The sequence below is a fragment of the Lynx rufus genome, unplaced genomic scaffold (genome assembly GCF_022079265.1).
Source record: "Lynx rufus isolate CCGP_SWC_20201006 ecotype Redwood Valley unplaced genomic scaffold, mLynRuf1.p SCAF_46, whole genome shotgun sequence".
In the NCBI taxonomy this organism is placed as follows: domain Eukaryota; kingdom Metazoa; phylum Chordata; class Mammalia; order Carnivora; family Felidae; genus Lynx; species Lynx rufus.
Window position 1 is genome coordinate 1,212,872 of NW_025814863.1, and position 121,896 is coordinate 1,334,767.

General features: G+C 40.6%; 1 protein-coding gene and 1 non-coding gene across 2 annotated transcripts; both read right to left on the reverse strand.

Annotated features, from left to right (window-relative positions):
* Positions 1 to 24,424: 24,424 nt before the first annotated feature.
* Positions 24,425 to 119,739, reverse strand: FMR1NB (FMR1 neighbor). The gene is made up of 6 exons (XM_047098308.1): positions 119,418 to 119,739; positions 105,097 to 105,216; positions 100,205 to 100,345; positions 98,731 to 98,827; positions 25,594 to 25,764; positions 24,425 to 24,497 (listed from the first exon to the last, which is right to left on the reverse strand). Exons 1-6 carry the CDS (start codon positions 119,737 to 119,739, stop codon positions 24,425 to 24,427), a joined length of 924 nt encoding a protein of 307 aa, XP_046954264.1.
* Positions 69,529 to 69,656, reverse strand: LOC124525745 (small nucleolar RNA SNORA70). The gene has a single exon (XR_006965551.1). It is a non-coding gene; the product is annotated as a small nucleolar RNA SNORA70 (small nucleolar RNA).
* Positions 119,740 to 121,896: the final 2,157 nt, after the last annotated feature.

Genomic DNA, 121,896 nt, shown 5'->3' on the forward strand with positions numbered 1-121,896 from the left:
GACAAGAACCACATGATCCTCTCAATAGATGCAGAGAAAGCATTTGACAAAATACAGCATCATTTCTTGATAAAAACCCTCAAGAAAGTAGGGATAGAAGGAGCATACTTCGAGATCATAAAAGCCATATATTAACGACCCAGTGCTAATATCATCCTCAGTGGGGAAAAACTGAGAGCTTTCCCCCTAAGGTCAGGAACAAGACAGGGATGTCCACTCTCACCACTGTTATTCAACACAGTATTGGAAGTCTTAGCCTCTGCAATCAGACAACACAAAGAAATAAATGGCATCCAAATTAGCCAGGAGGAGGTCAAACTTTCACCCTTCACAGATGACATGATACTCTATATGGAAAACCCAAAAGATTCCACCAAAAAACTCCTAGAACTGATTCATGAATTCAGCAAAGTTGCAGGATATAAAATCAAGGCACAGAAATCGGTTGCATTCCTATACACCAACAATGAAGCCACAGAAAGAGAGATCAAGGAATCAATCCCATTTACAACTGCACCAAAAACCATAAAATACCTAGGAATAAATCTAACCAAAGAGGTGAAAAATTTATACACTGAAAACTATAGAAAGCTTGTGAAAGAAATTGAAGAAGACACAAAAAAATGGAAAAACATTCCATGCTCCTGGATAGGACGAACAAATATTGTTAAAATGTCAATACTACCCAAAACAATCTACATATTCAATGCAATCCCTATCAAAATAACACCAGCATTCTTCACAGAGCTAGAACAGATAATCCTAAAATTTGTATGGAACCAGAAAAGACCCTGAATAGCCAAAGCAATCTTGAAAAAACACCAAAGCAGGAGGCATCACAACCCGGGACGTCAAGCTATACTACAAAGCTGTGATCATCAAGACAGCATGGTACTGGCACAAGAACAGACACTCAGATCAATGGAACAGAATGGAGAACCCAGAAATGACCCACAAACATATGGCCAACTAATCTTTGACAAAGCAGGTAAGAATACCCAATGGAATAAAGACAGTCTCTTCAGCAAGTGGTGCTGGGAAAACTGGACAGCGACATGCAGAAGAATGAACCTGGACCACTTTCTTACACCATACAGAAAAATAAATTCAAAATGGATGAAAGACCTCAATGTAAGACAGGATGCCATCAAAATCCTCGAGGAGAAACCAGGCAAAAACCTCTTTGATCTTGGCCGCAGCAACTTTTTACTCAACACGTGTCCGGAGACAAGGGAAGAAAAAGCAAAAATGATCTATTGGGACCTCATCAAAATAAAAGCCTTCTACACAGCAAAGGAAACAATCAGCAAAACTAAAAGGCAACCGACAGAATGGGAGAAGATATTTGCAAATGACATATCAGATAAAGGGTTAGTATCCAAAATCTATAAACAACTTATCCAACTCAACACCCAAAAAACAAATAATCCAGTGAAGAAATGGGCAAAAGACATGAATAGACACTTCTCCAAGGAAGACATCCAGATGGCCAACCGACACATGAAAACATGCTCAACATCACTCATCATCAGGGAAATACAAATCAAAACCACAATGAGATACCACCTCACACCTGTCAGAATGGCTAACATGAACAACTCAGGCAACAACAGATGTTGGCAAGGATGCAGGGAAAGAGGATCTCTTTTGCATTGTTGGTGGGAATGCAAGCTGGTGCAGCCACTCTGGAAAATGGTATGGAGGTTCCTCAAAAAACTAAAAATAGAACTACCCTACGACCCAGCAATTGCACTACTAGGCATTTGTCCACGGGATACAGGTGTGCTGTTTCGAAGGGACACGTGCACCCCCCATGTTTATAGCAGCACTACCAACAATAGCCAAAGTATGGAAAGAGCCCAAATGTCCATGGATGGATGAATGGATAAAGAAGATGTGGTATATATATACAATGGAGTCTTACTCGGCAATCAAAAAGAATGAAATCTTGCCATTTGCAACTACGTGGATGGAACTGGAGGGTATTATGCTAAGCGAAATTAGTCAGAGAAAGACAAATATCATATAATTTCAGTCATATGAGGACTTTAAGAGACAAAACAGATGAACATAAGGGAAGGGAAGCAAAAATGTAAAAACGGGGAGGGGGACAAAACACAAGAGAGACTCTTGAATATGGAGAACAAACAGAGGGTTACTGGAGGGATTGTGCGAGGGGGGATGGGCTAAATGGGTCAGGGGCATTAAGGAATCTACTCCTGAAATCATTGTTGCACCTTATGCTAACTAACTTCTATGTAAATTAAAAAATAAATACAATAAATGGCTCTTTCTTTTAATGTTTTTTTTAACGTTTATTTATTTTTGAGACAGGGAGAGACACAGCATGAACAGGGGAGGGTCAGAGAGAGGGAGACACAGAATCTGAAGCAGGCTCCAGGCTCTGAGCTGTCAGCACAGAGCCCGATGAGGGGCTAGAACTCACGGACCGCGAGATCATGACCTGAGCCAAAGTCGGCCACTCAACCGAGCCACCCAGGCGCCCCAATAAATGGCTCTTTCATGAGGCTGTGCAGCTACATGTCACAACAGCTTTTGTAATTCTACTTCAGGGTAGCAGACACCACAGATCAGATATTCTTAGAAGCCAAGACAAGAAGAGTAGCAAAAAAAGGAATGGCACTGGGCCACTGCCAGCCATCCAGAAGAGGCTGAGAACCCAGGCTTCTGGAAGCATAAAGCCAGGCAGAAGGCTTATACACCAAGAGATTAAGAAACATCCGCCAGAAAGATTGGAGCTGGACAAGAAGTCAAAGAAAGGCCTTATGAGGGAGAGATACTTTACATACCTCCTGCCCAGGATAGGAATCTCAAAGCAGAGTATGCCCTACCATCTGAGGCAGAGGAAGAGTCCAGATCAGTGCAATCCTAAGGCAACAAGGAAAGTTTTCATACCCATTTACAGAGACTCCAAAAGAGGTATCAGTTGAGCTGGTAAATAGGAGTGTTGTACATCTCTCCATATTCCACCTGCAATTTCTTGTCTATCCTTCTCACTAAACTGTGTAAAAACTTGTGTTCTGTTTTTACAGAGTAAAGACCCCATCAAGAGAATGAAAAGCAAAGCTACAAACAGGGAGAAAGTATCTGCAAACCCCATTTCTGAAAACATTACCACTGAACCCCTAACCCTCCGTCTACCAACGGTGACATTTTATAGAACTGTGCTACAATATCCAATTCCAGAAACTGACATCAGCACAACCCCATTAACTAGGCAACAGAACTTATACAGAATATATAAATAACTCTCAAAATTCAACAGTAAAAAGCAAACAATCAAATTAGAAGTTTTGCAAAAGACAAACAGACATCTCACCAAAGAGAAGCTACAGATAACAGAAAAGTACATGGAAAGATGTTCAAGGTTAGCCAGAAGGAAAATAGACATTAGAACTATCATGAGATATTACTACTTACCTATCAGAATGACTAAAATGAAAATAGTGACAATACCAAATTCTGGAAAGGATGTGGAGCCTGGGTCACTCATATCCTGCTGGTGGGAATATAAAATGGTACTCTAGGAAAGAGTATGCTAATGTCTTACAAAACCATATCATACATTTACCATATTCATTTCCACCCATTACCATATCCATACATATCCATTTACCATAAAACCCAGCAATTGCACTTGGTATTTATATCCAGGAAACAAAAACTTATGTCCACTCAAAAATGTACACGTGAACGTTCATGTAGCTTTATTCATAGCAGCTGAAAACTGGAAGCAACAAAAATGTCTCTGATACAAACTGTGATAATGTACCCATCATGGAATACTACTCAGTAATAAAAAGGAGTGAAATCGTGACACATGAAATAACTTGAATGAATCTCAAGTGTATCATTCTGAGGGGAAAAAAAGCCAATTTCAAAAGGTTACATACTGTATGATTGCATTTATATAACATTTTTGAAATGACAAAACCATGAAGATGGAGAAGAGATTAATGATTGCCTGGAGACGGGGACTGAGGCAGATGAGCGTCACTATAAAGGGAGTTCCTTTGTGGTGACAAACAGTTCTGTATCCTGACCATGGTGGTGATTACCCACACATCTGTATATGGATTGAATGGCCTAGAGCTACACACACACACACACACACACACACACACACACACGAATACATATAAAAACTGGTGAAGACTGAATAAAATCTGTAGCCTAGTTACCAGGATTGTACCACTGTATGTCAATTTCTTGGCTTTGTATTACATTACAGTTACATACGATGGGAGACTGGGTGAAGGGCTCAAGGGACTCTACTACTTACTACTTTCCAACTTCCTATGAGTCTATAATCATTTCAAAATAAAGAATTGGAGAAATGCTGGCTGGAAGAGATAGCACGTTTATACACTGTTGTGAAGGGTGAATTGTTGCAACAATCGGGCCGTAGATGTCAAGATGCCTACAATTATTCCTACTCTTTAGTCCTGTAGGACTCTATCTTTGGGAGTTAATCAGATATTTATTCAAAATGCAAGTACATGAATGTTCACAGCACAACACCAGTGATCTAGAAACAACCTGGCTATTTAATGATGGAGTTATGGCTAAGCAAATGAACCTTATCCATAGGGTAGATTCTCATGCAGCCATTAAAAATCACGATTTTGAAGAATACTTAGTACATGTAGAAATGCAAGCTAATAATCTGGATGCACAATGATATGGATACTGTAATGCTAATATTAAAAAAGTTAGTGAATAAAATTCTAGAAAAGTATATCCACAGAGGCTACTTCTAGTGGCTGGATTTCATGTAATTTTTATTTCTTTATTTTTACTAAAATTTCCAAACATATACAATGAATATGCATTACTTTGCAAGAAAAAAAGTATGTGTGTGTAGTTGTGTGTTTATATGTATGCATTAAAGTATGATCTAGCTTAGTATTTCTCATACTGTCATGTACTCTTGCTAAATACAGATTCTGATTTGGCAGGTCTGGAGAAGGGCTTGAGATTTTGCATTTCTAGCAAGCTCCCACAGTGTGCCATATTCCCGGAGGGGCAGGGGCCTCACGGACATAAGCCCCAAATGATTACCAAGTAGTTCTGAATAGAAAATAAGTGTTGCTCCATTTCTAATCATTTTTATTAAGATACATGGCAGAAAATTTACCATGAAGGCCTTGTCACAAACCTCTACCCACATCAGATTCTGATGCATCAGCTCCCACAAATATCAAAGCAAAGTTTAGACAAATTCCCCTTCTCAGAACTGACCCAAAAAAAAAAAAAAAAAAAAAGCTAGGGAATGTTTCAACCAACCAAAGCCACCCATTCAATAAATTGTGCCAGGAAAGTATCTAGCAATTCAGGTAGGAGAACTATAGCATCATTCCAAAACAAATTCCACAGGGATTAGAGAGACAAAGATAGGAAAAAAATCACTTTAAAAAGTGTTTATTTCTTGGGACGCCTGGGTGGCTCGGTCAGTTGAGCATCCTCCTTTGGCCCAGGTCATGATCTCAAGACTTGTGGGTTCAAGCCCCGCATCAAGGCTCTCTATTGTCAGCATAGAGCCCAGTTAGGATCCTCTGTCCTCTCCCTCTCTGTGCTCCCTCCCCCACTCATGCTCTGTCTCTCTCTGTCTCTCTGTCTCTGTCTCTCAAATATAAATTAATATTTTTTAAAGTGTTTCTTAAAATAACTTTAAAAAAGTTATTTTTAAAAATAACTAAAAAAATACCCATCCATATTTATGTGTTTATCATATATAAATGTTAAAGTTATTCTTATATATTTTATCGTACATAAATTTTAAATTTAAAAATGTGTATGATAAAATATATAAAACATGGATGGGTATTCTCTGGCTGAATGAAAAAACATTCCCATGGATAAATGCCATCGAGGAACAACAACTAATGCTGAACACTTATCATGTGCCAGAGACTATGCTAATTTTCCCTACAAATAGTGAAGATTTTTTCAATTTTTAAAATTTATTTTTTAATATTTATTTATTTTTGAGAGGAGAGAAAGGCAAAAAGAGAGTGAGACACGGAATCCAAAGCAGACTCCAGGCTCCGTTCTGACAGCAGAGAGCCCAACGCGGGGCTCGAACTCACAAACCGCATGATCGTGACCTGAGCCTAAGTCGGACACTTAACCGACTGAGCCACCCAGGTGCCCCAGAAATTTATTTTATTTGAGTAGAGTTTACACACAATGTTACATTAGTTTCAAGTGTCAACTTAGTGACTTGACAAGCTTATACATTATGCTATGTTCACAAGTATAACTACCATCTGTCCCATTACATTGCTATTACAATATCATCGAGGAGGGCAGGGAGAAAGAAAAAACCATTCATTCTCTTTTTGTTCCCATAACTTACTCATTCCATAACTGGAGGCCTGTATCTCTCTCCCCTTCACCCATTTTGCCCAATTCCCCTTCCCCTCTCCCTTCTGGCAACCATCAGTTTCTTCTATTTATTGTTCCGGTTCTGATTTTTGTTGTTTTATTCATTTTTTTTAGATTCCATTTATGAGTAGAATCATATGATATTTCTCTTTCTCAGTCTCACTTATTTTTTTTAGCATAATGTACTCTGGATCCATCCATGTTGTCTCAAATGGCACAACCTCACCATTTTGTATAGCTATGCATTTCCCTTATCCATTTGTCTATTGATGGACACTTAGGCTAATTCCATGTCTGGGCTACTGTAAATAATGCTGCAGTAAACATAGGTGTGCATATATCTTTTCAAGTTAGTGTATTCATTTTCCTTGGGTAAATACCCAAGAGTGCAATTATTGGATCATATAGTATTTCTCTTTTGAATTTTGGGGGGAAACTCCATACTGTTTTCCACAGTGGCTGTACCAATTTACATTCCACCAACAGTGCACAAGGGTTCCCTTTTCTCCACATCCTCTCCAGCATCTATAGTCTCCTGATTCCTTCATTTTAGCCACTCTGACAGGTGTGAGGGGATAATCTCATTGTGGTTTTGATTTGCGTTTCAGTGATGATGGTAATGTTGAGCATTTTTTTTATATATCTGCTGCTGACCATCTGGATTCTTCTTTGCAAAAATGTCTATTCAGGTTGTCTGCCCAGTTTTTAATCCGATTGTTTGGGTTTTTTTTTTTTTTTTTTTTTTTTGGTGTTGAGTTGTATAAGCTCTTTATATATTTTGGATATTTACCTCTTATCAGAAATATCATTTGCAGGGTGCCTGGCAGGCTCAGTCAGTAGAATATGAGACTCTTGATCTCAGGGCCATATGTTCAAGCCCCACATTGGGCCTAGAGCTTACATTAAAAAAAAGAAGAAGAAATATCATTTGCAGTATCTTCTCCCATTCAGTAGGTTATCTATTAGTTTTGTTGGTTGTTTCCTTTGCTGTGCAAAACTTTTTATTTTTATGTAGTCCCAATAGTTTATTTTTGTTTTTGTTTCCCTTGCCTTAGGAGATATATCTAGAAAAAAAGTTGCTATGATTGATGTCAGAGAAATTACTGCCTCTGTTCATTTCTAGGATTTTTATGGCTTCAGGTCTCTTGTTGAGGTCTTGAATCCATTTGAGTGTGTAGTGTTAGAAAATAGTCCAGATTCATTCTTTCACATGTAGCTGTCCAGTTTTCCCATCACCATTATGGAAAAGACTATCTTTGTCCCATTATATATCCTTGCCTCCTTGGTTATAGATTAATTAACCACACAAATGTGAGTTTATTTCTGGGGTCTCTATTCTTTTCCATTGATCTATATGCCTATTTTTGTGCCAGTACCATACTGTTTTGATTACTACAGATTTGTAGTATATGTTAAAATCCAGAATTGTGATACCTCCAACTTTGTTCTTTGTCAGGATTGCTTTGGCTATTCAGTTTTCTGTGATTCCATACAAATTTTAGTATTGTTTGTTCCAGTTTTGTGAAAAATGCTGTCAGTAGTTTGATAGGAATTGCATTAAATGTGCAGACTGCATTGGATAATATAGACATCTTAAGAATATGTTTTTCTTCCAGGGCACCTGGGTGGCTCAGTTGGTTAAGCATCTGACTCTTGATTTTGGCTCAGGTCATGATCTCACAGTTAATGGGATCGAGCCCCAGATCAGGCTCTATGCTGACAGCGGGGAGCCTGGTTTGGATTCTCTCCTCCCTTCAGCCCGTCCCCTGCTCATTCTCTCTCTCCCCCTCTCTTTCCCTCTCTCAAAACAAATACACTTTAAAAAAAAGAATATTTGTTCTCCCAATTCATGAGCATGGAATTACTTTCCATTTCTTTGTGTCTTCTTCAATTTCTTTCCTCGGTGTTTTATAGTTCTCAGAGTACAGGCCTTTCACCTCTTTGGTTAAGTTTATTCCTAGGTATTTCATTCTTTTTGGTGCAATTGTAAATAGGATTGTTTTTTTTTTTTTTAATTTCTCTTTGTGTGACTTTGTTTTTAGTGTATAGAAACGCTACCATTTCCTGGTTGTTAATTTTGTATCCTGCCATATTATTGAATTCCTTTATTACTTATAGTAGTGTTTTGGTGGAGTCTTTAGGATTTTCTGTGTAGAGTACCATGTCATCTGCAAATAGTGATGGTTTAACTTCTTCTTTACCAATATGGGTGCCTCTTATTTATTTTTCTTGTCTGATTTTGGTGGCTAAGACTTCCAGTACTATGTTGAATGACAGTGGTGAGACTGGACATCGCTGTCTTGTTCCTGACCTAAGAGGAAAAGCTCTCAATTTTTCACCATTGAGGATGATGTTAGCTGACGGTTTTTCATATATGGCCTTTATTATGTTGAGATATGTTTCCTCTAACCCCATTTGTTTAGTTTTTATCATGAATGGATGTCGAATCTTGCCAAATGCTTTTTTCTGTATCTATTGAGATGATCATTTGATTTTTACCCTTTGTTTCACTGATGTAGTGCATGACGTTGATTGATTTGCAAATATTGAACCTGGGAATAAATCCACCTGGTAGTGGTGAATAACCTTTTTAATATATTCTTGCATGCTGTTTGCTAATATTTTGTTGAGGATTTTTGCACCTATGTTCATCAGGGATATGAACCCATAGTTTTCTTTTTTTGTGGTATCTTTGTGTTGTTTTGCTATCAGGGTAATGCTGGCCTCATGAAATGTATTTAGGAGCTTTCCTTCCTCTTCTTTTTTTGGAACAGTGTGAGTAGAATAGATATGTCTTCTGTAAACATCTGGTAGAATTCACTTGTGAATCCATCTAGTGCTGAACTTTCACTTTGGGGGAGTTTTTTTTTTTTAATTAGCAATTCACTCTCTTTACTTATAATCAGTCTGTTTAAATTATCTATTTCTTCCTGGTTCTGTTTTGGAAGACTGTATGTCTCTAGAAATTTATCCATTTCTTCTATGTTGTCCATTTTTTGGCATATAATTTTTCATAGTATTCTCTTAAGATCCTTTGTATTTCTGTGATGTCAATTCATACTTTACCTCTCTCATTTCTTGTTTTATTTATTTGGGTTCTTTCTCTTTTTTTTTTCTTGAGGAGTCTGGCTAAGTGTTTATCAATTTTGTTTATCTCTTCAAAGAGCCAGCTCTTGGTTTCATTGATTTTTTTCTATTGCTTTTTTAGTCTCCACATCATTTATTTCTGCTCTGATCTTTATTATTTTCTTTCTTCTACTCACCTTGGGCTTTGTTTGTTCTTCTTTTCTAGTTCCTTTTGGCGTAAGGTTAGATTTTTTATTTGAGTTTCAGGTAGAGGCAGGGAGAGCATTCCCATAGCTTCTCAGCCCTTTTAAACCCCAGCTTCATTTTCTGTGCCCAGTACAATGGGGGCTGTTATGGGCTTGTGGACCACAAGCTCACTATGACAACTGGACCTAACCACTATGGAATCCAGACCCTGCTCTGGTCTAGGCTAATAAGGTCAGGTGGGAACTAAACCAAGTCATTCTCCAGTCCCTCTGAGCTAGAGAGGTTTCCCTCAGCTCCCACACTGCTTGGCAGAGTCTTACTGTTGTCTTTTATTTTTTTTAATGTTTATTTTTGAGAGAGAGAGAGACAGAGCATGAGTGGGGGAGGGGCAGAGAGAGACAGGGAGACACAGAATCTGAAGCAGGCTCCAGGCTCTGAGCTGTCAGCAGAGAGCCTGACACAGGGCTCAAACTCGCGAGCTGTGAGATCATGACCTGAGCCGAAGTGGGACGCTTAATCAATTGAGCCACCCAGGCACCTCAGTGTTGTCTCTTTTATATGCTAGTTGCTCTTTTATTTTATTTATTTTATGTATTTTTTTAGAGAGAGAGGCAGGAGGAGAGGCCGAGAGAGAGGGAGAGAAAGAATCTTAGGCAGGCTCCACACTCAGCACAGAGCCAGATGTGAGGTTCCATCTCATGACCCTGAGATCATGACCTGAGCTGAAATCAAGAGTCAGATGCTTGACTGACTGAACCACTGAGCCCTCCCCCCGCCAGTTGCTCTTTTAAACTGTGTCTTGTTTTCTGCGCTGAAGGATACAAGGATCTGTTCCCGGTCCCTCTGTACTCTCCTTCCCAACTGCCATTGGCAGTGTTGGGCGTGGGGTTCCACCGCGTATCCACCTCTCTCCATGTTGTCTTGCTGTTCTCTCTGTCTTTGGTGGTTCAGTAGCTGTTCAGCCAGCCCTCAGTTCTTCTTCAGGGGGAATTGTTCTATTAGGTGTAATTTGGTGTGTTCCGTGGAGGAGGTGACTCCAGGGTCTTCCTACATTGCCATCTTGAGCCGCTCTGCTAATTTCCACATGCGTTTTTCTAATTTCGTCTTTATATCCAAACTACAAAGTCGAGACTATATTTTCCCCCGTGTTATTAAGACATGATTTCTAATCTTAACAAACTCTAAAATTTAGGTATCATCATCCACATTTTACAGCTAATGAAACTGAGTGACACCACTAGTAGCAATTGGCAGAGTCCGGTTTCTGACTCAAAGCCACACCCTTCACTGCAGTGCACTTTTGAAAGAGCCACACACTGACTAGAGGCAAAAAGCTACACTTCTGCATGTCCAATAGCATCAACAAAATTAAAATGCAAATAATGAACTTGCAACAAATATATAGCAACAAGTGTGGCAAAAGGTAATTATCCTTACTATATAGAGAGCAATACAAATCAGAAAGAAAAATACTATGACCCTAATGGAAAGAGGATGAGGGGCAAGTATAGCAATTCACAAAAGTGTGTGTGTGTGTGTGTGTGTGTGTGTGCACATATGTAATACGTGACTGGAGGAAAATTGGCCAAAGTGTTAACAAGTATCTTGGTTGAGATTATTAAATTACTCATGCAAGGCTTTATACCTTTTTGTGTTTTTCACATTATCTACAATGAGTATATATTATATTTATGATCTGAGAAAAATGAAAGCAACTCATGTTGACTTCAGATAATCTTGGTCTCATTGTAATTGCTAATCCCGTGTTTCATTGTCCTCTGGAAGTTCCCATCTACATTTGGCAAGTTTCTCTGGGACAACACTTACTCATTCATTTGTTCATTTGTTCATTCATTCACCCATCTAGTAGAATATTTATTGAGCACCTACTATGTGTAGCCAGGCAATAAATAAGTAAAATATGCAGACATAGGCTTTGTATACAAAACGCTACATCAGGAGATAAACTTTCTGTAAATTGCATAATTGGTTCATCATTAACGGTGCCTAAGATATCCTAATATTATAAATGGTTCCCTGTACTCTGCTTATTCCTTTCATGTCTATACAGGCTATGTCAAATGATCCCAATTCACTGAATAATCTATCAATGTTTAGGAAGAAAGTAAGGTCTTATGGAACAAAAGAACAAGGCATTTAATATTGTTACTGTCTCTAATTACATTTTTAATTGAAATTTTTATTGGGATAATTGCAGATTCACATGCAGTTATAGAATATGGAATTTCCATGTACCTTTTGCCTAGTTCCTCCTGATGACAATGTTTTACAAAAGTATAGTACGATATTGCAACCAGGATATTGGTATTGATATAATCCACCCAACTTATTCAAATTTCCAGTTTTACTTGCATTCGTGTGTGTGTGTGTGTGTGCATGTTCTGTGCACATGTATATTTAATTCTACATACTTTTGCCACTTTGTGATATGCCAGTCAAGATACAGAACAGTTCCATCACCACAAGGATCCTTTTGTTGTCCATTTATAACCATACCCACCTTCCTCCTCCACCTCCTTGTACCCCATCCCTAGCCCCTGCCAACCACTAATCTGTTCTCCAGGATATACAAATGGGCAAAGGATACGAAGAGACATTTCAAGGAAGAGGACATACAAATGATAAACACATAAAAATGTTCAACATCATTAGCCATCAGACATGCAAATTAAAGCCACAATGAGATGTTACTTCAAACCTATCAGAAGAGCTAAAATGAAAACAGTGACATCACCAAATGCTGGCAAGGATACAGAGAAATTGGATCACTCATCAATTGATGGGATGAATATCTTATGACACAGCCACTCTGGAAAAAAAAGATTGGCAGGTTCTTGTAAAACTAAATATGCAGTTACCATATAGCCCAGCAAGTGCACCCTTGGGAATTTATCCCACTTAAGGGAAAATGTAAGTTCACCCTAAAATCTGTACCAAATGTTCATAGCAGCTTTATTTCTAATAGGCCCAATCTGAAAACAGTCCAAATGTTCTTCAGCAAATGAATGGATAAACAAACTGTGGTACATCCATACCGTGGGATACTTATTCAGCAGTATATACAATATCTTGGATGAATCTCCAAGGAATTTTGCTTAGTTGAGAAAGGACAGTCCCAAAAGCTTATATGTGGTATTATTCCATTGATACAACAGTTCTCAGATGCAATACATTCTAATTACTTGGGTGGTTTTTTCGGCTTGATTCTCCTCAGGCTCTTTGACAAAACCAGGCTTGTAAATAAAAAGTTTAGATGATTTTGGCACTCTCTAGCATAAGGAGTGTATCATAGTCAGTTACCGAATCCAGCCTGCTGTGATCTACACCCAATATAATCATATCATAGAGTTTCAAGGGGCAGAGAAAATGTTTAATCACTAGGTGTAACCGTCTCCACTCTACAGATGAGGAAACTGACGTTCACAGAGGTTAAATGTTTTGCCCAGGACCACACAGCAAGTTCCTAGTGCAGAATCAGTATCAGGACCATGGAGACAGCCTCACTCCGAGCAAGAATTCTCCACTGCTTCCCTCTCATGCTTCAACTTGGGTGTAGCCGCTACCGTTTTCACTGTTTTCCTCCTACAGCCAAAGAGATTTCCGTACTTCTTGAAGAAACCTCTGTGCTATCAATCAAGAGACCTGCTGGAGAGGCCAAATGAAAAAATATATACGTCAGCACAGCCTTGAGCGCTGGGCTTAGCTGGCAGTGGTGATGACGAAGGTGACAATGAAGACAACAGTGGTGGCTAACACGCACTGGGGGCTGACTATGTGCCAGGTACTATTCTAACGGCTTTACATGTATGAACTCATTTAATTGTCATGACAACTAAGACGTGAGTACATAGGGCTTTTTTATTCACAGTACTTTTTTACCCTTTTTTTCTTCTGTGTGCCTTGTGGCATCCGTGTTCTCTGCTGTGTAGGGAAAGTCTCTCTTGGAAATGGGTCCAGAAATCATGGGGTTTTCAGGTGATATTTGCTCCCAATACTCTGAACTACCATTTTCACTATTATCTTTTCAGAAGACCGGTGTGTTTTTGAAAGTGAGTACAAGTTCAACAGTGACAGTTATAGCCATACTCTTGGATTGCAGATGCCCAGAAACCATGACAATGGACATCCGTGAGGTGATTGCGGTTATTTCCGTTCCTTCTTGGTGGGAGAACTGTCTGAAAGGAATAAGCAGAGTACCGGGAACCACTTGTAATATTAGGATATCTTAGGCACCGTTAATGATGAACTAATTATGCAATTTACAGAAAGTTTATTTCCTGATAAAAAAAAAACTGAGCCTCTGTTTTTCCATCTGTATAACAGGGATAATATTCACCTTGAAGGATTGCGGAAGGGATTCGAATTGTTGTATATAAAGTGCCTGACACAGTGAAGGTAGCCAATTAATTATGGCTAGTATTAGTATGCCCCTCTTTGGTTCCCTGGAAGCCACACGTGTACAGCCATGCATTTGTCAACACAATCTGTTCCCTCTTTTCCTCAGTATAAGACTTCTTCCTGGAGAGCACTCCTCCTTAAGCACAACAACCCTGAAAGTCCAGGAGATGATTTTTAAAGAGCCGTGTTACTGTTCGGTGATGGTACTTGAAATACACAACGTTTACTAGGAGGGAAAATTGATGTTGAGGACTTCTTTTTGCTTTGGCAACACCATTTCCTTTTCATGTTCTTTCTAATCTGATTTGGGCTGCTAGTGTCGTTCTTGGTTTTAAACCATTCTAGAAGATTGTTCCAAAGCAACATAGCCCCATGTTGGCACATGATTCCCATACAGAATTTCTAGCAATAATACCTGGATTTGAGGGGCACCTGGGTGGCTCAGTCAGTTGAGCATGCGACTTCGGCTCAGGTCATGATCTCACGCTCTGTGAGTTTGAGCCCCGCGTCGGGCTCTGTGCTGACAGCTCAGAGCCTGGAGCCTGCTTCGGATTCTGTGTCTCCCTCTCTCTCTGTCCCTCCCCCACTTACACTCTCTCTCTCTCTCAGAAATAAATAAACATTAAAAAAAATAATAATAATAATACCTGGATTCGAACTGTTGAAAAACTCAGATAATTAGGACTTGGAGGTTAAGATCTATAACACTTTCCTTATCTACTCACTCCCTCCTTATTATCAAGAGCGCTTTTATCCATTCATCTGTTGACAGACATTTAGGTTCTTTCCACAGCTTGGCTATTGTGAACAGTACTGCAATGAACATGGCAGTGCTAATATCTCTCCAAGATTTTCCCTTCTTTTGGATAAATACCCGTAAGTGCGATTGCTGGATCCTATGGTAATTCTATTTCTAACTTTTTTAGGAACTTCCATACTGTTTTCCATAGTGGCTGCACCATTTTGCATTCCTACCGACAGTGTGCAAGGCTTCCAGCTTTTCCAAATCCTAGCCAACACTTACTATCTTTGGCTTTTTTGACGATAGAATACTATTTAGCCTTTAAAAACAAGGAGCTTCCAGGGGCTCCTGGGTGGCTCAGTCAGTTGAGCGTCCGACTTCAGCTCAGGTCACGATCTCACGGTCCGTGAGTTCGAGCCCCGCGTCGGGCTCTGGGCTGATGGCTTGGAGCCTGCTTCCCATTCTGTGTCTCCCTCTCTCTCTGCCCCTCCCCCGTTCATGCTCTGTCTCTTTCTGTCTCAAAAATAAACATAAAAAAATTAAAAATAAATTAAAAAAATAAAATAAAAACAAGGAGATTCTTTGAAAAAATTTTTAAAAAAGGAAACACAGGGTCACCTGGGTGGCTCAGTCAGTTGAGCATCCAACTTCGGCTCAGGTCATGATCTCGCAGTTCGTGAGTTGGAGCCCCGCATCAGGCTCTGTGCTGACAGCTCAGAGCCTGGAGCCTACTTCAGATTCTGTGTCTCCCTCTCTCTCTCTGCCCCTTCCCTGCTCATGCTTTGTCTCTCTCTGTCTCTCAGAAATGAATAAAGGTTAAAAAAAATTTAAAAAAAAATAAAAAATAAAAAAATAAAATAAAGAAATGAAACACAAACAACAACAAACAAAAACAGGGCAACTGAGTGGCTCAGTCAGTTAAGTGTCCAACTTCAGCTCAGGTCATGATTTCACGGTCTGTGAGTTCAAGCCCCGCATTAGGCTCTGTGCTGACAGTTCGGAGCCTGGATCCCGCTTCAGATTCTGTGTTTCCCTCTTTCTGCCCCTCCCCCACTTGCACTCTGTCTCTCTCTCTCAAAAATAAATTTCAAAACCTAAAATAAATAAATAAATAATAAAAACAAGGAAATTCTACAATATGCGACAACATGGATGAACCTTGAGAACATTATGCCAAGTGAAATAAACCAGTCATAGAAAGAGAAATACTACATGATTCCACTTACATAAGGTACCTAAAGTAGTCAAATTCATAGAATCATAGAAGGGTCATTTTCATCTATTTACATTTTCTTTTTTTTTAATTTTTTAATGTTTATTTTTGAGAGAGAGAGAGAGAGAGAGCACATGCACAAAGAGGGGAGGGGCAGAGAGAGAGGGAGACACAGAGTCCACAGCAAGCTCCAGGCTCCGAGGTGTCAGTACAGAGCCCGATCCAGGACTCGAACACATGAGCTGTGAGATCATGACCTGAGCTGAAGTTGAAGTCAGACGCCTAACCAACTCAGCCACCCAGGCACCCCTATTTACATTTTATGAGCAGAGAATGTGGCTGACCAGTACAGGGGTGTGAGGGATGCATGCTGAGCCCAGGACCTGTCCTATTTCCAGTTAGACAATTTGCATTCCCTCCAGTGCATTGTGAAAAGTTAGAAGATATTCCAATGAGATGTGCCCGGCTTGGTCCCCTGACTTACATTTGCCCGTGGCCGTGCTCCTATCTAATGTGTACCTATTTGAAGATCAAGGAGAAAAACTATGGATGTGCAGAAGATTTTTAAGGGTTCAAGACTCGAGAGCATGAGATCTGAACCAATTTAACCCTAGCCAAGAGATAATTCTCTCTCTGGACATACACAGAAGCAGTGGCGATGAATTGTGCTCTAAAGACACCTAGAATGAACCAGTTTGGTTACTGGGTAGATGCAGCCTGGTGAGAGGTTTGCACGGTGAGAGAAAGATATTTAGTGTTTCAGTCTCCAGGACTGATTTAGTAACCGAAGATCAGAAACTACAAGTGGACAGGCAAAAATTATCTGCAGTTGAACTTTTTACAACTATGAATGCTAGAAAGGGCGAATCAGATAGTGCAAGCCAGGATCTTAAGGATAATTCCTTTACATCAAGACATCTTTCCCCTGAGAACCCCTTGGGACCCCTGCCAAAAAAATGTTTCTGTTCTTGTTTCTAGCAATCTTCCTGGCTGCCCTCAGGAGCATTTTATAAACTGTTTCATATGTACAGGAAATCAGAAGAGTTACAAGTAGGATTCGGAGTACAGTGGTTAGATACATCTAAAGCAGTAATTCCTTCATTAAAAGGCCTCACTCAGAAGTATGACCTGTCTACACTGCCATCTAGGGAATCCAGGAATAGCCTGTGTCCCTTAGTTCCTAAGTAGAAAGGTTCTAGCAATAAATAAAGCCTTACCTCTCGTAGCAGCAGCTCTGGCAACCGGTAGAAATTTTGAGTGTCTTAACCTCTAGGTCACTGTCAGAGTACGTCACTGAACCAGAAGCAGAGAGTAGGTAAATGCTTTGATAACGCGAATGGATTTTTGAGGTTTGCAAAACTATCAGAACATTCTAGTATTGTTTAGAGAGCTGTGAAAAAAAATAATTTTTCAAAGGAAATATCTATAAATTTTTACAGTTTTCATCTAGATTTTCTACTGGTACTCACTAGCCTCCTCCCCCTTCATATATATATATATATATATATATGTATCAGTGCAAGTTCAACTAATACAAATAACAATACTTGGAGCACCTTTTTTATCCTTATATAGCATATCTATTATAGTATATGTATTTCACCAGAAATATAATGGATATATATATATATATATTTAACATATTTATATTATAATATGAATGGTATGCCTTGAATATTCCCATTACACAATGTATCTTGAAATATATACATAGCATATGCTTACTAATAGACATATAACTATGCCTTACATAATGAATAGAAATATGTAAGCCACAGAGAAGAGACATGGAGACTCATGCTTTCTATATGACTGTTTAAGCAGCAAAATTACCTCATTAGCTCTACTTTGCTAAGGTTAATGTTACAATAAACAGTAATTTCTTGTTTTTTAGCTCAATTTTAACAGCTCTTTCTTACATCTTTCTGAAATACAGCATACATATAGAAAATGAGGGCGCCTGGATGGCTCAGTTGGTTAAGCGTCCAACTCTTGATTTCAGCTCAGGTCATGATCTCAAGGTTTGTGAGGTCAAGCCCCATGTCGGGCTCTGCACTGTCAGTGCAGAGCCTACTTGGGATTCTCTCTCCCTCCCTCTCTGCCCCTCCCCAGCTCGCATTCTTTCTCTCTCTCTCTCTCTCTCTCTCTCTCAAAATAAATAAATAAACATTAAAAAAAGAAAGAAAATGAATTAACAAACATCTAAGTAAACTCAACTAAAAATATCCAGATCCCAATTTCAATTCATGGGGGTAGCAGTTCCCCCACCACCAAGCAATTCTGTAGACCCCATCCGGGTGTCCTACAATACAACTCAATTCCCACACTATCTACCCAGGGACAGCATCCGATTCCACAGGTTATGGACTCGGGCCTCCAGGACTGCCCCCTACCCTTCAGAAGTCACTTGCAAGCCCAGGTCGTTCCCTGAGCTTCGGACCAACCGGCTACAGGTTGGAGGTTCCAAAAAAACCCTTTCCACTCAGGATGCCAATCACAAGTCTAAGTGGTCACCTGTACTTCTGACCAACTGGCTCTAAATCAGAGGTTCCCAGAGCCCCCTCCACAGGTTCAACTAACTGGCCAGAGCAACTTACAGAACTCAAACATGTTACCAGGTCACTGGTTGATTACAGAATACAACTCAGGGGCGCCTGGGTGGTTCAGTTGATTAAGCTCTGACTTCCGCTCAGGTCATGATCTGCAGGTTTGTGAGTTTCAACCCTGCATCGGGCTCTCTGCTGTCAGCACAGAGCCTGGAGCCTGCTTCAGATCCCATGTACCCCTCTCTCTCTGTCCCTCCCCTGCTCATGCTCTCTCTCTCTCTCAGAAATAAACATTAAAAAAAATAATGTGACCCAGGAACAGCCAGATGGAAAACGTGCATTGGGCAAGGTATAAAAAAGGCAGGCAGTTCCCATGGCCTCTCCAGGGGCCACTCTCCAGCACCTCCACGGGTTCACCAACGCAGAAGCCCTCCAAACTGTCCTTTTGGGTTTTGGTGGAGGCTTCACTAGGTAGGCACAATTGATGAAATCATCGTTGACACTGGTGATTAAATTCAATCTCTAGCCCCTCTCCCCTCCCCACCCCCCAAGGTCTGGGGATGGGGCTGAATAGTCCAAGTCCTAATCACGTGCTTGGTTCTCCAGGCAACCAGCGCCCAGCTTTAGGTCACCTAAGGGCTTTCCAAAAGGCATCTCATTAACATAACAAAAGATACCTTCCGGGCTCTTACCACAGGAAATTACAAAGGATTTAGGAGCTGTGAGCCAGGAACCTCAGACAAAAACAAAGTATGAGAAATATATATTTGGTCATTTGAATGACCAAATGAAATATGTATTCCTTACAAATCACAGTTTCGCTGTCCACCCCCTGGCTTTCAAACACGGATCCCTTACAGCAAAACAATCAAAAAGGTCAAAAGATGCTGGCACATTACTAGAATCTCATTCAGTCATTAATAATTACCCAGTCCATAATCAGACCTCAGGAATATGTCTCCCATGACAAGGCCACTCAGGTTTGCGGGCTTTTGCTCTATCTGGTCAGGTCCCCAAGGCAGGAGTGGTGTCAGCAACACAGGGCTTCACCCTTTCGTGCATCTGGTAAACTTGAGCCCGGAGACAATATCCCCTCTTGCTCTGAGCCTCTTTTGAGGTGTTAACTCAACATTGGATTTCCCTCATTACATAACCCGTTTACTCATTCCCTTACCCTCAGCTACTATTTCTCTCTAACTCCATTTACACCCAAACCCTGCCACCTGTAGCAGGACATTAGTTTTGGCCACTGTGTTGCTCTAGTTGGCAGGCAGCGGTGTGAGTCCCTTAGAGCACTTCTGTTCAGATAAGGTAAGGTTATGCAGGTGCAGAACTAGAGGACTATATTTACCACCAGCCACCGTAGCTTCCTTCGCTGTTAGCCCCAATTTTGCCAGAGGGGTAAAGGCACACCCTGCCCCATGAGGCCCCTAGGAATCGTGACATGAAGGTTAAAAGCAGATAGGGTTTCTCAGTGATCGTCCCTGCTTCCAGCCCTTCCTGGCCCACCGCATCCAGTGGGAGGCTGGCGGCATGGGGGGGAGTTGAGGTGATGCGGGAAAGAAAGGATACCAGCTCCTTCCCCACCAACCTCTTCCCCAGCTCCAGCAGGACCACAGGGAAATCTATGCAGTGGGGACACTCCTTTTAGCGGCACTCACGCCCACGTCACACACTTGTGAAGGCGTTTAAGCCAGCCCCTGGCGCTATCATCTCCGCTGCTGTAGACAGCCCCTGTTTCAACCGCCCATTCCAATTCGCTACCAAACTAGTAGTCTCAGGATAGCTCTCTGCCCATTGTTGGACATCGCAGACAGTAAAGTGTGTTCCCTGGTCTGAAGAAATGAGGTTCAGCGGTCCAAATTGGCGCAATATCCTCCAGGCTGCTGCTTTTGTGGCCCTCGGAGCATTTATTTGCATGTAGCACCAGGTAAGCAAAGCCCAGTCTGGGGTCAGTGTCTATTCCTGTCAAGACCCATTTGTAGCCACCCAGGGCTACCGGCGTCAGTCCCACTTGCCAGCTGTGCTCGGGGTCTTCCCACCGGGAAATCTGCCACATGGCCATCTGTGCTCTGTCTCTTTCGCTGGCAGACAGAACAGTTCTTACTGACATCTGGTGCCTCGCAGGGTGCAAAAGGAGTACGTGTAGATGCAGTCCGTCTCTGCGTTGCTGCAGACCCCACTGTCTACTCATTTCATGAACCCAGGTAGCCACTTAAGCGAGCGCATGGGGATAGCTGCTTGTCAATTCCAGTCACCTTCTAAACCTGCAAGGGGTTCTTCCGATGGGCATCGACATGTTGTACTCTAACATACCCTTCAAACTTCCAGGGGGCTGTGCCCCGCATGCGTATCCCTTCGGCAGGCCGGCTTTCCATTGCCCTCCTCCTTGACCATATGGTCAGACCGCTGGTCACCGCCCATCAGTCAGGAGATAGCTGAACACAGGGGCCGTTCCCACTATTCAATTCTTACATCGCTGCTGGGAAAACAGCATGCTCCTCAGCCCGCCAGGCGGACCCGTTTTTACCTTCTATCAGAGTGGTGGCCTCCCAAACGGTGTTGCCGGTTCACCCTCGAACCGCCATCCACAAACCAAGCAGCTCTTTGCCTGTCGAGAGCTGTTTATAGGGCACTGTCCAAGTGATGCTAGAATCTGGCACTTCCTCCTGCAGTTCCAGAGTCAGTCCTAAGGGGAAAGAGGGGCCCTGTTAGTGACCATCTTCACTGCATTCCCCAGGCAGCATAGTCCTGTATACAACAACGTCCATTTTTAGGAACTCTTCTGGGCACTGCCGTTCCCCATTACAGTGTCCCCCTAACATCACCCAAGGCACTGTGGGTATTTCAGGTTTTCAGACCATTTTATGTTCTTCAGTCATCGGGGCAGCCTCAATTAATAATGCCCAATGGCAAGGCAGTAAATGCCACTCAAGTGGAAATTCTCTAGTCCAAAGCCCCATGGCTGTCACTCAGAGGGGCTCACAGGTTTTTGCCCTGAGCCCAAGTCTATATGCCCCATAAGGCCACCACACAGAGAATCTGTTCCTACCAACACTCCAGCTTCTATTCCACACTGCGTGGGCTCAGGCAATTTGATTTCCATTTACCATGTCCAATTAACAGTGCCTAAAAGGTGGGTTCACATGCCTTCTGTTTTACAATATTAGGTAAGGGAGGTGCTCCCCAGTCAGACACAATGTCCATCCCCATAATACAATCAGGTAAGGGAGACACAAACGCTTCACATAAAGCCTGTTCAAACATTCCAATTCTCCTATAGACATTTACCTTAATTCCATCAATCCTTGCATTCCTAACTGTAACACCCGTCAGGACTTCATCAACAGGTTTGGGTTTTATAATACTAGGTAGGGGAAATGCTCCACAGCCAAACATAATATCCACTCCCACAGAATATTCAGGTAAAATTGACACAACTTCTGTACATAATACCTCCTTAAACATTCCAGCTTTCATAATCCTGTCAACACTTATGGGAAAGAGCCCTTCCCTAAGGAATGTGGTGAAAACCTCAAGACAAGGGAAGACAACCTGGCTATGTGCGGGTACGTGACATTCCTCACGACTCTGGAACATAGACCCCCCCATTCAGACTGTATTTTACCATATATGGGAGACAAAGGAACAAAAACTGTACAAAAGGCAACCCCCTGCTGTGCTCGGGGCTCGGCCTTTTTGGGTCTTAGCCCGCTGAGCCCGGGCCGACACGAATAAACCTGCTTCCTGGAAAGAAAAGCCTCCGTGCCCTGACTCTCTAGGTGTGACTCACCACTACATTTCAGGGGGCTCACGCAGGAGGCAGAGAGGGTGTTTCACCTCCCTTGTCACCTGGGTACGAACCTCAGGGCACCGGGAGAGGTGACCTCGCCTGGTGCCAGCATACCACCTGATCCATAGGAGACTAGCCCCTCCCGGCTCGTCCGGACAAGGACCCCCGGAAGTACAATGAGGAACCTGGTGAGGCCCAGGAACCAGCTCAGGGAATGCCACCCGTCAGACTGGTAAGAACCCGGGTTCGTTTCTGTAGACCTGCCCCTAAGAGGCAGAAGGGGAGCTTGACCACCTCCCAGAGTTGCCCAGCAGTTCCATAAGGAACAAAACCACAACTCCAAGGTGCTGGGCGCTGGGCAGCAGGTTGCAGTCACTGCGTGACTGTGTGTGAATGAGACGATTGGCGGAAAGTTTCCAAACTGAACGAGGGGCCGAAGCCAGTGTTGGGTCCCGATCCATGATTCCATGGTGACCTCATATGGAGTCTGATCCAGGTCAGGGCTTGATACTGAACCTGCCGATGCTAAGAGGCACCTGAAATATCTCTGGGAGGAGAGTGGCTGGAAATGGACGAAGTGAGTGTGCGGCCTCTCCAAATTAGTCCCTCCCTTTCCCCTTTTTCCTCTCTTGTGCATGAAGTTTGTCTGTTAGGGGGAGTAAATGGATGGAAAGTAGAGTAAACCGACTACTGTAGAGTATATGTTGAGGAATTTCAAAAAGGGATATTCCGGAGATTATGGTATGAAATTAACTCCTGGAAAGCTGCAGACATTCTGTGAAATTGATTGGCCATCGTTTGGGGTGGGCTGGCCCTCAAGGGGCTCACTAGATAAGGAACTAGTTGGCTGAGTGTTCATGGTCGTTGTGGGGGATCCAGGCCACCCCAACCAATGTCCTTACCTTGACTGTTGGCAAGACCCGGTCTTATCCTGGCAGCCTTGGCTAAAAGTCTGTATTGAAGAGAACTGTAGAGTTATGATGGCTCGTGTCACGGCTTCCTCCAAATGCTGGCCAAAAACTGAAAAACCCGTACTGTCGGGAGAGCCTGAGGGGACCCCACTGCCATATGCCCCCCTGTATCCCTCACTGCCACCACTGCCTCTAGCTGTCCTGGCTGTCGAGACTCCATCAGAGCGTGTTCCTAGTCCTGAGGCCTCACCATCTCTAGCACCACCGGCCTCTCTGGATGTGACCGGCTCACCCGGACCACCAGTCCTAACCTCATACGCCCCTCCCAGAAGGCTACTAGAAGATCAGGCCAGTGGAGACGGTCCCTCCCTGCAGCAACACCAGGGAGCCCTACAGATGCCATCGAGGGAAACCAGGGGACCCGTCTATTATGATCAGGAAGGCCAGAACCAAGGAGGCCAGCGTGTTTTTGTGTACCAACCCTTTACCACCACAGACCTCCTAAATTGGAAGCACCATACTCCCTCCTATACGGAGAAGCCCCAGGCTGTGATTGAACCAATGCAGTCCATGATCCAAACCCATAAACCTGCCTTGACAGACTGCCGCCAACTCCTCCTGACCCTCTTTGACATGGAAGAGTGTTGCCGAATTACCCAGGTGGCCCTAAAATGGTTAGAGGAGAATGCCCCGGCTGGGACAATAGACACCCAGGCTTATACTCGGGCTCACTTCCCTGGGGAGGACCCCAAATGGGACTCAAATGACTCAAGTGTAGATGGAGGGCTCACCAGGACTGAATGGTATCAAGAAGCCCTTCTAAATGGCAGGAAGAAAGAGGGGGAGGCCATAAATATGAGTAAAACATCAGAAGTGCACCAGGGACCCGAGGAGAGCCCAGGCCAGTTGCATGAGAGACTGTGAGGCATTTCATCTCTACACCCCTTTTGATCCAGAGGTGCCCATTAACCTCATGACTCTGGGATACGTGTTAACATATACACAGACTCTAAGTATGCTTTCACCAACTTCCATGTATGTGGGGCTTTATGTAAAGAGAAGGGCCTAATAAACCCAGGAGGAAAAGACATAACGCAGGGTAAGAAAATCCTTGAACTCTTAGATGCTGCGTGGGCCCCTAAGAGAGTGGCCATCATACACTGTCAGGGACATCAAAGGGGAGACACCACAGCTATACAGGGAAACCGTAAGGCAGACCAAGGAGCAAAGCTTGTGGCCTCCAAAGGAACAGCAGAATCAATGACTTTAACCGCTGTACTGTTCCCTAGTCCACTGGCAGAATGAGACTCACAATTACTTACAACATGAGAGTACCCGGTTTAAGACTGAAAATGGGATACCTGGGTGGCTCAGTCGGTTGAGTGTCTGACTTCGGCTTAGGTCGTGATCTCACAGCCTGTGACTTTGAGCCCCACATCGGGCTCTGTGCTGACAGCTTGGAGCCTGGAGTCTGCTTCTGCTTCTGTGTCTCCCTCTCTCTCTACCCCTAACCCACTCACATTCTGTCTCTGTCTCTCTCAAAAATAAACATTAAAAAAAAATTTAATAAAAGACTGAAAATGGAAGCTACCTCCCAGGTGGATGGTGGAAATTTGAAAACAACCAAGTAGCCATTCCCGAGACCCTGGCTCTAGCTTTTGTCAAGCAGTTCCATCAGGAAATCCACACTGGCTGGACAGCTCTCAAGACTACATTAAGCTGACACATCTACATCCCTCGACTTTCCAGCGTAGCACAAGCAGTATGCAAGCAATTTGAAACGTGTGCCAGGAATAATCAGGTATGCACGTCAGGTATCCAAGGCCGCCCCTGGGGTGCCAAGTATCAGGGGAGCCCCATTTGAAAAATATGATGGTGGGGGAGGAGCCAAGATGGTGGAACAGCATGGAAATTTTTTTTGCATCACGTGTCCATGGAATACAGCCAGCTCAACACTAAACCATCCTGCACACCTACAAAACTGATTTGGGGATTAACACAACAATCTGCACAACCTGAACCATAGAACTCAGTAGGTATGTGGCGCAGAGAGGTGAACTGCGGGAGAGAGAAGCCGCGGAGGGCAGGGAGCTTACAGAGAGAGGACGGAGATCGGAGGAAGCATACAGGAAAAGCACCCCCAACAAGAGCAGCTGGAGAGAAAGTGGAAAAGTGGAAACAGCCACAGGGACTGAACTAAAAAGTAAGAAAGGAGAAAAGAGACAGTTTAAATTCCATTAAGACTATAAACAGCAGGAGTGCAGAGTCTGAAACTCTGCAGTCGATACCTGGCGGTGCTCTGGTGGGCAGGGTGAATCCCCGGGAGCAGAGTGAAATCTGGGGGATCATCAGGCCACACGGGAAGAGGCGGTTTCCCTGCTGGGAGGACATTTGGTAGAGGCAGTGAGGCCTCCTCACAGGCAAAAGTCCCAGCGAACCCCAGAGAACGGCCACATCCACTGGTGTTGGAGTGAGGACATTAAGGGTAAAGCCTGGTGCCAGATGTGTGTTGTGATTTGCCATAATCCCTGAAACGCTGCTGCTACATGATCGTGTGAACTTTTTCTGGGGCACGCTGGCACCCAGCCAGTCTCTGGGCATCGGAAGCAGCATGGTCCTGTGAACTTGCCTGGGTGCAGCCAGCACCTAGCCACTGCTGAGCGAGACCTTCCTGCAGAGGGTCAGCACAGGTCAAAGCCACAGTCCCTCAGAAGTGAGGGGTTGGGAAACACAGCTGCATCTGAGATAAAACTCAGGAGGGAGATGCTGCCTGGCAACCTGATGGCTTCGTCGTGGACAGTGTAAAAGTGGGGAGTACATGGAAGCCGGAGACAAAGGATGGGTGCGCGATTGCTGATCAGGGAAAACAGAGTTCCAATACCAGAGACTGGGTAGTAGGGTAATGCCATTTTCACCCCGCCCACGCATGTGCATACACACCTACAAATACCACAACAATCCACCCCAGAAAGCTAAGCAACGCCATCTAGTGGAGAACAGAGCGATTACACTAAACCCGCCCAACTGGGCCAATCTCGCTCTTCAGGAACACCACAAGTCTCTCTGCCTGATTAGTTTACAGACTATAAAGTGCTTCATAGTTTGACTTCTAGGGGTAAACAATGTAATTTCAATTGTATTTCAGTCTGTTCACTGGTCCAGCTATTCAATTTTTTTTTCTTTTTCTTTTTTCTTTCTTTTCTTTTTCTTGAATACAGAAAGAGAAAAAAATGTATTTTTATTTTCAATTTTTATTAAAAATATTTTTAATTTTTTGAGAGTATATTTTTAATTTTGTAAATTTTTCAAATTCTATTTTACTTCCATCATTTCATTTTATTTTTTTCGTTGTATTCAGTTTTTCAAATTTTCAAACATTTTCCTTTTCTTTTTCTTTTTTCTGTTTTTTTTTTTTTTTTACTTTTTCCCCATTTTTCTCTAATCTATCGAGCTCCTTTCAACATCCAGACCAAAACACACCCTGGATCTAGCATCATTTATTTGATTCTGTGTGTGCGTGTAAGTGTGTGTTTTGCATTTAACTTTTTAATTTTATTTTTTTTACCTTATTAATTCCTTTTCTTCCTTCAAAATGACAAAATGAAGGAATTTACCCCAAAAGAAAGAGCAGGAAGGAACGACAGCCAGTGACTTAATCAAAACAGATACAAGCAAGATGTCTCAACCAGAATTTACAATCAAGATAATAAGACTACTAGCTGGGGTAAAAAATAGATTAGAATCCCTTTCCATGGAGATAAAAGAAGAAAAGCTAGTTAGGATAAAATTTTAAAATGCTATAAAGGACCTGCAATGTTGAAGGGATGCCACAGTGGCAAGGATGGATGAGGCAGAGCAGAGAATCAGCGATATACAGGACAAACTTATAGAGAATAATGAAGCAGAAAAAAAGAGGGAGACTAAGGCAAAAGAGCACAATTTAAGAATTAGAGAAATCAGTGACTCACTAAAAAGGAACAACACCAGAATCATAGGGGTCACAGAAGAGGAAGAGAGAGAAAAAGGGGTAAAAGGGTTATGTGAGCAAATCATAGCAAAAAACTTTCCTAACCAGGGGAAAGACACAGACATCAAAATCCACAAAGCACAGAGGACTCCCATTGGATTCAACAAAAACTGACCATCGACAAGGCATATCATAGTCAAATTCACAAAATATTCAGGCAAGGAAAGAATCATGAAATCAGCAAGGGGAAAAAATGTCTCTAACCTACAAGGGAAGACAGATCAGGTTTTCAGCAGAACTATCCAGATACTTGGCAGGCCAGAAAGGAGTGGCAGGATATATTCAGTGTGCTGAATCAGAAAAATATGCAGCCAAGAATTCTTTATCCAGCAAGGCTGTCATTCAAAATAGAAGGAGAGATAAAAAGTTTCCCAGACAAATGAAAATTAAAGGAATTTGCGACCACTAAACCAGTCCTGCAAGAAATTTTAAGGGGGACTCTCTGGGGGAAGAAAAGACAGAAAAAAAAAAAGACCAAAAGCAACAAAGCCTAGAAAGGACCAAAGAACACCACCAGAAACTCCAACTCTACAAGAAACATAATGGTAATAAATTGAGATCTTTCAGTACTCACTCTAAACGTCAATGGACAAAATGCTCCAATCAAAAGACATAGGTAACAGAATGGATAAGAAAACAAGATCCATCTATATGATGTTTACAACAGACCCACTTTAGACTTAAAGACAGCTTCAGATTGAAAGTAAAGGGATGGATGGGAATGCAAGCTGGTGCAGCCACTCTGGAAAACAGTATGGAGGTTCCTGAAAAAACTAAAAATAAAACTACCCTATGACCCAGCAATTGCACTACTAGGTATTTATCCAAGGGATACAAGTATGCCATTTTGAAGGGACACATGCACCCCAACGTTTATAGCAGCATTATCAACAATAGCCAAAGTATGGAAAGGGCCCAAATGTCCATCGATGGATGAATGGATAAAGAAGATGTGATATGTATATATATATATATACATATATATATATATATATATATATACACAATGGAGTATTACTTGGCAATGAAAAAGAATGAAATCTTGCCATTTGCAACTACATGGAGGGAACTAGAGGGTATTATGCTAAGCAAAATTAGAGAAAGACAAATATATGACTTCACTCATATGAGGACTTTAAGAGACAAAAACAGATGAACATAAGGGAAAGGAAACAAAAATAATATAAAAACAGGGAGAGTTACAAAGCATAAGAGACTCATAAATATGGAGAACAAACAGAGGGTTACTGGAGGGGTTGTGGGAGAGGGGATGGGCTAAATGGGTAAGGGCATTAAGGAATCTAGTCCTGAGATCATTGTTGCACTATACGCTAACTAATTTGGATGTAAATTAAAAAAATAAAATTAAAAAAAAGAAAGAAAGTAAAGGGATGGAGAACCATCTATCAGGCTAATGGTTGACAAAAGAGAGCTGGAGTAGCCATACTTATATCAGACAATCTAGGCTTTAAATAAAGACTGTGACAAGAGACGAACCAGGGCATTATATCATAATTAAGGGGTTTATCCACCAAGAAGACCTAACAATTATAAACATTTATCCTCCAAATATGAAAGCACCCAAATATATAAATCAATTAATCACAAACATAAAGAAACTCATTGACAATAATAACATAATAGTAGGGGACTTCAACACCCCACTTACAACAATGGACAGATCATCTAATCAGAAAATCAACAAGGAAACAATGGCTTTGAATGACACACTGGACCAGGTAGACTTAACAGATATATTTGGAACATTTCATCCTAAAGCAGCAGAATATACATTCTTCTCCAGTGCACGTGGAACATTCTCCAGAATAGATCACATACTGGGACACAAATCAGCTCTCAACAAGTACAAAAAGATCGAGATCATACCGTAGATATTTTCAGATCACAATGCTATGAAACTCAAAATCACATGAAAAAAATTGGAAAGGTAACAAATACTTGGAGACTAAAGAACATCCTACTAAAGAATGAATGGGCTAACCAACAAGTTAAAGAGGAAATTTAAAAAGTACATGGAAGCCAATGAAAATGATAACACCACAGTCCAAAACCTCTGGGATGCAGCAAAGGTGGTCATAAGAGGAAAGTATATAGCAATCCAGGCCTTCCTAAAAAAGGAAGAAAGGTCTCAGATACACAACCTAACCTTACACCTTAAAGAGATGGAAAAAGAAGAGCAAAAAAAACCCCAAACCAGTAGAAGAAAAGAAATAATAAAGATTAGAGCAGAAACCAATGCTATTGAAACAAACAAACAAACAAACAAAAAAACAGTAGAACAGATCAATGAAACCACAAGCTGGTTCTTTGAAAGAATTAACAAAATTGATAAACCACTAGCCAGTTTCATCAAAAAGTAAAAGGAAAGGACCCAAATAAATAAAATCAAGAATGAAAGAGGAGAGATCACAACCAACACAGCAGAAATAAAAACAATAATAAGAGAATATTTTGAGCAATTATATGCCAATAAAATGGGCAATCTGGAAAAAATGGAAAAATTCCTAGAAACATATACACTACCAAAACTAAAACAGGAAGAAATAGAAATTTTGAACAGACCCATAAGCAGTAAAGAAATTGAATTATAATCAAAAATCTCCCCCAAAAAACAAGAGTCTAGGGCTAGATGGCTTTCCAGGGGAATTCTACCAAACATTTAAGGAAGAGTTAACACCTATTCTCTTGAAGGTGTTCCAAAAAATAGAAATGGAAGGAAAACTTCCAAACTCTTTCTATGAAGCCAGCATTACCTTGATTCCAAAACCAGACAGAGACCCCACTAAAAAGGAGAACTATAGACCAAATTCCCTGATGAACAATGGATGCAAAAATCCTCAACAAGATATTAGCCAACAGGATCCAACAATACATTAAAAAAATTATTCACCACGACCAAGTGGGATTTATACCTGGGATGCAGGGCTGGTTCAATATGTGCAAAACAATTAACGTGATTCATCACATCAATAAAAGAAAGGACAAGAATCACATGATCCTCTCAATAGATGCAAAAAAAAGCATTTGACAAAATACAGCATCATTTCTTGATAAAAACCCTCAAGAAAGTAGGGATAGAAGGAGCATACCTCGAGATCATAAAAGCCATATATGAACGACCCAACGCTAATATCATCCTCAATGGGGAAAAACTGAGAGCTTTGCCCCTAAGGTCAGGAACAAGACAGGGATGTCCACTGTCGCCACTGTTATTTCACATAGTATTGGAAGTCTTAGCCTCTGCAATCAGACAACATAAAGAAATAAAAGGCATCCAAATTGGCCAGGAGGAGGTCAAACTTTCACTCTTTGCAGATGACATGATACTTTATATGGAAAACACAAAAGATTTCATCAAAAAACTGCTAGAACTGATCCATGAATTCAGCAAAGTAGTAGGATATAAAATCAATGCACAGAAATTGGTTGTATTCCTATACACCAACAATGAAGCAACAGGAAGAGAAATCAAGGAATTGGTCCCATTTACATACAATAGCACCAAAACCCATAAAATACCTAGCAATAAATCTAACCAAGTAAATCTAACCAAAATCTATACCCTGAAAACTATAGAAAGCTTATGAAAGAAATTAAATAAAACACAAAACAAATGGAAAAACATTCCATGCTCCTGGATAGGAAGAATAAATACTGTTAAAATGTCAATACTACCCAAAGCAATCTACATATTCAATACAATACCTATCAAAATAACACCAGCATTCTTCACAGAGCTAGAATAAACAATCCTAAAATTTGCATAGAACCAGAAAAGACCTCTAATGGCCAAAGCAATCTTGAAAAAGAAAACCAAAGCATCACAATCCTGGACTTCAAGCTGTATTACAAAGCTATAATCATCAAGACAGTATGGTACTGGCAGAAAAACAGACAGATCAATGAAACAGGATAGAGAACCCAGAAATGGACCCACAAACGTATCTTTGACAAAGCAGGAAAGAATATCCAATTGAATAAAGACAGTCTCTTCAGCAAGTGGTGCTGGGAAAACTGGACAGTGACATACAGAAAAATGAACCTGGACCACTTTCTTACACCATACACAAAAATAAACTCAAAATCGATGAAAGACCTCAATGTAAGACAGGAAGCCACCTAAATCCTTGAGGAGAAAGCAGGCAAAAACCTCTTTGATCTTGGCTGCAGCAACTTTTTACTCAACACGTGTCCGGAGACAAGGGAAGCGAAAGCAAAAATGATCTATTGGGACCTCATCAAAATAAAAGGCTTCTGCACAGCTAAGGAAACAATCAGCAAAACTAAAAGGCAACCAATGGAATGGGAGAAGATATTTGCAAGTGACATATCAGATAAGGGGTTAGTATCCAAAATCTACAAAGAACTTATCAAACTCAACACCCAAAACCCAAATAATCAGTGAAGAAATGGGCAAAAGACATGAATAGACACTTCTCCAAAGAAGACATCCAGATGCCCAACCAATTCATGAAAAAATGCTCCACATCACTCATCATCAGGGAAATACAAATCAAAACCACAATGAGATTCCACCTTACACCTGACAGAATGACTAACATTAACAAGTCAGGCAACAACAGATGTTGGCGAGGATGTGGAGAAAGAGGATCTCTTTTGTATTGTTGGTGGGAATGCAAGCTGGTGAAGCCACTCTGGAAAACAGTATGAAAGTTCCCCAGAAAATTAAAAATAGAATTACCCTAGGACCCAGCAATTGCAGTACTAGGTATTTATCCAAGGGATAGAGGTATGCTGTTTCAAAGGGACATATGCACCCCAATGTTTATAGCAGCACTATCAACAATAGCCAAAGTATGGAAAGAGCCCAAATATCCATAGATGGATGAATGGATAAAGAAGATGTGGTATATATATATACAATGGAGTATTACTCGGCAATCAAAAATCTTGCCATTTGCAACTACATGGATGGAACTAGAGGGTATTATGCTAACCAAAATTAGAGAAAGACAAATATATGACTTCACTCATATGAGGACTTTAAGAGACAAAACAGATGAACATAAGTGAAGAGAAGCAAACATAATATAAAAACAGGGAGGGGGACAAACCATAAGAGACTCTTAAATATGGAGAACAAACAAAGGGTTACTGGAGGGGTTGTGGGGGGGGCTGGGCTAAATGGGTAAGGTGCATTAAGAAATATACTCCTAAAATCATTGTTGCACTATATAGTAACTAACTTGGATGTAAATTTAAAAAATAAATTAACATTAAAGTCAAAATGCTGAAGATAGTCCAAAAAAAAAAAAAAAAAAGATGGTGGACTTCACTGAGCTCCCCCAGGCTCAGGGCTGTAAATATCTGTTGGTCTTTGTGTGCACTTTCTCAGGCTGGGTGGAAGCCTTCCCTACTTGCACAGAAAAGGTGTGTGAAGTGGCCTGACTTCTTCTAAAAGAAATCATTTCTTGACTTGGGATCCCTATCATTATGGGTTCAGATAACAAGCCAGCATTCATGGCTGAGGAAGTGTGGTTAATGGCAAAAGGGGTAAAGATTACCTGGAAGTTATACAGGGCACACCAACCCCAGAGCTCCAGGAAGGTGGAATGAATGAACCTCACCCTGAATCTGCAATTAAGTAAACTATGTCAGGAAACCCACCTTCACTGGGATCAGGTGTTGCCAATCATCTTGTTAAGAATCAGGTGTCGCCCCACTAAGCAGATGGGGTTCTCCCCTTATGAAATTCTTTATGGGCACCCTCCCCCCATTATAAAGGGCATAAGGGGGGATCTAAATGAGATAGGCAATCTAACCCTAGGGCAACAGATGCAGGCCCTAGGGTCTACCCTAACCACTTTACACCACTGGATTAGGGAGCCATTGCCTTGAGTCTGAGCATAGACGCTCACCTCTTTAAACCAGGAGATTCTGTATGGGTGAAGGGATGAAATGTCCAACCCCTAAACCCCTCTGGAGGGGCCCATTCACCGTCATTTTGTCCACCCCTACTGCAGTAAAGGTAGCCAAGGTGGGTCCCTGGATTCACCACAGCAGAGTGAAGCCGGCATCTCGAAAATGGGAGTGCGTTCCTGATCCATCAACGCCATGCAAGCTGACCATGTGTAAGAAGCAGTCTACAACTCCAGAGGCTCTGGGAGACTGCAGCCCTGCTTGAGTCACTCCAGAAGCTGAGTATTCCATGCATGGCAGAAACTTGAAGAATCAGGATCCAGTAAAACAAATAGACTGTTCTTATTTTCTATATCTGTTTCCTTACTGTGATGCACTGTCACCCCTTGTGTCTCGTTGTCATTGTGATTCTTGCTCTACTCTTCACCATAGGATTGGCTGAGGCCACCCTGGCCAGCTGAGTGTGGTGACAGGTCTCTTTTAGCACTCACCTTCCCTTTGTGGATAGGATGCTTTGTTGGTATTGGTTGCTTCTAATCTGGACCCGTTCTGTAGACCTAGATCCTCATCATGTGACCCATATATTCACATAACCAAGTCAGGCCAGGGAGTCACGTGGACCTTACTATACCATACCCACTTCTCATGCCAGGGAAAGATCCTGGGGCCCTGCAGACACAATAAGACCACCTATTCTATCTGCCAACAGGAGAGTCAATACACTTGCTTTGACCCACAATACTCCCCCAGCGAAGATTGGTTAGAAGTCCCATCCTACCGAGAGCGGGGAGCCTTGGTCAGCTGGACACAAATTACTAACCCAAAATGATCAGTGTCAATGCTGTTTGACATATGTGCGGTTATAGGTATTGGCCCTGAGGCATCTGTCGTACAAAAAAAGCAGGCACTTGTCATAGAGAACCCAAGGACTCTTGATATACCATGTGGAGGCTTAGACTGGGAGCAGGAATACCAACTCAATGACAAATACCTGTATGAGAAAAATGGTTTATGTGCCTGTATACCTGAGATTTTATGCCCCAGCTGGAGCTGTGTTTCATGGGCTACTTGGAAAAAAGAAATCACAACAGCACTCCTTCAGAAAGGGGTGCTACAGGGGCGCCTGGGTGGCGCAGTCGGTTAAGCGTCCGACTTCAGCCAGGTCACGATCTCGCGGTCCGTGAGTTCGAGCCCCGCGTCAGGCTCTGGGCTGATGGCTCAGAGCCTGGAGCCTGTTTCCGATTCTGTGTCTCCCTCTCTCTCTGCCCCTCCCCCGTTCATGCTCTGTCTCTCTCTCTGTCCCAAAAATAAATAAACGTTGAAAAAAAAAAAAAGAAAAGGGTGCTACATCAGGTTGGCAATCAAAGGCTTGTAACCCTGTTAATTCTACCATTATTAACCCAGGAGATTCCAAATGGCAATGAGGGACCCAAATTAGCATCTGGATCCACGGGCGTGGCAGAGACCTAGGGACTGTGCTATATATCTAAGAGAGTCACAACCGCCCGTCCAACCATGTCTTGTCAAATCTTCCACTCCTTCTATGAAGAAATAAGAAGTAGCCCCCCTCCCATTTCAGTCACAGTAAGCAACTTCTTTCTAACCCTAGCAGAGACTATAGCCCAGACTCTGAAGAACTCTTCTTGCTACGTATGTGGGGGAACCGACATGGGGGAACAATGGCCATGGGAGGCTAGAGAATTAGATTTCCATGAACCTTATAATGGAACAGAATACCCCAGTCCTGCTACTGGGGTTTGGCTCCTCAAAACCTCAATTATTGGGAAAAACTGCCTTAGCCAGTGGGGAAGAAAGTTCACCATCCTGTTGGAAGCTTAGTGTGCCTAGGCCAAAGGTTTTATAACTCAACCACCTGAGAAACCTAATGGTGGGGGTCCCTAGATCACCTGGAGCCAGATCCCCACCCCTTGTCTAACTTCCCTCCTCTCTGAGAGGCCTGGGACAATGTCAACTCAGCCATCAAACAGCAGGCCCTAGGTAGATTATACCAGATATGTGGAAGGACAGCCTATACAACACTTCTCCCAGGCTGGTCAGGGTCATGTGTGCTGAGAACTATTCATCCATCTTTCTTCCTGCTCCCACTTGCCAGAGGGGAACATTTGGGAGTCCGAGGTATGGGAACAGGAAGACTCAAAGGAAATAACATGCCCTACAAATTGGCAATCGGAAAGATGACAAATGGCCTCCTGAGCATATAATCCAATATTATGGCCCTGCCACCTGGGCAGAGGACGGGTCCTAGGGCTACCGCACTCCCATTTACATGCTAAACTGCATCATCAAGCTGCAAGCAGTTGTAGAGATTATAACCAATAAAACTGCCAGAGCTCTTTAACTTACTAGCCAAAGAACAAGCCAAAATGCACAATGCCATCAATCAAAATTGCTTGGCCTTAGATTACTTGCTTGCATCTGAGGGAGGAGTTTGTGGAAAGTTTAACCTGAGCAACTGCTGCCTACAGAGAGACAATGAAGGAAAAGTCATAGTAGAGGAGATCACAGATCAAATGAGAAAGGTTGCTCATGTCCCAGTCCAGACCTGGAAAGGTTGGGACCCCGGGGAGTTATTTGGAGGATGTTTTTCAAGTCTCAGGGGATGCAAAACCTTCATAGGTATTATCCTCTTGATTTGGGGAGCTTGCTTGATCCTACCTTGCCAATCTCCCCTGGTTATACAGTCTGTCTCCAGCGTCACTGAGGCAATTGTAGAAAGAAAAACAGCCACACATGTGATGTTATGGAAATATAAACCTCTAAACCAAGATGATGCTCTTTGACCCAAAATAGGGGGTCCAAGCATCAAAGCGGGGAATGTGGTAGAGCCCCTCCTTAAGAAATGTGGTGAAAACCTCAAGACAAGGGAAGGCAACCTGGCTATGTGTGCACGTGACATTCCTCACGACTGTAACATAGACCACCCAATCATTCGACTGTATGTCTGTATGTTACCATTTATGGGAGACAAAGAAGTAGAAATTGTATAAAAGGCTACACCCTGCTGCACTTGGGGCTCAGCCTTTTGGGGTCTTAGCCCACTGAGCCCCTGCTGGCACAAATAAAGCTGCTTCCTGGAAAGAAAAGCCTCAGTGTCCCAACTGTCTGTGTGTGACTCACCACTACACTTCCACTTATTTTAACATTCTCTTAGTGTCATTGTAGCCCAGGTCAGGGTTTCACCAATGGGATTTGGTACCCTAGTTTGTAGGGCTTCTGTTACCAAAGAGTCCTTGAAACTTCTCTTCTCCACCCCCTGACCATTATTTTACCCACTCCTGTGCAAAAGGCTTGGGGGTCTTCCGTGAGGGGTCTACCCAAGCAACCCTGGCCCTTTTTTCAATCTTTTTTTTTGTAGGTAATCTCCACCCAACATGGGGCTTGAACTCATGACCCCAAGACTGAGTCACATGCTCTACCGATGGAGCCAGCCAGGCGCCCCATCTTTTTTCAACCTTTATGTTGATTAATTGGCCTAACAACTGCCCCAAGTGTTTACTGGTCAAGTTTTTCATTTTAATTTTTATCTTACAGCTTAAATTTCTCCAAACAATGGTAAATAGATCACACTTGTTTGGGGACTTTTACTGTTGGGGGACCTGCAGTGGGTGTCTTTGGCCCTCCCAACCCCATCAATGTCCATTTTATTCATCACATTTCTTAACAGCCATCTAAAAGTTTCCACCTTGCTGGGGTGAGGACTGTGACTCTCCCCTCTCTGTTTCCTTTTTGTTTTGCCTCTTTATTTTTGAATATTTGCTTTATTTACCTTATTTCTTTTTTTACTGAACTATAATTGACATACAGTATATATTAGTTTTAGGTGTACAAGACAGTGACTTAATATTTTTATATGTTATGAAATGATTACTACAATGGGTCTAGTTGCCATCTGTCACCATACATAGTTGTTACAATATTATTGACTATATTCCTTATGTTGTATATTATATCCCCATTACTTAATTTATTTTGTAACTGGAAGTTTGTACCTCCTAATCCCCTTCACCAATTTAATCTGGCCCCTAACCCCTCTCCTTATTTCTTTTTTCCCCTTATTTCTTAACAATCTTTCTTTTGTAGTTTCAAGTTTTTATTTGAATTCCAGTTAGTTAACATACAATGTAATATTGGTTTCAGGAGTAGAATTTAATGATTCATGACTTACATACAATACCCAGTGCTCATCACAAGCGCCCTCCTTAATGCCCATCACCCATTTAAACCACCCCTCTGCCCACCTCCCCTCCGGAAACCTTCAGTTTGTTCTCTATAGTTAAGAGACTATTTTCTGGTTTGCCTCTTTTTCCCCCTATGTTCATCTGTTTTGTTTCTTAAATCCCACATATGGTGAAATCATATGGTATTTGTGTTTCTCTGACTGACTTATTTCGCTTAGCATAATACTCTCTAGATCCACCCATGTCATTGCAAATGGCAAGATTTCATTCTTTTTTATGGCTAAATAGTATTTCATTATATATACATATATACACACACACACATACATACATACATGAGCTGATGGACATTTGGGCTCTTTCCATAATTTAGCTATTGTTGATAATACTGCTATAAACATCGGGGTGGGCATGTATCCCTTCAAATCAGTATATATTTTTTATCATTTGGGTAAATACCTAGTAGTACAATTGCTTAAAACGTTTCTGCCTTGGTGAGCAGAATCTCTTGACCCTCCCCCCACCTTTCCCATTCTCTTGTTAATTAACCTAATGTTTTTATTAGCATCTGTAAGACCCAGGAGGGAAAGTTGAGACAACAAATCTAATAAGACTTCCAGATCTGTTTTGGGGCTTTACGGCAATAAGGTTAAAAGGGTGGCCATGTCAAAGGGGCCCTGTTAACCACAGCATTTACCATGACCTGGAAAATGGGCATATTCAGCAGGTGAATATCCTGGTCATCATAAAGCCAGCCTCATGCGGTTTGCATAGGAAGCATGTCAGCTGCTTGCTTCATCTGGAGAATTCCACTTGGCATCCATAGGGGGTGATAGAAAGTCTCTCTTTTCAGGGTAAACAGATCGTATAGTGGCTTTTATGCAGTCCACCAAGCTGGCTGTTCCCTCAGGAATAACCTACTTTGTGTCTGGATCATGTATAGTGTCAAAAACCAGACTCTGCATACTGAATAAAACAAAGCTGAACGAAGAGTTTATTGCAAGGCTTTCAACCTGCAAAGCCTGGAAACCCAAGGCTATGGGAACAATGGGTTCCAGGCTGCTCTCAGACCAAGGGATTTTTATGGAGTAAATGCAGAAGTTATTTGGCTTTTTCATCTGATTGGCTAATTAGTGGTCTTCTTCCCTATTTGTTTTTTTTTTAATTTTTTTTTCAACGTTTATTTATTTTTGGGACAGAGAGAGACAGAGCATGAACGGGGGAGGAGCAGAGAGAGAGGGAGACACAGAATCGGAAACAGGCTCCAGGCTCTGAGCCATCAGCCCAGAGCCTGATGCGGGGCTCGAACTCACGGACCTCGAGATCGTGACCTGGCTGAAGTTGGACGCTTAACCGACTGCGCCACCCAGGCGCCCCACTTCTTCCCTATTTGGATCGGGGCAGCTGAGTCAGGGGAACAAGGAAGTCCAGAAATGGTGTGAACAGACACGGCATTGGGATTAGCTGATTTCCAAGAAGAGTTGTAAATTCCTATAAGGTTCTGTTTCCCTTTATGCACCTGTGTTGACCATCTCCGTTTTGTCTTTGACGTAAGTGACTCCATTGTAGTTGGTTCTACAATAGTCGGTGATTGTTCCATAGTCAACTGTGGGTCCTGTATCAACCCAAACATGCTCTTCAACTCTGCAGCATCCAAAACCAAAGACACTGCTTCTAAATTAGTTACTCTCATAATCCAAGTTAGTAGGGGTTCCTCAAGTAGCTGATGATACCAGTCCATGAAATGAAATAACTCCTTCCCACTATACCCCCTGGTTTCAATAGTTCTTGGTTTTGTTCTTCCTCTACATTGACTATTTTCTCAATGACCAGCGGTTTTAGAGGTGCTTTCTGTTGTCCCTGCATAATTTTTCCCCTTTCTAGGCAGCTTTGAGGCCAGTGGTCAAAACTTAGACTACCCAAATCTGATATTGGTTTAGCATCAAGGCTGGACCCACCACTTTCTTGTATTCTTAGCTTAGCTATTACAGAAGACAATAACCAAGGGATTGGACAGTTTGCCCTTTTCTTATTAGTTTTCATTTCCTTACTCATCCAGTGAACTAATTCCCAGAAGCTGGATCTATCTCTAAAGCCCATTGGTAACTTTTACATTTAGTAACTGATGGCAGCACAGTTGCTGCTCCATACCGTGGGTGACCATGTGGCCACCCAGGAATCAGAGGTTCTTCATCCCCCACCCTTTCATCCTCTCTCTTCCCAAAGAAGAGAGGCCAGAGCCTCTTTTGTGAGCCAGAGTCATTCTAACAAATCCCATTTCTGACACTAAAATTGTCCAGGTCCCAAGTACCATTCATGAAAAGGAGGGGTTCCCCCACTACCACCAAGCAATTGTCCAAACACCAACCAGGTGTCCTACAATTCAACTCAATTCTGACACTATCTATCCAGAGATAGCATCAGACTCCATAGGTCAAGGGCTCAGCGCTACAGAACTACCTCTCCCGCCACTGGAGATGTCAGTCACAAGCCCAAATTATTGCCCATGTTTCTGATCAACCAGCTACAGATTGAAGATTCCCAGGACCCCCTCCTCAGACTAGATTCATTTGCTAAAGTGGCTCACAAACTCAGAAACATTTCACTTACTAGATCACAGGTTGATTATAAAAGGATATAACTCAGGAACAGCGAGACAGAAGAGATGCATAAGGCAAGGTATGGGGAAATGGCATGGAGCTATCATGCCCTCTACAGTGCTACTCTTCCAGCAACTCCACATGTTCACCAACTGGGAAGCTCTCCAAGCCCAGTCCGTTTGCGTTTTTACAGAGGCTCCATGACTGAATTACTGGCCATTGTTGACTAAACTCAATCTCTAGCCCCTCTCCCCTCCCCTTCCAGACAGGTCAAATAGTGATAATTTTCAGGGGATGGAATTTTCTGAGGAGTTGTAAAACTAGTGTGCACCTGCAGTGGCTGCAAGGATGCTGGTTTTTACAGCTTCCAGTGGTTGTGAGGCTACTGTTTTTTAAAGCTATCATGGAACTGTAGAGAGGTAGATGAGAATAGAAGTTTAAAAGCCACAAACCCAGGGTTCCTGGGTGGCTCAGCTGGTTGGGGGATCAACTCTTGATTTCCACTCAGGTCATGATCTCCCAGTTCGTGTTAGCACAGAGCCTGCTTCGGATTCTCTATCTTCCTCTCTTTCTGCCCCTCCCATGCTCTCTCTCTCTCTCTCTCTCTCTTTCTGTCTCTCTCAAAATAAATAAACAAACATTTTTTAAAAAGCCACAAACCTTAGGAGTGCCTGGGTGGCTCAGTTAAGCGTCGCACTCTTGATCGCAGCTCAGGTCTTGATCTTGCAGTTCATGAGATCAAGCCCTGTGTCAGATGCTGTGCTGGTGGTGGGAAGCCTGCTTGGGATTCTTTCTCTCCCTCTCTCTCTGCCCCTCCCCTGCTCATGCTGTCCCTTTCTAAAAACACATAAATAAACATTAAACATAAATAAATAAAAATAAAAGCCACAAACCCTGCTGTTCTTATTGAGATACAGCAGTTTTTCTTGAATAAACACTCCTAAAATTATAATCCTTTGGTTAATTTTCAGAGCTCTAAAAAAGTTGATTTTTACTTTTTTTTTTTTTTTGCCAGAATTTCCATTGCTTTTATGGCGAGGAAAGATTTATGGAGGTCCTTAGTCTGTCATTCTGGACATCTCCACTATTACTGTATGACTTTAATAAATACCTTTTTTCAGATTAAAGTTTTTTCTTGTATTCCTGGTTTGCTAAGAATTTTTATCATGAAGGATGTTGAATTTCATCACAATTTATCTGCATCTATTGAGATGATCATATGGTTTTTCTCCTTTAATCTGTTGATGTGGTAAATTACATTGTTTGGCTTTCTAATGGTAATTTTGTATTCCTGGTATACATCCTATTTTGTCATGATGATTTATCCTATCTTTTATTGCTGAATTCTATTTGCTAATATTTGCTTAGGGTTTCTGCATCTGTTACAATGAAGGAGATTGTCCTCCATTTTCCCTTTCTCTAAATGTTTTTTATCCATCAGTATCAGGATTATGCTAGCCTCATGAAACAAGTCAGGGAATGTTCACTCATTTTGTGTTCTCTGGAAGCTTTTGTGCAAAGCTGGAATTTTTTCTTGCTTGAGTATTTGGTAGAACTTGCCAGTGAAGCCATCTGGGCCTGGAGTTTTCTTTGTGGGAAGGCTCCTGATTAGTGATTCAATTTCTTGGTTTCTAACTCTCATCAAATGAGTTTTGGTACGTTTATATTTTCTAGGAATTCATCCATTTGATCTAAATTTTGTAGCTTATTGACATACAGTTTTTCATAATAATTTCTATTCATTTCTTTAATATCTGAGGCATCTTTAGTGACATCTTTTTCGTTTCTGATCATGGATATTTTCCTGGACAGGTAGAAAAATATATGATTTCTACGAATAAAAACTTTTATTCTGATAACAGAATTTTTTATAAATACAACTTACTTTTAAAATTCCTTATACTGGGGTGCCTGGGTGGCTCAGTCAGGTAAGCATCCCACTTCAGCTCAGGTCATGGTCCTGTAGTTCATGGGTTCGAGGCCCCCCATCAGGCTCTGTGCTCAGAGCCCAGAGCCTGCTTCAGAATCAGTGTTTCCCTGTCTCTCTGACCCTCCCCCACTCATACTCTCTCTCTGAAAAATAAACATTAAAAAAATTATGAAAATAAATAAATAAATATTCCTGATACTTGTTTGTCCTCTAAAGGCAACTGTTTCTGGAGTTCTTGGAACTCAGTGCTTCTTCCCAAGTAAGATGTCAGATGGAAAATTCTAAGTAAATTATCACTGGTTTTATAAGATTTCTTGGGAAAAAAAATGTTTTTGAACTCATATTTTGCCAATAATTATTTTTCACGCAATTTCCTCAGTCTTCTTTCTAGTGTTCCATTCCCCTCCACAAACCCTATAGTCTAGCTGTACTTCTCTGGTACCGTCCCATAAACACATCGCACTCTCTCGCCTCTAGTCTTTGCTTCTGCGATTTCCTCTATCTGTGTGGCTTTTCCTTACCTGTCTCCGCCTGTCAGAGTCCTAACCATTGTCACATAGGCAACTCTTCCTCGTAAGATGAGAGAATTTCTCTCTCTTCCTACAGCCCCTTTATCCTTCCCCAAAGGAGTAGCTGATGTAGTATTGTCTCTGACATGATTTTAGGGAGGCAGAGCTACACAGGGAGGCAGAATGAGAGGATCAAAATGAACACAAGAAACATGGAGATCTGGGAGATGTTGCCGGTCTATAATAGAAATAGAAAAATTCCAACTTCCCTAGTTTTTGTTCCTGTGTGTTCTGCTGTGGGTAGCTCAAGGCAATCTCCCTTTGGGAGAGCACTGTCTCTCTGTGACACTGACATACGGATTTGAAGGTACCAGTTATTCTTTTCTCGTCCTACCTGAACATCTTGCTCTTTCAGAAAGTTTTGATGCACAAGCAATATCAACATCTGTTTCAAGGATCTCTGCTGGAATTGCAGCTTCACACAGCCAAATTGCCTATGCTTCCATCAAGGAAATGGCTATTTATTTTATGCAGCCATCTGGGCTCTAACTAGGATGTTTTGTCATTTGTGGTCTTGTTTTCTGGCTTTTTCTTTTCAGGATAAAAATTTGATGACTTCATAAGCAATTTCTTCTGTCAATAATATATAGACAGTATATATATTTTCAAACTTACGAATAAATGTTCCCTAAGTTCTTTACAATGTCGCTGTGGTAATAAATATTTCGATCCAGCATTCTTTCTTCCCTTCCCCTCCCCCAGCTGCTGTTATCTGGATCTACAACATTTACACTTTGGTGAAAAACAAGTCAATAAACTTCACGGGGCCCATATGCAGTTGCCTGAAGACTTTTTGCAGGACTCCGCTTCCTCTGGAAAAGCAGGCTGTTTGGAGACTCAATATGCTACCAAATGGGATTCTTCCCTACCTTCCTACCTCTCAACAGTCTACCACGAAAATGGTTTATCTTATCACTTTAATAAACACTCTTTATCATCTCAAACATTAGAAACTTTTCTGCATCTTTTATGGTGGCTTCTCAAGAGGAATATCACAAATGACTTGGGTCTAGAGTATAATTTCAGTGACTACCAGGGTAGAGGATATCAGAGGGAAAGGGGAATTGATCTGAAAACAAGTTGTTTTTTTTAAGATGCCACCCCCCCCCATTTTTTAAGTAAATTTGCTCAGAATTAGGACTTTTATAAAGTCTTTCAAGTAGTCCTATTTGAAAAGAAAACACATGACACTCCCATTGACGACACATTTATTTTCTCATCTTTCTGGCATTCTCACTTACGTGGAATGGAGCCATATTTGATTTTCAAGGAAGAACCTTGAAAGACCTGTAAGCAGCCCAAATCTATATTGCAGAGTTCACACCCCAAAGCTTATAGACTTTATTCATAGAATAGTACTTCACCCACACGCTATTTACTCTTACATTACACACAATTATATCTGGTTTTCCAGCCCATTGCAGATTAGAATCAGCCAATTAGAATGAAGAGAGGAGCTGCCAGGGGAGAGTTATAAATGTTATCAATAGAAGACACAAAACTAAAAATTCACAGCAGTTCTAGGGCATTTAAAATTGGGCAAAAAGCTCTTTACACCTCCATACCCATGAGAGCACACTGTGTTACAACCCAGTGCAATCATCGATGTTTAGAGCGATAACTTGGAGTCATCAAGAGGATGCATTATGTACAGGATTCTCTCTGTAGGAGAGCAGAAAGTGTGTAATATATTTTAGGAAGATTTCCATCCAAAATGATTAACATTTTAAAAGGTAAGGTTCAGCAATATAGAATGGTTTACTGAAACCTGGATTATTGAAATCACCTCCTGCCTGGTTTTCTGCCTCCAATATCTCCACCCAACCCCCAGCTACCCACCTCCATCAAGTTCTCCTTTCGGTTGCTACAAGATTAATTTTCCTAAAAGCAATCGCTCTGCTCAAATTAATTGCACATACAGGAATATCTCCACCAATAAAACCAATAAAATAAAATATTCAACTTATCATTTAAGGACCATCCACACTACAGCCGCAATCTTATCTATCTTTCCAGCTTTATCTACCACCATTCCTTCCAAATATACTGTTCTCCAGCCTAGTGGTTCTCACAGTGTAATCTCTGGACCAGCAGCAGCAGCAGAATTATCTGGGAACTTGTTAGAAATGCATATTATTGGAACCCACCACAGAGCTACTGAATCAAAAATTCTAGGGGTAGGGCCTATCCGTCTGGGTTTTAATAAGCCTTGCAGCTAATCTTGTACCTCAAGTTTGAGAACCACCAATCTATCCAATATGAACTGGCCATTACATAATGATTCTTTACCTCTCCTACCTCTGTGATTTCCTCGTGATGCTTCCTTTGTGTGGAATTCCTCTTGCCTTTTCACCCTTATAAAATCCTACATATTTTTGAAAAATATCTCTGAGAGTAGCCTATGTTCTACTGAATGAGATACAAATTCTTTCTCCTATATATCCTCACAAATAGTTACTTGCAATTCGTTCATCCATTTTTCTGTTCAACTAAAATATATATTAAAGATTTTATTTTTAAGTAATCTCTACACCCAATGTGGGACTTGAACTTATAACCCCAAGACCCAGAGCTTCATGCTTTACTGACTAAGCCATTCAGGCACCCCTCTGTTCAACTAATGCTCACTGAAGTTGGCTATGTGCCACGCACAGGGAACTGGGGATGCTGATAGACAATGAAACAGGAAATTACACCACAGTATTCCATGCAGGTAACAGTGAGAGCACAGAAAAGGGACATCTCTCCCAGACATGGAGGCTTGAGAACACTTGTTACAGAAAGTGTCATCTGAACTGGGTATAAAAAAAGATGAGTAGAGATATTCAGCAGAGAGTGTTTTTGTTTTTTCTAAATAAGCAACACATCAAGAACTATTTTAAGTAAAAATTCATATATGACATAAAAGTATAGAGCTGAGTAACGTAAGACTATTTGCTTATACTGACTAGCTTGGAGCCATGCCCAGTGTTTAAAGGGCAGCCAGTTGCATGAGTCCTCTGTGTTTCCTATGGTTTCAAGAAATGGCAACAGATATTGATCCAGATCTAAAGTTCAGATCTACCTTAGGGGTAAGGTGCTCAGACGAGTTCATCATGCCATACACTATCATTGTCTAATATTTTACTTCTGGACTATTTTTTAGTTTACAAAGTAGAAATTATTTTTATTAATTTATACCATCCATGTTTCTTCATATTTACATAGATATCAACCAACATCTTTACTCACATTCCTTACTATCTTTCAGGCTTTCTCTCTGGGATCATTTTCCTCCTTTCTAAAGTATAGCTTTACAATTTTCCATTAGTGAGAGTTTTTTGATAATAAACATCCAATTTTTGTTTTTCTGAAAATATCTTTAATTGCCTCATTTTTGAAAAATATTTTTGTTGTGTGTACAACCTAGGTTGCTGATTATTTTCTCTCGGTCTACTGAAGACATGATTCCACTTCCTTCTCACTTAGATTGTTGCTATTGAAATGTTATTCGTCGTTGGTATTCCTGTTTGGGTGATTTATCTTTTCTTTCTGCCTGCTTCTAAGATATCCTCTTTTTTTAAGATGTTCTGTGGGTTCACTTCAGTATCTCCAGATGAGAACTTTTTTCTTCTTTGGACTCATTTTGGTTTCCTGGACCTGAGGATTGGTTTCTTTCAGCAATATGGAAAAATTGAAGTTAGTTCTTTAATATTGCCTTTTCCTCTATTATCTCTAATAAAAGCACCAATTACATCAGACTTCTCACTCAGTCTTTCTTGTCTTTGGTTTTGTTTTCACATTTCCTATCATGTTGTCTTTCTGAATGATATTCTAGAGAATTTCTTCTGGTCTGTCTTCCAATTCATGAATTTGTTTTCAAGCTATGTCTAATCTTCTGACTAATACAGTCATTAAATTTTGAATTTCAATTATTTTAAGGTGATGTTCTAACTCTCTCTTGTACTTTTTTGTATTCCTTAAATGATTTATAATTAGAATTTGTCATTTACATCAAAACAATTCAATTTGTTTTAAAATTTTAACAAATGAATGAAGAAGTAACTTTGGGGACTATTTAGTGAAATCATTTAATTTTATGTGTAAGAAAATGAGACCCGATCAAGTAAGACACCATTTCAAGGTCACACAGTGAATTAGGGCAAAGCAAGACTTGAATCCAACTTTTCTGACCCCCAGTTCCAGGTTCACTCCACCACACTCCAATTCTGAAACAATACTGAGGTTCATTAACACAGTAAAAAGGTACTGCCACTTCCCAAACCTGTGCTTTGTTCTTTTTCTTTTCTCTACACCTATTTTAGAAGAGTCTGATTTCTCTTAGTGTCAGCGCAATTTCTTCTAAACCCTAAGCTCAAAGGCCCCCTTTTAATTGATTTCCTTTTTATATTCAGATGATCTTTTCCAAGACAACATGGAATGTACCTCAGCAAAGAGATCAGGGGGCACCTGGGTGGGTGAGTTGGTTAAGCGTCTGACTCGATTTTGGCTCAGGTCATGATCTCATGGTTTGTGAGATCAAGCCCCACGTCTGGCTCTCTGCTGACAGCATAGAGCCTGCTTGAGACTCTCTCTCTCCCTGTCTGTCCCTCCCCTGTTTGCTCACATGCACACGCTCTCTGTCTCTCAAAATAAACATTTTTGGGGTGCCTGGGTGGCTCAGTTGGTAAAGCGTCCAACTTTAGTTCAGGTCATGATCTCACAGTTTGTGCGTCTGAGTCCCGCATCTGGCTCTCTGCTGTCAGCGCAGAGCCTGCTTCGGATCCTCCGTTTCCCTTTCTGTCTCTCAAAAATAAACACTAATAAACAAACAAACAAACGAACATTTTTTTAAAAACAAAAGAGAGTAGTTAAAATTCCATACATGTAATTACTTAGACTAAGAATTTCTATGCAACACATCAAGTTAATCATTCTAACATTTGTTCCAATCTTGTAGCCATACCACATGACACTTCATCCTCACATCTATTACCTCTGGGTTTCTCACCAATCCTGAGACAGATATGCAGACGGTGTTATTAACCCCAAAATGGGTAAGCTGGAAACTAATAAACCAAATATCTCCTCTTATACCTAATTTTGTTTCCATAATCTTTAAATTACTTTATTCAAGAGGGGCCCCCAAGCAGTATAAGCTATGGACCCCACAAAACCTGGATCTGACCCTCATTTTACAGATAGCAACGAAGGTTAAGTGAAATTAAATAACTGCCTTAAGATTTAATGGTCATCAAATTATGTGCATACAACATGACCTACTTAATTATTCTGAAGTCAGTATTTTTTCACATGCAATCATGGCAAAACTTCCCAAACTCGAATACATTTCCAGATAGTTGGTAAGTGAGTTAAGGTGACTCGGTGATAGAATATCCTGAAATATTCATTGATGTTTTCCCACACCAACATGTCCTTGCATCACTCAAGCCCAAACAGCTAGAGAATTCCACCTACATTGCCTTCATGTTAGGACTGTCAATGCAGAGATGTAGAAAAGAAAAAACATGTGATGTTCCCCTTTTGAATTTCAGCTTTTGAAGCCCATGGCAGAAATAACGAATGGAAGGTGACAGCCTGGTAGGAGTTCCTTGCACCACCACAGCATGGGAGTAGTGCAGACAACTTCTGGAAACACCAGGAGCAAAATTAGATCCTGAGACAGCCCCAAGTGGTGTGAGAGAAAGAGAGAAGTGATGCCCCCTTACTCCTAAGAGAAAGTATGAGCTGGTGGGCCCAAAAGAGTCATATGGTTGTGAAAATGGGACGGTGCCCGATAAAATGTCACAGACCATATGGTGGGGGGCCAGGAGGAGATGCAACTGTGTCAGAGAGTGCTCCGTGGAGGTGACAGTGGACAAGAGCCATGGGGGATGGTATATGTCCCACCAGCAGCTGGCATGCCTCTCCCTTCCCCACGCCATAAAGTTTTATAAGCCTCCTGTAACCTAGCAGGCAGTCGCGGAAGAGAGTGAGGAGGACGCTGATGTGAGCTAAGACCTAAAAGTGGCTGAGATTACACGTTGTGCTATCTGGAACATTCAGGACATAAGAAGCTAAATTCGCTTATAGAAACCGTCAGCTAACTTGTGCAACTGAGTTGTGCGGACTATCAAATTTGTAGCCCCTATACAATTCTTTTGAAACCAAACATTACTACGTTGGCTAAAGAAGGCATGATTTAGGAGAAAAGGCTTCTCCTTAGAATCAGAAATTCTCTCTTCAAATCCCAGCTCTGCCATTTATGAGCTTTGTGATCTTGAGCAAGTAGTTTAACCTCTCGGAAGCTCCGTTTTCTCAGGCACATGATGGAATCCCTATCTTGCCTTCACCTCGGTGCCATCATGAAAATGAAGGGAAATCATCTAGGAGAAAGCGTTTTTCAAAATGTAAAGTTCTCTACACCTATTAGGTGTTATTACCCATCACACATTTCTTCTCACTCATCTTGTACTGTCCTTTCTCTTTTTATATTTTTAGATATTATTGTCAGTGTCTGGAGAAACATCTGCTTTGCAAATATGCTATGTTCCCTTTTCATAGAATATACCCAGGGACACGTGAGTGAGATAGTGCAGGTCCTCATTCTAAGCCTAGTGTCCAAGAGAGCAGCTGGGTGCCGGGTGCCGGGTGCCGGGTGCTGGGTGCTGGCCACAGGTAAGGCTGCCAACTTTTCCAGTGTATTCATCACTTATGGCCGCAGTAACAAATTATCACAAACGCAGCGCTTTAAAGCAATACAAATTTATTATCCCGTATTCCCAGAGGTCAGAAGTCCAAAATGAGTGTCAGTGGGCTCAAATCAAGTTGTCGTCAAGGCTATGTTCCTTCTGGAGGCTATAGAGAACCCACCTCCTTGCCTTTTTCCAGCTCCCAGAGGCCACCCGTATTCCTTGGCTTATGGCTCTTTCCTCCACCTTCAACGCCAGCAGCAGAGCATCATTAAATCTCTCTGCTTCTGAGCCTCCTGCCTCCCTCCTACAAGGACCCCTGTGATTATATTGGGCCCACCCCCAATCAATCAGGAAAACCTCCCCATCTCAAGATTTGTACTCTGAATCACATCAGCAGAGTCCCTTTCCCGTGTGTATTAGTCTTCTGGGGCTGCCATCAAAATGTACTGTCTCCGGGGCACCTGGGTGGCTCAGTCGGTTAAGCGTCTGACTTCGGCTCAGGTCGTGATCTCACAGTCTGTGAGTTCGAGCCCCGCGTCAGGCTCTGTGCTGACAGCTCAGAGCCTGGAGCCTGCTTCGGATTCTGTGCCTCCCTCTCTCTGCCCCTCCTCTGCTCATGCTCTGTCTCTCTCTCAAAAAGAAATAAACATTAAAAAAAAATGTTCCGCCTCCCAGTCTAGAGGCTGGAAGGCTGAAAGTCAAGGTGTTATCAGGCATACTCCCTCCAAAGGCTCCGGAGGAGGAGACTTCCCTGCCTCTTCCCGCTCCCGGCTCCTGGGAGTCACGGGTGTTCCTTGGCTTGCAGCTGCAGCACCTAAATGTCTGCCTCCGTCATCACATGGCATTCACTGTTCTTACGGTCTTGGGTCCAAAATTCTCTCTTCGTGTAAGGACACCAGTCATACTGGGTTAAGGGCCTTCCCTGCTCCGATCTGACTTCATTTAAGTACATCGGCAGCGACCCCATTCTCAGATAAGGTCACATTCTGCGATATCTGGGGTTAGGATATCAACATATCTTCGGTGGTGGGGGACGTAAGTTGATCCTTAACACCACGTAAGGTTCTGGGGGTCGGGACAGGGACATCTGGGGGGTCAGTGTTCTGCCCAATGTATCCAGATTCTCCAGGCAGCTTCGCTTATCCACACTGTCAAGACCTCCAGGCCTCGCAAGAGAGGCCAGGGCCAGCCAGCAAGGACCTGTGTGGTGACGTGAAAAGAGTCCTTCCCTTGCCAGCGTAGATTCAAATCGATCCCTACTCCTCGCAATTGTACACGCTTAGAGCAAACCCTTTCGCCTCCCTGAGTCTCGGTTATGTCGTCTCGAAATGGGTCTCCTCACCTCCAGTTCCCAAGGGTAGATGCCACGATGCCATGAGGCAGGTCTGGAAAGCACACGTGATGTGGGAGCTGCTATCACGTGTCCCTACACCCCAACTTTTGAGAAAGAAAGTAGAACTTGGTTCCACATAATTATTCTCACTGACACTTCTATTCTACTTTGAAACAGCAAATTTTTCTGTGTGACCAGCTGGCCCTACCAAGGCACAGGAAGAGCTAAACGAAGAGGCCCCAGGCCAGGTGGGGGCAGGGACCACTCCAGGGGCCCACAGCCTCCCATCCTGGCTTCTCCCTTTTGTCTGCCCGTCTTCCCTGGTCTTGGGACTGAAAGCTGCAAAGGACACCAACCTGGGGAGACCCTGAAGCCAAGGGCCAGGGTAGTTCCGAACATGCAAAAGACCCTAGACTTCAAATTCTAAAAGCAAGAAAATCTATACTGTCAATCCCTCGCCCAGTGCCCTTGCAATCATCTCTCCTCTGTCTCTTAAGTGAGCACAACCTCACTTGAAGCCAATTTTGGGGCCGAGCCACAGTTTTTCGGGAGGGGGGCGGAAAAAAGCAGTGCCGGGCACTTGAGATCCGAACTAATTTTGCCACTGTTTGACCACAAGCACGGAAGACTGGTTGGATTGGAGGTTCCCATAGACTAATGCCGTTGTCAGGGAAATAAGAAAAATGCTTACTCTACGGCTTCTGAGGTTTTCTCCCCCGCCCCAAGTTTTTATCCAAATTCCAGCGAGGTAACATTCAGTGCAATATTGGTTTCAGGAGTAGAACCCAGTGGCTCATCACTTATGTGCGACACCCGGTGCTCATCCCAACAAGTGCCCTCCTTCGTGCCTGTCACCCACCTAGCCCATCCCCCCCCCCACATTGCTCCAGCAGCCCTCAGTTCTCTATCTTTAAGAGTCCGTTTCCCGGTTTGCCTCTCTTTTTTCCCCCCTATGCTCATCTGTTTTTTTCCCTAAATTCCACATATGAGTGAAATCATATGGTATCTGTCTTTCTCTGCCCGACTTATTTTGCCTAGCATAACCCTCTGGCGAGTGTTGCGTTTGGATGAAATAATGGGAGAGGAAGATATGGGAGAGGGATAGAAGGGGGGGATGAGACACAGCACAAGGAAGCAGACGTGGGCCCGGAGAGAGCTAGCAAGCCTGTGACACCCCTGCCTGAAAACATCCTCCCTGCGACGCAATTTCATGAACAGACCCACGTTAGCAAGGATGTTGTATTTATCTGCTACAGCGGCCATAAAAAAGGTACCGCAAACCAGATGGCTTAAACTAGAGAAATTTATTGTCTCACACTTCTGGAGGCTAGAAATCCAAGATCCAGGTGTCGGCGGGGCACCCTATCTTAGCACGCCTTTCTCTTAGCTTCCACGCTGCTGGCCTTCCCCGGGTTCACCCCAGTCTGCGGCCATCTTCGCGTGGCCTTCTCCCTGTGCGCTTCTCTGTCTTCACCGGGCTGTCTTCCTATAAGAACATCCATCGGTCATGGATCAGGGCCCACCCTACACTAACAGGACCTCCCTCACCTTAACCCTGCGTCTCTAGAACCCTCTTTCCAAATAAGGTCACATGTTGAGGTACCGAGGGTTCGGATTTCAATATATCTTTTGGGGGGAGACACAAGTCAACTCGTAATAGATGTGAATTAGCCCACGTGTGCCTCACCCAAACCCACAATGCAGACTGCTGTCAAGGCCATCGTGTGCTACGCCAGCGGGGCGGGGCGGGGGGGAGGGAACAGCTGGCAATGTCTGGAGACATCTCGCTTGTCTCATCTGGTGGAGTGGGGGAAGGTGTGACTGGCATCCAGAGGGGAAGGGCCGGGGATGCTGTGAACCTCCTACAGAGCACAGGACAGCCCCCCGCAACAAGGAGAAATCAGCCCACAGTGCCAGGTGGAGAACCCTTATGCCACAGTAAAAAAAAAAAAAAAAAAAAAAAAAAAAAGCAAAAAACCAAAAACCTTGTCTGCCTCCCATACTGTCCCCATGGGAAGAGTGGCCCTCTGTCCCCAGCCTGCTCAGAAAGGGCTCCCTCTCAGGAGCGGTCCAGCCCTTTGACTTTGGGTCCAATTTCCTCCCCTTCCCCTTCCGACTTCAAACTGATGATTTCTAAGGTTTCTCCCTCTGCCGTGCTGCGTGGCTCCGGCCTGCCTGCCGCGCCAACAGATGAACTTGTCAGGGCTGCTGGCCTCCCCGCGTCTAATCCGGGCCTCGGCAGCAGCAGGGAAGGGGGCACATGCTCAGTAGCAGTTGTTGGCAAAGAAGCACGGCAGCGCGGGCCCCGGTGATGCCACCGTGTGCACAAAAGCCGCTTTAGCAAATTTCTCCTAGGTGGTCAGATCAGCAACCAGACAAGGCCCTCTGCTGTGTGTGGGTTCCAGGGAGAGGAAAACACGGGGCTCCTTCTCAATTCTGTGCTGGTTAAGTAGTTTGCACGACTGGCTGGGATCTCATGTTTGATTTCACCTCTCTTATTAATATTGGTAGATTAAGCTGATCTGTGAAACGCAGTGGGGGATGAGTTTATGTGGCAGTGATATAAAGCAGAAAATTTCCACGTGAATGTGGTTTTATCTAAAGTAAATTGGCTTCTGCATTGATTAGGGATTGATGAGCAAACCATAATAAACTACTCCCTGGTTTGCTAGGTTACATTAATTACTTAGTGACCGCTGATTAATGTTAAATCACCTTATGATTGGGCACCAATGTGATTTTTGTTCCCTGCTTATAGAGGCCTTGGCTTTCTAGTCCTGTCTCTTTTTTTACATTTTTTGGTTTTATTTATTTTTGAGAGAGAGACAGAGACACAGGCACAGAGAGAGACAGAGTGTGAATGGGAGAGAGGCAGACAGAGGGAGACACAGAATCCAAAGCAGGCTCCAGGCTCCGAGCTGTCGGCACAGAGCCCGACACGGGGCTTGGACTCAAGAACCATGAGATCGTGACCTGAGCCGAAGTCGGACGCTTAACCGACTGAGCCACCCAGGTGCCCCTCAATGAAAATCCTTTTAATTTAGTGGAAGACCAAAAAGCAAGTTTTATTTATTTTTTGAATATTCTTACGCATTAAACAAAAATGATTTGACTCCTCTATTCTTGTCTCTTAATGTTATTACATTTCTTAATCAAATATCTATGTGCCAGCGTTCAGTAATTTCCCCTACAACTCCTGGCCGGTAACATCAAATAGGGGCATAGCCTTGTATTTAATTAGGGAGGAAAATGTCTATTCTTGAGACTTAGCATTTGGGCCCTAGTTACCTATTGTTTTGATCTGGTTTGGCTTTGGGATTGAGGAATTGCTAAAACATTCCCATTGCCCTTTTATTTTCAGATCCGCTGTGCAATTGCAAGAGAACACTCAGCCTCGCTCAAAAAGCAAGTGGCTTCAGAAAGCTAGTTAGACACTGCTTTCAGACAGGGCTTGTGTCTGTTTCTAGGGCAGAATATCCCTCCTCCCTTAGCACCTTCTCCTCGTTCCCTTTGCCCAGAGCTCCCCCGTGTGATTTGTCACTATACTCAACAGGGATGTGTTTAGGAAAGCTCTGCACATCTTTTTTATTTTGGTATATTTTGCTTCGGTTTGAACAAGCATGACCCTGTTTCTGGGAGTCTGGAACGTCAGGAAGTGACCCTATGCTGGGCAAAGGGAAGGAGAATTCTATACTCTTCATCAGATACGGAGGATGATGTCCTGAATTCCTTCAACTTATCATTTTAGTTTTATAACTTCATTTCTCATTATCATTTATTAAATATTTATATTAAGCAAAATTATACATCATTCAGCTACTCGCCACCCAGATTTAACAGAAGTTAACATTTTGCCACATACGCTTCTGAACTTTCTCTTTTTTAAGATATAAAATGTTATAGCTCAAGCTCCAACCCCCTCCCATGTCTTCCCTCCTTTTGCTTTTCCAGAGTAACCCACTCTGTGTTGTTGTTGTTGTCGTTGACAGAGAGAGAGAGAGAGAGCACGACTAGGGGAGAGGCAGAGGGAGAGAGAGAATCTTAAGCAGGTTCCACGCCCAGCACACAGCCCATGGCGGGGCTTCATCTCACGATCGTGAGATCATGACCTGAACCGAAATCAGGACTCAGACGCTTAACTGACGGAACCACCCACGTGCCCCTTTTCTCTCTCTCTTTTTTTCTTATAAGTAGGCTCCACGCCCCACCTGGGGCTTGAACTCACAACCCTGGGATCAAGAGCTAGATGCTCTACCGACTGAGTCAGCCAAGTGCCCCATAACCACTTTCTTGAAGTTGGTGTGTATTTTTCCCATGAATGTTCTTTTTATTTTTTTTAAGTTCATGTTTTTTATTAACCCATATACAATTACTTGTCTTCCAGTTTATTGAAGCAATGGGTCCGACAGTAAATATCCCCATGAATGTTCTCATTCTGGTCTCTATATGTGTGTGATTTTTAATTTGCACAGCTGGCATCAAACTGACCACTTGTAGGTTTCAGTCCTAGGAAACCTTTCATGCACGTGCACAAGGAGACATGTACATTATAGTATATTCATTGTAGTACTGTTTGCAACAGCAAAACAGAAAGTGAATACAACCTAATCATCCACCAGTAGGGGAACAGATAAATAGAACTGTGTTTTATGCATACAGTGGAATACTACGCTACAGTTAAAATTAACGGACTAGATCTACATGTATCAACACAAATAAATCTCAAAAATGATGCTGAGTGAATAAAGCAAGTTACAAAATCATACATGCAGAATGATACCAACTACTCACCTGTTTAACTCCTCTGTAACTTTAATTTTTGTGATGCCTATCCCTTCACATTTAAAATACAGATATCATGGGGCGCCTGGGTGGCTCAGTCCGTTAAGCGTCCAACTTCAGCTCAGGTCACGATCTCACGGTCCGGTCCGTGAGTTCAAGCCCCGCATCGGGCTCTGTGCTGACCGCTCAGAGCCTGGAGCCTGTTTCGGATTCTGTGTCTCCCTCTCTCTCTGACCCTCCCCCGTTCATGCTCTGTCTCTCTCTGTCTCAAAAATAAATAAATGTTAAAAAAAAAATTAAAAAAAAAACAGATCTCAGGGGCGCCTGGGTGGCTCAGTCGATTAAGCGTCTGACTTCAGCTCAGGTCACGATCTCACAGTTTGTGAGTTCGATCCCCATGTCCGGCTCTGTGCCGACAGCTCAGAGCCTGGAGCCTGCTTCGGATTCTGTGTCTCCCTCTCTCTCTGCCCCTCCTAGCTTGTGCTCTGTGTGTCTCTCTCTCAAAAAAAGAATAAATGAACATTTAAAAAATTAAAAAAAAATAAAATACAGATCTCAAAATAGTATTTACAGTTATTTCATTTAAATATCTTTCCCAATTTGCAAAGCACTTTCATATACACAGCCTCATTAAAAAAAGGCAAATGCGAAGATGAAGGCTTAAATGTTAAAAAGTGCTTCTTCAGTGTTTGAAATCCTGAGAATTGTTAGCAAAGACTTGGTTAGCTTGAGAAAGCTACTTGGATGGGTTGTATTCTCATCTGCAGTACCGTCCTGCCCAACATGTGTAACCCATTAACAAACATAAGCTTCAGACCTTGGTCGAGCCTCCTAATCAGCTATCCCTGGAACCAAAGAAGAGCGGGAACTCACTCCCAGGAAGGTACTGCCTCTACGGATAGCTCACTCCCTAAAATAACTTGAATGTTTCTACAAGATTCATCAGAGGCAGGCATGAAATAGTTCCTTGTTTACGCTTTCAAAATTCTTCTAGAACATAAACTGATACAGCTTTATCACACCGTAGGCCCTAGAGAAGGTAACCCTGATACACAGTTCTTCCCAGCTGTCTTCTCGCATTATGGAGAAGCCAAATATTTTAAAGGCAGGAATGATGCCTCTATCTTTGCATCCTGCAGGGCATGGTTTTTGCACATACAAGCTGCTTAATAAAGATATAACAGAATACAGAGCAGTGGAAAACATGCAAGCTGAAGTTACTCTAAACAGGCCTGCCCTTGAGGCACCTGGCTGGCTCAGTGGGTAGAGCGTGGGGCTCTTGATCTTGGGGTCGTGAGTTCAGGCCCCACGCTGGGCATAGAGATGACATTGTAAAAAATTAAAAGAAAAAAAAAAACAGGCCTGCCTTCAAGTCGCAGATCTACCACTCATTGAGTCAATGGATCTGCAACTGACCTTGTGTTTGGGCGGCCTGATTATTTGCCAGTTTCAGCAAATAAAAATACAAGGCGCTCAAGTTAAATTTAGCAGGCATATTTATACAAAAAAATTGTTCATTGTTTATCTGCAATTAATATTTTACTGGGCATCCCATATTTTATCTGGTGATTCTATTTTAAGCAAACTAATTCTCTGTGATTCAGGCAGTTTTCCCTGGAGAAATGTCCCACAGAAAATCAGCCTTCCCTATTCTGAGTCACAGCATGGATGAGGCAGAGCCCTGGCCCACCCTGCCTCTCCAGAATGGACTCCAGGCTACTAGACACTTAGTGCCCTGAAGTCAGAAACGCTTAAACAACCTACTTGTAGCCTTTCCCAAAGAAGAACGGTCCCTCCCAAAGTACAAATGGTGCCTCGGGGGCACCCTGGTGGCTCAGTAGGTTGGGCGTCCGACTTCAGCTCAGGTCATGATCTCTCAGTGCGTGAGTTCAAGCCCCACGTCGGGCTCTGTGCTGACAGCTCGGAGCCTGGAGCCTGCTTCGGATTCTGTGACTCCCTCTCTCTCTGCCCCATCCCCACTCATGCTCTGTCTCTGTCTTAAAAATAAATAAAAAACATTAAAAAAAAATCTCTCCTCAAACAAACGGTGCCTCATTTGAGAAGCACTTTACCAGATGCTTGTGGGATAAGGGCAACTGTACTTATTGTATTGTTGAGTTGGATGTGTTATCATGGATAGAAATTGCTCTCTTTGACCATGTATGGTCCTTTGCCACAAACAAAACCGTGATGGTGAAATTATGGGATAACAAGTGAGAGAATGAGCAGAAATCACTCCAATTCTGTTGCCATCACTCCAATGACAAGCAACAAATTGCCATTCCTCAATACTCATGGTTTTCTGAGAGAAAGTTCTTTAACTCAGAATTTGTTCAGACAAGACACTGGACAAGTGCATGTTATTTCTCTACCTTGTTATTATTTTCCCCAATATATTTCACTAAATCCCAAGCATTGTAGGAATACACAGAAGGTACTATATAGCCTCACCCCATAATCAGATACTGCAAATTGCATGAAAGGAGGGGGAAATAAGAGGATTCTTGTCTTACATCTGCGCTGGAACAATCGATTATTCCATAATCAGAATAAAAACCAGAGACTTTTGGCCTGCCTGAATCCTTGGGTGGGTATCTTAACTCATACTAAAAATGTTCCCTTCCCCCCTTAAATGCACTATTACCCTCAATATTGCAGAGTCTGGTCATACATTGGGCCAAAATGGAGGAACTAAGGGGATAATAAGAGTAAAATAGAAAAGAGATCTCAGCAGTTCTCCTCAGTGTCACGTAAGGCAGTGACGCTTTGGCCTCAGACACCTGGGTTCAAATTCTGGCTCTGCCATTTACTAGCTCTGTCACCTTGGAAAGTCATTTAACCTCCTCGTGCTTGTCTTCTCATCTGTAGAATGAGGGTAGTAACACATACCTTGAGGAGCTGTAAGGATTAGAGAAATAATATATGGCAAGCATTTAGCACAATGCTAGGCAGAGAACAAGTGCTCAATATTTATTGTTAAAGAGATCCTCTCAGAGAAGTTTCCCTTCTGACACCACACCAACACAAATACACTCAGGCTAAAGTCAGCCTTGAATAGCCCATGTCTGGACAATCCTAGGGGAATCGCCAGCCTACCTCCCACCTCAGTAAAGCCTTCCAGGAAGCACGCACACGCGAAGCAAAGTAACAGGAAAGCAATTCACATATAACTCAGATTCAATCACATACATACTGAAGGAAAAAGCTTTTCTTTTTTTTAAGTTTATTTGTTTTGAGAGAGAGAGAGAGAGAGAGAGAGAGAGAGAGAGAAAATCCCAAGCAGGCTCCACACTATCAGTGCAGAACCTGATGTGGGACTCAAACCCACGAACTGTGAGATCATGACCTGAGCCGAAACCAAGAGTCAGATGCTTAACCGACTGAGCCACCCAGACACCCCCAGGGAAAAGTTTTTCATAAACAACTTATTATTTGGGGAAAAAAATGTGATTTATAAATTCTCACTTGAAGATATTTGGCTCAGATGCCAGTGCCAATAACAAATGCCATTTGGGGGACAGAGTCATCTATAGAATGTCTTCCATAAAAGTGAAAAATTAATTCCCATTTTAGCCAGTGTCTAAAAAGACTATCTCACTCGGCTTTACAAATGGACGGCAACATCTCCGTTGTTGTAACTCTCAGGGCCTTCCCTAGCCCGTTACATCCAGCCGCTAAGCACTTTTGACTCATGGTTGTGTTTGACAGTGTCCTTGGACAGTTTCCATTCCTGCCCTCTTCCATGTACCTGCCTAGAGACCACGGGGATGGAAAAACAAAAAAGTCAATTTCCCAGGCTCTCTTACATCCAGGATTCTGGATGCGAATTCCATACAGCCACTGAGATGCACTTGCACAAGATTTGGAAGGTGGAAGCGAGGCGAAGACCACCTTCCTGCTGCCGTCGTCACTGCTGGTCGAGTGTCACTGACAAGTAGTGGAGGCAGCAGCACTGTCGGCAGGGGCTGGAGCAGCATCTTCTGGCCTCTGGGTCCCAGTTACAGTGGTGCCTCCGGATCCTCAATCTTTGAGTCCTTCCAAGGATTTTCTAGGCACTGAACCCTGACTGATGCAATTCCCTAGGTGCTCTAAACACCGTAAATACTTCAACAGTACTGAGGCATGAACTCCATCTCCTCAGGGTCTGGGAACACAGCCCCAAATGACCGTCGCAAGCATTAAAGGTCTCAGGCTCATGTTTAATTTCAGAAATGAAGGCAAAATTGGAATTCTGATTCATAATTCATCTGCTTGTTTTCATAGGACATTTTTTTTTAATTTTGTACCTTCAAATAAAATAGATGCTAGAGGAAAACACACTATGCCGATTGTGTATCATAGATCAGTAGTCCCCAAACCAGGATGTGCATGAGTGGATACGTCAATAACTATAGGCTCTTGGACCCAAACCCAGACCTTCAGAATGAGAATCTTTGGAGATGCATGATGGACCGTGGAATCTGAATTTCTAAGAGCTTCCCCGTTGATTCTGATGTGCAGCCAGATTTGAAAACAATTGGTTTGGATCTTCAGGAAAATACGCTCCTGCACTGTATACCCTCAGTTTCTCCAAAGAAAGTTTTTCAGTGATTGAATTGTAACTGGATATTTTGTCTGCGTTTCTAGAGATGGTAAATGGAGAAAATAGTCAAAGGTTTCTGTGTCTTTTGTAAACGTCTAATCAATAACATTGTCCAATATGTCACTCAATGTTGCTTACCCAAGATACCATACAATAAATTTCTTGTAATACTCTTCCTTTAGTATAAATACAAGCATAAATACAAACAACAGAGCCAACCTGCTTGCCTTTTTGGCTTGGGAACCAGAAAGCTCAGAGCTAACTCTGCTCTCTGCTGTGGAGAAGTCATTCCATATTCCTCGTACAGTTATCTCATTCCTTCTAAACAATTTGTCTTTTTAAATTTATACGTTTATTTGTATTGTTCCATTTCAGGTCTTTTAATATCGTAAATAGCTTTGCATGTAGAAAGGATATAATTTACAAGTTAATTAATTGGCATTCTTTGGTTTGGGGTCTGTTCAAGATGAATGACAGAATTGATTATACTGAGCAACAATTATATTCAGCATATGTAGGTCTCAGAGGATTGTGCCAACATATGCTCCCTTTATATCGTTAGTTATTCAGACTGTTCTCATAAAAAAAAAAACATCTTTGAAGGTGCAGGGGGAAAGAAGTTAAAAGTTCCTTTCTAAAGATATACCTATTTTACTATTTCGTCTCTCACTTGCAGTCACATTGCTAACTACTGTTAGTTCATAATCCTCAACGAGGAATCCTCTAACATTAATGAAGTTGAGAGAGCAAAAACATGATAAGAATTCAGTAAATGATACTTTAAACCAACTGCACACTGCCAACACAGCTCAAATGGGCATTTTATTTTCCTTTGGTTGATTCTAATACATGAGCCTTTAAAAAAAAAAAATCCATACCACCCAGATAGTAAAAACAAAACAAAACAAAAAAACCGCATACCACCCAGATAGCCAGATCAAGATGTTTAGCAGGGATTTTCTTCTACAATCAAGTCAATACACAAGTTTTGAAGACAGCTATCTGCCAGGTTGTTTTTCAATTCCACTGAAAACAAAGCCTGCTCTTTGGTTAGTTAATCAAAAGAAGAGTGTTATGTGGCTCGTATTGCAATCTGTGGAAACTTAGTCCTGATCCAAACCAGGAACTTTAGAAGGAAACCAAGAGGCACAGGTGACACTCACCAGACAGTAGAAGCTTTCTGTAGTCACAAGAAGCTTGGTTTCTGTTGTCATGAAAAAGTGAACTCCTGAGGGTCTCTGGGTGGCTCAGTCAGTTAAGCATCTGACTCTTGATTTCAGCTCAGGTCATGATCTCTCGGTATATGAGTTCGAGCCCCCCATTGGGCTCTGCACTGACAGCACGAACCGGGCTTGTGATTTTCTCTCTCCATGCCCCTCCCCTCTCATGTATATATATGTGGGGGGGGGGATAAATATTTTAAAAATTAAAAATGAACTCCTTTGATAATTGTTTATAAAGAGAAAGTTTTATATGGCTAGCATCTCCATTGACCAATAAACTATTTTTCTTTGGGAAGTAAAACAATAAACAGATGCAAACAACAGATTCTGTTTGGCATGGAATTGCTTTATGTGACCACAAATATTTTGCTAAATACATTTGATTTTGGTATGTGGGTTTGGGGAGTAGGGTAGGGCGGAGGGACATGTAGTGTCATATTCACACCTAGGTCTTCTTTTTTTAATTTTTTAATTTTATTTCTTTATTTTACATCCAAGTTAGTTAGCATATAGTGCAACAATGATTTCAGGAGTAGATTCCTTAATGCCCCTTACCCATTTAGCCCATCACCCCTTCCACAACCTGTCCAGTAACCCTCTGTTTGTTCTCCATATTTAAGACTCTCTTATGTTTTGGTGCCTCCCTGTTTTTATATGATTTTTGCTTCTTTGCTTCTCTTCCCTTGTGTTCATCTGTTCTGTGTCTTACAGTCCTCATATGAGTGAAGTCATATGGTGTTTGTCTTTCTCTGACTGACTAATTTCACCTAGCATAACACCCTACAGTTCCATCCATGTAGTTGCAAATGGCAAGATTTCGTTCTTTTTGATTGCCAAGTAAGACTCCGTTGTATATGTATACCATATCTTCTTTATCCATTCATCCATCGATGGACATTTGGGCTCTTTCCATACTTTGGCTGTTGTTGATAGAGCTGCTATAAACATTGGGGTGCATGTGTCTCTTCAAAACAGCACACCTGTATCCCTTGGATAAATACTTAGTAGTGCAATTGCTGGGTCATAAGGTAGTTCTACTTTTAATTTTTTGAGGAACCTCCATCCTGTTTTCCGGAGTGGCCGCACCAGCTTGCATTCCCACCAGCAGGGCAAAAGAGATCCTCTTTCTCTACATCCTCACCAACATCTGTTGTTGCTTGAGTTGTTCATGTTAGCCATTCTGACAGGTGTGAGGTGGTATCTCATGGTGGTTTTGATTTGTATTTCCCTGCTGATGAGTAATGTTGAGCATTTTTCCATGTGTCAGTTGGCCATCTGGATGTCTTCTTTGGAGAAGTGTCTATTCATGTCTTTTGCCCATTTCTTCACTGGATTATTTGGTTTTGGGGTGAGTTTGATAAGTTCTTTATAGATTTTGGATACTAACCTTTATCTGATATGTCGTTTGCAAATATCTTCTCCCATTCCATTAGTTGTCTTTAGTTTTGCTGATTGTTTCCTTTGCTGTGCAGAAGCTTTTTATTTTGACGAGGTCCCAATAGATCGTTTATGCTTTTGTTTTCCTTGCCTCTGGAGATGTGTTGAGTAAGAAGTTGCTGCGGCCAAGATCAAAGAGGTTTTTGCCTGCTTTCCCCTCGAGGATTTTGATGGCATCCTGTCTTACATTGAGGTCTTTCATCCATTTTGAGTTTATTTTTGTCACACCTAGGTCTTCTGACTTGCATCCATCTATATCCGTTCATTCCTACATCAATCCATTTAACAAATACTCATTGCCAAGGCACTGCATTAAACTCAAACACTTTCAGAGAACTTATTACAGAAAAAATGGTTTAAACTACCACCAACTCTAATGTCATTGAGGCATTGACACAGTGCCACTTTCTTGAACCCCTCAACCTTCTCTGTTTGGGGGGTGATAACGGACTACTCTGAGACATGGTGAAAGTTGCGGATATTCTCACCAGAAAGAAATGCCCATACACACAGCATTTCAGATACAGTTTGGACCAAATTTAACAAAATGGTATTTGAATAAAAACAATTCATAGAATGACACAGCCAAATAGCATTTTGTGTTCATACTTATGTACAATTTTTCATATAAATGTATTCACAAAGCAAAAACAATCCTTTGTTGGATTTCACATCTTGCTTTTCAAATCAGATAATAAGGTCACCTTATAGAAGGCTGCAGAGAAACACATTTTAAGAGTGTTCCTCTACTGCCATCTTGTGGATTTTTGTTGGGAAAAAAGAAACAGTAAAAAGCTACAAGGGTTTTCTTTTCTTCATTTTCAACCCCAAATACCCCTCACCTGTGTTCACCAACTGTTAACATCTTGCTACACCCAGTCCATCTGGCTACACACCCACATTTCCTTTTTTTCAAATCATAGAAAAGTAGGTTACTTTCATCATGACACTTCCCCATGAAATATTTCAGTATCCATTTCCCAAGAATAAGATCCCTTCATTTAACTACATTTGCACACTCCAAAAAAATCAGCAGAAATTCAGTATTCAGCATTTAGCCTTTACTAAAATTTCTTCTATTGTCCCCAAAACGCCCTTTGTGGCTTCTGTTTTTCCAATCCAGGATACACTCAAGACATTCAGAGCATTTAGTTTGTATCTCTTTATGGTCCTACAATCCAGAACAATCCCCCTGACTCCTTCTGTCCTTCATGACATCAAATCCTTTGAAGACTCCAGCTCAGTTGTCCTTCATCATTCCCCACATTACAGAATTGTCTGTTTCCTCATGATGAGATTCAGGTAAAACATTTCCAGCAGGAACATCACACAAATGACATCGTGTACCTCCCACTGGGTCATACTGAAGGCACTTGGTGTCAGGCCAAACCATTACTGGCACTGCCGGGCTTAACTCCTTGGTTAAGGTGGTGACCACTGGAATTTCCCATTGCAAGAGCACATTCTCCCCTTTATTAAAAGTAATCTGTGGAGTGATAATTTGAGACTTCCCAGGAACATTTTCCCCAGTCATATTTGCATCATCTGATGATCTTTACCTCAACCAATTATTTTGAGGGTTATAACCCTCAATATTTTGAGGGTTATAAAACAGCAATTTTCACTTTTTAAATATATATCTATTTTACAGTTTTTAAATGTGTATTTTTGAGAGACAGAGAGAGACAGAGAACAAGCAGGGGAGGGGCAGAGAGAGAGGGAGACACAGAATCAGGAGCAGGCTCCAGGCTCTGAGCTGTCAGCACAGAGCCGGACGTGGGGCTCAAACCCACCATCCATGAGATCACGACCTGAGTCGAAGTCGGACAACAGCAATTTTCTAATTAAACCATTCCTTTTACATTTAATAGCTGGCATCCTTCTGTAAAAATAAAAACAAAAACAGAGCTTTCCTCTTTTATTCTCTGATTTTAAATATTATCATGGATTCATGAATTTTCATAACTCAATGTATTATAAGGTATTACCATCATTATTTTTTTAAGTTTATTTATTTATTTAAGTAATCTCTACACTCAACATGGGGCCTGAACCCATGACTCCAGGATCAAGAGTTGCATGCTCTTCCAACTGAGTCAGTCAGGTACCCCTACCATCATAATTTTTGATGTTCAAATTATTCCAGACTTAGCTAGTTGGTGTCCCTTCAGTTTGGCTTCTGTGTCCTTATGACATGTTCCCATCATTCTCTGATCTTTTTCTTTTTCTTGTTTTTAAGTTTTTTATTTTGAGAGAGAGAAAGCACAAGCAGGGGGAGGAACAGAGAGAGAGAGAACCCCAAGAAGGCTCCACACTGTCCACACAGAGCCTGATGCAGGGCTTGAACTCACGAACCGTGAGATCATGACCTGAGCCAAAATCAAGAGGTGGACACTTAATCAACTGAGACCACCCAGGCGCCCCTCTGATCTTTTTCTTAATTTCTGGCCCAGCAAGATACTCAGGCTCATCTTGTACTTTCCTTGAAATTAGCTATTTTTTCAAGGAAACCTGATTCATCTTAGTTGGAAATGATGTATAGAAACCAAGATCTGAGTGGTAGGTGTCTTCACTGCTACTGGAGAGTTTTTGCTCCTATCTCCTTTTTTTTTTTAATGTTTATTTATCTTTGAGAGACACAGAGAGACAGAGCACAAGCAGGGAAGGGGCAGAGCGAGAGAGAGACACAGAATCTGAAGCAGGCTCCAGGCTCTGAGCTGTCAGCACAGAGCCTGAAGCTGGGCTTGAACTCACAAACTGTGAGACCATGACCTGAGCCGAAGCCGGACGCTCAACCGACTGAGCCACCCAGGCGCCCCACTCCTATATCCTTTTGATCAATGTACAGAGATAAAGGGAAATGCATGAATACACATACACACACATTTTAATCATGAGTTCAGAAGACTTCTGTGATAGACCAGACTTCTAGCAGATCAATATTCCAATAAGAAAAGCTAGAAAAGTTGGGTTTTAAAAAACATCTTTTGGGAAGGAATCAAGGGACTACTGAGGCAGCCAAGACTTGAGAGACCAGATCAAGAAAAAAGAGAGGCTCATTAAGATAAGCCTTACTTTCTGCACATTACTTTTCCCTCAAGATCTTTTCGGCAGAGATCATGAAACAAAGAAGCCGGCAGATCAACTTTAGGTTAACTCATGGGGTTAGGAAGACCAACAATAAAGTTTGGAGTTGCCAAGACTGTTGAGAGACGAAGATCCTAGAGAGATAGGATGCAGAATAGAATCTAACACTTGGAACCGGTTTTCTTCTAGAGGCATTTACAGTTTAAGTTGCGCAGACAGAATGAGGCTAAGAAGTCAGGCAGAAAACATCGGCAAGGCAGAGCATTTTTATAACAAGCTCACAGTGCTGGGGAGAGAAAAAAGAGGAGGTTATTACCCGTCAAGAAGAAAGAGCTGTAGCAAACAACCCTGATTCTTACACGGAATTCCTAGAGGCTTACACCCTAGAAGTGGGGGTGAACCAGAGGCAAACCTGGACATATAAAAACTGCAAACTAGCCTTGAGTCAGCAAAGTCTCTAGTTGAAGTAAGCCAATCTGAATCTCTGTTTCCTGCCCAGAGGAGAGGGGTAATCCTCTCTGGAGGAGGATAACATGATCTGGAGCCTCTAAAATTTTTCATACATAATTTTGGGCATTCAATCAAAATTTACAGTCATACAAATAAAGACCAGGAGCAATAGAGAGAAGATAGAAACAGAAACACGGGTGATACTGGAGTCATCACACACACACTCTGAAAGAACTGTGATGAAGAGGTTCAAGAAAATACATGGCAAGAGAGAAATTTTCCCCAGAGAACTGGAAACTATAATAAAAAGCCAAATGGGAAGTCTGCAACAGAAAATAAAATAACTAAAACTAAGACAACAGATGGATTTAACAGCAGGTTGGGCAAAGTTGAAAACAGGATTAGTGCATTAAAAGATAGGTCGATAGATAATATCTAGAAAGAAGAATGGAGGGCAGAAAGGATGGAAATGAGACATGGTAGGAAGTGTACTTGGGAGACCCAGGAAAACAAAAGTGAGAGAAGGGGTCAGAAGCAGTGCTCACAGAAGCAGACAAATTTCTTGAGAAACACAATTCAATAAAAAATGACACAAGAATGGGAATGCAAGCTGGTGCAGCCACTCTGGAAAACAGTATGGAGGTTCCTCAAAAAACTAAAAATAGACTTACCCTACGACCCTACAACCAGTAGAGCAATTGCACTACTAGATATTTATCCAAGGGATGCAGGTGTGCTGTTTCGGAGGGACACATGCACCCCCATGTTTATAACAGCACTGTCAACAATAGCCGAAGTATGGGAAGAGCCCAAATGTGTATATATATATATATATATATATATATATGTATATATGTATATATATACACCATGTCTTCTTTATCCATTCATCCATCGATGTATGTGTGTGTGTATATATATATATATATATATATATGTGTGTGTGTGTATATATATATATATACACACACACAATGTATGTATATATATACACAATGTGTGTGTGTGTATATATATATGTATATATATGTGTGTATATATATATATATATATATAATGGAGTATTACTCAGCAATCAGAAAGAAGGAAATCTTGCCATTTGTAACTACGTGGATGGAACTGGAGGGTATTATGCTAAGTGAAATTAGTCAGAGAAAGACAAAAATCATATGACTTCACTCATATGAGGACTTGAAGAGACAAAACAGATGAACATAAGGGAAGGGAAACAAAAATAATATAAAAACCGGGAGGGGGACAAAACAGAAGAGACTCTTAAATATGGAGAACAAATTGAGGGTTACTGGAGGGGTTGTGGGAGGGGGGATGGGCTAACTGGGTAAGGGGCACTAAGGAATCTACACCTGAAATCACTGTTGCACTATATGCTAACTAATTTGGATATAAATTTTAAAAAATAAAAAATAAAAAAATAAAAAAAAGTGACACAAGAAGAAAGACTCCTATATGTGTGTAAGAAATGAAACTTCTTATTAAAATCCCCCCGCCAAACAATGAAATCATACCATTTGCAGCAACGTGGATGGAACTGGAAGGTATTATGCTGTGTGAAATATGTCAGTCAGAGAAGGGCAGATATCATATATTTTCACTCATATGTGGATCTTGAGAAACTTAACAGAAGTCCATGGGGGAAGGGAAGGGGGAAAAATAGTTACAAACAGAAGGGGAGGGAAGTAAACCATAAGAGACTCTTAAATACAGAGAACAAATTGAGGGTGGATGGGGGGGTGGGGGAGAGGGGAAATGGATGATGGGTATTGAGGAGGGCACTTGTTGGGATGAGCACTGGGTGTTGTATGTAAGCCAATTTGACAATAAATTATATTTTCAAAAACTTAAAAAAAATCCTCCCCCCAAAAACCTCTTAACAAAGTTAAACCTCATACCTAAATGGCTTCACTGATAAGTTCTTTCAAACACTTAAAGAAGAAATAACATTGATCTTACACAAACACTTCCAGAGATCAGAAAAAAGGGATATCTGCCAACATGTTTTATGAAGCCAGCATAAGCCAAAACTTGGGGGAAATTACAAGAAATGAAAATCACAGAACCATAATAATGAAGGGGGCAGGAAGGAACTTTGGAAGGTGATGGGTATGTCTATGGTCTTAATGGTGGTGATGGTTTCACAGGTATATACTTATCCCCAAACTCATCAAGTCATATACATTAAATATGTACAGCTTTCAACATGTCAAATATAACTTAATAAAGTGGTTTAAGAAAGAAATGAAAATTGTAAACAATAATATATATGTATAAATCTAATCCAGTGATATTTAGCAATGATAATACATCTGTACCATGTGAAGTTTATGAGAAAATCAATTAGTGGAATTTAGCATATTAACAAGAAAAAGCTAGAAAATTATATGATCATTTCAATAGATGCAGAAAAGGCATTTAATAAAATTGTGCTCCCACTTGACTTTAAAAATAACTCACAGCAAACTTGGAAGAAAAGGCAACTTTTTTTAGTCTGAATAAATAGTAACTACCAAAAAAATTGTTTTTTATTTGAATTGTTACTTTTTAAATTTCTCCTGAGATCAAGAATAAGACAACGATATCTGCTAGCAACACTTCTATTTAACACTGTCCTGGAGGTCCTAGACAGTTAAATCAAGCAAGGAAAACATATAAAAGGCATAAGGAGTCGAAATGAAGAAATAAAAAACTATCATTGACATGAGGCATGATTGTTTACATAGGAAATCCAAAAGAATCTAAAACAATGAATTAATAAGTGTATTTAACAATGTTGATATAAAGCCAGAGTTTAAAAACCAATTTAATTTATATAGATCAGGATAAGTAAAAAAAATTGTTTAATATACAGTACCACCTAAAAACAATCAAATACCTAAGAATAAATTTAACAAAAGATATGTAAGATCTTTACACCGAAAACTAGAAAATATTGTTGACAGAAAATTAAAGGAAACCTATGTAAATGTATAAATATACTATATTCATAGGTTAGAGTCTCAATATTGTTAACACTTTTTTTGACAGGAAGAAGGATTTATTGGTGGCATGAACAGGGAGGGGGGCAGTGCCGAGGTTCTCATGAGTGTAGAGCCCACCGTTTGTCCAAGGGGCCACAATTAGGGATGTGTATGACCCCAAAGCCATCTTGGATGAGACACTTTTCAGCCACCATGTCTTCAAATTCATCTATATTAAACTTAGTAAAGCCCCACTTCTTGGAAAGTGGATCTTCTGGCAGCCAGGGAACTTGAACTTGGCCCTGTGTAGGGCCTCAATCACATGCTTCTTGTTCTGTAGCTTGGTACAGATGGACATGATGATTTGGCTAATGTGGACCCTGGCACACCTCATACCTGTCTGGAGCCTAAATTGGTGATAGCGTGAGGTCAGACATCAATGTCTACTGGAAAGGGCTGTCTCCAAGGTCTCTTAGGGCAACCCATACAATCAATAGGCTGCATACACTACCAAGGAGGCTACTGTTTGCAGCCATTGCACACTGGGCCCCCATGAGAAACACTGTTAATATGTCAATTCATCCTTGATTTATAGAGTCAATGAAATCCCAATAAAAACTGCAGCCGATTTGGGGCACCTGGGTGGCTCAGTCGGTTAGGCGACCGACTCTTGGTTTTGGCTCAGGGCATGATCTCATAGTTTGTGGGCTCGAGCCCCATGTTGGACTCTGTGCTGACAGTGCAGAGCCTGCTTGGGATTTTTTCTCTCCCTCTCTCTCTCTGCCTCTCCCCCTCCCCTGCTCACACTCGTGCTCTCTCTCTCTCAAAATAAATAAATAAACTAAAACATTTTTTAAATAACTGCAGCAGGTTTGTTATGAAAACTGACAAGCTGATATTTAAATTTATATGGAAATGCAAAAGTCCAAAGCAACCTTAAAGAACAAAGCTGGAGGAACTTACACAATCAGATATCAAGACCCACTATTCAGCTATAATGAGATAGTATGGTATTGGGGACAGCAAATAGATATGAGACAAAATTAAATATATAGATAAATATATGAAACAAAATTAAAAGTATGGGAGGGGCACCTGGGTGGCTCAGTTGGTTGAGTATCTGACTTCAGCTCAGGTCATGATCTTACTGTTTGTGAGTTTAAGCCCCACATCGTGCTCTCCACTCTCAGCATGGAGACTGCTTTGGCTCCTCTGTCTCCCTCTCTGTCTGCCCCTCCCCCACTTGCTCTCTCTCAAAAATAAACATTAAAAACTAAATTATAAAAAAATAAAAAGTATGGGAACAAACCATAATTATATAATCACCTGATTTTTATATTCTTAGGATATATCCAACTGAGATTGGTCAGAATCAAAATCTACTTGAATTCTGTCTTCTGTGATTAAGTTATCAACCTGATAAAATTAGGAACATTTGTTTTTATATGCATTCAACTTAAGATTTGCTTTTCTTAAATATCTTTTGACTCTACCTTTGGATATGTTAGATATTTACATGGTTCAAAAGTCAAAATTATATTAAAAGAGTACAAATTAAACAATACACTCCTTCATAACCATAAGGTCAAAGAAGAAATCACAGGGGTGCCTGGGTGGCTCAGTTGGTTAAGCGTCCGACTTCAGCTGGGGTCATGATCTCATGGTTCATGGGTTCGAACCCTGCATTGGGCTCTGTGCTGTCAGCTCAGAGCCTGAAGCCTGCTTCGGATTCTGTGTCTCCCTTTCTCTTTGCCCCTCCCCTACTCATTCTCTCTCTCTCTCTCTCTCTCTCTCTCTCTCTGACTCTCTCTCTCTCAAAAATAAACTTAAAAAAATTAATTTAAAAAGAAGAAATTACAAAGAAAATTGCAAAATACTTTGAGATGAATGAAAATAAACACAACATAGCAAACTTATAAAGTACACCTAAAACAGTGTTTAGATGAAAATTTATAGCTGTGAAGACCTATATTAAAAGAAGATCTCAAACCAATAACCTCATCTTCCAACTTAAGAAACAAGAAGAGAAAGAGCAAACTAAACCTAAAGCAAGCAGAAGGAAGGAAACAATACAGATTAGAGCAGAAATGAATAAAATAGCAAGTTGAAAATAGTGATCAATGACACTAAAGGTTGGTTCTCTGAATAGGTCAACCGAACTGACAAATTTTTAACTATACTGACCAACCAAAAAGAGAGAAGACTGAACTTATTAAAATCATAAATGAAAGAAGGAACATTACTATCAACCTTATAGAAATAAAAAAAAAGGATACATAAATAAAAAGAATACTATAAACAATTAGATGCCAAAAACTTAGATAACTTAGATGAAAGGGATAAATTCCTAGAAAGGTACAAATTACTGAAACTCAAGAAGAAATACAAAAATCCAAATACACCTTTAAAAAACAGAGGTTCAATTAGTAATTTCAACACTATCCCCAAACAAAAGCCCAGGTCTAGATAGCTTCATTGAGTTTCATAATCTCTTCCAGACAACAGGAGAAGAGGGAAGTCTTCTCAACTCATTCTATGAGGCCTTTATTACTCTGATATCAAAAGCAGACATAGCCCTTTCATGAAGATGGTACTGAAAGTGAAGAAGAAGGCCCCTGCCCCTCCCAAAGGTGAAGCCAATACTCTGGTTTCTCTTCAGATCGTATAAATCTTTCGCCTTTTACCAAAGCTGAAGCCAAGGCAAAGGTTTAGAAGGCCAAGAAAGTGGTGCTGAAAGGTGTCCACAGTCATAAAAAATATATATCCACATGTCACTTACCTTCCAATGACCCAAGACACTGTGTCTCTGAAGGCAGCCCAGATATCCTTGAAAGAACACCCCCAGGAGAGACCAGCTTGACCACTATGCCATCATCAAGTTCCTCCTGACTACTGAGTCAGCCATGAAGAAAATGGAAGGCAACAACACACGTTCATGGTGGATGTCAAGACCAACAAGTACCAGGCTGTGAAGCTGTGAAGCTCTATGGCATTGATGTGGCCAAGGTCAACACCTTGATCAGGATCATTGGAGAAAAGAAGGCATATGTTTGACTGGCTCTTGACTATGATGCTTTGGCTGTTGCCAACAAAACTGGATCATCTAAACTGAGTCCAGTTGGCTAAATCTGAATTTTTTCATGATAAAAAAAGACACAGACATCACAATAAAAAAGACGACAGACCAATATCCATTATGAATATAGGCACAAAAATCCTCATCAAAGTACCAAATCCAGCAGTATATAAAAAGGATTATACACCTCACTAAATGGGATTTACCTCAAGAATGCAAGGTTGGTTCAACATACGAAGATCAATCAATGTAATATGCCATATCAATAAAACAAAGTGAAAAACCACATGATAATCTTGATAGACACAGAAAAAGCATTTGACAAAATCTAACACCCCATCGACAATAAACTAGGAATAAACTAGGAATAAAAGGAATCTTTCTCAACCTGATAAAGGACATCTACAAAAACTGCACATTGTACTCAAAGATGAAAGACTGGATGTTTCTCCTAAAGATCAGGAACAGGACAAAGCTGCCCATTCTTTCCACCTCTATTCAACGTTATACTGGAGGTTCTAGAAGGGGCAATTAACCAATAAAAGAAATAAAAAGCATTCATATTAGAAAGGAAGAAGCAAAACCATATTTTCTATCTCTGTCTATACATAGAAGATATTATCTTTTATATATATAATAGTAAGTAATCTGCTAAAAATAACTATTAGAACTAATAAATGAGTTCAGCAAGGTTTTAGGAGACAAGATCAATATACAAATATCAACAGTATTTTTATTCACTAGCGATAAAAAATAAGAAAATGAAATTAAGAGAACAATTTCATTTACAATAGCAACAAAAAAATAAAATCCTTAGGAATAAAACTAAACAAGGAGGTACAGGACTAGTTCACTGAAAGCTTTAAGGAAATAACTGTGAAAGATATTAAAGACCTAAATAAATGAGATTGTCTTGGGATTGGAAGACTTAATATTTTAATATGGCAGTACTCCCCAAAATGATCTTCAGAGTCCATGAAATCCTTACCCAAATCCAAGCTGCCATTTTTACAAAAATTAATAAGCAGACACTATAGCTCAAATGGAAATACAAGGGGTCTGGAAAAGTCAAAGCAATCTGAAAAGGAAAAAAACAGCTGGAAGACTCACACTTCCTAACCAAAACTCACTATAAAGCAAGAGTAATCAAAACAGTGTGGTACAGGGGCACTTTAGTGGCTCAGTCGGTTAAGCCTCTGACTCTTGATTTTCCCTCTGGTCATGATCTCACCGTTCCATGAGTTTGAGTGCTGTGGCAGGCTCTGCACTGACAGTGCAGGCCCTCCTTGGGATTCTCTCTCTTCCTCTCTCTTTTCCTCTCCCCCATTCATGCTCACATGCTACCTCTCTCTCTCTCTCTCTCTCTCTCTCAAAAATAAATTGATTAGTATTTTTAAATTTTTTTTAATTAAAAAAATTTTTAAGTTTATTATTTTTTTTTAAATATAAGTTATGGTCAAATTGGCTAACCTACAGTGTGTACAGTGTGCTCTTGGTTTTTGGGGTACATTCCCGTGGTTCATTGCTTACATACAACACCCAGGGCTCATCCTAACAAGTGCCCTCCTCAATGCCCATCACCCATTTTCCCCTATCTCCCACCCCCCATCAACCCTCAGCTTGTTCTCTGTATTTAAGAGTCTCTTATGGTTTGCTTCCCTCCCTCTCTGTTTGGAACTATTTTTTCCCTTCCCTTCCCTTCCCTTCCCTTCCCTTCCCTTCCCTTCCCTTCCCCCATGGTCTTCTGTTAAATTTCTCAAGTTCCACATATGAGTGAAAACATGGTATCTGCCTTTCTCTGACTGACTTACTTCACTTAGCATAATACCCTCCAGTTCCATCCACTTTGATATTTTTTAAAAAGACAGTGTGGTATAGACATAAGGATAGAAATAAAAGATTAATGGAATAGAATTGAGAGTCTAGAAATAAATACATTCATGGTCAATTGATTTTCAACAAGAGTGACAAGACAGTCAAATTGGGAAAGGATAGTCTTTTCAAAAAACAGTGCTGGGACAACTGCATACCCACATGCAAAACAATGAATTTGAATTGAACCCCCGCCTCATACCATATAGAACAATAATCTCAAAATGGATCATATACCTAAATGTAAGGGGTAAAAGTATAAAAGCCTTACAAGAAAACTTACGAGTAAATTTTTTGACATTGGGTTAGGTAATGCATTCTTAAATATGACACCAAAAGTACAAGCAACCAAATAAAAATCAACAAATTAGACATTGTCAAAATGAAAAACTTTTGTGCCTCAAAGGATACTATCAAGACAGTGAAAAGACAACCTTATGGAACCTTTCCTTAAGAGGAGAAAATATTTGCAAACCATGTACCTGATTAGAGACTTTTATCCAGAACACATAAAGAAGACTTATAAGTCAAGAGTGAAAAGACAAATAACCCAATTAAAAACTTGGCAAAGGATCTGAATAGGCTTTTCTCCAAAGAGGATCTAGCATTGACCAAAAACACCTAAGAAGATGCTCAACTTCAACAACCACATGGGAAATGCAAATCAAAACCACGGTGCATTACCACTTCATACGCACTAGAAAGGTTACAGTCAAAAAGACAGAAAATGACAAATGTTGGTGAGAATTTGGAGACACTGGAACCCTTATGCATTGCTAGTTTGGCAGTTCTTCAACAGTAGTACCATATGACTCAGCAATTCCAGGTATATACTAGATATATACTCAAGAGAGATGAAAAAGTTGTACATGAAAGTTTGTAAGTTCATTGTTCATAATAGCCCCAAATTGGAAGCAACTCAGATGGCCACGAAACTAACGAATGGATAAACAAAATGTGGTATATCCATACAGTGGAATATTATTGAACTATTAAAAGGCATGAAGTACTGACACATGCTACAACCCGGATGAACCTTGAATATACTCAGTGAAAGAAGCCAGACACAAAAGGCTGCATTTATAGGAAGTATCCAGGATAGGCAAATTCATAGACACGGAAAGTATATCAGTTGTTGCCAGGGGCTGGGGAAGATAAGTCAAGAGGGTAAGTGTTAATAGGTATGGGGTTTCTTCTGGGGTTGATGAAAATATTCTGGGTTAGATGGTGGTTATTATGAAAAACTTGTGAATGTACTAAAAACCATTGAATTGTACACTTTAAAAGGGTGAACTTTATGTATTGAATTATATCTCAGTAAGGCTATTTAAGAATACCATGCTAAGAGATACTCAGAATTCTTACCCTCATCCATGTTGCCTTTACCCCATTTCTACCCACCCGTTCTATGTAATCATTTTTCTTAGTTTCCAGTTTATCCTTATGTGTCTTTTTGTAACAATAAGTATATATTCTCATTCCCTTTTCTTTCTTACACAAAAGGTAGCATATTATATAAACTCTCTTGTACCTTGCATTTTTCACTTAATAATATAGCCAGGAAATCACTGTACATCAGCTTGTAGGGATCTCCCTTACTCTTTCTACAGATGCACGGTAGTGTATCGACTGGTCCCTTGTGAATGGTCAGTGAGGTTGTTTCCAATATATTGCTACTACAAATAACGCTGCAATAAATAACCTCGTACCTATGTTGTTTTGCATTTGTGGAGGGATATCTTCAGGCTAAATTCCTAGAAGTGAGACTTCTGTGTCAAGGGATAAAAATCTTGCTAAACCTTTCTCCACAGGAGTCATTTGATAATGATTCCATACTCCCACAAGCAATGTTTGAGAGCAGCTGTTTCTACAGAGTGCTGCTCACAGAATATGATGCCAAGCTTGCCAAAACTCCTCCGTCCTCACTCTCAACTAATGATGTTGCTTCCTACGTAACTGAGAAAACCAGAGCAATAAGAACTTCCAGAGACTCCCACTGCCACAGCCTTTGTTGTCTCTCTGCCTCCTTGCCTTTTATTGTAGATGAGTCTTGCTTGCCCGTGTCTAACGCCACTTCTGCATCAGGTCCCTCCACTCTCATCTGCTGAAGCACATGACCCTGACAATTTTACAACCTCTCTCCTACATCATCAATGTTTTACTCTGTACTGGGTCATTCCCCTCAGCATACAAATATGCTCTTATTTCTCCCATGAGAGACAAAGACTTCTTTTAGGGCAAAGACACTTGAACAACATAGAGATGGGAAGGGGGAGGCAAAAAGTATACCTTCTGCTCTTAATGAAGAAATGGAAACATTCTCTGTTAATGATTTTGAAGTACATTCACCTGATAATAATGCTTTCAGCAGTGGCTCTCAAATTTTAGTGCGCAGCAGAATCACACTGAAGGACTTGTTAAAGCACAGATTTCTGACTCTGTACGTCTTGGGGTGGGGGTGGGGGGTGCTAACACTGGCATTTCTAACATATCTCCCAAGTGATACTGATATTGCTGTTCAAAACCTCACTTTCAAAACCGCTGCTTTACTTCCTTTTTCCATTTGACACGTCATGTCTTCATTCAACACGATCTGCATTAATTGTGCCTTTGTCAATAAACTTCAAATGGGGAAATACCTTTTTTCCAATTATGAAATACATTACCTTAAGAAAACCCCACTTCTCTTTATCTCAGTCCCCACCACCTACCAACCACTGCTTGATTTCTTTGTTCCTGTCTGAAACAAAACCTCTCAAAAGAGTTGCCTATATCTGCTATCTCTAATTCCTCTACTTAGTCTTTCTTAAACTCATTTGAAGCAGGCTTTCACTCCATCCACTCTACCACACTGCCCTCATCAAATTCTACAATGACCTCGGAATTGACAAGCCTTCAAGTGTAAGCTCTCATCTTATCGACCTATTCGCAGCATTTGGCCGTGCATCACATCTTCCTCTTTTCCCTCCCTTGACTTCCAAAACACCATACACTCTGGGTTTCCCTCTTACCTCCCTTGATAAGACTTGATACTCCCTGTCTGCTGATTCTCCTCTTTTTCCCCACACCACTGGCATCCCAGCTTCCCCTCTAGCCATTCTACAGTCTATTCTCAACACAACAGCCTAAGTGATGTTACTAAAACACAAGCCATGTCCCATCTCTCCTCTGCTCAAAGCCCCACACCAGTTCCCATCTCATACAGAGAGAACCTCCAAGTCCTCATCATGGCCAACAAGACCCCATCTATCTTCTGGCCCTGACCACCACTCTCACCTCCTCACCTCATACCCCTCGCCTTGCTCTCTGAATGAGCTACACAGGCCTTTTTGCTGTTCCACTAACATGCCAGGCACATTCCTGTCTTGTGGCCTTTGCTGTAGCTGTCCCTCTGCTGGAATCCACTTCCATTAGATATCAGGTCAGTTAAGTCCTTCAAGTCTTTCCTCAAATTGTCCCCGCTTAATGAATTCTATCCTGACTGTTCAGTAGCACAACCTGTGCCTCCTGTCAGTGCCACCCTGAACCCCTCCTCTTCTGCTCTACTTTTTACTTTTTTCTATAGTATTTATTACATTCTAACATACCACATGTTTTACTCATTATGCCTATTATTTCTTCTCTTTTTAACACATGCTATGTTCCAAGGAGAAATGGAAAGCATGCTCTTCTCTCCATAGGACTCTGGCCTAGTCTATGGGGCCAATCAGAGGAACAGACACTCTACTCACCGGTGATCACTAAGATTCTGCCCCCAGTGGCCAGACACACACCTAACCAGGCCCCAGGCCTGATGTAATGAACCAATGAAAATGGATGTCTAGATATGCCTACATCTTCGTTTTCACTCAGATAAAAACTGCTACATGTCAAATGAGGTGACTGGGGGTGCTTAGGTGGCTCAGTCAGTCAAGCATCCAACCCTTGATAATGGCTCAGGTCGTGATCTTGCAGTCATGGGACTGAGCCCCGCATCAGGATCCATGCTGAGAGTGGAGCCTGCTTGGGATTCTTTCTCTTCCTCTCTCTCTCTCCACCCCTCCCCTGCTCACACACTCTTTCTCTCTCAAAATTAAATAAATAAATAAATAAATAAGGCGGTTGGATTAGACAATTTTTCGTCTTTTCTAATTCTAAATGTTATTACATTTAAACTTAGCTTAGACAGTTAAAGTCCATTTTCCAGTGAACTAGTCATTTTTAATGCTCATTCCAAGTATGAATGACCCTCTATTTTAAAAAAATTGTAAGCCAAATTGTCTAAAAGCTGTTCTGTAACCAATTTTATCATGAATATGCATCCCATGTCTGTCTATACAGAGTGAAGGGCTTAACATTCTGACTGATCAATCGTTCAGTTCATTAGGTGATTTTTTTCACCCTTCAGTGAATCAACTGGTCATTGACTAAACAGTCACAATAAACCAGTTGTAGAAGAATGTTTTGGAATGTCATTTCTCTAACTGCAGCAAGACACTTTGGCTTATATAACAGTGAAGATGAACAAGGCTTTTCAGGCTATATTTACCTTTTCATTGTCTAACACATTACTCAGGAAGACACACAGATGTGTCAGCCAAACCTCTTCTCCCAACCATGGGGCTCAACTAAGACAAAGTAGACAGAATATCTGGGAGTCCTGTTGGCTTTTCCTGGGTGATGTTAGTCTATAAGACCTAATTTTTAAAAATTTTATTTTGAAATAATTATAGATTCACAGGAAGTTGCAAGGATAGAACAGAGGATTCCCACATATCCATCACCTAGTTTTCCCCAGTAGGTACATCTCATATGGCTACAGTGCAATATCAAAACCAGGAAATTAACATTGGTACAACGTGTGTGCATAGTTCTTTCATTTTTTCACATGTGTTGGTTCACTGTTACCATCACTGCAATTCAGATACAGAACTATTCCATCACCTCAAAGATCTCCCTAGTGCTACTCCTTTATATTTATACACACCCACTCCTCTCTATGTAACCTGTGTTTAACTCTTAAAAGACTAAACTGCCTCAGACGGGATTTCCCTATTGTGACACATATATACCTAAAAATTCCAAGAGCAGATCTCCATCATTTTCATGACCAAGAAATCCCTGACAACTCATCAAAGCTGTTTTGAGTCTGGACTCACAGCTATTTATTTGCTTTATTACCATAAAAAGAAAAAAAAAACCCGACATATATCAGAGCCTTTCTAAGAATATTTAACATTCAAATACATTTTAGTTAACTTGTCCTGGCTGAAGCATAGATTTTACAAAATCCCCTTAGTAAGCGATTGTTTAAAATGCCTGCTCCAAGGACCTAGTTGCATGCTCAATAAGACAATGCAATCTGGATCCAAGGCTCTGAGGAATAACAGTTGATCACTTTCTCTCTCCAGTGTGAGAGAAGTCATACAACGTGAAAAAAGAGAAAGAGATATGGGTCATAAATGTTTAAAATACAAACCCTCTCACTACAATGGAAACATTCCCTCTGTGCTACTTGTCCCAATCTTCACCAGTTTGCTTTTCCTACCCTACCATCCTTCCCCTTTTCCAAACTGCTCAACCTCAGATTTTTCTCCCCTACCCACAATAATCCACCTTCAAAAGACACTGAAGTCATTTATGTCTGTAGAAATTCTATTAGCTGTCTCAAAATTTTCAAAGACATGAATACATGACATATTTTGTAATAAAAACAGTACTCAACTATACGGTTATGTAATCTTTTTCACTCTACACATGAACATTTTCCCATGTCATTAAACATTTCATTATTCTTAAAGGTTCAATAAGGAGAATTCTGACAAAAGAGCAGATTGAGCTGATGTAGATCCATACCTTATGCTAAAAATATCTAGGAATATTGGATAAAATATAATACCCAAACAAATTTTAGTACATAGACTAGCTTGAAAGCAAAGTAAATTTCCAGGGGTTATAAGGGGAAAGAAGAAATCAGAGCCATAGCTAAGGTGACTGTCTTGGGTTTAGCATGGAAAGTCTTGCATCCAAGAAAACCCCTCAGTTCTGGACAATCAGAACAGTGGTTATCCTTGCTCGGAGCAATAAGTAAAGGGAAACTGATATGCAATGGACTTGTTATGGACTCTAGGTGCTGGATATAGCACTCTTAACTGTTTTACTAGTCCCAATTGTTTGTTAATTCTCTTGTATTTTCTACGTAAATGATGACACTGTATGCAAATGACAGATTTCCTCATCTAGTCTTTAAAAGATATGTTTCTTTTTTTATTAAGGAAAATGTTTTAATATTTATTTATTTATTTTGAAAGAGAGAGACGCAGGGAAGGGACAGAGAGAGAGAGACAGAGAAGGAGAGACAGAATCCCAAGCAGGCTCTACACTCAGCCTGAAGCCTGACGCAGGGGGTTCCATCTGATGACCAGGAGATCATGACCTGAGCTGAAATGAAGAGCCGAATGGCTTAACTGACTGAGCCACCTAAGCTCCCCTAAAAGAGATTTGTTTCTATTAAATGATTTCTTTGGCTAGATCCTCTAGTATTATATTAAATAGCAGCTTTATGGGGTGGGGGGCAGGCTGGCTCAGTTCGTGGAGCGTGTGGTCCACAAGACTCTTGATCTTGGGGTCATGGGTTTAAGCCCCATGTAGGGGGTAGAGTTTACTTAAACAAAACAAAAACAAAACAAAATAGTGGCTGTGACACCAGGCTTTGTTGCCCTGTTCCTGACCTTAAAGGGAACACCTCTAAGTTGTCTTCATCAATACTTACTGTTTATTGTATTTACTTTTAAAAGGTTAAGGGAGTTTCCTTCTATTTCTAGTTTTCTAAGGTTTCTTTAAATCATAAATGGGTGTTGATATTTGTCAATTGCTTTCTTCTGTACCTTTTCAGAAAATCATGTAATTTTTCTCCTTCAGTTCATTAATGTAATTATATTCTTATGCATTTGAGGATTGGAACATCCTTGTACTCTTGGAACAAATACACCATTAGTTTGCATATGTGCGCGCGGGCGCGCGCGCACACACACACACACACACACGACTTGTAGGATTTTTTGTATCTATGTCCTTAAGTTAAATTGGTCTCTTGTATTCTCTAATATATTCTTGCACTATCTTCTTCTGGTCATGGTATCCATAGCATACTAGCTTCATAAAAGTGATGGGCAGCTTTTTCTGTTATTCTACTTTATGGATCAATTTGTGTAGGATTGGCATTATGTGTTCTTGAAATTTCAGTAATATTCATCTTTAAAATATTCATCTTTAAAAATTGTTGACTCCCCATTGTTGACTCTGGGAACAATGAGGGGAAACTAAAGAGTGCAAACCCTTACCCTAATCATTCTGCCATCTGTAGGCCCTGGCCATTGCCTACATGTCCCTTCAGGTACTGACCTTGCCATAAAGCTTTCAAAGATAGATTTTTAGTTGCTAAGTTTGACACTGAGTTCCATTAACTTCTCTATCACTTTTTGGGCATTGGTAGGGGTGAAGGTTGGGGAGGGATCCATATATGATAACTCAATTTGCCATATATGACAACTATTCCTGAAGGCTGGTTTCATGGGCATACAACCTGTGCAGTCATACACAGGTCCAGCTCTTAAAAAGGCCCTGTGCTTGGTTAATGTTCTGCTGTCACCATTTTGAAATTATTTATTATTATTATTATATATTATTATTATTATTATTATTATTATTATTAGTCTCTACACCCAATGTGGGGCTTGAACTCATGACCCCGAGGTCAAGAGTTGGTGCTTTTCTGAGGCACCTGGGTGGCTCGGTTGGTTAAGCGTCTGACTCTTGATTTTGGCTCAGGTCACGATCTCACAGTTTGTGGGTTCCAGCCCCACACTGGGCTCTCTGCTGTCAGTGCAGACAGAGCCTGCCTCAGATTCTCTGCCTCCCTTTCTCTCTGCCCCTTCCTCGCTCACACTCTCTCTCTCCGTCTCTCACAAATAAACATTTTAAAAAATTAAAAAATAATAATTGCAAAAAAAAGCTGGTGCTCTTCAGACTGAGCCAGCCAGGCATCCCACCTTCTTGAAATTCTTAAGAACTGTAAACATGAAGCCCTGTATTTTCATTTTGTACTAGGCCCCACACATCTTAGAGCTAGTCTTGCTATTCCTAAACAATTTTTCATTAAGTCCTAAATATTTTCCAAGTAAGTTTCACCTCCCTCTGCTCTTTCTACCCTGAAGTTACAACCCATGTACAGCTACATTTTTTTGGCAAGCCCTCTGGCTGAAATCTGAGGCAGGCAGGAGCTAACCCACATATTACAGCTTGGTGTGAGGCTTTAAATTCAGCCTGGCAATCCCATAGTAAGTATTACCAGTTTTCCTAGTCCTCCCAAGGGAAAGTTGTGCATCATTTAGACCATAGTCAAGAGATATTTACAAAATTCCATAATGAATAAAACATGTATTCTTATACTTTAAAGAAGACATTTTATGTCTTCCATTGTCCATGATGCTGATATCTAAGAGAGATCTTTTCCTCATTTTCCGAACTACTGAACTTTACATCTATCCAGATCTCTACCAATGTCTGGTTGGCCACGGGCTAAGGAGAAAGAGCTTTGTTTTTGACCATTTGGTCATTCTTGGTTTAAAGTCTCAATGTCTCTGTGGAGTTGGGGAGAAAGTGTATCACCTCTGATTTTAAAGCAGTCACCCTAATCAGTTTAAGTTTAGGCTCTGCATCAGAAGTACTTCTTCTGAGCTAGTGTCTTTTCATTTGGAACAGATACGGTAATGGTTTCAGGGAAATGACTCTGTGACTATTAAAGTCTGCATGTTAGTCACATGCTTATGACCTACCAATCTACCTCTTATAGGACCTGGTCACCCGTGTCAGACATGATTTAGTAGTGTATCAGGCACTGGTGTTGGAGATAGCATTCTGAACAACCTTATATCCTTCCTACTCTTGTGAGGATCCTTTTGGCTTTTAATCTTTAATAACAACAACCCACAATCGCTTCAACTTCTCATCTCAGGGCCAGCATTTATTCTGCATATCTAGTTGTTTGACCGCCACTCTAAGCTCACATTCTTTCCCCTCACATTACCGCTTAATGGTAATCTCTGTCAGTGTCCCCTGCAACCCAGTTTCTAATCTGTCAGAGAATAGTTGCAGACATTCCTATCTACAGCTTTCAAAGTACTGCATCAGACTATGTTAGTATTCACAGATTGCCCCTGCTTTTACTAAAATTTCAATCTTACATTCTAAATTATTTGTTTCCTTATGAGTTGTTTTATTACTTCCTATTTCTACCCAGAGAACTTCTTTGGTTGGTCTTTTTCATTTAGTTTTCCCTAAATGCAGCTCTTAAATTTTAGAGCAGCAGTACCGGATTCTTGGGGAATGGCTTTAAAAGCAACCACTTGTTTACTAAACTCTAGTCATCATTTGTTGTTTAGCTTGGCTTTTTTCCTAAGACTTCTGTTTGCCTTGGAAGCACCCATAATCATAGCAAAAGTGAAGAATACCACAAAAATATTTTGTTTCCAATCCAATCATACAATAGGTATTTTATTTCTTGAGCACCTAATATGTGCCAGACACTGTCCTAGGCACTTGGGATGTATCCCTGAACTGAATACATAAAACTCCCTGCCCTAGGAGAGCTTATATTCTGGCAGGGGAAGTATAATAAATGAGAAGGATAATAAATAACTAAATTATATGGTGTGTTCACAGGTGATAAACGCAATGGAAAAAACAGAACAGGATAAACTGGGGGTCAGAAGGACAGGTTGAAACTTCCCCACACCCCCAGCCTTTACATTCCATGTTCTTCTACTCCCCTATCTTGAAGATTTTCTCCCTATCCTAAACTACCAATCAATTACTATACCACTGTTTCTCTGACTCCCTTCACAGCCAAATTTCTTCAACAAGCTGTCCACACTTTCACTTTCTCACTTCCCAGTCACTATGCAACTCAAACTTATCTAGTTTCTGCTCCTACCTACCTCATCACTGAAACTGCTATTGCCAAAGTCACCAATGATTTCCATGTTGCCAAATCCAGTGGAAATGAATCAGAATTTTGATACTGTTGATCATTCCCTCTTCCTTGAAACATGCCAGCCTCTTGGAATTCATTACACTGCTCTGTAGGGGAGCAAAATTTGGCACCCCAAAATGTGTCTCTTTGGCATGCGGATTATTTTAGGCTGATTATTTTTAAGAAACAGAAGGCTCGTTTTTTTTTTTTTTTTTTTTGCCTTCCTGCTAACTGCCTAAAAGAATTTAGATAGAGGACCTGCTCCAGAAAGGGAGCTATTACCATAGATAACTATAGTATAATATGAACTAGGTGTGGCAGCCAGGGAGGATCCTAGCAAAATCTGTTTGTTAAAATTTCTCTCCATATCCCATTGTTTTTGTATGGCCCAGAAAACATTTGTTGACCCAACATTTATTCTTTTTCATCTACCTGTCAATTATCTTCTTCCCTTTGAAGTCCCAGACTTCTACCACATTTCTCCGTAGCTCTGAATGGCATATAAGCCTCAATTGTCTGACTATCTATAGGCCTCAAATTCTTTATGGAGCCTCTGTATGTATATAATTAAATTTCATTTCTCCTGTTAATTTGTCTCGTGTCAATTTAATTCTTAGACCAGCCAAAAGAATTTTGAAAAGTATCGAAAAACTTTTCCTCCCCAACAGCACTTTCCTGGTTTTCTTCATACTTCTCAGGTCTCTCTGATAATCTTTTAAATGCTTGTGGTCCTCTACAGTTTATTCCAGTCCCTTCTTTTTTTATTCTTCCTGGTTGAAATCATGATTTCAATTCTCATCTCTATATTGATGGTTCCTAACCTTTTATATCCAGCCAGACCTTTTCCCTGAGCTCCAGACCCATAGATTTATATATAACTGGCTACTAGTTATATATAAACTATATACAACTGCCTACTAGTCATCTGCACCTTGATGGTCCATAAGCACTTCAAACAGCCTATCCCAAAATGATTCATCCTCCCCTGCCAAACGTGCCCTTCCTCTCATTGCCCCACCTCACTGAATAGAAGGTGAATAACAACATGACATCTCTGCCTTATTTAACACCAACAGAAGTATATCTTGATAACATAACCCAAGTTGCAAAAATCACTACATAGGACCTGAAATGCCACCGGTGCTTTTCATACATTTTTTTTTTAATTCTGTAGAAACTAGTTTTAAGAAGAAGAATTCAGATCCTGGTTTGATGCACAAAAACAGAACTATCAACTTTATTTCACATTTGTAAGTAAACATGACAAAAATAAGAACAAATTTTTGTCTTTCTAAAATGCTCCATCAGGTTGAGATGACTGGGGCAGTCTCTTCTGCTTGGAATGGTTTGTATTCTTCTCAGTGGGAAAATAATGCTACAGGAGAAAAGTAAAGTAGAGTTAAACAACTCGAAAGGACTAGTATACATACATCACACTTTGTTAGAACAGGAAATGACTGCAACAGAATTCTCAAACTGTATTCAATGTTATGTTTAACTTATGTATTTTCAGTTTGCCAGTGTACTATCTGTGAGGTGTAAAGACAAAATACACTGTGGCAAATACAATGAAAATTTCTGAATAACAAAGTGAACTTCCATGCCCCAGTAAATGGCACACAGAGATTGTTTTGTCTATTTATGTCATATATGTGTGTCTGTGTGTGCATACATATGCACATGCATGTGCTGCATTAAACTTATACAAAGCAGTAATATATAGGTATGTATAATCATATACACGTATGATTATTATTATATATACTTATGTATTACCTTACATAAATCATTTTATATATATATATGTATATACACACATATATATAAATATAAACTGCCTTGTTGTAAGGATTTCAATTCTTTTTAGATAAGTCACATTTCCTATTCATCTAGTCCAAACTTCTCATTTTGCAGCTTGGTGAACTGAAGCCCAGGAAAGCTAATGGAGTTGCCCAAGCTCCCAAGGTACAAAATGACAGAATTGAGAGTAAAACGAGAGTCTCCTGACACTAAGATCAACAGTCTATTATTCCACTCCTCTCCTCTGCAACTGAGGCTAGAAATTAACAATTTAAATTTGAGTATTGTATTATAATTTTCAAAGCATCTTCACATAGATTATATTGTTCAAGCTACACAAAAAATTTCAGCTGATGGTATCAAGTTGCTGATAGGTTAACTTACTTGCCCGTGAAAATGCCACTAGTTAGTGGCCTGAGTCTCCTGACCCCCATTCCAATATTCTATTCCCCAAACTATACCTCTTTTCTTACCAACCATTTTATTTTTAGTTGGATCTTCATAATTACTTTGGGAGGTGGAAACACAGGCCAAGCCTGGGGGATCTGTAAGCCTGAGGGCCAGGTAGTCCCTGGTGTATGATTCTGGGATCCACTCTCTCAATCACTTATGATACTGAATTATTTAAGTTTGAGAAACAGGGAGCTGAAACTAACAGCTAGAATCCAGGATTCAATTGCAGATCTGTCAGATTCCTGAACCTCCTTCCCCCGGATATGTACCATGGTCAATACATATGGGGAACTATAACCATTGTTATTTAGCAAAGGTATCTTTCATGGATCCTCAGAGTCAAAGCAAGAAGATTCCATTTGTTTCTTCTGAAGGGCTGAACCAAATAATGTTGTACCCAAACAACTTGGCACACTTCTTGCCCACCTTCCTGCATCCAAATAACCCTAGTGATAATATGGTTTCAGAACCTGATAATCCTGTGGTCTAAACATTTGTAGGGTAGAAAAATATATACATCATTGAACCAAGATGGTGGTAACAATAATCAAATATTAAACACTTCAATTTTATATCCTACCGCCAGTTACCTTTGTTCTCTCACTGCTTTCCACCACCTAAACTTTACTCATCTTCTGCTGCTGTCCCTAACATCTCAGCATCCTTCTTTAGTTTCTTTTTTTGTTTCTTCACACCCTTTCCAATTTTGTTGACTTTCCTTCCTAAAGGATTGCCCCGTTTGCTGTAAAATTAAAAGTTCAAAGTGAAACCTTGTTCCTCAACAGTGATAGAACAATAACAATGGTGGGTTATAAAAGAAAACAATGATGGGGTACAGGGAAAAGGCTAGTTACCCACATAACTCTTTTTACACATTCCCACCTGACCGCTTAACTCACCATATTCGGCAAATCTGACAGAAAACATTGTACCTGGCTCACTCATATTTATCATTGCCACCATTACTATCACTCTGTATAGCGTCATTTTGATCATTTGATCCTCCACAACAGGAATGCTGTCCTACCTTCCCTCTGCTGACATCAATGTTACTCACCCTTCAAGACCTAGCTTCTATGTTATTTGCCTAGGTAGCCTTCCCTTTTATTCCTAGCTTATAGGGATTCTTCCCTCCTACGAATATCAAAACTAAATAGTAATAGCTCATATTATATTATCTTCTACAACTTTACAAGTTTGCACTTTTACTCACTATTGCGATCATTTGGAATTCAATCTTGTACTTCCTTGAATTTGTATAGTCAGGGTTGGGGGTGCCAGAGAGCCAATATATCACAGGCTAAGAACTTGGCCAGGTGTTTTACATACTTGATCTCACTTAATCCTCACAACAACCCTATAAGATGGATATTGTGTTTCCTGCTTTCCAAATAATTAAGCTGAGGCTTGGAGAAGTAAGATAACTCACCCAAGGTCACACACAGATAGTAAATGGAGATGCTAGCATTTGAACTAAGGTCTGTTTGACTCTAAAATGCACTCTTTCCATTAGACCACTGCAGCATCAGCAGATAATGACTAATAACAACAAGTGTGATAGACTTCTCCATGTGCCAAGACCTGTGTATAAGCACTTCATGTGCAGGATCTTATTTAATCTTCATGATGACCTGATGAGGCATTTCCATTTTTCAGGTGGGGAAACTGAGGCACTGAGAAGGGAAGTAACTTGCATGAGGTCATCAGAATACTCTTTGGTGGTGCCAGGATTCAAATCCAGACCTTCCTAAATCTAAAAAGCAATCTCTCATTCACTATGCAAACTTGTCCCTTTCCCCCCTCAGAGCTTGGAAATAACTTCAGGCTAGAGCTTTACCTTGTAACTTTATATATCCCAGAGAGCCTGGTACCCAATGAGGGTTCTGGAAATGTTAGTTGATATTTTTAAGAGCTTCCACTTTCTTTTTTTAAAAGATTTTATTTTTAAGTAATCTCTACACCCAATGTGGGACTCGAACTTACAACCACAATATCAAGAGGTGCATGCTGTATTGACTGAGCCAGCCAGGTGCCCCAAGAGCTTTCACTTTCTAAAGACCTAAGCACAAGCCAAGGAGAAAAACTAGAAAATGCTCAAAGCAAAAGTATGGATGGAAACCCAAAAGAGAAAGAAACATTTGCATATGATATTACCAACAGGGAATGACAGATACATAGTCCTATCCTCAGCTCAAAGCTAGGTAGTGTACAGAAGAGGACACCTGGCTCCAGGTGGTGCTACTTAGCTATACTGAGCAACCAGGTTCTTAGCATGTGGGGCCCAGAGATTGCTAAGCCTGCCCCTGAAATGATGACTTTGAAGGTAGTATTCACTTTTCTCCCCTCAAATTGCATTACTAGGTTGTCACTGAGCTCTACTAGGTAAGAATAGATATGGAGCAAATAAATACTTTTTTCTCAATCATAAAAAAATATCCAGGCATAAATGAAATAGTGGGTGAAGGCCAAAAATGTATTTATGATTTACCTATGGCCTCTTGGTAGAGCTATTAACTTCAGTATCAAAAAAATAATAATAGCTGAAACAACTCTGTAGTTCTCAGTCTCTTGGGGCCAGATGTGTTTCAGAATGCAGAATATTTGGGGTTTTAGAAAGGCAATATGACATGACATACTGAATATTACATGATACTCCAATGAAGTCCGGGGCAACATCTCATGATCAAACAGAGTAATATTTCTACAACAAAATATATGAATATTCATTTTAAGCATCAAGCAAGGACTAAAAATGTCTCAGGTCAGGTCAGCTCAGGTTTTGCTGCCAAAAGACGAAAAAAAGCTTTAGGTTTGCAGACCTTTTGGATTTCAGAATTTTAGATAAGAAATTGGGGACTTACACTTTTTTCTAATGTTGTGACTTCAATATATTTTATTTCACATAAATAAAATGACTATGTTTTCTTTATACAAAGATTTTATTTTAAATTCAATGGCCTAAATTTCACCTTAACTGACAAAGAAAAATGCAACATGACCTTATTATTTCAAAATGTGCTGTACTAGTCTAGGTTGCAGAGAACTAGGTTTTAGGTTCAGCCTTCTAACATTTATTACTGAGATCCAAAGTTAGATATTCTACTCAATATCTAATGAGAATGCCCAAGGGGGAAAGTAGGGTTGAAATGATTTGTCCAGAGTCCTAGAGGTGATTTTCTTCTTTTTATATAAAATGTCATACTGTGGCCAGCATACTCACACTTGAAGTGTACAGATCGACTTATCTCATATGCATTCACTCATTAACACACTTGCTCATTCCTGAAACAAACACCATTCTAAATACTAGAGACATAAAAATGAATAATATATGGGTCCTGCCCTCAAGGAGCTTAAAATTTAGAATGGAAGAGAGATATATAAACTGATAATTCTATCACATCGAGATAATCTAAATAGAGGTAAGCAGAGATTGGTAGGAAACAAACAGGAAACAGACAAGAAACAGATCGACCCAGTCTGGGGCGGAGGTTTGGGGTAAGCTTCCTAGAGGAGATGAACTTTAAGCTTAGGCCTGCATTCAGAGTGGGGTGAGCCAGATAAAGAAGAGTGGAGATGGGAAGATAATATAAGAGCATTTCAATCAGTGGGTGGTACATTGTGTGAAAATATCAGAGTGGTGAAGAAGCATGTTCTTTGTAAACATCAAGCAGAGTGGTGTGGCTGGAAACACTAAGTGGAAACAATGGGAATTTCTTGTGATGCATATCTATATAGTTGTGAGATTTTTTTCTCTAAGAATTCCCAGGAACCTAGATCTAGAAACAGAAAAATGGTGTGGATTCCATTTTAATGAAACAAAGGAACTGGAAACAATGGATTCATGCATCAGACAATAGAATCCAGGCTGGATAAAGAAATCAGACGATGCTAAAAGACAGAAAACCAGGGGAAAACAGAGAATTAAAGAACCTGGATGTCTCAATGAGAACAGGTGTAGCAAGAGTAAAAGAAGGGAAAAACCTAGAAGACAAAGCACCTATGGTCAAAGAATAGTTTGAGATTTGAAGTTTAAAATTTCAGACACTGAGGTTCAATTTTTTAATTTTTTTGTGGAATTTACCAATTTTGTGAGAGAGAGCATGTCAGGAGGGGCAGAGAGAGAGGAAGAACGAGAGAATTACAAGCAGGCTCCACACTGTCAGTGCAAGGAGCCCAATGTGGTGCTCAAACCCACGAACTCGTGAGATCATGACCTGAGCCAAAATCAAGAGTCAGAAGCTTAACCGACTGCCACCCAGGCCCTCCTCAGAGGTTCAATTTTTGATGAATGACAAGATTCAGGATACGGGCATGAAAGTGGCTGGCCAATACAGAATACAGGAAAGATTACTCAGAATTGAGTACATCAGAGAACTCTGAAGCTATGGGCTTAGATGGCTCATAACATGGACAGCGAGGCTGCCCAGGGAGATGATCAGACAGAGAAGAAGAACACAACAGCTAGCAAGTTCCCAGACCAAAGTAGGAGCTCAATAAATGTTTGCAGAAAGAATGAATGTAAAAAGGATTGAAGTGGAGAGTCTAGTGTAGTTCTAAATGGACTATGTATCAGATTCATTTGGGGTGCTTTAGAAAATACACATTTCAGGTCCAAATCCCCCACTTATTATATCAGATTCTCTTGAGTACAGCCTAGGAATCTATATTATTAAATATCCCCAAGGTTACTTCCATAGAACCCATCTACAGACTAGAATATGATAAATACTGGTAATAGGTTGGCTTTTCCATGTTTCTTAACAAACTCTAATTCATTGATATAAATACAAATTCTTTAAGACAGTTAAAGAACATCACATCAATTTTATAGACAAAAAATTTATCATTTGCAACATCAAAAAGATAGAAAATCCACCAAAACGACTGCCTAGATTACTCCAATCATTATTTACTGAGTTGCCTACCAAACAGTCTTAGAGACCTATGGTTCTCAGACCTGAGTATACATGGGCTTGTTAAAACCCAAATCTTGGGGCTTTAACCCCAGAGTTCTGATTCAGTAGGTCTGGGGTAGGGCCTGAGAACATGTATTTCTGACATGCTCCCAGGGGATGATGGTGAGACTAGTACAGGGACCCCATTTGGGGAACCACAGCTCTAGACTCAAAGAAGTATGAAGCTTAGCCCCTTGTCCTCACAGAAGTTACAATTTAGCCAGAGAAAGAAAACTAATAACAGGAAACAAAGGATAATTATGTGTTAGACTATGTGGTTAAGAACACAAGTCCAGAAGGAGGCTGGGAGAAAAGAGAAAAGTTGGGGTCAGGAGCCTTTGCAGAACACTTCATGGACGAGTTGTGGCAACTGCAATATGAAGGTAAAGAAAGAATTCAAATGAATGAAGAGGATGAAGAAGAACAATCCTAAGATTTGGGAGCAACGTGGGCAAAAGAACAGAGGCAAGAATAAAGCCTGGGGTATACCAAGAAAAACAAATATAGCTACCTGGATGGAGCAAAAGATACATGTAGTGTTATAAGAAATGGTATTGGAATTATAGAATGAGTCTAAAATAGAAAACTTTGAAAGCCACAGCCCTTTGAGTGGGCTTGAAGCAACAAAATGCCATTGTGTTTTTATCTGCATTTCTTTTCTTCCTGTTTTCTATACTAGAAAAAGCAAGTAACTCAGAAGATAGATTGTAATCCTTGCTCTATCATGTAATCTTGAGCAAGAGACCAAACTTCCCTGCACCTCTGTTTTGAAGGTCATATAAGACAATGTATTTGAAAAATTTACATAAACCAGAAAAGGCCAACATGCTAATTGTTTTTACCTTTAACTTTTTTATGGAGCGTGACTTTTTACTTTGGTGATTTGTATATAGTCCTTATGAGAGTATGTGCTCCTTGAGAGCAGAGTATGATCTGAATCACCATTTTGTCCTTCACACCACCTAACACAAGGTCTGGAATCCAGCTATTCTTGAATGGATTAGAAGTTCCTGAATAATATAATGAAATGAAATAATATAGTATCTTTTGAAGATGAATCTGGCAGGATATTACATAATAGATTAGAAGGAGAGTAGATTAGGAGTCCAGGCATATGTTCAAATTGGCTTGGCAAGTACCCTTATAAATTCCCTCCTTCTTAAGGGCAAAGTCATATATTCCTATCAAAGTACCAGGAACCTTCTCCAGGACTCAGCTCCTAGCCATCTTCCAAACCCTACTTGCAGTCCCATCCTAGTTACTTACAGTCTCTCTTGTATAAATTCTTTGGATTGAACACGTCATTCCAATGTCCTCTGTAGTTCTCAATCCTTTCTATGCCCTTGGATGCCAACTAGCCTTGTGTTATAGGACTGAATGCCTGTGTCCCTAAAACTCACATATTTAAGGCCGAACTTCCAGTGTGTTTAAATTTGCAGATAGGGGGCTCTAAGGAAGTAATTAAGTTTAAATGAGGTCATAAGGGTGGGGCCCCAATCAGTACAATTAATGTCATTATAAAAACTGATTTTTCAGTTTTTTAAATTAAAAACAAGAGAGTTTACTCTTTCTCTCTCCCCTTCTCACATGCATCAAGGAAAGGCAATGTGAGTACACAGTGAGAAGATGGCCAACTGCAAACCAGGAAGAGAGCCCTCACCAGAAACCAAATCAGCTGGCACTGTGATCATGGACACATGATTTCTCACAGCGAGAAAATAAATGTATATTGTTCAAGTTGCCTGGTCTCTGAAATTCTGTTATGGCAACCCTAGAAGAATAATACACCTTGGTGGGGGGGGGGGGTTGTTGTTGTTGTTTGTTTGTTTTTGCTCCTCTCCTAAAACCACTTACCCAGGACAGAAATTGACACCATAAGACCTGGACTAAGGTAACAATAAATGTAACAATAAATAAATTTGAGAAGAGGCAAATCTCAGACTCATTCCAAAGGAAACCAAAAAGTTACAGGTAGACTAAGAGAATAGATTACATATTAAAAATAACGAAAAGGAAATAGTCACAGATGACTCAAAGGTTTCTAGCCTGCGAGACTAAAAAAATCACTGAAAGAAATGGACAGCTATCAAGGGGAGATGGTTTGAGAGAAAAAAAAAAGATAAATTTGCTTTTGTACATGTTGCATTTAAGGTGCTAACAGAACATCTAATTCATGAGGGCATTTGGAAATATGGAATAGGTAGAGGTAAGGATTTCAGGATTCAGATTTAAAAGACTCATTCACTCAGAGAAGCCCAGAATATTATGATCAGAAAGGACCTTAGGGGCGCCTGGGTGGCTCTGTCAGTTGAGCGTCTGACTTCTGATTTTGGCTCAGGTCATGATCCCAGGGTCGTGGGATCAAGCCCTGCATAGGGCTCTGTGCTGAGCATGGATCCTGCTTAAGATTCTCTCTCTCTCTCTCTCTCTCTCTCTCTGCCCCCCCCACCCATAAATTTTTTTTAAACGCCAAAAAGAAAGAACCTTAGAAATTATCTAACTCAATTCTCTACCCTAATTTTATGAGAAAACCAATACCAAAAGAAGTTAACCTCAGTATAAAACTGGTAAAAAAGGCAGAACTAGAACATAGATCTTTTTACATGTTCTTTCTGCTACATACCTGTAATATTCTCTGGTAGATGAGAATAAGACTTTGGGAAACAACCACAGTTGAGACAACAAAGAAAAACAAACTGAGAAGAATCAGAATGGTAAAGGGAACAATGAAATCCAAGGAACGAAAGTTTCAAGAAGGGAGCAATCAACAGTGTTCTATGTGACCAAAAGGTCAAGTTGGATGGGAACTGAGAAAAGGCCACTGCATTTTGCATTGAGGTTATTAGTTACTTGGCAACAAAATGTTCTTTTTAATAGTACCTACTACTCCAGACTTCTCTTATGGGAACATTTCAGACATATAATCTGCATATAATGAGATTCTCTTATTATTTCAGTAACTAAATTACCTTGAACAGGGTCCAAGAAGAACTGGCTTTATGTGAGTTTCAAATCTATAGTGAGTCATGTTAGAGCAGGGTTCCAGTTTGCTCACATTCTCTTCTGATCATATTTTATCAAAGTTCTTACAGACTAGCCATACTTTTAAAATTTACAGACTTTATTTCCTTTCTCTGAATTCACATGTATATAATCCTAGGAACTTCAAACCTTTCAGCAGTTGGCTAATTACTGCATAAAGCTTTTCAAAATAACATTACTAATTATGTTGTACAGTATAATGAAACACACAAACATGGAGATTTGAAAATGTAAATGCCTATTTTTAAAATTCAATGGGTGATGATTTTTAGGCAATCTTTGACACATTTATTCCCAATTCTTTACCTCCCATTCTAAAAAGTAAGTGGTATTAAGACTATCTGCATAATGAAAACCACATTATAATACAGAGAATCACGCAGCAGGATTTGTCTAAATGTAGAAATTTTCAGTAACAGCCATCTGGCAAGTAGCAACATTGAAAGTGTATGGGGGATGTGCTATTTACATCATCTGTGTATCAGATGATCTACAATCTTAAAAAAACATGGCTTTTTATTAGTTGAAAGAAAACACAGTTTTGTCATTTTCAGACTGAGTTCTGGATTTTTTCTTAATTCAAAGTTGCAAATCCAATCTGAGGAAGAAAGAAACACAAGAAAATGCACTCCATCTGAGTTTAATAGGCATGGTATTATAATATTTGAATTTTCCACCTTACCAAAGCTATGTACACACTCAAGTATCATATCACTATATAATACACAGATGTTTAACTGGTCTATGTATAAAGATTAAACTTTATCTAAAAACAGATAAAGATTAGAAACTAAATGTGGCACTTGAGACTATAATTATTGGCACTCTATTACTGTAACGGGAACAATTCAGCCACCACTCTTCTCTTCTCTCCCACTAGAGCCCCCTCCCCTGCTTCCTTTCATCCTCATCCACCTGATCTCCTCCTTCCTTCATCTCTATGTAAGTCTTAAGCCTGCCAGTGACACTTAAACCTAACGAGGTTTCTGATCCCTATTAATGAGAATAAAAATAGATCTTACATAACCTTGAAGACGTAATGAATTTCAAAACGCATCTTATATGCAAGTTTAATAAGGCTATTAGTAGAAAATTCTTAGAAAGCCTTTCTTTCACTAGTGCTGTCTGCTCTCTTCTGTACATGTGCAACCAATTCAAGCTGGCTTGAGTTCTCGGTGTACCTGGTTCATACCTCACCTGAACTTGAGTCAAGTAGAAGCAAACTAGAGATTACGTTACAGATTATTCCAGGGGCAAAATTCTGCCACTTCTGCTTAGAAATGACAAGCAGTTAAGGGGTCTATAGTGAGGAGATTCCATCTGGATGTAATAAATTATGCGGGAGCCCCCCCCTCCAAATCTTGTCCTCCCTTCAAAACTCAGCTCAAATAGTACCTCCGCCACAGAGCCCACTGTGCCCTCTCCCATTCATCCTGATCCCCACTGCCTCAAAGCTTTGGTAAGTTACTGCCACCACTCTCTTAATCCTTAATTATATTCCATCATATGTTATTATTTAACATGTCATGCTTGGGGCTTATTTTAAGGTAGGTTTAAGCTCTTTGAAAGTAGGGCCTATGTCTCAGACATTTCTGTATCGTCCACAATGCCTAGCACAAGCAATAACTAAATATGCTCAACTGTAGAAAGCACGAATTAGACACCAAAAGAATAAAATACATTTGGCTCTGGAAAGTGATTATCCTCTTCCCCCAAACTGCTTTCATTTCTCCCACCTGCTCATATTACTTCTCATGTTTCATCCCTCTAACCCTTGCCAGTTGTTAGCTCCTGAGGCGATCTGTGAATAAAACACACCGTCCAAATTGTAGGAGCTACGGAACGTCAAAACATCACTTGTTTTGGCTTACAACTGGAGGCCCAGAGGGGAGAGCTACAACATCTGAAGGAACGAATATTTAATGTAAAGGACAGGACCCAGCAGGAGGAGGAGCTTAATAGTTTCTTCCAATGCCTCAAGAGTTCTTCTGACAAACAGGCCCAGATCATGTTACTGCAGATCTGTTTCTGGCTTTTAGCCCCTAGTTAGTTGATTTAGATAAACAACTGTGTTTGGCTACCTCCTTTTCTTTTTTAAACCACTACATATTGATTTTACTGCTGCATCTATTTCCCTTTTATGGGTCATTTATTCTACCTACTGTAATATTTTATCTATCTCTTTATTCTTGGAAATGAAGAACAGGAAACAAGTTAAGGGGATAGTTCTAAAGAGGTATCTTGACCCCAAAAAGAAAGGAGTGGTTAGCAGGCTTTGGCTTCCATTTAAGCTCCTTGTTTGGTATCAAGGATAGGATCTTTATTCGAACACAATTATTCTCCTTGCCTCTAAAATCAGCTTACCAGGAAAATCTTGACAGTGCCCCATCCACCCGCACACACCCATTGTTACCGGAAATTAAGCTAAGCAGCAAGCACTAAGCACATATTCTGGGGTTGCAAAAAACAACCCAGGATGTCTGAAGAAACAAATAAATTTTAGAAATAAATAAATAACTTATAGGGAAGTTATTATCAGGGAAGAATTCTTTGAAATTAATTTTAAAGAAAAATCCAGCGTACCTGAACATCCCTTTAAAACTCCTTGGCAGAGACACAGTGGAGGAGCCGTAATGAAATTATTACACCGGCCTATTATACCAGACATCTAGACTGCATGGCATAATCCTAGCCACCATTTGCTAGCAAATATTATTTCATTTTTGTTCATGGTTATCTTTTTTCTGAAATCAGACTCTGAAGAAGGAAGGGTAAAAAATTCCACTCCTATTCTCAATTACTTGTGGGAACAAAGAAAATGGGAGAGGCCTAAGAACAGGGATTACACACTCAGTATACAAAACTAAGTGAAAACTGACAGAAGAACTGTCATATAGCAAATGGGAGGAGTTGAAAGGCTATGACTCTACTGTATCTTCAAAATGGTCTGAGAAAATGATGTGAGTGATGAGAAGTTTAAATTACTATAGGACTGCCTTCCAGGCTAGTCAATGCCATCCACTATATTTCTGTATTCGCTCAACCATTAATTTATTCAACAAAAATGTATTAAGTACCTTAACACATGACGCACTGTGCTATGGATTGAAAATACAGTGATGAATATAACACATTCATCAAACTCAAGGAAAAGGTACAAAAAAGAAAAAAAAAAGACAATGATCTTTATGGAAAATAAGGTAACTTGTGTATAGTCTCAATCTTCCTGTGAAATCTAACCAACGTTTTGGTAACTCAAATACCACTACTTTCTTATTAACTCAAATAAAAATATCAAAGATGCTTACTCTTCAACTGGTAGCTTTTCTTTACCAGAGAACTGGAGGAAATACTCTCAGGGTCATGCTAGTGCCGACCCTCCACTTGCACAAACTTCAGAGTGAGTGTCTCCTTAAATTTTGTGCTCTAATTGCCTCACTCACACCACCCTGGTCCTGGCCCTGCTCTGTCTCCACACCCACCATTCCAGGAGGTAGTGAGCTATTTTTTTTAAAAAACTTTAGATGTATAGGGGCGCCTGGGTGGCTCAGTCAGTTGAACGTCCGACTTCAGCTCAGGTCATGATCTCACGGCTCGTGGGTTCGAGCCCCATGTCAGGCTCTGTGCTGACAGCTTGGAGCCTGGAGCCTGCCTAAGATTCTGTGTCTCCCTCTCTCTCTGCCCCTCCCCTACTCACGCTCTGTTTCTCTCTCTCTCTCTCTCTCAAAATAAAAATAAACATTAAGTTTTTAAAAAATTAAAAAAAAACAAAACCTTAGAGGTATCATGCTGATAGGCCACAGGGATTTTATATAAGATGCTAAGAAGAAACATGATGCAAACTGGTTTGAAGAGAGACCAAGGCTTTTAAGACCCAATGGTAGATGACCATTTACTAGATGGTGATAACACTTCTAGGAACCTTTCTGATTTGCAGTTAATAACCACATCCACTCACAGGCTCCCAGATCACTAATGTATTTTTCCTTCCAAGAGGACGTCTAAATTTATGGAAAAAGAAAATAACATGTATTTAAAAATATTATGGTAACTTGGGGCGCCTGAGTGGCTCAGTCGGTTAAGTGTCCGACTTCACCTCAGGTCACGATCTCACAGCTCGTGGGATCGAGCCACGCATCGGGCTCTGTGCTGACAACCCAGAACCTGGAATCTGTTTTGGATTCTGTATCTCCTCTCTCTCTTCCCCTTCCCTGCTCACTCGCGCTCACTCACTCTTTCTCTCTCTCAGAATAATAAACATTTTTAAAAAATTTAAAAAATATTATGGTAACTCTATTTTATGTTTTTCCTAAGCTACCTTCTTTTAAACAAAAGGGACCCAAACATAATCCCTGTGTTTCTAGTGCATATGAATAAATGTGTCTACACAGAAATATCCAAATACACTCAGCAATCAGCAAATAAAAGTTGATGTTTGCCTACCTCCTCCGCCAAAGAGAGCAGCAAAAAATGGGCACACATCCCAGGATGATCATGCCGATCACACCAAGCCCAAACATCCGGAACATCTGTGTAGGCTCTGTTGGTTTAATTATATTCTGTTACTTTTATGACTTAAGCAAGAGAAGAATATCTGAGCTCTTTCATAAAGCCTTTATAAACAACTATCAGTGAATGAAGCAAAAAAAGAGAAGTATTCTTATATGACAGGTAAATATCTTTGCTACTCTATCAGTAGCAGGAGTTTATGAAATCTTGAAATACAACTAAAAGCTACACTTGAAATACATGCCTCCCTAAGGAAGCCTTAACAAAATGATCCTACTGTTTTTCTTAACAGACTATTATGACTCATACTATATATTTCTTCCTATGGCCGAAGTGTGTTTTTTTTTCTTGGCCATATGTTATACATCCTAGAGCACTCAAGGAGGGAATTAAACTACGAATAGTTGACTTGTTAAAGGAATGGCTTCTTAAATGTTTACTTCAAATTATAAAATATTAAATAAGAAATCAAGACTTTGCAGGGGAATAAGCATATTTTATTCTTATATTCATTTGGAAATGCATTCTAATATGATTGGGGAATTATAAGTCACGGTACAATTTTTCCCTCCACAAAGGCTGAATGTTTCTTCACACATATTATAAAGACTAAACTGATGAATGAATTATAAACACCGTGTGACAGTGCTGAAACTGTAATACTGTATTCATGATCAGGTTTCAGTTTCCATTATTAATACTAGATGTTCAACAAAGACCTGTAAATTGAATAGGGACTATATTAACCTAAGACATTGTTTTGCATGCATCCTTTTTGTAGTATTTGTTAGTGTTTAATCATATCTAATATGTCCATCATGGGACCAACTGGTAATATGTCCCCACAATCCAAATGCAGGAGCAAAAACAGATGGTCTAGTTCTCAAAACTTTTTAAAGAAAAACCAAATCTTAAGAACCTGATTCAAAAACAATAGAACAAAGAGAAACTAATAAACAAACCTTAACAAGGAACATGCAAGTCTATCGTTACATACTTTGAACGTTATGTTTGAAGACAAGATAAATGGGAAGAATTCTACTCAAGTAGGAAGAAAAGGTGAGAAGAGAAAAATAAGCTAAGGCATGCTCAACTGGTATCTTCTTCCAAGCACTGAAGGTTAGATCTCACAGAGCCTGGGATCTCTGGAACAAGACAGAGATCGACTAAAGCAAAAGAAAAGAGGAGACTAATTTTGAACTGCCAAAGTCATATCAAAGGCTAAGCCGAAACTGTTGATGAATTGAGGCCTGCCCACCTCTGGACTTTTACAGACAGTGTTGCTCGAGGGCTGGGATCCCCCTTTCGGTGTTAAGCTGAGAGATCCAAATTTAAACTTATGCCATTGTGACCTATTTCTTCAATTTTTAAGAACATAAATATAATAAATGTAAGAGGATGAACTTACTATCCTTTAATGGGACAAAACAGTTGATGTTACTGATCTTGAAGGATGAGTAACAGCATTTATATCCCAAACATTCAGTCTTGTTGTAATCTTGCTGCTCATTGCAAGCCTTCACCACCTGATTCTGCTTTGGAATGCATGCTTTTACCAACAAAATCCAAGAAAAATAATTCAGTATGGTTAATAAGCACTTTCCTTAATTAAATAATTACTGCAAGACAAAAAAAGAAAAATATTCAAACTGGTGCGTTTAAATGTTTTTCAATGTTTTATTATTTATTTTTGAGAGAGAGAGAGAGAGAGAGAGAGAAACACAGAGACAGAGCATGAGCTGAGAGAGAGCAGAGAGAGAGGGAGACATAGAATCCGAAGTGGGCTGCAGTCTCTGAGCTGTCAGCACAGAGCCTGACGCAGGGCTTGAACTGCAAGATCATGACCTGAGCCAAAGTTGGACACTTAACTGACTGAGCTACCCAGGCGCCCCTCAAACTGGTACATTTAAAGACTGAATGACATGTACAAATGGTGATGAATGTTGAAAAAAAAGAGTTAAGCTAAAAATTACCACAAAGTTATTTAACATCACATTTTCAATTCTAGATAAATGGCAGAAAAATGTAAATTGTTAACAGGTCATTGGTAAGGTAGTTTTAAAAGGACTATAGATCATAAGCTGAGTAGTAGTAATACAAATATAACACAGAAGGAGCTAAATAACAAGAACATACCAAATGTCCTTAAAACTAATGCCTTGTTAATAACATAATACCATGAATATCTTCTCACTCAATTCTACTAAGCTACAGAAACTCACTGAATGTGTCAATGAAAATGAATGTAAGTAAAATTCAGTTTACTGTTAGAGTGTAAGGTAAATGATACTATTGGTATTGACCTACTTTCTGTGAACACTTACCATATTGGCACTACGGTATGTTTTAAGATTCTTCCTTTTGACCTTAAGTTATGACTCTATAATTCTGAACAGGCAATGATTTATGGCATGAACAAGAAGATTCATGCAACTGCAATAAATTCATACATATCAGAATCTCTAAGACTTGCAAGCTCATAAATAAATAAATAAATAAATAAATAAATAAATAAATAAATAAGACTTGCAAGCTCAAACAGCTGATTCTTTTAAACATCCTGCTTTGTAAGAGAAACAAATAACCAAAACGGCAGATACCAGATTTTTATTCAAAAAGAAAACTTCTACAGTATGGCTTACGGCCAGCATAGATTCAGTTCAATCTTCAATACTGTCAACAACTACAGACTTTGAAAAGTAATAACTGATGTTTTATAATCACTCGCAAGCACTTGAACATCAGCAAAGAACAGTATGATGTTTACAAGCACATTTTTATCTCTTGGTATATTTTATTATATTCCTCTTTTTTAAAGATTTGCAGTTCCCAAAACTAAGGTAAAAATAATAATAGCTACCATTCACTAGGCACCTACTTGGGCCAGGTACCTTGATTTACACACGTTATTTCTAATCTTTAAAACAAACTCTCAAAATGAGTTTTACAACCCCCATTCTAGAAATAAAGAAATGAAGGATCAAAGTAACCTGTGCAAGGCCACAGATTTAATGCATTACCAGTTGCCCTGCATATCCATTTCCCAAACATTTTAGACATATAAGAGTTTGGTCTACTTTGTTGTTATATACACTAGGCAATCTATTCTCAATTCTACCCAGCCCACAGTGACTTCCCTCCCCAGGCTGGAGTGCATCTGGAATACCATGATCAGGGCCCGGTTAGAGATGATATGGACTTACTATGTGCAGAATTCTTTGCTATTGGCATCATTCAAAGATCACTTTCCAGGAATGGAAATCATGGAAGAGATTTTAAATCACAAAAGAGACTGGACTGGATGATTAAGATCTCATCTAATGCTGAGCTTCTGTTATTTTTTTTTTTTAATTTTTTTTTTCAACGTTTATTTATTTTTGGGACAGAGAGAGACAGAGCATGAACGGGGGAGGGGCAGAGAGAGAGGGAGACACAGAATCAGAAACAGGCTCCAGGCTCCAAGCCATCAGCCCAGAGCCCGACGCGGGGCTCGAACTCACGGACCGCGAGATCGTGACCTGGCTGAAGTCGGACGCTTAACCGACTGCGCCACCCAGGCGCCCCGAGCTTCTGTTATTTAAAAATTTTTTTAATGGGGGGCACCTGGGTGGCTCAGTCGGTTGAGCATCCAACTTTGGCTCAGGTCATGATCTTGCGGTCCATGAGTTCGAGTCCCGCATCCGGCTCTGTGCTGACAGAGTCTGGAGCCTGTTTCAGATTCTGTGTCTCCCTCTCTCTCTCTGACCCTCCCCCGTTCACCCCGTTCATGCTCTGTCTCTGTCTCAAAAAAAAATAATAAATGTTAAAAATTTTTTTAATGTTTATTCATTTCTGAGAGAGAGAGAGAGAGAGAGACAGAGTGTGAGCAGGGGAGGGGCAGAGAGAGATGAGACACAGAATCTGAAGAAGGCTCCAGGCTTTGAGCTGTCAGCGCAGAGACCAACACGGGCCTCGAACCCATGAACCGTGAGATCAACACCTGAGCCAAAGTTGGGTGCTTAACTGACTGAGTCACCCAGGTGCCCCTGAGCTTCTGTTATTTTATACTGCAGTTGGATCTGATGGACTTTATGCCAGATACTAAAATTAACTTTCAGACTTAAATTACGGAGACATTGTATTTTGAAGAACAAAAAGGGTAGAAAATTTTTACCAGGTGTTAAGTATATAATTTTGTCCAAAGAGAGAAGGACTGTGTGACCTCTCAAGCTTCCCTGTCAATCTGTCTCAAGGTTATCACTTTAATGTGCAAGAGATAAATGTTTTACGAACAACAGCCTAATGACAAAACAGCAGACATTTTTTTAGTGCTTAAGTGGGAAGAGTGTTCCTTTTCAATTATACAGGAGAGGAAATAAATTGGTTAAAAGTATTTCCCATTTTATGAACTTGTAGTTATTCTTTTCAAAGAAACAGCATATACATTTTATAAATAATTAATCACTGTTTTTTAAAGATTTGAATCAACCTGGGTCAGATGTTTCTCTTAAAATAGAACCGTCTGATTTTGTTGGGTATCTCATACAATTGATTTTGACTCAATTTACTGTGCCAGGTTGAAGGAATATTTTGGAAATGCAGATATTCTTATTTAGACTGTTTTTATTTACTTTTTTAATTTTTATTTTTTTAAATATGAAATTTATTGTCAAATTGGTTTCCATACAACACCCAGTGTTCATCCCAACAGGCGCCCTCCTCAATACCCATCACCCACCCTCCCCTCCCTTCCCACCCCCCATCAACCTTCAGTTTGTTCTGTTTTTAAGAGTCTCTTATGTTTTGGCTCCCTCCCTCTCTAACCTCTTCTTTCTTTTTTTTTCTTCCCCTCCCCCATGGTCTTCTGTTAAGTTTCTCAGGATACACATAAGAGTGAAAAGGTGGCTTCAGTGTTTGTATAATGTTGTTATTAGAGGTAATTATGGAACAGTTTATGTCTGTTATCTTCATTAGCTCTAAAGCTTAAATCATCAGGGCACCTGGGTGGCTCAGCTGATTAAGCATCCGACTTTGGCTCGGGTCATGATCTCACAGTTTGTGAGTTTGAGCCCTGTGTCAGGCTCTGCACTGACAGCTCAGAGCCTGGAGTCTGCTTCAGATTCTGTCTCCCTCTCTCTCTCTGCCCCTCCCCTGCTTGTGCTCTCTCTTCCTCAAAAATAAATAAATAAACATTTCTAAAAAAAAAAAAAACTTAAATCATCATTTGTTGTTTATGACCAACTTTGGCACTCTCACTAAGCCATTCATTTAGCTTCACAACATAACACCTTCTCAAATTTCTTTCTTTTTTTAAAGATTTTATTATTTTTATGTTTTTTAAGTAAACTCTATGGCCAACGTAGGGCTCAAACTTACGACCCAAAATCAACAGTCACATGCTCTACTGACTGAGCCAGCTAGGCAGCCCTCAAATTTCTCTTTCTTCACTCAACTTGAACATGGTGGTTTTTAAAATTTACTTAAAGGGGCTCATTTATTTTGCTATTCTCATTAGTATTAGGTGTTATAATGCCTGTTTTGTACTTGATGAAACCAGTATAGAGAAAAATGAGGAGACTTCTGCAAGATCACAGAAGAATTCAGTGGCAGAATCTGAAATTAAACAAACGGATATAATTTTGTGCTTACATATGTACATCAAATTCTGTTAGAATAAATTCCACATGATTTTTAATAAAAGCTTCATCTTTGTAATTCACATATGTCAATTTATTTGAAGCTTCTCCTTGAAAGGGTACCACATGCTGCAGAAAATGAAACATGTTTATTTGTGGTTAATAATTCTCAGGGGTCATCATGTGCTTGATAAACACATTATATACAGAATCACAAAAAGATGATGTGACTTGAAACCTGAACTTTTTATCATTAAAACAGATGGGAAAACATCTGGTATATTCCGTAACATCAGAGCCACACAGTACCCTGATTAATGATATAGAAAGCATTAATTTCACAATACTGGGTCAGTGACTAAATTTCAGGCAATGCCATTAAGGTAAGTTGTGTAAGGTTTAGATATTTGTGAAGGAAAAGTATTTCTATAAAGAGTAACCTGCATTTATGAAATGTCTTAAAAATACTGTCTCAGGTCATCCTCACAATTCTTTGTGGTAAATATTTTCATTAAAGCTGAGGACACTGAGGTTCACAGATGCTATCTTGCTTACGGCAAAGGGTTGAGTCAGGATTAAAACCCAGGTCTATCTCACTCCATTGCCAATAGACCACACTGCCTCCTAACCATTTAACTACTCTTTACAAAATGAGGACACTGGGAGGGGAAAAAAAAGAACTTACTTGTTGGAAAGAAAAAATTGAACAGAGCTTCCCATGCAGAAGTTTTTTCTGGAGTTTGTCCATCAGCATTTTCACTGCTCCACACATTATATTCACTTGAAGACACAGAATTTGAGGACCCTTAAGAAAAAGTGAAATTATTAATCCCAACATATATAAAGCATTGATCACTCTCTATGGTCCTTTAACAGTAACTATCCTTTGCTTAAATTAACTATGGAAAGCCTAAGAGCTAAGATATTATACTTAAATCTCATAACAGCTTAGGTACTATTAATAATCAGAATGTGATTCTGCTGTGAAACTGAAAAACTAAGTATTAAATTTAAAAAATTAAAAAATTAATTAATTTTAACATTCTTAAGCCATCTACCAACACATCCCATTGCTGTGCTGTAAACTAAATTACAATAGTGAAGTTGCCTCTGACAAACAGCATTGATATTCAGAGGCCCTATCAATTAACAACTTGGAAACAGTATGTATCCCAACTAAATCAGACCCCATCACAGAAACTCTTGGCATATATGTTGCCTTCTTTATTTACTGATAAAAATCAAGGCCTTGGACAATGTAAAACTTTCCTTTCCTTCTTCCTCAATACCTCAAAGAAACTGCATTTAGTTTTCTTTGCACGATTCCTTCCTATATAAGAGGAAAGTATATCTGTCTTTGTTCACATAGCATGGATCTGTCCATATTATTCAGTATTTGTCAACACTATCTTTAATAATTTCACAGTATTCCATTATGTGGCTCTATTACAACTGAATTAACCATCTCCCCATAGAAAGACATTTGTTATTCACAAGATATTCATATTATAAAGAACACTGCATAGAACTCATAGATACAAAGAAGAGACTGGCGGTTGCCAGAGGCAGGCAGTGGGGGTAGGTGAAATGGATTAAGGGAATTAAAGGCACAAACTTCCAGTTACAAAATAAATAAGTCCTGGGGATGAAATGTACAGCATGCTTACTACAGGTAATAAAACTGTATTTCATAAAGTTGCTAAGAAAGTAGATCTTAAAAGTTTTCATCACAAGAAAAAAACATTTTGTAACTATGTCTGATGATAGATGCTAACTATAATTACCGATAGATGCTAACTATAATTACCGTGATCATTCTGCAATATACACAAATATCCCATCATTATCTTGTACACCTAAAACTAATATAATGTTGTATGTCAATTATATTTCAAGAATCAAAACAAAAAAAAACAGAAAGAAAACTGCAATGATTATCATTGGAACCATATATTTGCAAACAGCTATGAAAATTTCCTTAGGATAAATTGGTAGGGAATGGCTCTTGATCTTGACCACACTACCCTCTAGCAAGGCTGCCCCAAGGTACACTTCTACCAGTAGTGCAGGCAAGTACCAATATTCTTGCACTCTAGACTTTTTGTTGTCCTTTGCCAGTTTGATGGCCAAAATAATGGTATTCCTTTGGTTTAATTTGCACCTTTAAGTTATCGGTGAGCTTACATCTTCCATAAATTGGTTGTATGGTAGAGAAATTTACCTTCAGTCTGCCACATATGTTAAAAATATTTTTCAAGGTAATCAGCTACATTTATATTTTTTATGATGTTTTGGGAAGTTCAAAATTTTTAAATGTTTTATGTAATCAAATCTATCAGTCTCTTCCTTTACCATTTCTGCCTTTCAGGTCATGTTTAGAAAAACATTCTAAATTCTAAGATTTCCAAGGTGCCTGGGTGGCTCAGTCAGGTAAGCCTCTAACTCTTGATTTTGGATCAGCCCATGACCTCACATTCGTGAGACTGAGCCCGTGTCAAATGTGACAGCACAGAGCCTGATTGGGATTCTCTCTCTCTCTCTCTCTCTCTCTCTGCCATTCCTCTGCTCTTGCATGTGCACACACACTCTCTCTCTTCTCCTTCTCTCTCAAAATGAAAGTTCATTTCATTTCTTCATAATCATATTATCACTAAATATAGATGGTTTTGCCTCCTTTCTTTCCAATACTAACAGCTCATTTCTTTTTTTTCTCTCACTGCATTGCCTAGAACTTCTGAAACCATGGTGAGAAAAAAAACGCTATGATAATGGGCATACTACAGTTGATCCTGACTTTAATGTGAAAGCACTAGTGTTTCATCATTAAGTATAATTTTGGCTGCTGGCTTAGGATAGATATTTTTTATTAAATTAAGGGTACATTGCTCTAGTCCTAGTTTACTACAAATTTTCTCATTTTTTTTTCATTTTTATTCAAGAACGGAAGTGGGGAAAAATTTTTTTAATGTAAAACAAAATTTTTTTTAAAAGGCGGGGGGGGGGGTGCCAGGGTGGCTCAGTCGGTTAAGGGTCCGACTTCAGCTCAGGTCATGATCTCAAGGTCCATGATTTCAAGCCCCGCGTCAGGGTCTGTGCTGACAGCTCACAGCCTGGAGCCTGCTTTGGATTCTGTGTTTTTCCCTCTCTCTCTGCTCCTCCCCTGCTTACACTCTGTGTCTCTCTCTCTCTCTCAAAAATAAATAAATGTTAAAAAAAATTAAGAATGGAAGTGGGATTTTATCAAATGTTTTTAATACTTACTGCCACTATATTTCCCCCTGACTATTGTTAAATATTAATATATCTCCCAATATTAAAATATTCTTGCATTCCTTCCAAAACCAGACAGAGACCCCACTAAAAAGGAGAAGTATAGACCAATTTCCCTGATGAACACAGATGCAAAAATCCTCAACAAGACATTAGCCAACAGGATCAAACAATACATTAAAAAAATTATTCACCATGACCAAATGGGATTTATACGGGATGCAGGGTTGGTTCAATATGTGCAAAACAATTAACATGATTCATCACATCAATAAAAGAAAGGACAAGAACCATATGATCCTCTCAATAGATGCAGAGAAAGCATTTGACAAAATACAACATTCTTTCTTGATAAAAACCCTCAAGAAAGTAGGGATTGAAGGATCATACCTCAAGATCATAAAAGCCACATATGAATGACCCAATGCTAATATCATCCTCAATGGGGAAAAACTGAGAGCTTTCCCCCTAAGGTCAGGAACAAGACAGGGATGTCCACTCTCACCACTGTTACTCACCACAGTATTGGAAGTCTTAGCCTCCACAATCAGACAACACAAAGAAATAAAAGGCATCCAAATCGGCCAGGAGGGGTCAAACTTTCACTCTTCACAGATGACATGATACTCTATATGGAAAACCCAAAATATTCCACCAAAAAACTGCTAGATTCATGAATTCAGCAAAGTTGCAGGATATAAAATCAATGCACAGAAATCACTTGCATTCCTATTCACCAATAATGAAGCAACAGAAAGAGAAATCAAGGAATCGATCCAATTTGCAATTGCACCAAAAACCATAAAATACCTAGGAATAAATCTAACCAAAGAGGTGAAAAATCTATACACTGAAAACTATAGAAAGCTTATGAAAGAAATTGAAGAAGACACAAAAAAATGGGAAAAGATTCCATGGTCTTGGACAGGAAGAACAAATATTGTTAAAATGTCGATACTACCCAAAGCAGTCTACATATTCAATGCAATCCCTATCAAAATAACACCAGCATTCTTCACAGAACTAGAACAAATAATCCTAAAATTTGTATGGGACCAGAAAAGACCCCGAATAGCCAAAGCAATCTTGAAAAAGAAAACCAAAGCAGGAGGTATCACAATCCAGGACGTCAAGCTATACTACAAAGCTGTAATCATCAAGACCATCAAGCTGTATGGTACTGGCACAAGAACAGACACTTAGATCAATGGAACAGAATAGAGAACCCAGAAATGGACCCACAAACGTATGGCCAACTAATCTTTGACAAAGCGGGAAAGAATATCCATTGGAATAAAGACAGTCTCTTCAGCAAGTGGTGCTGGGAAAACTGGACAGTGACATGCAGAAGAATGAACCTGGACCACTGTCTTACACCATACACAAAAATAAACTCAAAATGGATGAAAGACCTAAACATAAGACAGGAAGCCATCAAAATCCTAGAGAAGAAAGCAGACAAAAACCTCTTAGACCTCAGCTGATGCAACTCCTTACTCTCTGGAGGCAAGGGAAACAAAAGCAAAAATGAACTATTGGGACCTCATCAAAACAAAATCTTCTACACGCTGAAGGGAACAATCAACAAAACTAAAAGGCAACTGACAGAATGGGAGAATGTATTTGCAAATGACATATCCAATAAAGGGTTAGTATCCAAAATCTATAAAGAACTTATCAAACTCAACACCCAAAAAACAAATAATCCAGTGAAGGAAAGGGCAAAAGACATGAATAGACACTTCTCCAAAGAAGACATCCAGGTGGCCAACTGACACATGAAAAAATGCTCCACATCACTCATCATCAGGGAAATACAAATCATAACCACGAGATGCCACCTTACACCTGACAGAATGGCTAACATTAACAAATCAGGCAACAACAGATGTTCGCGAGGATGTGGAGAAAGAGGATCTCTTTTGCATTGTTGGTGGGAATGCAAGCTGGTGCAGCCACTCTGGAAAACAGTATGGAGGTTCCTCAAAAAACTAAAAATAGAACTACCCTACGACCCAGCAATTGCACTACTAGGTATTTATCCAATGGATACAGGTGTGCTGTTTCAAAGGGACACATGCACCCCCATGTTTATGGCAGCACTACCAACAATAGCCAAAGTATGGAAAGAGCCCAAATGTCCATGGATGGATGAATGGATAAAGAAGATGTGGTATGTATATATATATAGTCAAGCTATACTACAAAGCTGTAATCATCAAGACCATCAAGCTGTATGGTACTGGCACAAGAACAGACACTTAGATCAATGGAACAGAATAGAGAACCCAGAAATGGACCCACAAACGTATGGCCAACTAATCTTTGACAAAGCGGGAAAGAATATCCATTGGAATAAAGACAGTCTCTTCAGCAAGTGGTGCTGGGAAAACTGGACAGTGACATGCAGAAGAATGAACCTGGACCACTGTCTTACACCATACACAAAAATAAACTCAAAATGGATGAAAGACCTAAACATAAGACAGGAAGCCATCAAAATCCTAGAGAAGAAAGCAGACAAAAACCTCTTAGATATATATATATATATATATATACACACACACACACACACACACACACACACACACACACAATGGAGTACTACTCGGCAATCAAAAAGAATGAAATCTTGCCATTTGCAACTACATGGATGGAACTGGAGGGTATTATGCTAAGCGAAATAATTCAGTCAGAGAAAGACAAATATTGTATGACTTCACTCATATGAGGACTTTAAGATCCAAAACAGATGAACATAAGGGAAGGGAAACAAAAATAATCTAAAAACAGGGAGGGGGACAACACATAACAGACTCTTAAATATGGAGAACAGAGGGTTTCTGGAGGGTTTGTGGGAGGGGGGATGGGCTAAATGGGTCAGGGGCATTAAGGAATCTACTCCTGAAATCATTGTTGCACTAGATGTTAACTAATTTGGGTGTAAATTTAAAAAAATTAAATTAAAAATTCTGAACAGACAAAAAAAAATATTCTTGCATTCCTGAAATAAAGCCCACAAATGCTAATGCTTTATGTAGGATTTGTGGATCAACATTCCTAAGTAAAGTGTGTCTGCCTTTCCTTTTGTACTATCTATGTAGGATTTGGCATGGGGTTTATATTTACTTCATAAAATAATATGGGAAGCTTCCCATCTTTTTTCTATACTGAAATTATTTAAACAGCATAGGAAATATTTGATCCACTAAAAGTTTGTGAAAACTCATCCATAAATAGTCTGACTGTATTTTGTGGAGGGAATGGTGCCTTAATAACATTTCACTTCTTTGTGCTCATGAGCCAATTTAGATTTTTATTTTCCTAGGAAATCATCCACTTACAAAATTATTATTAGGATGGAATTATAGGAATATTCACTTATAATTTTTAAATCTCCTTTACATCAATGATAATATTCTCTTTCTCATTTTAATGACAGCAATTTCCATACACATACACTTGAGTAAGTATTCTCAGCCTGTAGGGTACTTTCTTATGATATGAACCTTATTATATGAATATGAGCTTTATTATACATGTTAAATCAAGTTACAGTGTATTATTCAAATGCTCAATATCCTTATTTTTTTTTCTAGGACTAAAAGATATGTATTACAGTCTCCCACCACAATTGTGGTTCTGTCCATTTCTACTTGAATTTCTAAAACCATCTGTTTTATGTATTTTAACACTATGCATAAACGTTCATTCATGACAGTTTTATCTTCACTGTATATTACACATCTTAACAATATGTAAAATAACCGATTTTGTTCTGTTTGTTTTTCCTAACTCCTACTCATTCAATAGATACACATTTAATGCCTACTATATTCTAGGTTTGGAGGATACATTAGTGAACAAATCAGATAAGAACCCTGCCCTTGAAACTTAACAGAAAACCATGGGGGAGGGGATGGAAAAAAAAAGTTAGGGAGGGAGCCAAACCCTAAGAGACTCTGAAAAACTGAGAACAATCTGAGGGTTGACCGGGGTGGGGGGGGTGGGAGGGAGGGGGGGGGGGTGGGAGGGAGGGGGGGGTGGGTGGTGGGTATTGAGGAGGGCACCTGTTGGGATGAGTACTGGGTGTTGTATGGAAACCAATTTGACAATAAATTTCATATTAAGAAAAAAAAAGAACCCTGCCCTCATGGGGCTTAAAGTACCATGGAGAAAACAGGCAAAAAATAAGTAAACTAACAAATTAAATAATTACAAATTGCAGTGAGTGCTACAAAGAAAGTCGTATCAATACAGTATAAGGTAGGGGACCTACTTTAACTAGAGGATGGCCTAGCTGAGATAATATTTAAGCTTAAAAAAAGGATTAGAAGAAGCTGGGCACACAAAGGTCTTGGAAGAGTGCTTCCAGCACAGGGTACAAAAAATGAGATTAGTATTGCCAGGCATACTTCAACAGAGTAGAGGGCTCATTGTCCTACGCCATATAGGAAAGGAACTACAATCGCAAGTGGCTCTGACAGGACCAGACACCGCCATTTGTTCACCTGGCGCTCCCCTTCCCCAACTGACTGTCCCAGCATCATCTGAAGAAAGTGTTGGCTGGCAGTAATAGCATACTGTGGCCTGAGTCTCCACTCTAGGTTATCTTCTACAGGTGGTGTGCTTTCTGGAGTCCCTCCAGGACAGAGATTATCCCCAACTCAAAGTACCTTAGCCTCCAGCTCCTACCAGACAAGCTTGGCCTTAGCCTGACGTGAAACGAAGGACGCTGCAACTTTTCTCAGTAGTATTTGGCCTGGCCTCCTCTCTATCGTTCAAAAATCCCTCCAAATTTCTGGCATATTGATGGCAGATGGCATCCTTCTTGGTTCCCTTCGTTTTCAACCATTATAGATCTCTTAGTCATTTCAACGGGCATTTGAAATAGAGGAAGCAATTAAACATTTACGCAGGTAGGCACCATCAGTGGCAGCCTGAACCAAGATTCTGCAGCATGCTTAACCTGCCCTCTACCACTGGTTTCTTCCCTACTCTGAAAGACAATTATTTACAAGTTGCTTTGAGCAGTATATCCCGTACCAACAGCATTACATGAGTTGATTTTAAGAGGAACACAGTTGTATATTTATGGAGGTATTTATTTTTACTATTTATGTATTTATTTTAAAAGTGTAGAAAGAAATACATACGATTGTGTGTGTCTCTCTCTCTGTCTTTCCATATGACTAGCATATCAAAACTACCATGACACCAAACAAGGTTGACATAACTCACTGCATGGTAAACCTTTATAAAATCCCCCTTAACATCTCTTTCTTTCATCCCTGGGAGCAACTCAACTGTCCTTTTCTCTCTCCAAAATCTCCCATCAGCCCTCACCCAAGTCTTCTCAGATCTTCCTTTCCACCCTATTAGGCTCCAGACTCTTTCCCCCTGTCCTGAATTGCTTTTCATATGCAGAATAATTCCATCCTCTCTGCCTCTAATTTGCATCTGTACATTCACTAACATGCTCAGCAAACAAAAGATTAGGAGCCAGCTTCCTTAAATGGCAGCAAGAAATGGTAAAGAACCGATTATGTTTCCCAGTCGCAAAGAATTTTATTTTTAATTTTCCTGTTAAAAAATAAAAGACTGAAAATCTAACTACATTTCAGAAAACAAACAAACTCAATGAGACCTGTGTAATCTACAGTCTGGCTCTTAGAAGGACCCTACTCTTGGTTCGATGTTCTTGAAATTTGTAATACGTTTTGAACAAGGGATCCCACCTTTTCATTATGCAGATTATGTTGCCAGCTCTGCTCTGTAGGGAGGTCTCTCAGATGAGGAACTGGATTAAATGGTGAGGAGACAGAATGGGAGCAGTGGCTAATGGCATATTGATGGCTAATGGTATCACACTGGAGAAGATTCTGCTGGGACTTTAGTAAGTAGAGGGTCTACCTATGCTGGAGTCTTTCTGGGCTTTGGCCTCGATCTGAATTTGCATTCTGGCACTGCCACATACTAGCTGGTGAGCTTCAAGTCAGTAAACCTCTCTATGCTTCAGTTTATTCATCTGCAAAATGGGGATACTATTTATTTTGAAGGATTAGAAGGATTAAATGAAGTCATAAATAAAGTGCTTAGTACAATGTAAAATGAGTAAATATGTTGTTATATGCCTTTATTTTTATTGTTTATAATTTTAAATTTAATAACATTATCTTGTTTTCAGGATATTTATTTTTATAAATAATTCTCTTAATAGCAAATATGACCAGCTTTCCATTATAATTGTGCTACACAGTTAGTGTGTCCTTTTAAAATAAATATATTTAAAAATAAATAAATAAATAAATAAATAAATAAATAAATAAATAAAATATATTTATGTAAAAAAGTGAGGCAGTTTAAAAAAATATGAAAAACTGGTAACATTAAGATAACCAAGAGCTGTGCAGGTGTTATACAAATGACTGAGGCAGGAGAAACATTGATCTAGTGAAATCTCAGTTTTTAGACAGGGTAACTGAAACCTAAAGAGGAAAAGTGATTCATCAAAGGTCACACAGCAAGTCAACGCAGAATCAAGACCACTTGGGTCTCCTAGCTCTTAGTTCAGAGCTCCTCCAACCACACCACGTACACAAATGGTTAAGGCACGAGCAAGCTTGGTGCTTAATGAGGTACATGGCCAGTAGCCAGACCCTCTCTCAATATGCACTGCCTCATTCACTCCCCAAGGATAGCAGATAAATGAAGTATTCTAATATAATACAGAAACCAGTCCCATGAAAATACCACCTATTAGTCAATCTTTTTTTTTTTTAAATCTCCCTGAAAAAGATGTGCAGTGAGGACTGATCCACTAGGTTACAGAGAGTTGGTGGGGGAGGAGGGGATCAAACTCCCAGTCCCGAATCCGCTAGTCTCCTCATCCTGTATGCCACTAGCCTATCTGCCTTCTACATAAATATAACCTGAAAAGCAAAGTGGCTTGGGAGCCCAAATGACAATACAAAACTGGAGGTATCCCAGACCTGAGCTACCTCAAGTCCCTCAACTTCAATTTCCATTTGTGGCATTAAATCTAAGAGAACTCACAAGGGTCTGTCTAGAAAGGAGAAGGGAAATTTTAGCTCTAGGATCATATGCCCTGCTTTCACCATTAAACTCCAGCCTATGGCCAAATTATTTTACCCTTCCGTGTTTATTAGTTTGCTAGGGTTGTTGAAACAAAGCACCATAAACTAGGTGGCTTAAAACAACAGAAACTTATTATCTCACGGTTCTGGTGGCTAAAAGTCCAAAATTAAGATGTCAATAGGACTGGTTACTTCTGAGGCATGGAAGAAAAAGCCTCTCTCCTTGGCTTGTAGATGCCTATCTTCTTCCTGTGTTTATTCATTTGGTCTTTCCCTCTATGAATGTCTAACTCTGTGTCCAGATTTCCCCTTTTTCATAAGGATACCTACCAGTCCTATTGGATTAGTGCTCACTTCATTTTAACTTGATTAACTCTATAAAGACCTCTTCTCTAAAAAGGTCACATTCTCAGGTACTTGGGGTTAAAATTCCAACTTTTTTTTATGGAAGGAAGGGACATAATTCCACCCATAACACAGTGCATTTAGTTACATTAATTAAGTTAAATCATTTAAAATGCAAAATGATACTTAATCCATCTAGTCATAGATCACCTCCTCAGAATCTGGGAAATCTGACAATATAAAGAATGAATCATGGATTATTTTAGGAGAAAACATGTTAAACCTATATTGGAAAAAGTCCCCATGGAAATAAAGAAATCACACTGAATAACAGTATTCTTTTTTTGTAAGAGTTCTACTCAAAATAGAAACAGAAAATGAAGAACTCATGGACTAAGAAAAAAATGATGTACAATTTATAGTTTTGTTTTTTAACTTTCTTTTTCAGAGAATGAAAAAGCCCTCAGTTTGTAAGGCTCTCAAATGTATTTGTAACTAACATTTACAAATACAGTAAAAGTAATTCAGAAATACTTTGGTATTTTAGATGAATAGTAGGAAAAATGAATAATTTGAGGTAATATGATTTGCAAGCAATCATTTAAAAAGTATCTTAAGATATTTGTCAAAGAACAGAAATCATATTTTCCTAACTTATGTAAAATAGCTGATAAAAAGAATGCACAGGATATACGTTATTTGACTTTGAATTTCATCCTTCACCAAAAGTTATAAACCCACAACTTTATGACATAGTATACAGAAGCCTTTGTTCCATTTACTTACAATGCCCCTGCCCAATTTTTGCCTCCTTCTTTGACTGTGGGAGAACATTGGCTGGGGGGATGGAAGGCACTGGAGCAGGCAGGGAGAGAGAAGTCATTGAGATTAGAGGTGGGGATGGTAGATGGGCTTTGGGCTTGAGGCTGGGGCTTGAGAGAGGGAGAAAGACTGTGGAAAAGCCAAGGCCTTTGTACAGATGAGGAGACAGAATACCACTGTGAGGGAGTTGGGAGGGAGGGCAGGCCACAGGAGGTAAGGTAGAGAAGGCCCTTTTGAGAAGGCCAACTTGGAGCTAAGGAGAGAGGCTGTGGGGAAAGGAAAAGTATTCGAGTGGGGGCAAGAAATATTTGGAGAAGGAACTGAGAAAGACTTTCAGCAAGGAGAGTGAGGCAGCAAGACCACGGAGTAAAATGAAGGAAAAGAAGACTTTGGGGAAGAGGGAGACAGTGCCTTTGAGTGGAGAAGGAGGAGAAACCTGTGAGTGGGGAGATGCGGGGGGAGGCTTTGGAGGGCTGAAAGAGGCATCTAAGAGGACAGTGAGTGAAGAAGGCCTGGAGGAGGGTAAATGAAGAGGCAAAAGAAGTATTTTGACTGAGGGAAGGAAGGGCTTTGTGAAGGTAAGTTAGAGAGAGGACAATGTGAATGAAGGTATTTTCAAAGGGAGGGGAGGGAGGGAAGACCTTGTGTGAGAGAAGTAAAGGGCTTTGTGAGACAAAGAAGACCAGCTTCTGAATGAGGGAAGAGGAGGCCTGTAAGGTGAGCCAAGAAAAGTCTGTGGGGAGGTGAAGAATGAAAGGACCTTGATTGAAAGTTGAGAAGAATTTTTGAGCTATAATGATGGAGGGAAGACATTTGTGAACTGCGGTGATGAAGAGAAAGCTTTTAGGAGTGTAAGGAAAGAAAAGAACTTCCTTAAGGAAAAGGGTGAAAGAGGGAAGTCAATTATGAGAGTAAAGGAGGCAGAGGAGGCCACCATAAAAGAAGGGAAGGCCTTGGTATGGGGAAGTGAGCAAGGAAAGGTCTCTGTGAAGGGAGGTGACGGAGAAAGGAATTTGAGAGGTGAGGTGAGGGGGGTTAGTAAGATGAGGTTAGAGGTGGAAGAGCTTTAAGGGAGGGTAAAATGGAGGCTAGTACTTTGATTTTTGCATGTTGATCTTGTACCCTGCAGCTCTGCTGAATTTTGCAAGATCAACATGAAAAAATCAATTGTGCTTCTATACACCAGCAATGAACAATCCAAAAAGGAAATTAAGAAAACAATTCCGTTTACAGCAGCATTCAAAAGAACAAAATATCTAGGAATAAAATGTACCCAATGAGGTTAAAGACTTGTACCCTGAAAACGACAAAACATCGCTGAAGACATCTCATTTTTATGGGTTGAAAGACTTAATATTGTTAAGATGGCAAGACTGCCCAAAGTGATCTACAGATTCGTAGCAATCCCTATCAAAACTTCAGTGGCCTTGGGAATGCAAGCTGGTGCAGCCACTCTGGAAAACAGTATGGAGGTTCCTCAAAAAACTAAAAATAGAACTACCCTACGACCCAGCAATTGCACTACTAGGTATTTATCCAATGGATACAGGTGTGCTGTTTCAAAGGGACACATGCACCCCCATGTTTATGGCAGCACTACCAACAATAGCCAAAGTATGGAAAGAGCCCAAATGTCCATGGATGGATGAATGGATAAAGAAGATGTGGTATATATACACAATGGAGTACTACTCGGCAATCAAAAAGAATGAAATCTTGCCATTTGCAACTACATGGATGGAACTGGAGGGTATTATGCTAAGCGAAATAATTCAGTCAGAGAAAGACAAATATTGTATGACTTCACTCATATGAGGACTTTAAGATCCAAAACAGATGAACATAAGGGAAGGGAAACAAAAATAATCTAAAAACAGGGAGGGGGACAACACATAACAGACTCTTAAATATGGAGAACAAACAGAGGGTTCCTGGAGGGGGTGTGGGAGGGGGGATGGGCTAAATGGGTCAGGGGCATTAAGGAATCTACTCCTGAAATCATTGTTGCACTAGATGCTAACTAATTTGGATGTATAAAAAAATTAAAAGAAAAACAAACTTCAGTGGCTTTTTTGCATAAATGGAAAAGCTGATCCTTAAAGTCACATGGAATTACAAGGGGCCTTGAATGCTCAAAACATGAGGAATAAAAGACAGAATTGGGGAACTCACATGTCCCAATTTCTCAACTTGCTACAAAGCTATAGTAATCAAAAGAGGATGATACTGGCATAGGGATAGATACACAGACCAGTAGAATAAAACTTAAGAGTCCAGAAATAAACCCATAAATCTATGGTCAACTGATTTTCAACAAGGGTGGCAAGACCATTCAACGGGGAATGACCAGTCTCTTCAACAAATGGTGCCGAGACAGCTGGATATCCACATATAGAAAGAATGATGCTGGGCCCCTAACACACACCATATACAAAAATTAATTCAAAATGGATCCACAACCTACATAGAAGGGCTAGAACCACAAAACTCTTTAAAGAAATCATAGAAATAAATCTTTATGACTTTCTATTTGGCAATGGATTCTTAGATATGACACCAAAAGCACAAGTGACAAAATAATTTAAAAAAACAAATAAATTGGACTTCCTCAAAATTAGAAACTTTTGTCCACCAAAACAAACAAACAAACAAACAAACAAACACATTAACAAGAAAGTAAAAAGCCAACCTACAGAGTGGGAGAAAATATTTCCAATTCACATATCCGGAATATATAAAGAACTCTTACACTCAATAACAAAACCACAAACAATCCAGTTAAAAATGGCCAAAGAACACGAACAGACATTTCTCCAAACATACAAATGTCTAAAAGCACATGAAAAGATGCTCAGTATCATTAGTCTTTACAGGAATACTAACGAAATCCATAGTAAGATATCACTTATACAGACCAGGACGGTGATAACCAAAGAGGGGGAGGATAACAAATGCTGGTGAACTTGGGACCCTCGCACATCGTTCGTGGGCACGTAAAACGGTTCAATCGCTTTGTAGAACAGTTTAGGACTCCCTCAAAGAATTCAACACGGGATTCCCATATGCCCCGGCAATTTTACTCCCAGGGGCAGGCCCAAGAGAACTGGTACCGCGAAACCTTGTACGGGGACATCCGCGGCACTGTTAGCCACCACAGCCAACACCTGGAAGTGAGCCAAACGCCCACCAAGTGAGAAACGGAGACACGAAATGCGAAATATTCACACAACAGAATATCATTCGGCCACTGAACAGAAAGAAGGGGCGACGCCTGCTCGCACGGGCGTAAATCTCGAGAACGCGACGCGAAGTGGGATGAGCTGGGTCCAGGACACGGGTTCCGTGTTCCGTGGGTACGACCCGTCCCACCGAAGGTACACGCGCAGACGCGGCCAGCCAGGGCGGCGGCCGGGGGGCCGGGGGGCCGGGGGGCCGGGGGGTGAGGGGACCTGCGGGGGCGGGGGGGACTCACAGGTGCTCACGTAGTAGCACAGCCCGAGCAGCAGGGCGCACGAGGCGAGCAAGAGCAGCCCGAGGCACCGGTGGACCCATATCTTCAGCAGACAGCGGCGCGTCTCGGCCCCGAAGGCGCGCAGGGACGCCCGCCAGCCCGCCCGAGGCTTGGCCGTCGCGCCACCCTCGCGCCCGGGGACGCTGCCTCCCGGGTGCGACTTGTCGGCCGGGGTCTCCCCGGTGCACCCCGCGTCGCAGCTTATCACCGTGGAGTGAGGCCCCTTCAGCGAGCCGATCTTCGACCTGGTCCTCTTCCGCAACGACCTCCTGTCGGAAGGCATGGCTCCGGACGGCAGCCTCGCAGAGACGACGCCTCACGACGGCAGGTCCGTCTCCCACAAGCCCCCGGGCGGTGGCGCTTGCGCGGCACCCCCTCGGCCGCGCGTGCCCACCGTCGTCCCCAGGCCCCGCCCCTTTCGGACGGTTATGGGCGGGGCGGGGGTGGTGCCTGGGGCCCTCCCCCAATCAAGGCCCGGGCCGCTAGCGCTTGTGGAACGTCGTCGAAGGAACGAACGAATGGGGCCCGAGGCCCGTGCCGCGTACGAGTCGGCTCGTCCCAGACTGCACAACGCCTCGCGAGAACCCGACTCCAGCCTTGGCTGCTGGTTGTCCCTCAGGTTCAGTCCCTGTGACGCGCTGTGGGCTCTGCGATCCCTACAGTTAGTCCCCGCGGGGCTCAAGACGGTAGCCACTAGCCACATGTGGCCGTTTAAATGTAAATTCTAATTCATTAACATTAAACCGAACAGGGGGGCCGGGGTAGCTCAGGTCCTGATCTCACGGGTTGGTGAGCTCGAGCCCTGCCTCTGCACTGACAGCGGGGAGCCTGCTTGGGATGCTCTCTCCCCTCCCTCTCTGTCCCTCCCCCATGCGTGTGTGCACTAAACCTTTTAAAAAATAATTTGTTTGTTGTTTTTGCTTTAACTTTTTATAACTTGTTAGTGTTTATTTCTGAGAGAGAGAGAGAGAGAGGATCCGAAGCGGGCTATGTGCTGTTAGCCCAGAGCCAGACGTGGGACTCGAACTCACAAACTGTGAGATCATGACCTGAACTGAAGTCCGGCGCTTAACTGAACCACCCAGGCTCCCCCCAAAATAAAATTTCTTTAAGAAAAGTGGAATAGGGGCGCCTGGGTGGTTCAGTCGGTGAAGCGTCCGACTTCAGCTCAGGTCGTGATCTCGCGGTCCGTGAGTTCGAGCCCCGCATCAGGCTCTGGGCTGACAGCTCAGAGCCTGGAGCCTGCTTCGGATTCTGCGTCTCCGTCTCTCAATGACCCTCCCCTGTTCATGCTCTGTCTCTCTCTGTCTCAAAAGTAAACATTAAAAAAATTTAAAAAAATAAAAGTGGAATTAAGAAACCAGTTCCTCAGTCACACACGTATCAAGTGCTCAGTAACCACACGTAGCTCCTAGTGACCATATTGGACAGTGCCAATATGGAGCATTCCTTTCATGGCAGAAAGCTGGACTGGCAGAGCCGGCTGTGCGTAGCGACTATAGGGAACATGGTAGACATTCCATAGGCTGTTGCACTGTAGTAGGAGCTTCTACGTGGGACAAAATGATATTTGCCTTCAGAGACTTTAAGGTTTAGTTACAAATAAATGGAACAGGACAAAATGAGAACAAAGACTGTGTGAGGAACACTAAAGAGTGCCTCAGAGCACTTAGATTTTATTCCCATCATTTGCCACCAATGAATTGGGCGGCCCTCAGTGCCTTCCTGCTGGGCCTCGGTGCTGCAATGTGCAAATGAGAGAGTTAGCATGGTCTCTAAGCCCCCGTCTGCCTCAGGTTCAGCCTAAAATCTCAGCCTCAGGCAAGATCCCAGTGGCTTGCAAGGTTTCGGTCCCCCTGCAAAAGGACCATGTAGCTGAGGCTGGTACCTGTTAGCTTACCTCATTCGAGTTTTCAAGGGATGTGAAAACTGCCCCTCTCAACTGCATTTCCACCCTTATTCTTACAATATTTTACTTGGGCTTTCCAAATGGTTTTCTACGGATTTTATTCTATTGTTCTTACTGTTCTCTCCAATGTTAATAGGCATTCTATACGGGGAAAGAGGGAGGAAGGTTTCTTTTTTTTTTTTTTTCAACGTTTATTTATTTTTGAGACAGAGAGAGACAGAGCATGAACAGGGGAGGGGCAGAGAGAGAGGGAGACACAGAATCGGAAACAGGCTCCAGGCTCTGAGCCGTCAGCCCAGAGCCTGACGCGGGGCTCGAACTCACGGACCGCGAGATCGTGACCTGGCCGAAGTCGGACGCTTAACCGACTGCGCCACCCAGGCGCCCCGGGAGGAAGGTTTCTATGCAAATAATTCTTGAAACTTAGCCTGCTCCACCCCACCCCCACATCCACGAGCGACTTCTAAGGCTCTTTAGTTTATTAAAGGATCTGACAGGAAAAGAACCTGCTTTTCCTTCCTTGTATTTCTT

Bases quoted from the DNA above. Each gene is read 5' to 3' on its own strand.
- FMR1NB (XM_047098308.1), bottom strand. From the start codon at position 119,739: ATGCCTTCCGACAGGAGGTCGTTGCGGAAGAGGACCAGGTCGAAGATC. The intron at 100,346-105,096 runs GTAAGTTCTTTT...TGTTGGTAAAAG, and splicing joins CAATTTTTTCTTTCCAACAA to CATGCATTCCAAAGCAGAAT. The intron at 98,828-100,204 runs GTAAGTTCATCC...TTAAACCAACAG, and splicing joins TTTTGTCCCATTAAAGGATA to AGCCTACACAGATGTTCCGG.